This window comes from Halichoeres trimaculatus, unplaced genomic scaffold (assembly GCF_033239565.1).
Source record: "Halichoeres trimaculatus isolate MK-OKI-2021-1 unplaced genomic scaffold, fHalTri1.1 fHalTri1_scaffold_2, whole genome shotgun sequence".
In the NCBI taxonomy this organism is placed as follows: domain Eukaryota; kingdom Metazoa; phylum Chordata; class Actinopteri; order Labriformes; family Labridae; genus Halichoeres; species Halichoeres trimaculatus.
In genome coordinates, this window is record NW_027437180.1 from 40795474 (window position 1) to 40917369 (window position 121896).

General features: G+C 39.9%; 8 protein-coding genes across 11 annotated transcripts; 3 read left to right on the forward strand and 5 right to left on the reverse strand.

Moving 5' to 3' along the window:
* The first annotated feature begins 5783 nt into the window (after nt 1–5783).
* On the forward strand, nt 5784–11978 carry kpna7 (karyopherin alpha 7 (importin alpha 8)). The gene is made up of 12 exons (XM_074665336.1): nt 5784–5893; nt 5973–6113; nt 6184–6269; nt 6342–6510; nt 6593–6692; nt 9516–9598; nt 10579–10665; nt 10793–10969; nt 11046–11279; nt 11350–11532; nt 11610–11756; nt 11840–11978. The coding sequence occupies exons 1-12, from the start codon at nt 5828–5830 to the stop codon at nt 11927–11929; spliced, it is 1563 nt and encodes a 520-aa protein (XP_074521437.1). The 5' UTR covers nt 5784–5827; the 3' UTR covers nt 11930–11978.
* A 5602-nt stretch (nt 11979–17580) lies between these two features.
* LOC141800590 (NAD(P)(+)--arginine ADP-ribosyltransferase 2-like) lies at nt 17581–18560 on the forward strand. Its single transcript, XM_074683254.1, has 2 exons — nt 17581–17658; nt 17745–18560. Exons 1-2 carry the CDS (start codon nt 17581–17583, stop codon nt 18558–18560), a joined length of 894 nt encoding a protein of 297 aa, XP_074539355.1.
* A 2047-nt stretch (nt 18561–20607) lies between these two features.
* Nucleotides 20608–24620, reverse strand: xpa (xeroderma pigmentosum, complementation group A). The gene is made up of 5 exons (XM_074695696.1): nt 24194–24620; nt 23982–24087; nt 21641–21806; nt 21432–21549; nt 20608–21357 (listed from the first exon to the last, which is right to left on the reverse strand). The coding sequence occupies exons 1-5, from the start codon at nt 24474–24476 to the stop codon at nt 21203–21205; spliced, it is 828 nt and encodes a 275-aa protein (XP_074551797.1). The 5' UTR covers nt 24477–24620; the 3' UTR covers nt 20608–21202.
* A 7540-nt stretch (nt 24621–32160) lies between these two features.
* On the reverse strand, nt 32161–62123 carry slc24a2 (solute carrier family 24 member 2). Its single transcript, XM_074694504.1, has 11 exons — nt 62052–62123; nt 49378–50498; nt 40082–40117; nt 39868–39979; nt 39666–39746; nt 39370–39405; nt 39176–39252; nt 38928–39065; nt 37108–37197; nt 33615–33781; nt 32161–33538 (listed from the first exon to the last, which is right to left on the reverse strand). Exons 2-11 carry the CDS (start codon nt 50296–50298, stop codon nt 33289–33291), a joined length of 1908 nt encoding a protein of 635 aa, XP_074550605.1. The 5' UTR covers nt 50299–50498; nt 62052–62123; the 3' UTR covers nt 32161–33288.
* Nucleotides 62124–63992: 1869 nt separating this feature from the next.
* On the reverse strand, nt 63993–68111 carry nansa (N-acetylneuraminic acid synthase a). The gene is made up of 6 exons (XM_074665431.1): nt 67935–68111; nt 66953–67168; nt 66772–66871; nt 65312–65466; nt 64629–64895; nt 63993–64550 (listed from the first exon to the last, which is right to left on the reverse strand). Exons 1-6 carry the CDS (start codon nt 68064–68066, stop codon nt 64341–64343), a joined length of 1080 nt encoding a protein of 359 aa, XP_074521532.1. The 5' UTR covers nt 68067–68111; the 3' UTR covers nt 63993–64340.
* LOC141787146 (bifunctional UDP-N-acetylglucosamine 2-epimerase/N-acetylmannosamine kinase-like) lies at nt 67211–78859 on the forward strand. Its single transcript, XM_074665430.1, is given in 13 exon segments — nt 67211–67225; nt 74391–74539; nt 74612–74858; nt 74933–75140; nt 75232–75384; nt 75480–75692; nt 77117–77204; nt 77290–77500; nt 77600–77729; nt 77802–78023; nt 78100–78282; nt 78399–78515; nt 78624–78859. Coding segments are annotated over 13 exon segments (2172 nt in total).
* A 2484-nt stretch (nt 78860–81343) lies between these two features.
* Nucleotides 81344–93086, reverse strand: clta (clathrin, light chain A). Of its 3 annotated transcripts, XM_074688671.1 has the most exons (7): nt 92803–93085; nt 92144–92172; nt 91175–91292; nt 89084–89195; nt 87823–87876; nt 85352–85387; nt 81344–82506 (listed from the first exon to the last, which is right to left on the reverse strand). In XM_074688671.1, the coding sequence occupies exons 1-7, from the start codon at nt 92978–92980 to the stop codon at nt 82335–82337; spliced, it is 699 nt and encodes a 232-aa protein (XP_074544772.1). In that variant the 5' UTR covers nt 92981–93085; the 3' UTR covers nt 81344–82334. The 3 variants fall into 3 exon arrangements, with proteins under 3 accessions (XP_074544772.1, XP_074544780.1, XP_074544789.1); XM_074688679.1 differs by lacking the exon at nt 85352–85387 and having other exon boundaries at nt 92803–93086; XM_074688688.1 differs by lacking the exons at nt 85352–85387; nt 87823–87876 and having other exon boundaries at nt 92803–93086.
* Nucleotides 93087–93995: 909 nt separating this feature from the next.
* gne (glucosamine (UDP-N-acetyl)-2-epimerase/N-acetylmannosamine kinase) lies at nt 93996–119501 on the reverse strand. Of its 2 annotated transcripts, none has more exons than XM_074663355.1 (14): nt 119334–119501; nt 102533–102604; nt 102294–102442; nt 101965–102211; nt 101667–101874; nt 101423–101575; nt 101115–101327; nt 100698–100785; nt 97933–98143; nt 97712–97841; nt 97407–97628; nt 95357–95539; nt 95148–95264; nt 93996–95069 (listed from the first exon to the last, which is right to left on the reverse strand). In XM_074663355.1, the coding sequence occupies exons 2-14, from the start codon at nt 102563–102565 to the stop codon at nt 94834–94836; spliced, it is 2190 nt and encodes a 729-aa protein (XP_074519456.1). In that variant the 5' UTR covers nt 102566–102604; nt 119334–119501; the 3' UTR covers nt 93996–94833. The 2 variants fall into 2 exon arrangements, with proteins under 2 accessions (XP_074519456.1, XP_074519448.1); XM_074663347.1 differs by lacking the exon at nt 119334–119501 and adding an exon at nt 112123–112315.
* Between the last annotated feature and the right edge of the window lie 2395 nt (nt 119502–121896).

Consider the following 121896-nt stretch of genomic DNA (forward strand, 5'->3'; position numbering starts at 1 on the left):
TATGGCAGCAACATTGGAAAGTAAATTGAAAATTTAATGTAAAAAAAATCGTGTAAAAATTCCAAAAATGTTTCTGACAGAGGTCAAAAAAAAATTGGAGGCAAACTAGAAATAAAGATATAAAAACGGGCTTAAAAAGATAAAAATGGTCCAGAAGTGGGACAAAGTGTATGAATAAAGGTCAAAAAAGGGATGAAATTGCAAAAACTGGGCAAAAATGGAAAAAGGATAATAAAAAGGTGCATAATAGGTATGAAATTGAAAAAAAATAAAAATAAATTTTAAAAAAAAGGGGAAAAATGTGTAAAAAAAATCCGTAGGTAGCTTAAGAAAATATTCTTTGGCAGGAAAATTGGGAATTAAATTTGATATTAATTTTTGAAAAAAAAATGAAAAAATTACAAAAATGTTTCTGACAGTGGCCAAAAAACTATGAATGGGGGGAAAAATAGGCATAAAGCTGTAAAAATGGGGTTAAAAAGAAGACAAAAAGTGATGTTTTATTTAAAATAAACATTGAGTCAAAATGGCCTCTCACCCAGGTAAATCATGTGGTGTTTTTATTTTGTTTTTTTGTTTCAATTGTGGTTCGTTGTCAACTTGGTCTTAAGTTTGATTTCAAACGGCCTCAAAAAAATCTTAAATAGTCTTAAATTTAACTTGGCTTGAGCTGTAGGAACCCTGTACCAGGATGTTGCCCCTTGGGGTCAATACGGTAAATGGGGCAGGCTTTGTGCCTCAGGGTTCCCACCTGTCAATCAGCTGAGCTGTGCTTCTGATTGGGAAAACTTGCAATCTTAATGTCCTCTAACCTGTTGAGTTAAAAAAAGAAAAACAAAGGCATAAACTCAGCGTAGTAAAGATCAAGCAGGACAGGACATTGTGGCCGGAAACTGCCTAAAAACACCCAGAGACTTTCAAAATAAAACAGTCAGTGTCAAAATCAGTTTGTATTTATCTTGACTATGATGATAAATGGACAAAATAAGTGGAGCCAGACCAGGAGTCAACAGGTTTGAGGTTTTACAGTCCAACATGGATGAAGAGAGACTGATCAACGGAGTGCGAAGAGCAGGAACTCCTTGGTCTGTGACTCCAGCTGTCTGTCAGTCATACAGCTTGTTGAACTGAGCATGCAGCTGACTTACGCAGCGCAACAAAGTCGCACTGCATACGTATGTGGTGTAAGTTTCCAGTATTTATAACATTTTCAACACCGTTATCTCCTTAGACGCCTTCACACCATCCTTCCTTGTTGTTTTTTATTGCTATGCAGATGACTTTCAGGTTTATGTGACAACTGTTAACATGATAACTACCAGAAGGGGCAACTGCATTCCCAGAGAAAATGCTGAATGTTGAAATGCTGAGCCCTCAACCCTCCAAGTTCACCAGTCCTAAACTGAACACCTTGTGACATCATCATCATCATCAGCTGTGTGGTTTTCACAGATTTTGACTTAAAATGAAAACAAGCAGGAGAAAGATGGAGGCACTGCACCATTTCAACATTCAGCATGCTAGGTGGATGACATCACGGGATGACATCATCCCCCCTGTGGTGAGCAAGATAAAGAGACTGTCGGGTTTCCATGGTGATGGATCGTTACCCATCCATTTTCAAAGGCTAATTTTTGTTTTTGTTTTTTAATGTCTAATATTTAGAAAAGTAAAAAGGTTAGAAATTTGAGAGATGCAAGCTCAATTCTCGTACACATTCTGAACATTTTGCTGTGTTCAGCATTTCAACATAATAATAATAAAATAATAATAATAATATAAAAATTTAAAAAGTAAAAATTCGGAATAAAAATAATAACAATAATATTTTTATTATATAATAATAATGATATTTTTATTATATAATAATAATTATTATTATTATTATAATTATTATTATTAGTATTATCATTATTATTATTATTATTATTATTATTATTATCATTATTATTATTATTATTATTATTATTATTATTACAACAATAATAATAAGAATAATTATTATAATAATAGATTTATAATGTGTAGCACTTTTCAAAGTGCTCAGACCCTTCATTTAATGCAAAACATAGATAAAAAGACACAATAAAAAAAAAAAAACAATAACACAATGATTTGAGCGTCAACAGTTAAATGCTATTTCTAAGCCTGAAGTCCCTCTGGGTTTCAATAGTTGGTGTAGATAAAAGGCAACATGCATCCGCTTCAATATGCCATAATATACTCCAAACTGCTGTGAATAAGCATCAAGAAAATGTAGTTAGACTTGAAATATGTAATCTGGCATCTGTACAAATCACACTGCCCTCATGTGTTGTGGAGGGGGACTGCAGAAGTTTGTAGTGGTCATGACAGCTTCGGCTAGAAGTATAAACCAGGCAGATTTTCTTTTTATCAAATTTTTTAGGAGGTTCAGAGTTACATTTCTTTTTTTTAAAAAGGTTAGATAAAGTTAAAACAGTATAAAATCATCATTCTCAGTTTTTATTGTTTTTGTTTTGGAATTGAAATTAATTATTTGTTTTTTTTCCTGTGGTGTATAATTGCTCTTTGATTTTGTTTTACAAGCACTTTGATTGAATTTCTCTTCAAGTATTTTTAATCACCATCTCTCATTTGTAAGACTCTGACCTGTTAGATGTAGGGAGCATTAAAAAAAATAAAACAAAGTAAAGAACTGTTATCTGATGATCTGGTTTCTGCGCTCGCTGTCGTTGGATCTCCATCTGCACGTTTTTATGAACCTTGAACCTGCTCACTGGAATTTCCTCCGCTCACCTCACATTGTTCAGACTAACAGGGAGCCAGGACATCAGGGCCAGACGAGGGCCGTCCACACCCTGCAGGGTCTCTGAGGAACCATAAGTACTTCCAGGTCAGGAGGCCAGCAGGAGGATCCCGCAGGCTGTTCACACACACGCACAATTATCAAACTGTGATAAACACTTCTACAGACTGTCTTGAACGCGACTTAGTATCTTTTTTGTTTGTTTTGATCTATTTCTGTACTGGAGTGGTCGTGTTTTCCCACAGCGGAGGAATGCTGGTCTCTGGTGTTTGGAGACCAGGAGCTGAAAAGTTTGGAAACCATTGGTTTATGAAGAAAACTTGTGGTCGTAAGCTTTGTCTTTTAATGTAAAAACTGGATCATATTTGTATATTTCAAAACAGGAAAATTTAGATTTGATGGATTTATTATTGTTTATAATTTAATAAGCACAAAGTGATATTTTGTTTTATGTTTGTGTGAGACAGACATAACCAGGATGGTTGTGAAGTTAGCACCTTGTTGGAAGTGGACGCAACATTTGATAAGATACACTCCCTCCGTTTCTTACTGTATGAGTGTGACTGTGTGTGAGTGAGTGTGTGTGACAGTAAGGTGTGAGAAAAAGGTTGGAGGAGCTGCTGTGGAGGAAACGGGCGCGATGAGGGCTGTGACCCTCTCTCCTGATGATTATAACCTGCAGAAAGGGAAGCCTCCTCTGGAGCTGCTATTGTTCAGAGTTTCCTGGAGGTAAAAGAGGAACACCTGACTTCATCACACACACACACACTTACACACACACACACACCTCCCCCTCATTTATACACAGTCTGTTTATTTATCTTAACCTATTAATGGCATGATTTATTCATTGAGTTTGTGCGGCTCAAACTAAAAGAAGCAGAAACAGCAGGAACACGCTCGCTGTTATGAAGTTGTGTTATGCTGCCATCTAGTGTTGAAGGACACATCATGGCATTTTGTGCAGACATTTTTTCCATTATTTCTGATTTAATCTTAAAATAATTTGAGTTTTATCTCTCACATTTACTTTTGGATAAGCAATTATCCCTCTTCAAATATGAATGTTGACGTTTATTGATGAGCCCTTAAAGCTTTTTATTACATATTACAGTATCGCTAAAAACTGAAACATAAGCAGATTATAAATTCTTTTTTTTAATGAAAACATTTTATACCACTAAGTGTGAGATGCTTTTACTTGACAAGCCCAGAGAAATGTCTTATTTCAAGATATTAAAAGAAAAAAACAGTCCCTGAATTTCTAAGAGTGAAATAAAAAAATCTGCTAAGTGGGTCAGAGGGTCCAGGACTGAGCTTCTTCAGCAGTCTGTTCAGTCTCTGTCTCCTGGATCCTGTCTGCTCACAGCAGGTGAAGCTCTTCACATGTGGCCTTGGTGTCTGCTGTTAGCTCTGTTAGCCATGTCTGTGAATAGCATGATGCTACTCTGCCCTCTGGTATTCCCTCTGTTGCTGGGTTAGCACAGCTAGCTCGTCCATCTTATTGTAGATAGATCTTACGTTCCCAATAACGATGGATGGAAGGACAGGTCCATGTCGTCACCTCTTAGCTCACACCTGAGAACCAGCACGCCGTCCTCACCTCATTCTCCTCACCTTGGGGGAACATCCGGCCTAGCACGGGTTAGCATTGACATGCTACAGGCTGCTAACAGCTGAGTTCACATGTAAACAATGCAGCCATGGTTACATGTAGGATCTCCAGACAAACACAGGAGAAAAGTAGTAAAAATATCACTGAAGACACAAAAAGTTTGGTGTCCATGACCGACAATGAGCCGTACAAAGTAATGATCCACTCCAAATACAAAGATGACGAAAAAGAGATAGAAGCACACAGCCTTTAATGCACCAAATAAAGCTGTGTCCCACTTCAGGGGCTGCAGCCTTCGGAGGACCCGGCCTTTGTAGCCTGTGTAGACCGCAAAGGCCAAACTAAATTGAGACGGTCTGGTCTACGAAGCGTTTCCTGTTTGTCACCCTCGACGTCACACAGCGCCACCCTCACCTGTCAGGCTTACATTACTTTTAAACACACGTAAACCAAAACCTCACATTTAAACAGGATGATTTTTACTATCTTTTTGTTACTTTGCATTATTATTATTATTATTATTATTATTATTATTATTATTATTATTATTATAATTATTATTATTATTATAATTATTGTTATTATTATTGTTATTATTATTATTATTATTATTTATCTTTATTATTATAATTATAATTATAATTATAATAATTATTATTATTATTATTATTATTTATCATTATTTTTATTATTATTATTATTATCCCTATTGATAGAGTATAGATCTAACATTTACATGAGAGTAAGGCAACAACGTACATTTTCAACATTTGATCAAGTGCTGGGGGGATGATAAATAAAAAACGTATAAAATAAAAGCTGTTTAAATGATTTAATGTCTTTTTTGAATTCCCTGTAAAAAAAATAAATAGATAAAAAAACACCAAGTTTTTTTCCCAAGAGAATTTTCATTCATATTTTTTTATAATAATGAGAAGATTTCTAAAGAACTGTTTTTCAGTATATCACTTGAAAAGAGCCCAAACACATTTTCACACAGAAAAACAAAATATTCTTTCACGTTTTAGAAACACAATCACATAGTTGTTGCCAGATATCCTTCATATGTGGATAAAACAGGACTCCTTTTGGAGTTCGGCCGTGTCCATCATGTTGGGTGTTCATGCGCAATGAATCTTGGGATATGTGAGGCTATGAAGGATTCACTGAACCCGTCCTTCCCGGCCCCTGAAACGGAGGACGGATTCGTCGGCTGCATTTGGAGGCGCTGAATTGGGGCACAGCTTAAACCAGCAGCCTCCAGAAGCAGTCTACAGAAAAATGCTGCTTTCAACCACTCAGCCAATCAGGTGGCTCCCTCATCAGCTGATTACATCCACCTGTGTCATCAGTCCACCTTAAAAGCCTCCTGCTGACTCTTTCTGTGAATGTTTCTCGTGTCAGAGGCGCCGTGAGAGTCCACCATGCCCACCAAAAACGTCACAGACGAGCGGCTCGGAAAGTTCAAGAACAAAGGCAAAGATCCGGCTGTGAGTGTGTTTCTGTTCAGTCATGGTATAAACTCAAACGAAGCTGATTTTTTTAATGTTTTATTTTTACTCCTCACAGAAACTCCGAGAGAAAAGAATCACAGAGTGCGTGGAGCTGAGGAAAGCTCATAAAAATGAGAGTTTCATGAAGAGGAGAAACGTGACCCTGTCGTCTCTGCCGGATGAAGACGCTCTTTCTCCGGACTACTCCACCGACACGGTCAGTTTGGATCCGTCTGTGATGGTTTGATCCACAGAGTGAAGGTGTAACGCTGTGTTTGTGGCTGTAGGTGGCGGTTTTCTCCATCGAGGACATCATTAAAGACGTGAGCAGTGACAGTAAGGAGGCCCAGACCAGAGGCTGTCAGGCTGCCAGGTGAGACGTGGAGCCCGCTCGTTGTAGCCCCGCCTCCTGGGGGAGCTTCTCACGCCTCTGTTTGTCGTACAGGAAGCTGCTGTCTCAGGAGCGTAACCCTCCTCTGAAGGAGATCGTCGACGCAGGTCTGCTGTCCCGCTTCGTGTCCTTCCTGGGGATGGACGACGAGCCCACGCTGCAGTTTGAGGCGGCGTGGGCTCTGACCAACATCGCCTCAGGGACGTCCTGGCACACGCAGCAGGTGGGCACACAGGGTCAACCAAGCAGAGGGGATTTACTGTTAGGAGCAGACGTTCACTCACCTGTGTGTCTGTGTGAAACAGGTGGTGGAGAGTGGAGCTGTGCCCGTCTTCATCTCCCTGCTGGCCTCGCCCATGCTGCACATCAGCGAGCAGGCGGTGTGGGCTCTGGGAAACATCGCAGGTAAACTTTTAAAAGCCTGTCATGTTCAACAATAAACCTTTTTTATTTTATTTTAACTTATTTGATCAAGTTCATTAATCTTGAGTTGAGACTGAGCATGTCTTATTTGTCTGAATCATTCAGGAGATCTGAAAAAAAAAATCTTGTAAAAAAAAAAAAAAAAACTTGTTTCAAAGTTCTGTAGTAGCCTCAAGTTACTTGATGTAAAACTAACTCCTATAACCGTGATTATATATACAGATTAACTGACCTAAATAGCTGGGAATTTTACAAAAAATGTAACAATAACCGTAGAGAAACCAAACAAATGAAACCACAACTCCACAGTTTGACATCTTAAAGCTCATTTTCGGCTCCGTAATGTAACAAAAACTTTATTTTGCCGAAATTAAAATGACAGACAATGGAATTAGACTTGTGTAAATTCAGTATGCTCCACTTATTGTGCTTCAGAAAGTGTGTTTTTCAATTTATTCTAATCTAAAAGTAAGTATTTTCTCCTCCTGACACTTAGGATTACTTCTGAAGACTCACGTTTTTAAAGATTCTTGGTAAATGAACTTTTCTTGCTGCATAGATGGATAATTTTCCAGTTTAGAGAAATTTTCACAACAAATTTGACATTCTCTTGTTTCAGCTTTTTTTTTTTCCACAAGGGAAAGTTTGAGACTCGGCACAAATTTCAGCCTCTTTGCTGCCGTGAAAAATACAACGACTTGTACATTTCAGTGTCTAAGATGAGATTTCTCAAGGTGACTTAAAGAAAATGCGCCCTCTATAGGCAGGTTTTGCTCTTACAGTTGAAATAATCTTCAACTTTAAGTTGTTTACATGTGCAGCCTCTGTTTGTTTGTCACTGACTCGAAACATTGAAGCTCAGGGACATTATTGGAAAAATGACTCAAACTGGCTTTGGGTTGGGATGATGTAAAGAGGTTAGCCTTTAGCTTCCTCGCAAAAGCTACACTAGAAAAACTATTTTTTTTTTTTTTTCACTTTATTCAAATAGAGGCTTTGCAATGAATCACAACTACTAGTGTATAAATAGTTGAAATGAGATGCAGCATTTTTTTAAATTCAGAGTTTGGTAGAAGACTGAATCAGTAAATGAGCATGTGCAAACAATTAAACAACAAAATCATGTTTATTTCTCAATCAAATTTTTTTTGTTAGCGAAAACTTTACTTTAAGAAACAGAAATGTCTCCAGCGTGCGATGTTCAAGGCTTTACTAATCAATGTTTCCAGGATTTTGTTTTGACACATGAAACTTGTAAAACATTATATACTGTAGAGAAATTTTAAAGCTTGCCAAGTTATCGCTCTAAAGTTTTAATCAGTGATCTTATCAGATTTATTTTGTTGATTTTTAGTGAAAGAACTGATTTAGCTTGTTTCAGCTACAACTAAAATGAGGTTAGATATCGACATGTCTGCATTATGCAATTTAAATCTTGGTATGCGTCAATTTTCAGTCTACATTTTACAGGGTTCCTACAGCTCAGGCCAAGTTAAATTTAAGACTTTTTTTTTTTTTTTTAAGCCGTTTGAAATCAAATTTAAGACCAAATTGACAACGAACCACAATTGAAACAAACAAAACAAAATAAAAACCCCACATGATTTACCTGGGTGAGAGGCCATTTTGACCCAATGTTTATTTTAAATAAAACATCACTTTTTGTCTTCTTTTTAACCCCATTTTTACAGCTTTATGCCTATTTTTCCCCCCAGTCATCGTTTTTTGGCCACTGTCAGAAACATTTTTGTAACTTTTACATGTTTTTTCAAATTTAATATCAAATTTAATTCCCAATTTTGCTGCCAAAGACTACTTTCTTAAGCTACCTATGGATTTTTTTACACATTTTTCCCCTTTTTTTTTTTTGCAATTTCATACCTATTATGCACCTATTTATTATCCTTTTTCCACTTTCGTACCATTTTTGCCCAGTTTTTGCAATTTCATCCCTTTTTTGACCTTTATTCATACACTTTGTCCCACTTCTGGACCATTTTTATCTTTTTAAGCCCGTTTTTATATATTTATTTCTAGTTTGCCTCCATTTTTTTACCACTGTCAGAAACATTTTTGGAATCTTTACATGATATTTTTTACATTAAATTTTCAATTTAATTTACAATTTTGCTGCCATAATCAATTTTCCTAAGCCACTTTTGGATTTTTTTTGCCAGATTTTCACCTTTTCTTTCCCTCTCCAGGCACTGTAGTTAAAACCAAGACATGCGTCTGCTCTGAAAGATCCTGGTGCAGCCACATCACTGATTTGTTAGTTCTGCTTTTGTGATTACACGATGTTGCCATGACAATAAATCAGTGAATTCTTTTTGAAAAAAAGGATACATTTTGCTAAATGTTTTTTTAGTTCAATCTATCATAAATCTTATTAATGTGGTTAGATTTTTAAGACTTTTAAAATTGGATTTAAGACATTTTAATGCCAATTTAGGCCTTATTTTTAGAATTATGAATTCAATGCCTTTTAAGACTTTTCAAGGATCCGCAGGAACCCTGTTTTAGAAAAGTGCAAGCAATGAAAAACGGGTAAATGCGATATTCCTGGTCGAATATAAACAGACCAACACTTAAACATAACTATGCTTTTGTTTCCAGAAACTTGATTTTTATTTTTACCTCATTGGCAGATTCTTTACACACTTGAGGTGAAATTTGTTTCGAGATGTTGAAATTAGTTTTTTTCTGGACTTTTCAGACGAATGTAGTTTAGATTTGAGTTTTAGCAGTGAATGTTTCTGTGATGTTTGACTTTCTTGCTAACCTTTAACGGTATCCACTCCACAGGTGACGGTTCAGCTTCTAGAGACATCCTGATCAGCTGTAACGTCATCCCAGCTCTACTCGCCCGGATCTCTCCGGACACACCGGTACAACACACACACACACACACACACACACACACACGTCTGCAACTTTCTAACTTCAGATGGCACGTTTCATCACATTATTAAAATAACGGCCTATAAGCCATTTTTCATTGAAAGAGTTTTGGTCTTAAATCATCTCCGGTAAAATCGCTTAAATCTTTAGCTCAAAGGATCATGCTCCTTAACCCCCTACAGCACAATGGCTTAAGAGGGTCATTTTATTTCTATCCTAAGTCGAAACTTTGGATTATTTAGGATAAAATGTGTGACAATTTATCAAGCTTTTATGATGGCAGCTGCTTCAAGAAGAAATCGAAACTTAAGCACAGAAGAAGTCGTAAAGATGACTCTTGAATCAGTTTCTCCTGGTGAATGATTAGGTTTACTATCAGAAGGGCTAGAGGATAATGTGTAGTAATTTAATCCAAATTTCACAACTACATGTTTTGCTACTTCTAGCTAGCTACCTATTCCTGGCTAGCTCTCTTATTTCTGTATCCAAACAAACGAGCACAAGGCGATAATCTCCCACAAAGTTTTAAAACTAAAGAGATGTTTTTGCTTTTTGGTAGATGTATCAATATGCCTACTCAGCGAATGATTGACCCAATATTTGTTCAATTAAGGTTTGCTTTATGGAATTAAAGGACAGTTAATGGTCAGGTTTCAAAACATCGTCCAAACTGGATGTTGGAAATGGGTTAAGATCAATAAAAAAAAAACGCAAAAAAGACCTGGAGAATTGAGGATAGTCTTGTAAAAAAAATTACTCGGGCCATTATTTTAATAGGATGACGATTCGATTTATAAACTGAGGCTGAGATTTAGTTTTCAAATAAGCAAAGTTTGAGCTCAGTAAACCTGAAGTGTGGAGGTTAAACTACAGCTCCAAACTCCTGGCTTCAGTCAGACCTGATCAAACGATAAATCTTTATTTCTAGAGCAGGTGAGGTCTTTCAGCCTTATCTGTGTCTCTCCAGGTCGGCTACCTGCGTAACCTCACGTGGACGTTATCCAACTTGTGTCGAAATAAAAACCCCTGTCCGCCTCTGTCTGCAGTCCAACAGGTGAGTGACTGGAAACTCCGTTTATGGTTTTTAAAATCCAGAAAAATGTCAAACTCTGGGAAATTAAGATTCTTACTCCACTGGAAAAATTTAAGCACTGTTGACTGAAACTGCTTCCTGTCTCCAGGTGCTCCCCTCTCTGATCCAGCTCCTCCACCTGAGCGATAAAGACATCCTCTCTGACGCGTGCTGGGCCCTCTCCTACCTGTCCGACGGCGAGAACGAGCGCATCGACATCGTGGTGAGAACCGGCATCGTCCCCCGGCTGGTGGAGCTGATGGGCCACCAGGAGCTGAGCGTCATGGTGAGAGGACGCCACCCTTCAAGTTTTAACGTCTCTTTAAACAAACTAAAACGACTCCCTCCGCTCCGCCCCGCAGACCCCCGCCCTCCGCACCATGGGGAACATCGTGAGCGGTTCGGACCAGCAGACCCAGGTGGCGATCGAAGCGGGTATCCTGAAAGTCCTGCCTGAGCTTATGAGGCACCCCAAGGCCAGCGTGCAGAAAGAGGCGGCGTGGGCGCTGTCCAACATCGCCGCGGGACCCTGTAAGCAGATCCAGCAGCTGATCACCTGCGGCCTCCTCGCTCCGCTGGTGGAGCAGCTCAGGAACGTGAGTAGAAGCAGAAACAGATCTTAGACGTTCATGATTCACGTGATTAAACTCTGCTGCGTCTCCTCAGGGAGACTTCAAGACCCAGAGGGAGGCCGTGTGGGCAGTGACCAACTTCACCAGTGGGGGCACTGTGGAGCAGGTGGTCCACCTGGTACGGAGTGGCGCCCTAGGGGCCATCATCAACCTGCTGCAGGTGAAGGATCCCAAAGTCATCCTGGTCATCCTGGACGCCATCAACAACATCTTCATGGTGAGCGTCGGTCGTCGAAGCGTTTTCTTTTGAAGCGTTTCATCAGAGCGTTTGGGTCTCAACTCGTGACTTTTCAGGCGGCAGAGAAGCTCGGCGAGACGGAGAAGCTGAGCCTGCTGGTGGAGGAGCTGGGCGGCCTGGACCGGATCGAGGTGCTGCAGAACCACGAGAATGAGATGGTGTACCAGGCCGCGCACGCCCTCATACAGAAGTACTTCTGTGACGTGAGTAAAAACCGTGAGCGGCGCTCCAGCTTGATCATGATCCCACCGCTGCCTTTGACTTCTGTTTCCTGTCGTTCTTTCAGGGCGAGGAGGTGGAAGATGTCAAAGTCGACGCCACAGAGGATGCCTTCGTGTTTAAGAGCCCTGACGTCACGAGATCATTTGACTTTTAAAATTTGTACATTCTGATTTCTAAATGTTTGAATAAATAAATTTTGATACCCTACGTTCTCTGATGTTGACGTGTCTGAAGCAGAAAGGAGAAAGTTCAGAGTAAGAGGTCAAAGAAACTTCCCAAACAGGAAGAGGCTCCTGGTTTTACACATGTTGCAGCACAGCAGTGATTCTGGCGTCTAAAATTAGTTTTTGCTTTCAGTTTTCACTGGCACTAAAATTAAAACTTCCCCTTTTAAAGAGTCTGTCATTTCACAGGGTTCCTGCAGATCCTTGAAAAGTCTTAAAAGGCATTGAATTCATAATTCTAAAAATAAGGCCTGAATTGGCATTAAAAAGTCTTGAATCCAAATTTCAAAAGTCTTAAAAATTTGAACACATTGGTAAGATTTATGTTAGTTTGAAGTAAAAAAATATTTAGTAACATTTATCCATTTTTCTAAATAATTTCCTGATTTACTCTCGTGGCAACATCGCGTAATCACAATAGTGGACCTAACAAAACGGTGATGTGGTTGCACCAGGAACTTTTAAAGCAGACGCATGTCTTGGTTCTACCTAGGGTGCATCCGAATAGTCCATTTCTGATAAGGAACCTTCCAAACTGAAGAAATGACCCGGAAGCATTTAAGCGTCGGCCATGATAAGTGCTGTTTGAATTCTCTAAAAGTTAAGGAAAGGAGGGTCGTTGCTTCCTTTAATATCTCCTTTAGCTTAGGAAACACCGGACCATCCTTTTCAAAAAGAGAGGAGAAGAAAACGCCCCATAATGCCTTGCTGCACGTGACGTGTAAAAACACGGCTACTGCCGAAAGTTTACGGAAACTTACGGTGGAGAAGGGACAGAAATTATGTGAGAGACTGTTGCTTTTCTAACATTTACCATCATGTGTCTGCCTGAATGTGTTTATTGTGTTCACGATGTATGAACGTCAAAAAGATTTATAACCCCAAACGTTTGGTTGCATTTCCGAACTGAAACAATGAGTCACTAGTGATAGAAGTAATAACGTTTATTAAAATCAGTAAAAGAAGGAGAAATGAGGACTTTTACAATACTCCAAATATAATGAATTCAAACAATGTACAGGGGGTGTAGTGTTTCTGACAGTCTGCTGTATTATCCACAGTCCTCTTGTGTTATCAGGCTTCAGACTGTCAACATTTATAGATGCTCTCACCAAGCTCACACACACTGTATGACCAAAGACAAAACACCGTCACAGGTAAATCCTCTGATCATGGATTGTTGATGATAACCGGTGAAGACACGAAACGACTCTGTGAGATAAGGCAGAGGACAAATGCGCTTCTTGTAGTTCATTTTCAAACATTGTAGTTCGTCGTGGCTTATCTACGTCACAAGTAATTGTCCCATAAATATGACATCAGAGTAAAAGTGTAGTCGAATTCCTCTTTGGCCGCAGTTCTCCTTTCCTCTCATCTTTCCCCTCCTTCCCTTGACCCTGTGACGTTTTTTATCGGGGTTAAGGTAAAGTGGATAGGAAAGGACTTAGGAAGGACTATTCGGATCCACCCCTAGGGTGGCTGGAGAGAGAAAAAAATGAGCAAAAATTGGCAAAAAAAAATCCAAAAGTGGCTTAGAAAAACTGATTATGGCAGCAAAATTGAGAAATACATTTGAAATTAAATTTCAAAAACCACGCAAAAAACTCCAAAAATGTTCGTGACAGTGGCCAAAAAAGATGAATGGGGGCAAAATAGACAAAGTTGTAAAAATGGGGTTAAAAAAAGGTAGAAAGTGATGTTTTATGTAAAATAAACAAAGGGTTAAAATTGCCTCTAACCCAGGTAATTCATGTGGTGTTTTTGTTTGTTAGTTTTGTTTTGTTTCATCTGTGGTTCATTGTCGACTTGTTTTTAAATTTGATTTCCAACGTCATTAAAAAGTCTTAAAAAGTCTTAAATCTAACTTGCCTTGAGCTGTAGGAACCCTGTTTTTGCTGAACGTTTGCGCACTTGCAACTTTCACCAGTTCCTCTTAATCCCAAACACTGAGGAAGTTTATTTAAAGCAGAAGTCATCTGTGGCTCATTGCACTGAGATTAAATGTTTTTAAAGCAAACTTTAAACTCACCTTTTTAATCCAGCTTCAAACTGAGTTTAACTTTATCTACAAAAATTCTGAATTTATTCTGTTTAAAGGCACATAATCTTAATCTTTTAGAGTTGAAACATCTTTTTTTATTTGTTTACTTAATTTTTCTTATTTACTTTACTACTTTTACCAGCTTTCTAATTCTCAACAGTTTTAGTTCTACATTCTCATTTTCTCAGTTCTCATTTTCTGTTTTACTTCTTTAGTCTTAGTATTTTTTTTTTAGATTTTTTTTTTTATTTTCTTGTCTTGAGTTTAAACATCTTTGACCTTCAGTGTTTCCTCATTAAAGTCTCCACACAGTGTTTCCTCAGTTCATCTGAACTAATTTTAATTATGTTGTGTTCACAGTGCATGTGTGTGTTGTGGGTTTTTACCCTTCCAAGAAATTCAGGCGTCATTTTTGTCTCATAATTTCTCCAAATAAGACGTTTTGAACTCCTTGTTTGGACTTTTTTTTTCTTTTACAAATAAAAGCTGTTATTCTTACAGAATTATCAGTTTAACTCACTGCATCAGGTTTACACTGACTCAATTTCACCTGTTGAGTCCGGAAAAAAGTCAGATTTGATACTTAAGAAAAAAAGAATGAAATGCTTGAAATGAACCAATATACTTGTCAAGTTTCTTAAAATAAGAATAATGTCTTAATACGAGAAACTAAACAACAGGCTCTCATCATCATCATCATCATCATCATCATCATCATCGTCCTGACTTTGTCCCCACGCTGCGTCTGCTCTCATGTGAAACCTCAGCAGCTCAAACAGCAAAAATAAAAAGTCTGACACAGTTTTTCTGGAACTTGACTTAAGGAAAAGACGTTTTTTTTCTGGTGGGAACTTCAGAATAATCTGGGGAACTTTGAGGAAACCACCAGCTGAAGTTTTTACAGTCAGACCCCACCCTGAGTCTGGACCGCCCCACTTCAGCTGGGACATAAAAAGGAGACCAGAACCAGTCAGACTGAAGGCCGGACTCACGGAGAAGAGCTGCTTCATCATCATCAGGTAAGATTCACTGACACACTGTGACTTTTTGTATCTACGCTTTGTTTCCACTGCAAAAAAACTGAAATCTTATCAAGTGTTTTTTTTTCTTATTTTTCAGTTTTTCTCTATTGGTTTGGCTCATTTCTTCAAACAGAAAATAACACGGACAAACCTCTTAACTACTCGGCAATTGTTTACAACATAATTGAATTTCTCATTAATTTAATCAAATTGCAAATATTTTTGTTCAGTTTGGCAAAATACAAAACACAGTTAGCCTACGGTTAGCACAGTTTCCCAGTGAATACATCTCGTTGATCTAAACCGATTGTTGATTCTAAAACATGTTAGCATCATTTCATCGTAGGAGTCACCTTATCCACAATAATCTGTTCAACTGTCCAAATTAGTCAGCAACATGAATGAATGAATGAATGAAGGAATGAATGAATACTGTGTATGAATCTCTGGGAACATTTGATGAATTGATAAATCAGACGTCAGGTGAAACTAGAACTGGAAAAAGAACTTTCATCATCTCAGCAGAGCGAGGGTGAGGACAGCGGTTACCATTTCCTTAGCAGTATGGCCGCAATGTGTGATGTCAGACCTTGGAGGCTGCTCTTACCGTAATGTCTTTTTTTCCCCTTTTTTTCCTCCTGTTTTATATATACTTGTATTTTGTTAGATAGACAAAAATGCGCTCAGTAACCTTTGTCAGTGAAGGACTGGGCTCAGACTGAGAGGTGGACATGAGGGATATTTCAATGCTCCTCTGCCGTAGTGACAAAACATCTAAACAGTTTGACTTAAAGCGCTCACACAAATCCAAAGGGACGATGGTTTCGGAGGCACTGACTGTTTTCGGTTTTAACACATGACTGAACTTTTTTGGGAGAGATATGAGCTTTTTGCAGGTGACCCATGGTGTTATGTTGATCAATCCAGGTTAATTTGAGCAAAAGCACCAAGAATGTTGAGAACGTCCGGTCTGTTTTAAAGAAATGAGCCAAAGCAACTTTTCGTGGCACTGACTTTTTGTATGGGAAAGGAATTTAGCTTTGAAGCGTGAGTGAACCGTTTTGGGAGAGAAATAAATTTCTGCAGGTGAGCTATGGTGTTGTGCTGAATTGTAAGACTGTTTTGCCAAATGATCCTAGAGTTTTGAGAAAATAATTTCTCTTTGAAGAAATGAACCAAACCAATGGAGAAAAACTGTAATATTGTATTCTATTTTTAAGCAAATTTTCAAGCAAATTTCTCTATTTCCATTGGCAGATTTTTTTTAGTTACAGTAATTCAGACCTCATATTTTCCTTAAATAACCTGAAACAAGATATTTTTCTGGACTGATCAGGTGAAAGTTGCTCATATCAAGTGTAATAAGTAGTGCTGTCAGGCGATTAAAAAAATTAATCTAATTAATTACAGGATTTGTAATTACAGGATTTGTAATTAATTAATCTAATTAATCACATTTTAATCTCATATCTGCTTAAGGTCCCAAAATAAAGACATTTGAATCCCAGGATATTAAAATTACATTAAAAGACATTAAAAAAACATTTAAAAAATATACAACACATTTTTAGGTACCCTGAGGCATAAGGAACAAATGAAAAAAGTTTTATGGTTCTATCTTTACAAAATCTACACAGTCCTGCACCTAAGATAAGCTGATTTGATTTTTAGGACGGTTTTTACTTCTGTCACATTTTTACTCGATGTGGACTCAATTTTCACTGCAATATGAACTTCTATACTTCTATGAGGTCAGGAGAACCAGGGCTAAAGGCTAAAAACTGTGAGGAACTATGTACAAAACACTTTATTCAAGTCTTGGATCAAAGAAAAGTGAAGTATTTTCAGTTTAACATGCTCTGAACACACAAACTGTTGCTGATTGGTGCAGAGCAGCCCCAAGCTAACACATGACACCAGGAAGATGGAGGCAAATTTTCAAAGAATTATTTAGATTTAAATACAAGACATTTATCGATCATTCAGGGCTTGTTTGATGCAGTAAAGAGTGTAGAATTATCTGTTTTTCACAGAATTGAGCAAACGGTTGATTTTCTGTATTTTCAAAAAGGACGTGTGAATAGACGCGATGTGGACGGCAGTCCGACAAAAATCACTCTTGCTTCGCCCCCAGTTAAAGCATGTTGCTGACGTCAGGTGTGATACATTCAGGGACCGTCGGAAATGTGAAAATCTGGCGAGAACACCTCTTTTTCCAAGTAGGACAAACGGTTTGTAAATGCCAGACATTTGAAAATAAGTGCGTCTTTGAACGCCCCGCGGGTTTGGGATCCAGATTAATCTGCGTTAATTTTTATAACGCGTTAATTTGAGGTGTATTTAATTAATCTAATTAACGCGTTAAAATGACAGCCCTAGAAATAAGACAATTTTGACTCAAAACAAGACAAAAACACTTGATAAGAGTTCACTCTTTTGCAGTTTGTAAATCATTTCTTTCAGTGATTTCTGCAAAAATCAGTCACAGAGTTAACATTTTTCTTTTTTTAGGTTAATCATGCTGAAGACGATTGTGTCTGTATTCACCGTCCTCTGCTGCCTTCATGTCAGGATACGACCTGTGAATACAAAGACGGTGAGAGAAAACTGGGGCTAAACTTTCATTTCACACACGGCTCAGTCTGTATCTTCATCTTCGTGTTGTGTCTTCCTTTGCTCCAGCTGCCGGATCCAGAAACCACAAGGTCCTCTGATGATGAGGCTCCTCCCCCTCCTCAGGAAGCGGCGCCGACCCCGTCCTCCAGCCATGCCAACGCCTCCCTGAACGTCCCGTCAGCTCCTCTCCTCAGGATCCCTCTGAGCCTCTTCCCGGACTCCGTGGACGACATGTACTACGGCTGCTCCCACCAGATGCTGATCAAAGTGAAGCGCCACCACCTCCCCAGGAGCTCCAGAGAGGGTCTGGACTCCACGTACACCAAGCTCTGTGCCCTCAAAGCCATGAAGACCAAGGACCCCTACGACCTGCTGTCCTGGGATCACTTCCGGGCGCTGTGCGCCTACACAGCCGGGTCCTACAATGACCTGAACCGCGCCGTCCGTACAGGCAAAGCGTCCTATAAGACATCCTTTGAGTTCCACTCGCTCCACTTCCTGCTGACGGACGCCATCCGGCTCCTGAAGGTCAACCAGAGGAACTGCTTCACCAGCTACAGGAGGAGCAGACTGCTCTTCAGCGGAGAAGCAGGACAGACGATCCGCTTCGGCTCCTTCGCCTCCAGCTCGCTGAACAAAGACCTGAAGCAGTTTGGACGGAGGACGTGTTTCGAGATCCACACGTGTTTCGGCGCCTACCTGAAGTCCTACTCTGAGTTCGACTCTGACGAGGACGAGGTCTTGATTCCTCCGTACGAGATGTTTGAGATCGTGTCGGTGGACGCGTCGGGACAGAACGAGTTAGACTGTGAGGTGGTGTTCAAGCTGGAGACGGCTGGAGTTCACAGCGGCCTCAACTGTCAGGCTGTGGATACGGTTTAACAGAGACTTTGGTTTTTACTCGTTTTTGCTTAATGTTTAAAATACATGTAAACTTCTTTTTTAGTGTATTATGGTTGATCCTGAGTGCTGCTTTCCACTGAGATACTTTATTTTATTAAACATCAAAACTTTTGATCGTTTAGGCTTTTGATGTCCTGACAAAATTGTATCTAAACTTTGTTGCCATTAGAGTATTTGACTTTAATTTGTTTCCTGAAAGAGTTACTGAGAAAATCCCCTCTTATACCACACCCATGATCTTCATTTTGGCTTTAAGTCTCTGTGAGAACCTGAGAACTATCTGTTTAACGTTGATTCCAGTGACACCTGTGGTCAGAATCGGTAGTGTTTTTATATGCCATACAGACATGACTCTTGCCAAGTTGTAACAAGGAGGCAACATCCAACTTATCCAGAAGAGCTGAAAGTTGCTGTTGATGGAGAATCTGCCCGAGGCTGGCTGCAGAAAGACCAGAAACCAATAAGCCACAAAAAACAGCATTAAAAAACATATTCACAGCCTGATTTGAAAAAAATAAATAATAAAAGACAAAGAACAACAACAACAAAAAAAAACAGATTGAAATCAAATCAAACAGATTAACATAGTAAGAGGAAATGTTTAAAAAAAGAAGACCAATAAACTCATGCCGTGTTAAAAGCCAGGGAAAAGACCTTACTTCTTTCCACAAATGTTCAGTTGGATTGAAGTCAGGTGATTGACTAGGCCATTCTAACAGATTGATTTTCTTTTTCTGAAACCATTTGAGAGTCAACTTTGCCGTGTGCTTTGGATGGTTGTCCTGCTGGAAGGTCCAGCCACGTCTCATCTTCATCATCCTGGTGGATGGCAGCAGATTCAGATCAAGAATTTCCCCATACATGGCTCCATTCATTGCTCCGTCAGTTATATGAAGTTTGCCAACACCATGAGATGAGAAACAACCCCATGCCATGATGCTTCACCTCCAAACTTCACTGTTGGTGTAGTGTTTTTTGGCTGATGTGCAGAGCCATTTCTCCTCCAAACATGGTCTGTAGTATGACAGCCCAAAAGTTCAGTTTTGGTCTCATCTGACCAGACAACATTCTCCCAGTATTCTACAGGCTTGTCAAGATGCTGTTTAGCAAACTTTAAACCAGCTTCAACATGCCTTTTCTTGAGGAATGGAGTCTTGCGGGCTGAGCGTCCATAGAGGCCATGGCGGTGGAGTGCATTGCCTATTGTTTTCTCTGTAACAATTGTACCTGCTGCCTCCAAGTCTTTCTGGAGCACTTTCAGGGTGGTCCTTGGCTGGTTGAGTCCTCTTCTGACTATCTTTCTGACTCCCTGGTCAGAAATCTTCAAGGAGCTCCTGTGCGTGGCCTGTTGATGGTAAGGTGGTGCTGCTTCCACTTGTGAATAATGGCCCCAACGGTGCTGACTGGAATATTCAGGTGCTTTGATATAAGTCTGTAACCAGTTCCATTCTGATGCTGAGCAACAATCAGGTTGTGAATGTCTTCAGAGAGCTCTTTGCCTTTACCCATCATGAGGTGTGTGCTATTTAACTGCTTGGTGAAAAAAACACCTTTTTTATAGGACCATCAATTTGCTCTAGCCCAGCTGATGTTGGTTTGCACTAATTGGAAGTTCAAGTAATAATTACTGACAGATTTCAGGTGGTATGGTGCATTTCCTTGCCAAAGTATTCAGCCTTTCCATGGTGTGTTCAATTCTTTTTTCCTGTGTTATCGTACTTAATTCACCATAATCATTATTTATGGACCTGAACGTTGTGATTTCTTTTCATGTGTGGATTATTTGAGTTAATACCAATGTCTGGGAGAAATTTTGTTTGAATTGCAGCTTTGGAAATAAATGTGATGAGAAAAAAGCTGACACATTCAATACTTATTTCCCCCACTGTAACCTCCTTGGCGGAGGTATTAATGTTCTTCTTACTATTTTTACCGCACGCTCCTAAAACCAACTGCCCTGGTGACGCTAAACAGTCCATCAAAAATCACAAAAATCCATCAACCTTTACATCATTAATCCTTTTTTTATTAAGACATTATTCAACAGGTGGTGCCAAAATAAAAAGTTACTGATCGGCTGAAGTTCTGTCTTTCTGGATTTCTTGAATGAGCCAAAGTTGATTTTTCTTTCCTGAAAAATGAAGGCGTCCAAGATTTTTGCCGAGTTGTGTTTCAGCATCAGCTCAACTTGTTTAAAGTCAGAAAGGAAGAAAATGGGCAGATCTAACCGCCTGAGAAAGACTTAACACTAAAAATAGACAAATATTCTATGATCAGACACATTTCATGATTCATTTAATGTTTTTCAGGTCAAATGTTTGATAAATCAATATTTGTGGCTCGACTTCCTCAAAGTAGCAGAGTTTACCTTATCATTTTATGAGCTTTAATATTGTTCCTCTGTTTACCCACTGGGAGGGTGAATATATAAAAACAGGAAGTGGTGCAAGAGGCAGTGAAGCAGAGACAATCTGAGCGTTAATGCTCATAACAGACGTCCGTTCAGGTGAATAACAGCTGTGTGTCCCAGAGGAGCGGGTTTGGCCCCGAGAAGTGTTGAAAAATAAATACAGGTAGAAAAAGTTGAAGCACCAAGCGTTTGTAACAGAGTCAGTGAGAGTCTACATCTTCTCGTAGGACAGCTCGTGTCCACAGGTGGTGCAGGTTTTCTTATACAGATCCTCCTCGGGGTCTACGAGCTCCTCTGGTCCGTACTGGTGCTGGTGAGCGCTGGTGTCTTTGGTCCACATGCTGCTCCTCACGGCCCTGCGCAGCTCTGAGACAGGACAGATTCAGTCTGACTGAGACAGACGCTGATGGTTACGTGATGAAACCAGCTCTGAAGCTCACCTTTGACCTTCTTATTGAAGCGTTTTTGTTTCTGCACCTCTCTGTTCTCCTCCCTCGTCTCCTTGGCCTCCTCCAGAGCCTCCTCTGAGCCCCACACCTCCATACACCTCTTCACCACCTGCAAACCAAAAACAAACGTGCTTAGCTCTAACTGTGAGGAGCTGCTTTGTCCACAAACACTTTCCCCTCTGCGCTCCGTCACAGCACACCTGCAGTTTGAGGTAGAGCTTCATGTCCCCCCAGGTGGGGTTGTGAGGGTTTTTCTTCAGGATGAACCTGAGTGGGGGCTCTCTTTTGTCCAGGTCACAGTCCTTCAGGAGGTACTGCTGCTTGGCCTCAGTCCTGGAGATCAGCCTGTGTTTCTCCTCGTTGTCTCTGAAGGGAAAAATCAAGACGTCAGATTCGTTTCCCAAAGTGACTTTCTGAGCCAACTAATTAAAAAAAAATCCCTGTGATCTTTTGCTCCACAGGTTTTAAAATCTCATTCTTGTGATTTTCTCCAGAGTTTCTCTAATCCTAATCCAGAATATTGGATTAGTGAAGGAGGTAAACTTTTAGTTCCTCTGGGGACTGACATTACTCTGTGGTCAGTCGGTCAGAGGAAAATTTACTACATCGAGCTGACGGCGCTGTGACAGGAGGAGGAGGAAATTAGGGGTGGGACAGAAAATCAAAATTGATATATCAGGACTTTTTGTTTTACAATATCAGAATTGGTATTCTTTGTCAAAACATCAATTTCTTTTTTCAAATTCAAATCCTCCATTTTAGTCTTTGGGTGGATCCGAATAGTCCTTCCTAAGTCCTTTCCTATCCACTTTACCTTAACCCCGATAAAAAACGTCACAGGGTCAAGGGAAGGAGAGAAAAGATGAGAGGAAAGGAGAACTGCGGCCAAAGAGGAATTCGACTGCACTTTCACTCTGATGTCATATTTATGGGACAACAATTACTTGTGACGTAGGTAAGCCACGACGAACTACAATGTTTGAAAAATGAACTACAAGAAGCGCATTTGTCCTCTGCCTTATCTCACAGGGTCGTTTCACCGGTTAACATCAACAATCCATGATCAGAGGATTTACCTGTGACGGTGTTTTGTCTTTGGTCATACAGTGTGTGTGAGCTTGGTGAGAGCATCTATAAATGTTGAGTCTGAAGCCTGATAACACAAGAGGACTGTGGATAATACAGCAGACTGTCAGAAACACTACACCCCCTGTTTCATTCACATCATTCATTATGAACATTGTTTGAATTTATTATATTTGAATATTGTAAAAGTCCTCATTTCTCCTTCTTTTACTGATTTTAATAAACGTTATTACTTCTATCACTAGTGACTCATTGTTTCAGTTCGGAAATGCAACCAAACGTTTCAGGTTATAAATCTTTTTGACATTCATACATCGTGAACACAATAAACACATTCAGGCAGACACATGATGGGAAATGTTAGAAAAGCAAAAGTCTCTCACATTATTTCTGTCCCTTCTCCACCGTAAGTTTCCGTAAACTTTCGGCAGTAGCCGTGTTTTTACACGTCACGTGCAGCAAGGCATTATGGGGCGTTTTCTTCTCCTTTCTTTTTGAAAAGGATGGTTCGGTGTTTCCTAAGCTAAAGGAGATATTAAAGGAAGCAACGACCCTCCTTTCCTTAACTTTTAGAGAATTCAAACAGCACTTATCATGGCCGACGCTTAAATGCTTCCAGGTCATTTCTTCAGTTTGGAAGGTTCCTTATCAGAAAAGGACTATTCGGCTGCACCCTTTGTTTATAAACTGGATCGGAAAAAAGTTCCCACTTTTCTCCAGCAGAGGGTGAAATGTTTCTCTCTGACTCACGTGATGTGCATTTTTTGGGAAAATATCATCATCGTTTAACTTTTTCGCATGGTCTGGTGTTAAAAAAGCAAACTACAAAAAGAGAAAAATCGTAAAAATCAAAGAATCGCAATTTAAATCAAATTGTATAGGAATCGAATTGCAGAAAATGTAGTCTACAAGGAACAAACATTAACTAGTCCTGCCCTGAAAACTTGAAGTGCTCTGAGGAATTTATTTATGACTATCGTATAACATCTTAATGAATTTAAAACTTTTTAAGGCATTGAAGGTGGCCATACTGGCTGTGATTCCTGATAATCTGGCTCTTGCTGCCCATTGGTCTCAGGACTTGGTCTCAGGACTAGGTCTCAGGACTTGGTCTCAGGACTTGGTCTCAGGACTTGGTCTCAGGACTTGAGGCTCATTAGTTCAGGAAGTTGTTGGGGAGTTTCTTTACTGAGTGCTGTTCTAGCTTAAATAAGCATAAATATGTGTTTTTCTCAAATTTTTGATCTGAAGGTTTGATCCAGATCACCACAAAAAAAAGCTTACATGATCCAACAGTTTGTCAGAGTTTCTCTTTTGCTTTAAAGTGATAAAGTTTTAAGATCTGGTCTCATCCGACAAGTGAATTACAACCAGATTGGTTAACGGAAATAAAAAATATAAAGAGTGTTTTTGTCATTATACAATCAACAAATGATGAGAGGATGAACAGCTCACCTGCACTTGTCACAGACACACAGGTCGAAGTTGTTGCTCAGGTAAGAGTCCATGAAGGGTTTTTCACACTCATCACAAACAAAGTAGTCCGGTTCAAGGACTGGAGCTGCAAACAAGAGTAAAACACGTTAAAGGATGCTTTACACACACACAGACACACACACACACACACACAAACTTACACACACACTGACAAACACACACACACACACCTGGCTGATGGACTATCTTCAGGGGTCTCTGCTCCTCCTCTCCGCCCTCCTCCTCATCGATGAAGAACCCGGCTCCGGAGTCGATGGTTTTGGACACTTTGGCCGAAGTTGCCCCCTCCACAGCGGACAAAGGCCGGCTCGCCAGCCGGGCTTGCCGGAGCATCAGCGCCCGCTGCCGGTTCCTCTCGATCTTAGCCCGCATCGCTGCTGACAGCTCGGGTTTAGGTCTTTCTTCTGGGTCTGGACCGGCAGCATCTGGTCCCTCAGTCTCTGGGGGATCCATGATGCTGTCTCCAACAGCTACGAGTCCTCAAAACAGTCCAGGTTTGAGGACTCACAGTAAAGCTCCGGACTATACTTACGAAACTGACAAAAACATACTTCCGGCTTCTTCTTCTTCGTCTGGTAAATTGTTGGCAGCTCGCTAATCAGGATGAGAGGTACATACTGCCACCTACCGTACTGAGTTATGTAATGCAAGAGCTTTGTTAACAGGATTCATTCAACCTGAAGAAAAAACGAAATATAATTAAATACATTTTTAATAATAATAATAATAATAATAATAATAATAATAATAATAATAATAATAATAATAATGATAATAATAAAATATAATAAAATAAAATAAAATAAATAATAATATTAAAATAAATAATAATAAAAATAATAAAAATAATAATAATTTTAACAACAAAAATAATAACATTTTAAATTAATTAAAAGACAGATAGATAGATAGTGAATAAATAAATAAATAAATAAATAAATAAATAAATAAATAATAAAAATTTTATACTCACCTGTCTTCCAAATTTCCATCTTCAGAAAACTGCAAAAATACAATATCATGATGATGTCCTCTGAGTTGCATTACCTTAATTTATTCAATCCATTCAGTTCTGTTACAGGTAGAAAGACAACGATGTCTGTTGGATGGTCTAATCATGCCATAACATCAGAATTACCTAACTCTATGATTAACTTCCTGTCTGATGTCTTTCTATCTTCTTATCTTCCCACTTTAACTCTACTGCTGAACATGTTGCGTATTCCCCAAGCTGTTTACATGTCCCAGCAGCAAGGATAAGGATTGTACAACATTTTATTTCTGAATTCCATCAATTTCTTGCCCTTGGTTTTAGCATGTCCACCAGGCCTGAAGGAAAAACTCAAGTATTTATTGTTGTCAGTGGGAGGTAAGAGCAGTTTGACCAGGGAGGATGAGTTTTCAATCACATATTTAGCCTTTATAGACTGAAAGGAACAGTTATGTGCCTCATTGTTAAAATGAAAACAGGAAGTGAGATATTTCGGTAAACTGTCGCCAATTTTTAATCATTTCCTGGCTTCCTTCCTTCCTTCCAGGAAGTAGCATTTATCTCAGCCATGCATGCTCCAATCTGGCCCAAATGTAACATGCATAATGAGGATCCAGGTCTGGACACATCCCTGTGACAATTGTGACACAGTCAAAGCGCCCTCTAGTGGTAGCAGGAAGCTCTTGTGTATGTGTTCGCACATTTAAACGTGGTAATTGATGCAACCTCAACAGAAGGGCCAGTTTGACTCTGATCTGTAATCCAGCCTATTCCATACATCCAATCAGACTCATGAAAAATGTCCTAAAAACAGTTTTTACAGAGTGATATGCTGAGATATGTCTGTACAAAGTTTGACCTCTGTAGACGTTGTGTTGGAAGGATCACAGCCAGAGTTGTTTTTCACCTGTGGAAAGCTCAGACACTGTGAAAACACTCGTACCGTGGGGTGGGAGAGGACCTTAAGGCGCCTGTGTTCAGAAATGTGTGTGAAAAACAGAGACACAGGTGAGTCTGTCCTTTTTTATCCTCTGGCATCCAGTGAATCCCTGTTGCATCACACTGATCCTGGCGCCGTGCCACGCATGCTGCTGCCGTAAGAGGCTTGTGTCAAAGTAAAGCAGATCACATCCTGATACATGACACTGCAAATCTGATTGGTGCTGTGAGGCAGCTCGAGAGGTGAAGGGGGACGACTTTTTAAGTGGCTCGTTGGCCGGGGAACGTCTGAAGGCCTAAAAACTAGTTTGAGTCTCTATGAGCCCTAGATCTAGATCTAGTGAATTCCAGCAGCAGAGACACGATTTCTGAGATTCTGTGGGCAAAACAAGAAGATCTGCTGATAGAATAAAAATAAGATGATCAGTAATCAGATATTTTATCTGACAGTCCAAAGATGTTGATTGATGTTGGGTAAGGAGTATTCTCTATCGCCCTTATCTGTCATTGCACCTGTGCCTCCTTTTGGCAGCCGCAACACTGTGCCGGTTTGCGCCTGCCTTTCAGATGTGCTAAATATAGATGCAAAAACACCAATCCTAATCAGTTTCAGGTTTGATAAATCACTTTATTGGTGCTAAATATTTATAGTTGCATCTTCTCCTCCCAGAATTTTGCACGTTCAGATGAACTGCGTCTATTCTCATATTATTTATGGAGAAAGACACACTAAATGGCTTGCCAGTGCTATTATTCTTGTTTGACAGACACAATCTTTGATGCACTCGGTTAAAACTGAAAATTTAAGATTTTTTTTTGTTTTATTATTTGATAAAACTATCTTATTGAACTGGATATGAGCCACATTCAACTGATCAGTCTAGAAAAATGTCTGTTTTGAGTTATGAAAAGGCAAAAATGAGGTCTGAATTGCTTTTAACAAGTAAAAAAATAATCTGCCAATGGAAAAAAAGAAAACTGCTCAAAAATTAGCTTGAAACTGAAAAACACTTGATAAGATTTCAGTTGTTTTCAGAGTTCACCAGCTCTGTGTGCACAATCAAGTTTACATGTGTTTTTATGAATGCAAACCTTTAGGACATCAGGCGCTTTGTGTTGACACTATCAAATACTGATAATATACTGATATCAGCTGCTGAAGGGAAGGACTGAGCTGAAAAAACAAACTCTACACACGGTGCTTTATGTAATCTTTGACAGTTATTGCTTAACTAAACTGCAAAAAACTGAAATCTTATGAGTGTTTTTCACCTGGTCAGTCCAGAAAAAGTGTCTTGATTTAAGTTGCTTAAAGACAAAATTAAGGCCTTAATTGCTTGTAAAAAGTAAGAAGATCAGCAAATGGAATAAGAGAAAAGTTACTTGTATAAAGACTTTGATCGAATTTTATGCAAATTTTTCTTGTTCTATCAGTAGATTTTTTTACTTGTTACGAGCAATTCAGACCTTATTTTTGTCTTTAAATAACTTGAAACAAGACATTTTCCTGGACTGACCGGTTGAATGTGTCTCATATCAAGTAAAAAAAGACAATTTTGACTCAAAATGAGACAAAAACACTTGATAAGATTTCATTTTTTGCAGTGTACGACGTTAGCAAATGTTGAAACGAACTAAAACGAGGCGAGCCAGAACTTCTTTTACTCCAGTTGCTTTTGAAAACCTTGATTCATTGGCCTGACCAGTTTGCCTTCTTGTGCTTTATGCTTCTTGTAGATAGAATCGATCGTTGACTTTTAAACTGTAATCAAATTTATTGACTTTTATTGAATCTCTTTTATCTGCTTTATCTTGCATGTTCTTCATTACTGTTTATTCATCTGCTGCACAGCACTTTGATGACTGAATGCACTTTATGGGTTTTGCCTGATTCTTAGTATTTGGCATTTTGTGATCTGAGTGCCGTCCGTCTTCACTTGAATTCAGGATTTTTCCTGATTTTGTAATACCTGTATGATTTACGTGTTATCATGTACTATGAATTAATGCCTGCTGCTGAAAAACAATTTTCCCACGGGACTATAATAAAGTTGTAGTTGAATTAGTTAAGTATTGTTGTGAATTGTTAATAGCATCAAGTGCCTTTGCACTGGGCATATTAAAGGATAAGTTTGGTTTATGCAGCTTTTACATTGTTTATAGAATGAAGTAGAACAAAATACTCACCCAGAAGGTTTTCCTGATCCAAGCAGTGCTTCAGGAGATATTTAGATCCAAAATCGTGCAGCGGACGTCCGTATAATGGGATCCATCAGGGCATAGACAGCGCCGCTCCTAAAACGGCATTAATCGTCCAAAAACTCGTGTTTTTCACCAATATTCCATCATGGTCCGCTCCGGGTTAGTCCTCTGCTGCAGTCTGTGTCACTCTATGCTCAGTACTCTCTGGAGAGCTGACTCCTTTCTTTGAGGGGCAAACGTAAACAAAGTCTTCATCAGTTCAGAGGTCAGTACAGCCACACAGCGCTGTCTGGAGTGACACAGACTGCAGCAGAGGACTAACCCGGAGCGGACCATGATGGAATATTGGTGAAAAACACTAGTTTTTGGACGATTAATGCAGTTTTAAGGAGCGGCGCTGACTATGCCCTGATAGATCCCATCATACGGACGTCCACTGCACGATTTTGGATCTAAATATCTCCTGAAGCACTGCTTGGATCAGGAAAACCTTGGTGAGTATTTTGTTCTGCTTCATTCTATAAACAATGTAAAAGCTGTATAAACCGAACTTATCCTTTAATGTCCAGTGTCTTAGATCGATTGCCATGTTTGAATTATTGCATAAAATCAAAAATATATCTTAAAGAGAGGGTTTTGTTTATTTTTTAGTCTTTATCTTGTCCCTTGGTGTTCCTGCACTGCAAAAAACTGAAACCTTATCAACTGTTTTTGTCTTGTTTTAGGTAAAATTGTCTTTTTTTTTACTTGATATTAGCCACATTTACCTGGTCAGTCCAGAAAAATGTCTTGATGTAAGTTATTCAAAGACAAAAATGAGGTTGATCAAACAAGAGAAATTGGCTACAATTTTTTTTTTTTTAACTTGTTACAAGCAATTCAGACCTTATTTAGCCCAACTTGGTGCGAAGCTAACCAGTATCTGTTGTTTTTGATAGTTACTTTAAAAAAAAAGTGAAATATCCCTTTAATAGCTACATCTTTATGAATTCAGAGATCAAGTCTTGTCCCGTTAAAACGTGTCCCGAGAGGTGGCTCACAGATTCCTCACATCTCCCACGACGGTGAAAATTTGAGTTTTCATTTATTTGATCATACAACCATTTATACAGAGTGGAATGATATATGTTTTTACAGTATAATACACAATTCAAGTAGCACATGAATATGATTCCATACTTGCATAACGTACAAGGGAAATACAAAAAGCATTTTACCACCTGTCATGGTATTCAAACGGTTCGAGGGTGAATTTTTGGATGTATTTCTAGATGCATTCACTCATTCACACGCTGCTCACATTCACAGGATGCATCACAGAGAGACAGGTTTAGAAATGACGCTGCGTCGACAGGCTACACCTGGAGTCTGAGATTAGAAGAAATGTTGTGGCTTGTAATCTATGTGCTGACTATGAATACATACAGGAGTTTATACACAGTTTACAAATCTTTTTACACAAAAACGCACAATAAAACACTCTTTTTTTTTTAAACAGATGGGGAAACGTTTGGGTTGATCCAATCAGAGACAATGCGTTGAATCTTTTTATGGGAGATCAAGAAATAAAAAATGTTAGAACAACATTTCCATGAGTTTCTCAACAGATTCTGAATCATTCATTGAAAAAAGGGAAAAAAGAAAAGAAAAGAAATAAAAAGTAAAAAAGCAACCTGAATGTGAAATTATACCTGAGTGTAGTGTCTGTCTCAGTTGTCGTAGGGTGGTGTAACACTTTAAAGAAGAACTACGAGAGGTAAAGAAACAAAAACAGGGAGAAACGTCTCCACTGTGGAGTTTTTTTCTGGTTTATTGGACGAATGGAGCAGGCTACACACCGGGGACACAATGAGCGATGGATTTGTGCGCTGTATCTTGAACGAGGGCTGTCGTACACCGATGAAGACCAGGTTTGTTTGGACAGTGAGGCCCAAGAGGATTTACCACAACATCTGCCTGGTATCTATGGACGTATTTCTTTCTGCTTTTTATCAAGTGCAGGTTGACTTTGCGCATAAAAAAGAAAAAGAAATAAAGCACCTTAAAAAAAACTTCTGCAAAATAAAAGTGAAAATACACAAAAACAGATTGTTTTTAGACTTCTTTATGGTCTTAGTAATCGTTCTCAAACTCATCAGTAAATCTGATTCAATGATTTGATGGAAACACACCTTTTCTTTTCTTGGAAAGCTCTCCACTTTGTGAAAGTTGCCCCAAACATTGAGATTTCTTAAAGCTGATCATTAAAGTATGGGCAAGCTTGAGCTTTATGACACTGACTGGTCAGGACTGTGCCGCAACACAAATTTAAACATTAAAGAGGGGGTGTTGTGCTTTATATTCAAACTTTTTAGTAGCTTTATATGATTTACAGATCAAAAAATCCCCTTTTAATAAACCCTGAAACACTTCATTTAAGCTGCTGTCTCTTTAAGGCTCCCAGCTCCACAATCCCCCTTCTCTGTGATTGGACAGCCTTCTAGAGGTCTTTTGGTGCATTGACCTGAGTGTTTGAGGCCCAAACCTCCAATATGTTGTAGAAAAAGTTAGGAGATCCTTGTGTGATGACACCATTTCTGTAAGTCAAATGAAAAGCAGAGCGTTTTGATTAGTTTACAGAAGGGATGGGAACTTTTCACATTTGAACTGGCACCCGGTACCTGGCAATCAGAACTTTTTTGTGTTGAGGTGGTAAAAAATATCAATTTGTTTATATACTTTTTTCAATTTCACATATTTATTCTTCAATACATAACCTTGAAATGCTGTGTTCATGTCCAGCATGAAAAAAATCGCCTTCTTTTCCACTCCCTCACAGTCACAAGGATGCATTTAGGTACCTAAGCGTGGTACCTTTTGATTTTACATAAATTGGTACCAGGTACTTTTGACAGAATTACGTTGGTACCAATAAGAGAATCTAATTTGGACCCATCCCTAGTTTACAGACAGATTCAGAGATTTCTGCAACATACAAAAACGTAAAAGTTTGAAAATATGTGCACTTTAGTCAGAACATCCAGGGCTGTTCTTTTGTATCCATGTGTAAAATATGGGAAAGCAGAAAACCCCCTCTTAAAAAAAGAATACCCCCTCTTTAAAGCAGGATACCCCCTCTTTAAAGTAGCATACCCCCTCTTTAAAGTAGGATACTCCCTCTTTAAAGTAGCATACCCCCTCTTTAAAGAAGGATACCCCCTCTTTGAAGTAGAATACCCCCTCTTAAAAGCAAGATACCCCCTCTTTAAAGTAGCATACCCTCTCTTTAAAGTAGCGTACCCCCTCTTTAAAGAAGGATACCCCTCTTTAAAGTAGAATACCCCCTCTTTAAAGCAGGATACCCCTTCTTAAAAGAAGAATTCCCCTTCTTGAAAGCAGGATACTCCCTCTTTAAAGTAGGATACCCCCTCTTTAAAGCAAAACACCCCCGCTTAGAAGTAGGATCCCCCTTTTTTAAACAGAATACCCCCTCTTTAAAGCAGAACACTCACTCTTATAAGCAGGATACCCACTCTTTAATGCAGAACACTCACTCTTATAAGCAGAATACCCCCTCTTTGAAGCAGAGTACCCCCTCTTTAAAGCAGAAAAACCCCTCTTTAAAGCAGAAAAACCCCTCTTTAAAGTAGAACACCCCCTCTTTAAAGCAGAACACTCACTCTTATAAGCAGAGTACCCCCTCTTTAAAGTAGAATACCCCCTCTTTAAAGCAGAACACTCACTCTTATAAGCAGAGTACCCCCTCCTCAAAGTAGAATACCCCCTCTTCAAAGCAGGACACCCCTCTTTAAAGTAGAATACCCCCTCTTTAAAGCAGAACACTCACTCTTATAAGCAGAGTACCCCCTCTTCAAAGCAGAATCCCCCCTCTTTAAAGCAGGACACCCCTCTTAAAAAAAGGCCCACCCAAAACCAGAAGATGTTTAACTGTGAGAGTCCTAACAAAGAAGCAGCTGATGATCCAGGCCTGCTGTACTCTGAGCCCTGTGTGTGTGTGTGTGTGTGTGTGTGTGTGTGTGTGTGCGTGTGTCGTACAGTACATGGTGTGTTTGACATCAAAACATTACAAAAGAAACCAGTTCATCTTTTTGATACTGAGCATAAACTGCAGAAAAATCCCTCCTCGTGTCGTTCGACCAGTGAATACGACAGTGACTCACATTTCAATGCACAAAAATCGTCCGGTATTTGCAGGATACCAAAGTAATCTCTCTGTGAAGTGGTGCATTTCAAGGCAAACGCATCCGGAAAAGTCACGCTCGCAGGCTCAATGTATGGAAAACCTGAGGAATCTGGATCTAACAGCCTTACCATTCAGGTTCAGTCTACTCTATCGTCTCTACTGAGACTAGTTAGCGTTTATATCCTACCACAGATAATCATGGAGGGGGCGTAAAGCATGCAAAGGTTATTGAAGTCAGTTAAATATGTCCTCCAGTGGAGTGTTTTTAATCTCTCGCGTTATCGCTGGATTAAACCCATCAGCTTTAATCTGACGGTGATTTCTGGGACGTCTCATGCACCAATCAGGCACGACGTCTGTCTGTGCGCTGGTCAGAGGAGACACTTTCTACTGACTCTGCCATAAACTGCAGAAAGATCCAGAGGTGGCGGGTTCGACGGCTGAAATCTACACGCATATGAAGCAGCTATGACGTTAACGTGTTGCCCCTGCTCTTTCTCATTCGTCCACGTTAAAGCACGGGCTCAAAAGTCTCTCAGAGCGCCCCCTCGAAGTCCACCTTTCATGAAGAGTGGAGCCACAAAGTCTTTTCAGTGAAAAACAAAAAAAAAGAAAAATCTCTGGTGGTTGAAGTTTCCATCCCTCGTGGCGTCACCACGACCTGTCCGTGAGTTTCTGCAGCGAAAGTGTCTGCAGAGCGAAGTCACATGATACAAAGATGGAGTCTGTGGAAGGATGCGGACGTGCGAGCAGCATCAAATCGAGTCAGTGCTTCTGTCTAACCGCTGTGTGTGTGAGAGAGTGTGTGTGAGTGTTTCTCCGTTCTTTGTTTCATAGTGAGTGTAAAGGTTCATCTACCGTGTGTGTACGTGGACAGTTTTGTCTCTGCGAGCGTTTGTCCTCTCCTACAGAAAATCGTGGAACACGTCAGCGTCATCTCGCCGTCCCTCTCAGACGGTGACGGGGCAGACGATGATTTTGTCCTCCAGCATGACGCTGACCACGAGGAAGACGAAGTAGAGCAGGAACATGAGGAAGCCCAGGATCTTGCTCATCCTCCACTTGCACGCGGCGATGGACAGGATGACGAAGAGGAGCATGAGGAAGAGGAGGACGATGGCGCAGAAGAGGCCGTTGCTGCTCACCTCCACGGGCTTGAAGTCGTTGATGATGTTGTAGATGAGCCAGGGGAAGGGCAGGCTGCAGAGAGGTCAAAGGTCAGGTTGTGTTCATACTGTGTTACTCTGAATGTTCACTTCCTGTTTGCTGAACTCACCCCACGGTGATGTCAAAGATGTTGGAGCCCACAGAGCTGGACACGGCCATGTCGCCCAGGCCTTTTCGCGCCACGATCACACTGGTGATCAGGTCAGGGATGGAGGTGCCGGCTGCCAGGATGGTCAGACCCATGATCTCCTCCGTGATCCAGAAAGTCTCTCCCACCTGGAAGGGAGTGGGAGGAACTCAGATCAGAAACAGGAACCAAATATTCAGATCGGGCTGTAAAGACCAGAGTTCATAACGTGGGTCAAAATGAGTCGAACTCAAGATCACATCGCTGTGAATTCTGATTCAGCAACAACAAACTTCCACGTTAGCAACTGCATCATCAGTCTTTTGCTTCAACCAATGAAATCAGCTTGCAGCGGCTTACTTTCTAAATCAGAAAGTCTGGGGTGCAATCCTTGCATCAAACACAACACACTGAACCAGAAATTGCTCCCCCTGTTGGTCAGAGGTGTGGGAACGTGTACTAAAGATGCATTTTGACAAGAAGTTCCAGGAACTTTCATCTTTCACCAACGCTTTAAAGCTATGGTCTACGATTTGAGGCGAGGTAATTGTTATTAAATCTGTTTTTAGGCCGTTATGGTCTGATGGTCCGATCTACGCAATATAAAAACCAAAATGAATGAAAAAAATCCATTCAGTACAGCAGCTGCAAAACGGCTTAATAATTGACCAATCTGAACCGCTGTTTCCCTTATTTCGGATTTGTGCATTAGTCCATCCAATCCCCTGTCTCCCTCGCTTCGTACCGTACTGCCCATGGTCCCACCTCGTCATTCCCCACTACCCCTCTCACGTCAGCTAGCTGCTCAGCTACCGAAGCGTCATGGAGCCAGAGAAGACCGACACTGTGTGTGACAAGGAGGATGACTGTCTGTTTGTTACATTTTCTGCTGGCTTCTTGCTCTGTCAGAGAGGGCGTGTTGTTAGGAGGCGAAGAAGGGTGATACGAGCTGGGGGGCGGGATCTTGGAACACGGCGGGGAGGGGTGAGTGAGGCTGTGTTTTTCAAATGTGTCTCATCAGCCAAACTGGGTTTCAGATCGTAGACCACAGCTTTAAGTCACATGAAGGTTGTGCCACTAAGGTCAATGACATAAGGGGTAAAAAAAAAAAAAAAAATAGTTGCAGTACAGGGCCAGACCAGCAGGGGGCAGACAATGACGAAGCCCATCCAGCAAAAAAGACACAACAATCAGCCGGTTAGCATGGTGGGGAATCAACTGTGCTGGTTTTGATTGCACTGCAAAAACTGAAATCTTATCCACATACCCAACACTTTTTGGTATAGCTTAGTTTTTTTTTTTTTTTTTTTTAATAAATTAATTGTTACTTTTCGTAAATCCCTGTCTCAGTCCATCTTCATCAAAATCCACAAGACGGGTTATGGCACCATGTTTGAATAATCGTATAAAGTCAAAAATATATCTTAAAGAGGGGGTATTTGTCTTTATCTTGTCTCTCTGGTGTCCCTACACTGCAAAAAAATGAAATCTTATCAAGTGTTTTTGTCTTGTTTCAATTAAAAATTGTCTTGTTAGACTTGTTATGAGCCACATTCACCTGACCAGTCCAGAAAGATGTTTTTTTTTCTCAAAGTATTTAAAGAAAAATATGAGGTCTGAGTTGCTTGTAACAAGTAAAAAAAATCAGCCAATGGAACAAGAGAAAATATGCTGAAAACTTTGGTTAAAACTAGAATAATGTCTTAATTAGCACTGTCAGGTGATTAAAAAAATGGATAAAAAATGTAATTTAATCACAGGATTTGTAATTAATTAATCGAATTAATCACATTTTAATCTCATATCTGCTAAAGGTCCCCAAATAAAGAATCTGAATTCTAGGACATTATCAAACTGTAGTGCATGGCTAATCAAATAAATAGACAAAGAAGAGAAGATTTGTAAACCCACAGTTTTTCCCCGCTATTTACGTCTATAGACATCAATTTGATAATAACAGTAAACTGCGTCTATAGAAGTAATTGATGTTTTTCAACAGAGGGAGGCGGGGTCTGGTGGAGCTTATAAATCAAAATCCTGCTCGTAAACTACTGTGGGTGAGAGCGGTGTGCTCTTTGGATGAGAGCTCAGCATGGATATGAGGAGAAGATGAGAGATGACAGAGACACAGAGAGACACTGCAAGTCAGAAAAGTTCAGGCAGCTCACGCTCCAACTGAGGATGTGTCGTGGTAGTTCAGAGAGAAAGAGCGGCGCCATCGAGAGAAAAGACGACAGAGATCATGGAGAGGATCAGAGGATAGAGCGCCCAAAATGAACCCGATCACAAAAAGTATGTTTTGTCTGGTTTTTGAATCAAAAACAGGAAGAGAGACTTTAGAGAAGAGAGTCCACTCTTCTTAGATAGTTTTGATGTTTACAGAGTCAGAGAAAACAAGATTATTTGGGTCTTGAAAGATCATTAAAGATGGTCTGAAAATGGCTGGCAGCCAATGAGTTTATCTTGGATTAATTTTTATAATACATTAATTTGTGGCTCATATTGAGTCTAAAAAGACATTTTCTACCCATAACAAGAAAAAAAACACTTGATATGATTTCAGTTTTTTTTAAGTGTGTGCTTTATGTCACTGTAAATGGATTCTTTGACTCTTGAAAGGAGTTTTGTCTGTGGCGAAATCCAAAAACGTGTTTTGAAACAGCTTTGACTGGAAAAACAATGGTCAATCTCTGTCGCCTCAAGGTCGACGTCGAGTTTTGACTTTGAATCATCATTAAATCCTGATCTGATGAGGAGGTTATGACATGTATATGAGACTTTCCCAGCACCTCTCTCACTGACACGTTCAGCTGAAGGTCTCCAGTTTACAAGGTCACTCTTTAAACTGGAACACCAGGAGCTGACAGACACATTCACACTATCAGGATCAAAGAAGACCATTGGTTAGGAGGAACTAAACCAAGACCATCACAGCTGGGGGTCATCTTATTCTGGACAGAGGGGGAATAAAAACACCACCAATCAGAATCATTCAGCTTGCAGGCCCCACCCCCCAAAGTTCCTGGGCCCAGACAAGTGTTTCAAAGGGGGAGCTCAATTACCCCAGAACTAAATTTAGACCCTGGTTCCTGCGGTCGAAATGACCTTCTCAGTGAGATTATCTAACCGATGGTCCCTGACTGCAGCGGCCTCAGTCCTCAGGGTGTGGTGGATGTGGTGTGCGGCACCTATGGGAACTAAAAGCGCTGATGCCCCTCCCCAGTAACCTTGCACACATGACCTCCTGCTTTATTTGCACCGCTAAAATAGAGCTTTACAGGTTGATCTGGCTGTGGATCAGGGCAGATTATCTGGGATTAGCTGCCGTGGTCACACATTCGACACCCTGACTGCTCCACCCTCATAAGGAAGGGCTCAGGAATAGAAAGGACAGCAGAGCAGAGACTCAGCCAGCATATGTGGAAGTGTGTGTGTGTGCGGCGTGTTTGTGTGTGTGTGTTCATGAGGGGAGTACCTGGTGAGCCCACCACACCATCAGGTAGGAGAAGAACGCAATCCAGCAAATGGCGCCGACGAAGGTGATGGGGAAGAACTTTGCTGAAGACTGAAATGCAAATAAAACAAAGTTACCACTGTAAAAAAGGATTCACCAACAAATCAACCAATGACAATGAGCTGATTAGCCAAGGTTTTTGATGAAGCTAGCAATTCCCAGGTCAGAAATAAAGGATTTTAAGTCCTTTCCATTACACTGTGCTGGCGATTGTTTATAGTCCAAACAAAACCTCAAAGTTCAGTCATCAGGTGTTTTTCTGCATATAAAGGCAGCATTGTTCTCTCCTCAGAGGATTTTTCCTGCATTAAACTAAAGCTTGCTGCATGGAAAGTGTACAGTTCTAACATCGTTAGCATATATCTGTTTATATTGGGCTAATTTTTGCTTTATTTTCAAGGAATTGACACGTCTGAGTTGAGTTTATGTATTTGATTTCTCATTTTAAAACCAGTTAGCATGTTAATTTAAATCTTGGTGGAGGGCTACAGCTTCAATATTTAATAATCAAAGGTTTAAAGAGGGGGTATTGGGCTTCTTTGAGACTTTAAATCTTACCTCTGGTACTTTTGTAGTAGCTTTTCATGATTTTCAAAGCTTCAAAAAATCATTATTTTTCTCTATCTAGTGTTTTAAAAAATCCTTATTTCAACTGATGGCTTTCAGCCATCTCCACTCCACAAACCCCCTTCCCTCTGATTGGTCGGCCCTCTAGAAGCCAGTCAGGGGCGGGGCTATTGGCAGACCTTGGTGTTTGAGGCCAGTTAAGGGATCCTTTTATGATAATTTCCACAAGTCTTGTGAAGAATCTCGTTAGGATCTTGTTTTGTTTTTTTTCAAAATGGACCGCTTTAAGATTTATATAAGATCTGCGCATGTTTACTTGGAGCATCCAGTGTTTTTACTTGGTAACACTGTTTGAAATAAATCATTATACCCCCTCTTTAAATACATTTCTGCTGAATTTTTTGGGCTAATTTTTCTTAATTATGAAGAAATTGACATGTCTGAAATAAGTTAATGTTGTATTTAATTTATTATTTTAAAACCAGTCGGCATGTTAATTCAAATCTTTAATTGCTGCCGTAACACCACAATTTCTCAGATTGGGATCAATAAAGTTTTTCTATTCTATTCTTTTCTATTCTATTCTATTCTATTCTATTCTATTCTATTCTATTCTATTCTGTATTTTCAATTCATTTCTAAATCAAAGATTTTGGGGAGTAACATAGAGGAGGATGATACGCAGTAGGCAGAGGTTGAGAGTACAGGGCTACAGCTTCAATATTGATGACTGAAAGTTTAAAGAGGGGGTATTGAGCTCCTATTAAGCTTTAAACTATCCCTCTGCTACCTTTGCAGTAGCTTTTCATGATTTAAAGCTTAAAAAAAATCCTTATTTTTCTCTGTCTAGTGTTTTTAAAAAACCTTATTTTATGTCTTTCAGCTACTGTCTCTTTAAGGCTCTCCGCTCCACAAACCCCCTTCCCTCTGATTGGTCGGCCCTCTAGAAGCCTGTCAGGGGTGGAGCTATTGACAGACCTTGGTGTTTGAGGCCAGTTAAGTGATCCTCATATAATAATTTCCTCAAGTCTTGTGAAGAATCTCGTTAAGATCTCGTTTGTTTTTTTTCAAAATGGGCCGCTTTAAGATTTATATAACATCTGCACATGTTTATGTCCTACATACAGTGTTTTTACTTGGTATAACTCTTTAAGATGAATCATTATACCACCTCTTTTAATACATTTCTGCACTTAAACTGTCCTCACGCTCACCTCTCTCCTGACGTCGGGCAGCGAGAGCCACAGCGGGAACACGATGGGCAGAATGATGAGGTAGGTTATCCGTTTCCTGAGGGTGTCCGGCCAGGCTAGGCTCAGAGGCTGGTCTTCATCCTCTTCTTCATCAACACCCTGAGGAGAAGACAGAGGAGGAGGAGGAAGAAGAAGAAGAAGAGTTACTCCACATTCATTCAACACACACATGAACTCACTCTATCGTCAGACCGAAGAGGAAGCCTCACCTCTCCTCCCACGACACCGTTCATGGGCGGCGTGACCTCCACAGCGACGTTTGAGCTGTTGGGGATGTTCTTATCGGCTGGAGGGCAGAGAAGAGAAAGACGGTTAACATAGTTATTGAGGTTTGTCGTTGAAGACAGAATGAGAATGAAATGTGTTAGTCGAGTGACGTTAAAAGAAACTGAAACTTAAGTACAATTTGCTCTTGAAGCTTGTGTCTGCGAGTGGGCTCCTATGTTGGGAAACAGAATATTGTTAATGGTTTTAAAGGATATCAGGGAGTCATTCAGGAGTCTTTAAAGAGGGGATTGATCGAATCATGATTTAGCCTTAAATCAGTCCGTTAGCTGATGAGCTAAAGGAGACTCCATTCATCCTCCTGATATCCTTCAGTCATCTTTAATTTGATCACACTTTTGATGACTTCATGAAATGTTGCAGATCTACGTTTTTACCTGAGCTTAAAGTGACTCTCACATCCTGGTTACTCACCTACGCCGTTAGCATTAGCCTCATCTTTACACTTCTGCTTGGCCATTTTGTGGAGGATCGAAGCCTTTTCTTTGAAGCGTCCTGTGTGTGCATGATTTCCCCCACAAAACAGGTGAAAATTAGCAGAAAGAAAGCTAACACTTGCACTTTTGGTGTTTCTTTAAAGGTTAAAGTGAGTGTTTTCGATTTTCTTTGACCGTACCTTCATCGCTGAGGGGGTCGAGTGTGTGAATCATGAGCTGGAAGATGCTGTTCCTCATCAGGGAGTTGTGCAGAGAGGCGCAGCTGCCTTCCCTTTGCAGCCTGGGTTTGGCCTAAAAAAACACACACACATTGGTGCAATATTTTTAATATTTGCATGTTTTTTGTAATATTTTCATGACTGCATTTTGTTAGGATGTGCTTTAAAAACTCACCATGAGCTTGTTCTCATCGTCTGGGGGAGCGTTTACCTGAAAAACACACAGAGACAGAGCAGATATTACAATTTACAACACAAAAAAGTAACACCAACGCATCAAAACACAATCCAAAAACACTATGACCTGAGCTTTAACTTCCTGTTAACTCAGCAGAACTCCAGAAAACAAAGAATTAAAACTAAAAAAAGGTGAAATTCACAGTTTTTCTCCATCAATCCCTCTAACCCGTGACACACAGATGAAAAGTCGCAGTTGTAGACCTCTAAAGAAATCACACACACTCTGTGTCTTTGCTGTGTGTGTGTGTGTGTGTGTGTGTGCGTGTGTTGCTGCCTCCACGGGAGGTTTTTGGGTCTGGTTCCAACATTAAGATTAGCATCCTACACACACACTCACACACACACAGGAAAGACTAACTAATCTCAAACCCAGCCATTTCCTCAGAGGACATATACAGCACAGAAGTGTCACCACACGGAGTTACACAGAGACACACGCCGTCCGCTGACCGGGACAGGTGCTTTGTGGTTTTCAGAGAGGGGAGGGTGAAATGTTGGAGTGTTCAGACTCCAAAAAGAAAAGCCAAAAGGGTCGGGTCCCACAGAGAAACACAGCCGCCACAGTAGTTCATATTTTAAACTCATGCTTGGTACTAACACGAATGAGTTAAGTCATCTTTTCAAGTGAAACCATTCAGCGTTGTGTCCTCCAGTGAAGAGCTTCTGCACAGCCAACTTGTTTAAAAAACTTAAACTAAATCAAATTAAGTCTTGTAAAAATTTCTGATTGGACTTGATATGAGCCTCAATCACCTTAAAAGTCCAGACAAATGTCTTATTTCAGGATATCAAAAGACAAAACAAAAATCAGCCTGAGGTAAGGAAAAATGTGTGTGTCTAGTTTCTTGTATAAAACATCAGTCTCCTTTCAAAAAAACAAAGTGACAATTTTTATTCTGACCCCATTGGCAAATTATTTTGACTCTTACAAACAATTTAGGCATCATTTTTTCTGGACCTGCCAAGTGAATGAGGCTGAAATGAGTGATAATAAGGCAGTTTTTACTGAAAATAAACCATAAACATCTGCTTGGATTCCAGTTTTGGGAGTGGATCTTGTCTAAGCTCATATTTTGTTAGCATGATTAGCATAGCTTCTAACAGTATATTGACAGAAATGTTCATATCAAGCCATTACTACATTTTTTTTAGATTTAATCTGCTGATTTGATGCTGATGCCATTTTGGATACCCAAACCCCAGCATACAATAAATAAACAAATAAATGAATAAATAAAATTACAAACAAATAGATAAAAATTATGAATAAATAAATAACTATTACATAAAAAAGTTAGCATGAACCACATATTGGAATGTTCTTTGAAATATTTACTTTTTAAGAAATTCTGAGATCTAGCCTAGCTAAGCTAGCTTTAGCTTTTTTACAGTTTAGACATAAATGTTCATATCAACCCATGAGTTTTTTGTTTGTTTGGATTTTTTAAGATTCAATCTGCTAATTTAATGCTAATGCCATTGTTCATCCCTAAATCCCAGCATACGATAAATAAATAAATAAGAATAAATAAATATATGAATAAATTGGATACATTAAATATATTATTACACCAGTTAAATTACCAAATGGATAAAAAAATGAAATAGATAAAAAAAACAAATAAATAAATGAAATAGATAAAAAAATAAATGAATAAAAATAAAACAAACAAATAAATAAATTAACTAATTAATTAAACAATCAAACAAATAAATAAAGGATTAATTTAATAAAATGTAAAAAGAAAAAAGTAAAAAGTACACATGAACTTTGGCACCTTTTCTTTACCACATATTGGCATGTTTCTTGATATTATAACTTCTTAGGAAAGTCTGAGTTTTATTTTATAATATGGAAATAAAAAGTTCTACAGAGTAGAAAAAAGGATAGTATTATAACAGTTACATTTTTCTTATATATTTACACATAGGCCATGATTAATGTCATATTTTGTTCATCCTATCACCTCTAGCTAAAGCCTGAACTGAAAGGCTGATTGTTTGGTGGTTTTCTGTTAAAAGAAGGAAATAAAATCCAGTTTGACTTCAAGTAAAAAAAGAAACAACTTCTCAGACTCAGCAGATTTCCTTAGAGCTTGTTGCCTAAATCCCACTTCTTCCAACAAACACCAGTTTATACAAACATTTACTCAACTCAAACTAACTTTCATTGATGCACAAACAGCTCAAATATGTTCCCGTGTCTCAAAACTGTGCCGTGTTACAGCAGAAAAAAAGTGAAGTTTCCTCATGAACACCTGGACACCTGGACATCTCGTTCCCACACTGACAGGTTCTTATTGAACACACACAGTTTCCTTTTCAGCGAGGAATGTGTCTATGACACAGTGACAGGAGATATCTCCACGTCTGCCGCCTCAGAGTGTGTAAGACAGAGTCTAAGTGATCCCACCCAACGGTTTCTGGAGTGGAGTTAAACCAGGACATTTACCTTCTCACTAACAGCTACAGTTTGCTACAACATAATGGATTAAAAAGAAAAATCAAACACAGTTTACAATGTTTGCAGTGGCAGAAAAACGTGTTAACTTTTGCTGTACAGATTGTTATTTCTGCTGCCAGCCTCGAGTGGACACTTGAGGAACTGCAGTCTATGACTTTTCCACAGATTGAGACAAGATTTGACGTCAGTATAAAAAAAAAAGTTACAGTTACAATTTTGTTAGCATCAAAGCTAGCTAACTCACATGTGCTTCCCTATTTAAAAATCAGCTTTTCTGATGAATCGAACAAACGTTAAGAGTTGCCTTGAGGTTGGGTTGTAGCAGTGGCGTGCTCAGACTTTCTAAAGTAAGAAAATCTTAAAAGTTTTTTGAAGCGCTTTTTTTGCCACTGAAGAGGGCTGTGTATCGTATTTTCACCAGCCAAAGAGGCAGTTTAGCATGTTTCCTCCACCCAAGGGCACTTTGGCCTGCATTTTTAAACATTGGGCCACAAGTGGGGGTTGACCACCCCACCCTTCCCCCCCTCTGTGCACGCCCCTGGGTTGTAGGGTTTTGTTTCAGCATATTTTTTTTAGTTTATTTGTGCTATGAGCGCCATCCTGTGGCGACTGAAACGATGGCGCTCCTAATGACTACAAGCAAAAGTAACAAAAAGTTGGTTTTGTTTTGTCTTCCTTACATTATTAAAATGCACGGCTCATTTATTAGGTAGTATTCAGCCGGACTATGGCGGTGAAAGAGATTTTGGGGGTATTTAGAAGCTCCCATGGTAAACACTGACTTTCTAATGTTGTTGCTGTTGACTCCAGCAGGGTTTTGCCTCGTCGCCATCCTGCACCGATACACAAAACACAATCAGCTTTTAAAGCCATGAGTGTCTGCAGATAATTGGCATATCAGTGAATGGAAAGTGTGTAACATCAGTTCACCAGCCTCTACATGGTGACATCACCCATTTGTTTCTGATAGAGTTTTACACCCATCAGTAACGGCAGCCATATTGGAAATGCTGACCTCAGCTTTACTCTGAGTTGGGATGTGCTACTGATTGCTCACCTGTCAGTCAAACCAGCCATGACCTTATATGGTCATATGTAAATGTGTGTAAATTTGCTGTAAACATAAACTTTTTTGAATGGGTGTGTATGTGGTGTCTGCTGTTCCTGCAGGCAGCCTCTAGTGGACACTTGAGGAACTGCAGTTTCATTTTTCAGTTTGCAAAAGAAATTATGATCTTAAATCAATCTGATGTACAGGAAACACAGCTGATGTTCACATCCTGTTACTTCAAACCAAGAGTGACCTCAAACCAAGCCCGTCCTCAACACGAGAGAGGTGGAGGGTTTTGTTGTTGACACGTTTTCATGATGAAGGCCTCTGAGTTTGAGCAGATAATCTCTTTAGCATGCATCTGACAAGACACCTGTTGCTGCTGTTGATGCAACGACGGCAAAGCTAACGCTACCTCTCTTCTTATCGTCTATAGAGGGGTCTAGTTTCCACGGACTGGCTCAGTTTTCTGCAGATATCTCTAGTTTTTGTTCATCCACAGACAGAGTGTCCCTGAACTCAGTTTGGATTCACTAAAAGTTAAACTGGAGCTGATTCTTCTTTCACCTGGAGATGCTGAAATCACCTCTTTAGACAGATTTCTCCCACAGAGCTGAACAGACCAGGGTTGAATGAGGAGTCATGCAGACTCAGGGGTCACCTGTGTAACCCGCAGCATCCATGTGATGGCTGAGCAGCGTCTAATAGCAGAGGCCGGCTTGGCATTAGTTCATGTTGGTTAGTGCTCACATGGCCTCACAAAAGACACCTTTAACCTTCAGTTAAATCTGCGCAGCCTGACACCGGGCTCCAGCGATCCCCCTGTAACTTTAACTGACACATTTATAAATCTGAGCCACACCTTCAGGTTTGTTGCTTTGCAAAAACATCAACAAGTGTTAGTCAGCCAAAGCCCTGAGCCTCTTTCCACGGCGTGCTCAGACACGGCTGTTTTTTTAACATCTCCGTGGTTGCATGACATCCCAGGAACTGACGGCTAATCTTTGGCCTTGTTTCACTCTCGGCTCTCCGCTCGGCTGCACGTGGGAGGTTCTTTCAGACCTCCGCTGGAGCTGCGTCCTTTCATCAATCAGCACAAATCAGTCTCAGATCAGTAATTCATACTATGACCCAGGAAGTTACTGCGACGCATCAGCCCTGAACGCAGCACCTGAACTGACCTGGAGCTTCTTAGTGCGCCAAGAATCAAGTCTGCACTTCACTTTGACTTCACTTTGTGCAACTTTACAGCAAGAATAGGAGGATTATAACTGTTAGCATGCATTTAAAAATGTTTTTTTTTAATCCTAAAGGATGCCAAAAAATTAGCCTGAAGATGAAAGTGAAGAGCTGCATAAACAAAGTCCTTTGTGACATCACTTGTTGTCACATTTAATCATAGTCTGAGACCTATTTTTGATGCTAATGCTAATGATGCTAATGATGCTTTGTCTTATTTTCAGTAAAAACTGTCCTGTAAGACTCAATATGGGCCACATCCACCTGATCAGTCCAAAAAAAAATGATGTTTCAGGTTATTTAAAGACAAAAAAGAGGTCTGAGTTGCTTTTAACAAGTAAAAAAATAAAAATAATATTTTTTTTGGTCAGGTAAATGTGGCTTATATTAAGTCTAAAAAGACATTTTCTACTAAAAATAAGACAAAAACACCTGATAAGATCTCCGTTTTTGCAGTATAAGAAGCACAAATGTCGAAATTTGCTATACACCAGTGAAACAGACACAACAAAACTTTGTTTTTTGCAGTGTAAGATCACATTTTGTCTAAAAGAGCCCAAGATTTTTCCGTAAAACTCCTTAAACCGTCATCACAGGTTGTTTCTAGCAACCGCTCCCCATAAAATCTACAATTTGGCTGCAAAAGCCTTTCTAAAGTGGCGCAAAAATGCTTCATAAAGGTCAGTTGTAGAGCTTAGACTGCAATTTTACAACTGTTATAGAACAGAAAAGAATAGAATAGACTTAATTTGTCCCCAGAGGGATTTTCAGGATATTTATTACGTTATTATTTATTATTATTATCATTTATTTTAATAATTATGACATTTAAGCGTCACATTTAGGAAATCACACTGCAAAAAAGTGAAATTTTATGAGGTGTTTTTGCCTAATTTTAGTAAAAAATGTCTTTTAAGACTTTATATGAGCCACATTCACCTGGTCAGTCCAGAAAAATGTCACGTTTCAAGTTTTCGAAAGACAAAATGAGGTCTGAATTGTTCGGAACAAGATAAAAAAAAAAAAAAAAAAATCAGCCAATGGAGTGAGAGAAAAGTTACTTGTTTTAAGACATTTTTCAAGTTCCAAGCAAATTTTTTTTCGCAATTTATTTTTGTTCCATGGGCAGATTTTTTTTTTCTGATTACAAGAAATCCAGACCTCATTTTTATCTCATAACTACTTGGAACAAAACATTTTTCTGGACTGATAACCTGAAATAAGACAAAAACACTGCCCTCTGCTGGTCTGGCCATGTAGTGCAACTACTTTTATTTTTACCCCTTTTATTTATGTCATTGACTTTAGAGGAACAACCAATTTGTTTTGCTCCATTGGCAGATTTTTTTTCTTGTTACAGCAACTCAGACCTCATTTTGTCTTTAAATAACTTAAAGTGAGACATTTTTTCTGAACTGATAAGTTAAATGTGGCTCATATAAAGTAAAATAAGACAAAAACACTCGATATGATTTTAGTTTTTTGCAGTACAGGGTCTCTGGTCTCCCAGGACCCTGAGGAATCCTAAAACCCTTTATTTACACCAAACTTCCTCCTCCATCCTTATGATAACCACCACTAAAGCACAATCACACCACCTTCACTGTGTGTGTGTGTGTATGTGAGGGTGTGTGAGTGTGTGTGTCTGCCTCTGCAGCGTCCACCTGACTCTCCGAGCTGTGGGACTTAGCCAGGATTAATCAGCAGAGATCACCACTTTTAGACTGGTAATTTTCAAGCCTGCGTGTGAAGTCCTGCAGCAACCTTCACAGGTCACCATGATGGATGACGTTTCTCTGTCTGTCTGCAAAACACCGAGCATCCAGCTGCTCATCAGGGGCGTGTTGGTCAGATCAGCTTTGTGCTGAAACAAAAAATCTCTACTGAAAGATGAGGCTTCTGCACGTCTTCTTCTGTGGTTTGTTGAGGGATGCATTGAAAAGCACCAACACTGGGACGGATGCTAAAACCACAGATGTTGGTGAAGAGTTCGTCTCAGTCTGATTCTGATGATTGCAAAGAGATTTCAGACATTTCATAAGCGTCCTGCAGAGACTGGGTGACGGAGAGCTTGGCTGCATGTTTGCTGTCGTCACTGCAGGTAAGCAGTTGATAAGGGGATCAGAGAGGATTGTCGTCTTTAGTGCCATCGCCGAGCAAACCAACAGATCTTCTGTCTTCCTCCTTCAACTTAACGCTTAAAGCATCAAACTCCCCTAAAATCCACAAAAACATCCACGAAAAAATCAGAAAACTCACACAACGCCACGTCACGAGCGCGGCTGCACACCGAGGAAAGAAAAAGGGTCTTTTTCTCCCGGTGATCTGCTGATTCCTGCTCCCCCAGGGAGCATCTGACTATTATTAGTGGCTCTAATGGGATTGAGGAGAATTAACCCGAGGGATTATTTGGCAGCTACCGACACATGAGGGCAAGACAGTTGGACATCAAGTGCTGGATGGTAGAAAGAGGAAAGCTGTTCCTGGGTTGAGATGAGGCAGCTTGATATATGTACAGCTGATTCCCAGAAGGGCAAGTGTGTCAACAGAGCTTCTGCAACTACACAGCACAGGAGGGAGTTCAGATGTTCAGAATGAGGGAGACAAGGGCTGAATCAGACAAAAATGCAGGGTTAAAAATAGACACGAGGGGGCCTGGAGTGAAAAATGTGTTTGTTTTTGAATGATGAAATGAACAGCCTGTGTTCGCCTGAGGTTGACAGAAATTTAGCAAAATTTGCTAATCAAAAAAAAAAAGTGTAAAAAAATAAACAAGAAATTAAAATAAAAATACAAATTAAGATGTGAAATGGGTGATTTTGTTGTATTTTTATGAAAGTGATGTAAAAAAAAAAAAAAAAGACATAAAAGTATTTTTTTAAAGCAGTTTCTTCTTGTTTACAATTCCCTAAGCCCTAAAGGGGCGGAGCCTCGCCGCAGATAGGACCATATTTAAGAGCAGCGCTAATGAGCTCATCTCTTACCTAAAACGTGACAACCTCCTCTGGCCTGAGCCTCTCGCATAAAAACAGAGAGATGACACCGAAAGACTCTGTGCACATGTCTTAAGATCAAAAAGCAGAAAAAGTGTTGTTACGGGAAAAGCACTGTATACGCCCCTGAAGACCTGGTGATGGGTGATGTCACTCTAGGCTACAGACAAGCTGCTCTAAGATCAGCCTACAGAAGTTTTAGCGGTGGTCACCTGAGAGCCGTACGAGATTACAACATCAGAGAGCAACAGATCTGACTCCAACTGCACACAGAACATAAGAACAGACAAAGGGACAAGTGTGAGCAATGCAAGCCGCGACCATGAGCTTCTTTTGGTGCAAACTGTGCCTTTCAGAGAAACGGTGCTGCAGCTGCAAGACGTCTGATAAATTCCCAGAAGAGTCTCTTATTCCTGAATGTTCTGAGCTAACTGAGAGGAACCAGAGTAATCAACATTTGAGTGGGTAACCGGTGCAATCAGCTGAATTAGAGGACAGACGACACTCAGAGCTCCAAAGAGGGCAATTTGCCCAAAGTCAAGGCAAAGACAAGGGGTGCTAACAGGGAGATGGAGGAGGGGTTACGGATGCCTGACTATCAAATTGGTCTATCCTGTTCCTCTAGTCTACAGTTTCTCAGATCCCGTCCCTGGACTTAGTCAGCACCAGGAGGCCAGAGTCCTGCTCTGTGTCTGGCACTGTCCGAGCGACACAGGTGGTAAATTAAGACAAATCTTTATATCCCTCCAGAGGAGAATTCAGCAGGGTTTGGCTGCCTGACAGAGCTCTGTCTGTTCAGGACTCTGGTTTAACACCTTTAACACAGACCTGGAAATGAGGACCCCAAGTTTTTAGACTGGTAAGAAGGGGTCCCCCACCTAGGATAGAAACTGGTCCATTGGCATGATTGGGAAGCCATCTGACCATGGTATAAAGTTAGTAACTCGCGAGAAGTTCACTTTGATGGGGAATTCAGGATTGTGTTGGTTCGTCAATGTGTAACTGGGAACACCTGGGAAAACTGCTAAGATGGATGGTCCACTAGCATCGTTAGGAAGCTAACTGACAGTAGTATAAAGTTAGGAACTCTTGAGAAATTAACTTTGACAGGGAATTCAAGATTGTGTTGGGTCGTCAATGTGAAACTGGGAACACCTGGGAAAACTGCTAAAAAGGATGGTCCATGGGGGTGGTTAGGAAGCTAACTGACCATGGTATAAAGTTAGTAACTCGTGAGAAGTTCACTTTGACAGGAATTCGAGATTGTGTTGGGTCGTCAATGTGTAATTGAGAAGACCTGGGAAAACAGCTAAGATGGATGGTTGATTGGAGAGATTATGGCCTAGAGAAAAGGACAGGAAGTGGTCTATGAAATTGGACAGGATGATGGATGACGGATGGACTGTTTATGGGTGGTGGACCAAAGGTTGGACATATCGACTCAGCGATCATTGGGTTGGTGGGAAATGTACATGAAAGCTCACCCTGGGCGCGGTCTCCAGCTCGTCCACCTGGTTGCTCCCCAACAACCTCTTGATGAGAAGCTCTACCTTGGCGTTGAACTTCATGAACGTCACATAACAGGTGTAGCACATCAGCAGGCTGATACTTTCTCCCAGCGAAATCTCGTTATCCAAAAAGAAATAGATGAGCATGAGCAAGCCAACGATATAGAAGGAGACGTCTCTGAACAGAGGCCACCAGGTGAGGTTCAGCACCTCTTTGGAGAACAGGGCGCACATCCCAATCACAAACAAAATGTTGAAGACGGCAGACCCCACAATGGTACCGATACCTACGTTACTGTGGGAGACGAAGACCCCTATGACAGAGGTAAAGAGTTCTGGGGCCGAGCCACCCGCTGCCATGAAGGTGGCTCCTGCTACGTCATCAGAGATCTCCAGCTTCTCCGTGATGACCGTGAGTGCAGGGACAAAGAACTCATCACAGACAATAGCTAAGGCTATGAACATGTACAACATGCCAAACATATGAAGCACCACGAAGCCCTGGCGTCTCTCTTCCACGCTGAATAAGTCCGTCGGGTAGTCCCCGTGATTCATCTCCATTTCGGATGATTTCATGGCTATCGGTGTGTCCTGCGTTGCTGCAGAAAGGTTTTGGTGCTGTAGAAGAGTTCTTTGGGGCACTGCTGCCTCTGCCGAGCCCTCATCAGCCGATTCCAGATCCTTGGTCATCATCGTGACCAGCGACAAGGCACTCCATGAGCAGACTGTGCAGACCACCACCAGGCTGATGACGAAGCCCAGGATCCGTCCGGGCCGCAGCTTCCTCTTTATGCCCTGGTAGCGATGCCTGGCGCAGCTACTGTGGCGGCCCAGGAGAGGTTCGGCGCCGGAGGGAGCCATCGTGCCTCGACTTCTTATGGGTAGCATGAAATCCATGGTGTTTGGCGCAGGTTGTTAGGCAGAGCGGATGAATCCCCCCCGAAGCTGGGCTGCTGGATCTGGTGACTCCAAGGGCGGGGGTTTGAGAGGCCGCGTCACCGGTTTGTTTGCATGCTGGTCCCCAATCTAAACACAATGGAAGCCCCCCAGTCTGATTCCAGGATCCAGCCCATTCAAAGGCTTCCTCATAATGCTCTCTGCAAGACACGGGACAGAAGAAACAACACAGGTTTCAACGTTAGAGGAGGAAGCAAAGTGATGAAGATCCTGTTTTTTATTCCTGATGTCCCTGCACAGAGAATCTTTGGTAACACTGCAAAAAATGGAATCTAAGCAAGTGTTTTTGTCTTACTTTTAGGAAAAACTGCCTTAATCTACTTCATTTGAGCCACATTCAACTGACCAGTCCAGAAAAATTCTCATTTAAAGATATCAAAAGACAAAAATGAGATCTGAGTTGCTTGTAGCAGGTAAAAAAATATCTTCTAGTCAGATTGGTCAAGTCAACTTTTCTCCAACCCCATTGGCAGATATTTCCACTTGCTACAAGCAACTCAGACCTCATTTTTGTCTTTAAATAACTTGAAATATGACATTTTTCTAGATTAGACAAGAGAATGTGGCTCATTTAAGGTCTAAAAAGACATTTTTTACTTAAAATAAGGCAAAAACACTTGATTAAACTTCAGTTTTTTGCAGTGTAGAGGAACAGGCAAGTCCTGAAAGGGTTTATAAGAGTCTGGTTCTTGATTTTCTGCCTGTTTATAGGATGTATAGCTATGCCATTACCAAATATCACAAAAGGTTGGTCACTCCTAGATTCCTGTGAAATATATTTCAAAAAGTGACTTAACCTTTTTTAATTTTTTTTTTATGTTTTTCTTTATTTTTTTTATTTTTTTTTTATTATTATTTTTTTTTTATTTCTCATTTTTTATTGTATTTTATTTTTTGTTTTTTTATTTTTATTTTTTTATTCATTTATTAATTTTTTGTGCACTATAAAAAAAAAAATCCCCAAAACTACACTGTAAAAAGGGGGCTGTAAATTTTACTTATTTATTGTCAGCAAGTTGAATGTAAATTACTTTAAAAGTATTCACAGTCATTCCTGCATCTTTATTTACATTGCCAGTGCTGTATTATTCCCCACAATCCTTTGCTGTTCACAGTAATATTCCAAAGGCCTTTCCCAGTAAGTTACAGCTGATTTTACAGTAAAATATTGTAAAGATTGCAAAAATTAGGTTATATTGTACTCTGAAATTAAGTTTCTTAAAGCATTTTTAACAAATTTAACAAGTGCAAAAAGAGAATACAACTCTTTTAGCAACATTAAACGTCTTCTAATGCACTTTTAAAGCCTGAGATGTTGAATTATTACTGTAAAATCTTAATAATGGGGTAAAATGAGTGTCTTTTAAATACTTTCAGTTTTTTTCACTCTGAGGTTTTGATTTTTTGTTGCATGTTAAAGTGTCATTGTTCAATTTCTTATTCCCTGAAGGAAAGACTGGATAAAAAAGCTGCTTTTAACGTTAAAATAAGAGATTAAAGCAGTCTCTCAGTCAGCGTTAACGTGCCGTCCCACAGTCTCTTACATATTCATGCACAGCTATAAATACCAATCAGTCGAAGCGCTGTAGCCCTCTTGACATTGCACAGAGAACCTGCAGTGACATCTCTCCTTTAAGTGAAGCTGGGACATTAGTGAAAGCTCATTAGCAAGCTATTTAATCCCTGAGAAGATATACTTAGATTAGCCTCAGGCCCTGCACACTGATGCCACTGCACAAAGTCAAATAGTAGAAACCAAATGAAACATCAGAGAATGAGACAAAGATGAAAAGTGAATTGTTAACTCAATCATCAGTGGATGCAGAAGTTTTCAGTGGGATTAACGGCAGTTTGGACTCGACACATCACAAATTCTCCTGATAATCCCAGTGTAATCTGTGCATATTAAATGTATTTTACACATTTCTCTTTCACACTTTAGAAAACAAACTGTCGGGTTATAAAAACACCCTAAAGGATCGAGCTGGACTCTACGAGGATGGCTCCACAAAGACACAGCACAGCTCCACTAAAACACACACAAACAGAGTTTTTCCATCATACCACACTCTGAAAACTCCCGATCAGCTGAGAGGACTCCGGCAGGCAGCAGGTCCAGAGTCTCTGAGAGAATATTCCAGAAAAGTGAATCCCAGCAAACAGGGGTCCAGGAGGCTAAAGGTCCCAGCAGTAAATCCTCAGTGAGATTTTCCTCCCTCAGCCAAAGTGGAGCTCCGAGACTTCAGGACAGGAGCCGAGGACCCAGGGCTCCTCCTTCCTCCTCCAGGTTCCTCCCCCTCTCCTCTTCTCCTGTCTACCTTTCCCCTCCTTGTCTTTTCTCTCGCTCTACGTCCAAGAACAAGGATCAGCGCAGTCTATCATCCTTCCTTCCCTCCCTGACAACCCCCCCACTCACGCCTGACCCCTCCCTCAAACAGAGATATGCTTCATTTCTCCTCATCCCCACACGTGGGCTGGTGGGCCTTACACGAGGAGCTTACAGGTTGATGGGGAGGAGGCCTGCTGGGCCATCAGATCATAGAGCTGGTCTCAGAGCCTCTGAAAAGTATCCTCATTACACCGTGATGTAACACACACACACACACACACACACACACACAGCAGCAAAAGAGATGATAAACAAAATTAAATATAATAAGAAAAATCCATACCAGCCTTAATATGAGCTACAGTCAGCAGACAAGACCAGAAAAAAAATGTCTTATCCCCAGAAATTAAAAAACAAAAGAGTAAAAAAAAAACGTGTATAATAAAATATTAGTCTTGATTTAAGAAATTATGGAAGAAGACATTTATTTCCCCATTGGCAGATTTTTTAAAAGCGTTTTAGAAACCATTTATGTCTTTGAATATTTTAAAATGAGACATTTTATTTTTGCTTTGTCACTTCTGCTCTGCAAAAATTAAAAATCTATTTTCTTCTTAGACCTTAAATGAGTTTAAATCACCAGAAAAGTCTATAAAAATAAATATTTAATTTCAAGATATTCAAAGAGAAAATTAATTAATTGAAAAGAGTAGGAAGAAAAAATTCTTATTAATATATTTTTATTAAAAAAAAATTAATAATTAAATAAATAGTTACTCAATAAATACATAAATAAATAAATAAATAAATAAATACAAATTTACAGGAGAGGATTGGGGCTACTGGAAAAAAACACAGTTCAATATCTTTTAGATTATTATTTTTCTGAGAAAAAAGGTCAGAATTCTGCCTTAAATCTCATAAAAATAATAAATTTAAATAATAATGAAAAAAAATTGGAGCTCCATTTTTTCCCAGAAGCCCTTTTCCCTTTTTGTACAATTTTGCTAATGCCATCTGCAAGTTTTTCCTCTTTTTTTTTTTTTTTTTAGCAATTCAGGCATCATTTTTCTCTTTGAGTATCTTAAAATAAAACATATTACTGGATTTGTCGGATTAATGTGTCTCAAAAAAATAAGTTTAAAACTGAACTTAAGCTATTTTGTAGAAAGGCTGAAATCTAAACAAGTGCTTGTCTTATTTCTTTTAGTAAAAGTTGTCTTTTTTGACCTAATATGAGCCACATTCTCCCAAAAAGTCTAGAAAAATGTCATATTTCAAGATACAAGAAGACAAAAATGCCGCCTGAAAAAAAAATTGTATTTAGGCATAATTCTTAATTAAAAAAAACAAAACAGATAAGCAAAATTTCCTGGCTCTATCAACATAATTTTTGAAGAAATTGAGGTGTAATTTCTGTCTTTTAATGTCTTAAACCAGACAAATATTTCTGGACTTATCAGGTAAATGTGTTAAATTATAGGTCAGTATACCATTAGTTTTACATTTTTCACAGTAAAATCTAAAGTCTAAGCAAGTGAAAGTTAATAAAAATGTTTTGTTAGACTATGAGCTATATTTACTTGTTCTGCACTGTAAAAAGAAAGCTGTAAATTTCACAGTAAATTATTGGCAGTAAACTGCTGTTTAACAGCTGAGGTCAGCTTTAGTACATCTATGTTCCTCTGAGCAGTTACTGACCTGAGGGACCAACCTGTGAAAGCCCCGTTTGTGATTTGTTCTCCTCCTCTACATTAGTTCACCTCATCCCTGGCCCATCAGCCAATCAGCTGCAGCCTCTGAGAGCTGATGGACAGCTCGTATTCAGAGCAGTCACTGGAGGAAATGTGATTCGTTACTTCCTCCTGGTGAGCTCACCATCAGGTAGCGACCTGAGCTTGTAAACACTCAGACACATTCCCTCAGGGAAACATGGCGTGGATGATTCATACGCACACTTCTCAGGCTCACAGAGCGAAGCCGCGTCAGCATGTGACGGTGGCTTCTTCAGCTTTGGCTGCAAGTGGCAGATTCAGGAGCAGCTGTTGCTCCAAAAGCCAATTACAGACATGCGCAACACGAGCAGGGTGACGTCTTCCCAAACAACTGGCTGTGAATGAAGGAAACCTGCAGAGACCAGCAAAAAGTCAAACACATGTCCTTTGTTTGTTTACATGTCTTTAGGTAGAAATGGTCTTCAAAGACTGTACTCTCTGATTCATGAAAGCCTGTGTCATTTTTTTTCAGTAAGTGTTTTTATTCTTTTCAAAGTATTTTCAATTTATTTATTTATTCATTTAAAAGTTACGAATAAAGATATATCTATACATAAATTTCATAAAGTTACATGCAAGTGTCAAATAATTCAACATCTTGACACAGCTTGATATGCAGTTTGGCCCCAAAAATTACCATAGTACTACAAAGAGCCACATCACACACGTGGTCTTACAAACACACTTCCTCTCACACATAAACTAAATGACATGAAATGGAAAACAATACATTTCCAATTTCAAAGCAAGATTCATGTGTTTGAGTGTGTTTCGATTCTTATTTGGAGCTATGTCGAAGACAAATTTCTGTTTATATAGCAGAAACTACAAAGTTCTATCTATCTATCTATCTATCTATCTATCTATCTATCTATCTATCTATCTATCTATCTATCTATCTATCTATCTATCTGTCCATTGATAGATAGATAGATAGCCATGAGCACACGAGCAATTAAGAGGAGAGCATGTAGAGAAAAGAAACTGAAACTTAAGTATAGACCTCATTACCCAAATATTGATCAATACTGTGCCCAACATTGACATCAATATATATATATATATGTGTGTGTGTGTGTGTGTGTGTGTGTGTGTGTGTGTGTGTGTGTGTGTGTGTGTGTGTGTGTGTGTGTATTTATATATTTATTAGGGCTGTCATTTTAACACGTTAATTAGATTAATTAATTACACCGCAAATTAACGCGTCATAAAAATTAACGCAGATTGATCTGGATCCCAAACCCGCGAGGCGTTCAAAGACGCACTTATTAACAAATGTCTGGCATTTACAAACCGTTTGTCCTACATGAAAAAAGTGGTGTTCTCGTCAGGTTTTCAAATTTCCGACGGTCCCTGAATGTATCTCATCTAGCAACATGCTTTGAACCTGGGGGAAGAGAGAGCGCACTGTTAAGGGGACTGCCGTCCACATCTCGTTTATTCACACGTCCTTTTTGAAAATCTACAGAAAATCAACCGTTTGCTCAATTCTGTAAAAAACAGATAATTCTTCACTCTTTACTGCATCAAACAAGCCCTGAATGATCAATATTTGTCCTGTATTTAAATCTAAAGAATTCTTTGAAAATTTTCTTCCATCTTCCTGGTGTCATGTTTCAGCTTGGGGCTGCTCTGCACCAATCAGCAACAGTTTGTGTGTTCAGAGCATGTTAAACTGAGAATACTTCACTTTTCTTTGATCCAAGACTTGAAAAAAGTGTTTTGTACATAGTTCCTCACAGTTTTTAGCCTTTAGCCCTGGTTCTCCTGACCTCATAGAAGTATAGACGTTCATATTGCAGTGAAAATTGAGTCCACATCGAGTAAAAATGTGAACAGAAGCAAAAACCGTCCTAAAAATCAAATCAGCTTATTTTAGGTGCAGGACTGTGTAGATTTTGTAAAGATAGAACCATAAAACTTTTTTCATGTGTTCCTTATGCCTCAGGGTACCTAAAAATGTGTTGTATATATTCCCATATATATATATATATATATATATATATATATATATATATATATATATATATATATATATATATATATATATATATATATATATATATATATATATTTATTTTTATTTTATTATTATTTTTTTTTAATTAATTTAATTCAAACAGTGCCATGTTTTGGTACCTAGATGCATTCTTGTGACTGTGAGGAAGTAAAGAGTAGGAGATTTTCCTAACTGGACATGAACACACCACTGCAAGATGAAACATTAAAGAACAAAAGTATTAAATTAGAAATCTTTGAGATTTTATTATGTAGCACATTAATATTTATTACTACATAAACACATATAAAACATGAGCACATCACCCTGATCCTGGAGTCCCTCCATTGGCTTCCTGTTCATTTTAGGATTCATTTTAAAATTTTACTGTTTGTTTTTAAATCTTTTCAAGGATCATCACCTCAGTACATCTTTAAACACCTTTTAAATATTTACACCCTCTCACGGTCCCTGAGGTCTGCTAATCACTTTCACCTCATGGTGGAATGATCTGCCACCCAAAATAAAAACTCCTCCTACTCTAACGACTTTTAAATCACGTCTTAAAACTCATTTTTTTTCTTTGGCTTTTAACTCAGCACGAGAGTTGTGTGATCCGTGTCCTTTTATGTCTTTTATGGTCCTAACCTCTTTGTTTTTTATGACTCTTAATTGTTTTTTTGTGTTATTTTAATTGATTGTATTTCTTTTATTGATATTCTTACATGTTATTTTTACCGTGCAGCACTTTCCAATCCAATCCAATCCAACTTTATTTGTTAAGCACTTTAAAAAACAACCATAGTTAAAACAAAGTGCTGTACAAGAGAGTGAATAAGATACAAGATAAAGGAATAGACATAAAACATAAGTAAAATGAATTTGTCAAGGACAAGGAGCAATATAAAAGACATAAAACAAATTAAAATGAATAAAAACAGAAGAAGCAAAATACTTTGCTGAACTTAAATGTTTTTTAAAATGTATTATATAAATAAAGTGGATTGGATTGGATTAGAAGTACCAAAAATTGGTACTGTTGAGTACTGATACCACTTACCAGGTACTGACCATCAGTACCATATTGTTTTACGTGTAAAAGGTTCCCAAACCCCTTTCAATAAATAAATCAATGAATAAAAATACATATCAGACATTTTTTTTCCTGGACCTTTCAGGAGAATATGCTCAGTTTAAGTCTAATACAACTTTTTTTTATATATTTGCTAAAACTTAGATGTTAGCACCTGTTAAGCTTTAGGTTTTAGGTTTTTTGCTGTGAGACCAAAGGTAAAACAAAACGATTCTGAAAAATAATCTCATCCCTCTGAAAAACCAAACCATCTCTGAATAAAACCACTGTGGTGGAAAGAAATAAAAAAGTTGGAGACTGATGCAGCGTCAGCTACGTAACCCAGCTGGGATTAAATCCAACCAGACCTACCCATCGTTTCTCACCTCCCACTGCTCTTATCCAATTAAACCGGAGCATACTTAATGGAGCGGGTCGCTAACTTTCCCTTGGGAGCAAAATGTTGATCTGGCTGGCTTACGGGCGGCCTGTTTCTGCGCCTGTCAGGACCACCTTAAAGCTCCTTTAACCTCTGAGTGTGAGCAGGCTTAGGTTGAACTTCTGTGCAGAGGTTTAAGATGTTGCCATATGCTCATGTTTCTATGAACCCATGAAGAAATAAACAAAGCTTTCTGTAACGTCCTGCACCGTTTCTCACTGAGTTAGCCTGTCCCAGTGTTGGACAGCGAGGCAGCGCTGCAGTGAAGGTGACACTGAGGGAGGTGAAGAGGTGTCAGACCTTTACCCAGGGAGGGTTTCTGTATTTGGGCCATAGCTGCTATATCAGGGACTTTGTGGTTCTGGAGAGGCTAAAGTTGTTACATAACCCCTCAGGCTAACCTGACCTGTCCTCAAGGTATGCCAAGGTACATCGCATGCAGAACTAGGAGCAAAAATAAGTCTCCTGACATGCAGAAGAACTCCCTACTTCACAATCCAGGTGAGTTTTTAACCACATTCTGCTACAAACATTAAAAAGATGTCGTAAAATTCAACATCAGAGAGCTGGGGGTCACCGCTGAAAGATGAGCCGCCTCACATGGACTCAAACGGTTGCAAAAAAGGATTCATAACAGCGTGATTGTGCAGCAGAGAGCGATTGGCAGCACCCATTATATCATATCAAGCTGCAAGGTGAGAGGAGGCTTTTCACAGGTGAGGCAGTGAAAACACAGAGGCAGATCTGAATCCTGTCCCTCGCTGAAGCCTGCTTTAGCAGCAGCTTAGCGGCTAAAGCCTGTCCCTGAAATAGCTGCTAAGTTGTGGGTGAGAGACCCTCGCTCTGAGAGCTGGGTAAGCTCGGGTGATTCCTGCGCTCGATTAAAGGATGGGAGTGAATGAACAGGAAGAGGAGAGGAGTTAGGAGTGATGATAGAGGGAAGCTCTCCTCTGATACGGCCGAACAGAGACGAAATATGAGGATCTGTTCTGAATGACTCCAGCTATGACTGTAAACAAATCAATCACACAGGAGCAGGAGTAAATACACGTACACTTCTTCTTTTACACATTTAAAAATGCTTGCTCCTGAAATTTGTTGACTTTTTTGTTCATCTTCTTTTGCAGCTGTTAAGTTTTATGTGCATATTTTCAAAATAAAAGTATCAATCAATCAATAAGCAAAGACTGAAACTGAACAAGCTAGCAGTTGTATTGACAGAAACATACAAATAAAGAAATATATACATAAATTAACATATACAGCACAGTGGTTAGCACTGCTAAAGGTTCTTGGTTTGATTCCTATACTTAAAACTCTTTTGTGATTTAATTTAGCCACATTCACCAGACACGACCAGAATGATTTCTTACTTTAAGATAAGATGCCTGAACTGCCTAAAAAATGATCTGCCAGCCACACGTCTCTTTTCTTTTACTTATTAGTCCCTAAGATCTGCTTTTTTTCTGAAGAACAACAAAAAGCTTACAACCTGAAGATGTGAGGGCTCTCACAGGTCAACGTGATAAAAGTAAACCTGGTAAATAAACAAGAGCTTTGTCCTTATTTCAACTTTTTTTCTTCTCTTTTTTCACTTTATTTGTCCCTGTGTGTCAGGAGATCTTACATGTAACCAGGGTTGCATTAGTTACACATACGATTACAGCTGTTAGCAGCCTGTAGCATGTTGATGCTAACTGGTGCTAGGCCCAATGTTCCCCAAGAGCTGAAGAGAAGGAGATGAGAACGATGTTCTGGTGCTGCAGTGAGAGCTAAGGAGGGACTTTGTCATTGTTGGGAACGTAAGATCTATCTCCAATAAGATGGACGAGCTAGCTGTGCTAACCCAGCAACAGAGGGAATACCAGAGGGCAGAGTAGCATCATGCTATTCACAGACATGGCTAGTGGAGCTAACACCTTAAACATTCGCTTAGGGGATGGGTACCTTTCACATTTGAAACGATACAGTACAGACGCCCGGTACCTGGTAATTGGTATTGGTACTTAACGAGAGCAATTTTTGGCATTTTTATGTGTGTTTATGTGGTAGAAAATATCAGTTGGTTTGATAATTAAATCTCAACTTTTTTCAATTTATCATATTCATTTCTCAATACATAAACTGCAAAGCTGTGTTCATGTCCAGCGTGGAAAAACTTCTATTCTACTCTAGTCTATAAGACGTTTAAAAGGCAAGGCAAGGCAAGGCAAGTTTATTTGTAGAGCACAATTCATACACAAGGCAATTCAAAGTGCTTTACAGCTAACATAAAATAAAATCACAATAGGCAAAATAAAATCATTGCATAAAATCACATCATAAAACATTAAAAATGATTAATTAAATTAAAGAGGAGAGTGCAGATAGAATCCTTTCAGTTGTTGTATGCTATGCTGAACAGAACTGTTTTCAGCCGGGCTTTGAACATTGTCAGAGTTGAGGCCTGTCTCACATCTTCTGGAAGACTGATCCAGATTTTAGGAGCATAAAACTGGAATGAAGCCTCACCGTGTTTAGTCCTGACTCTGGGCACCAGCAGGAGACCCCTCCCTGAGGTTCTCAGTATACTTATTTTTAATTCTACATGATACTGGGAGACAATGCAGGGAGCACTGGAGCAGGTGAAGGCGAGAGATGTTCCTTTTAGGAAGACATCAATGAATTTCAAAGACAACTGTAGTCAAGGAAATTTCACTGTTCTTACCAAAGTTTTCAACTTTTATTTATTTATTTATTTTATTTTGTATTTAATTTTGTATTTAATCTTTATTTAATTAATTATTTATTTGTCTGTTTATTTAGTTATTTTTTAAATTTATTTTTTATTTTTATTTATATTTTTATTTATTTATTTATTTATTTTATTTTATTTATTTTATTTTATTTATTTTATTTATTTTATTTTATTTTATTTTTTTATTTTTTTTTATTTTTTTTTTTTTTGGGGGGGGGGGGGGGGGGGGGTCACAAAACATTGCTTTTCATTAAAAAAAATGAAATCTAATGAAGTTCATGTCCTATTTGTCCTATTAAAATTTACTTAATAGACTTAAAATGAACCTGACAAGCCCAGAAAAACATTATTTCAAGTTAATAAAAGGAAAAAAAGTGATGCCTTACTGCTTAAGGAGAGCAAAAAAATCTGCCAAGAATAAAATGATTTTTATGCAACTCTTACATCATTTTTTACCTTTAAATCTAATATTATAATAAATGTTCTGGACTTTTAAGTTAAAAGTTTCTCATTAAATCTCATGAGACAGTTTTTTTTTTAAGTAAGACTTTTACACTTGTTAAAATTTCAGTTTTTGCAGTAAACAGAAGCAAGCCCAAGCTGTTTTTGATGTATTTGTATCCTTACCAGATTTAATTTTATGATTTTTACGTCTTGACTTGACAAATATATGAAACAAAGCTTCATGAAGTGAAGCAAACAGAGTCTGGCTGGTTGGAGCAGGAGTTCATGTACTCCTGTGGTTTCTAAAATAACGAGGATTGTTGAGACCTGAAGGAGCTCCAGTCCTGTTTTACCCTGTGTGACCAGCTGCTGAGGAGATATCAGAATATTACTGATGTAAATACAGACACAAGGTGCTGCTTGGTGATCTGAAACCAGACTGACACCAGCTGACGTTCACAGTAACAGACTCACACCTGTTTCCTCTCATGTGACACGTTTCTCTCTGCAGACTGTGGAGCTGCTGTTCCTCCTCACATTTCTGAGAGCAGCTGCAGGAGCTGGCGTTAAAAACTGTCAAACTACAAACTGAAAGGGCCGTTTATCCTCAGCTCTCTGGAAGAGTTCAGCTCATGGCACTGAAGCATGCTGGGAGAGACAGTAGCTAAATGAGTTGGTGTCATTTTTTTTATACATGCTGAACATTAATTGAGATAAAAACATAATTCTGGATAAATATCAAGAGTTGATGACAAAGGAGGCTTCCTTCATGACACAGATGGTTATTCACAAAGCTTCAGACACAGAGACACAGCTCCCTCTAGTGGTTCAGGTGTGACATGCTCACACCTGAACTTTTTGTGCTTTTTTAGTTTTTTTACTTGTTAAGGTCCCTTACCTTTCTTCTTCTTCTTCTTCTTCTTCTTCTTCTTCTTCTTCTTCTTCTTCTTCTTCTTCTTCTTCTTCTTCTTTCTGTGTGTTGGCCACGCCCACCTCATCAGTGCACGTGAGCCCCCAGCTGCAGCTCGTCTGAAATCAGGCCTGTGATCAAACCTCTCCTGTTCGTTCCTTCTTTGGCGGGTAAAATAAAAAACTGCTCCACTTACCAAAAACAGAAGGTTCGTTAGAAAGGTTCACGTTTCCAAAGTGTGTATGAATTTATCTGATACAGACACAAAAAAACAGCCCTCTACATATTTGGCTCTCACACTGGAACACCTGAGAGAAACTGGCTTAATGAACAGAATTCAGTCTCCTGTTCCACTCCGGTCCAATAGGTGGCGGTAATGCGCCTTAAACTAGTTGCCCATTGAAAAGGGATTAATTTCAGCTTTTAACTTATTTTCTTGCGACTTTATTCCTTGCACCAGTTAACTGCTTTTTTCCTTATCTTTTCCCCCTATACATGTGTTTTACAGTTTCAGTATTTTGTACATTTGTCTCTGTTTTTAACTTTCTTTTTTATTTCTTTGTTTGCCTTGCGAAGTGTCTTTGAGTTTTTATAAAGCTCTCTATAAATAAAAGGTATTATTATTATTATTATTATTGTTGTTGTTGTTGTTGTATTTTATTTATATATATATATTTATTTATTTATTTATTTTTTAAGTTTTAATTTCAACACTCAAAGATTTTTTTCTCCAAACTTTTATCTTTTTTTGTACAGCTTTATTTTTACTTCATTCTCACACAACCTTGCATTTTTTTTAATCTCAAACTTTAATCTTTTAACATCACCAGTTTGTTTTAACTGAAATCTATACATGTCCCCGACTTTATCTCAACTTCAATCTTTAAAAAAATATTATTTTTCTCTTTATCTTGTTGCAGTTCAGCTTTATTTTGACATTAATCTTTAATATTACCATTTTTTTTCTCCAGCATAAAATTTTTATGGTACCATTTTTCCAGCTTTAATCCTGTAAAATTGTGACTTTATTTCAACTTTAAATTTTGCAACTCAAGGTCCTCTTTTTCCAACTATTATCTCATTATACTACAGCTTTATTTTTATTTTAATCTCATCTTATATTCTTAAACTTTAATGTTTAACAATGTGACCCCAACTTTGATTATATAACATCACATTTTTTCTTTCTTTCTTTCTCACATTAAGAATTGATTTAAACTAGAAACGTGTTACTTGGGGACTTTATTGTAACTTAAATCTCGAAACACAAAGGCTTTTTTTTCCATCAGTTAAATTTTTTTTGGACTTAATCTCAGTGAAGTAATATCTATTTTTTCAGCTTCGGTCTGACAACACTGCAATTTTATTACATTTTTAATCTCATAACAATTTGACTTTAATTCAATTTATATAACAGTATATAGTGCCACTTTTTCACTTTATTCTATAAATTTCACCTTAATCTCATTGTAATACTTTTTTTTAGAATAAATTTTGACTATAATCTCATGAGAAAGTAACTTTATTTTAGCTTGAATCTTGGTACAGTTTGATTTTCTTTTCCAACTTTAAACTCCCGACATCAAAACTTTGCTTTGACTTTTGTCTCCTGCATTATCTTCGTCTAACATTAAGACTTCACATTGTCTTTAATCTCTTTACATTGGACTGAATTGTTAGTGTAATCCCACAGCAGGGGGCGCACTAATATTTAATGATTCAGGGTTTGGAAAGTTTGTGAACCCTGATGTAAACAGAAAAGTGCAGCAGAGATGAAAAACAAACGTTTAAGGTATTTTTCTCAAACAGATTTATAAACGATTCTTTATTTGCATAATTTAGTCAGTACAAAGAAAAACAAGCGTCTGATTTGCACTGAGAAAATGAAACAAATATTTACCACATGAAGCTGTTGGAAGGGAAGGACAATCTGGATGACTTGACATGAAACTACAACATTCAGAACACTCACTCTCACAGTCATACTGGTTATTTATGTCACCACTTGTGATTTTCACCACAGTAGAAAAAAGAAAACACCACCACACGGTTTAGAAGACAACGGCCTCTTTAATAAAGAATTTCCTGGACAAAAAGAGACGTTACATTCAGACGTCTCTGGGATGAGATTTGGCACAGAAGGACTGTGGGTGAAATCAGATATTTCTGCCTCCTTGTTTCCAGCTTCACTCAAACAAAGAAAAAGCTCCAGTTATGCAGAAAACTGCCGATCAGCTGTGACTTCGTTAAATTAAACCCCTTAAATTAAACTCTTCCTCAACACTTGGCCTTCTTGCCGTAGTTGTCCACCAGCTCTGGCAGGATGCTCTCGTCCTCCTCGATGTCTCCCAGCACGGTCTTACCGACCAGTTCGTAGATGTCCTCTGCACACACGCCCATGGGCTCGGCCACCTTCACCCCCAGCATGTCGGCAGTCAGGGTGGTTCCTTTGGGGATGTTAACTTTGGCCACCACCGACTTCCCCAGCTTGGAAACAAAGAAGGAGGAAATTAAAAATGACTCACGTTAACGTGTACTCCCTCGTAAAGGAGGAGGATTTCTCACCTTATCATGGCACGGCTTCTCACACGGCAACATCTGCTTGATACCGGTCCCTATCGCTCTCTCCACCAACCGGACGGTCCGGACCAGCTCAGCGAGCTCAGAGGGAACCAGAGAGGCTTCGTGGTCACTTCCTTTCCACGTCTTGTCCAGTGTGATGTGACGCTCCAGGACTTTTGCTCCCAGAGCGACAGCAGCGATTGAAATACTCACCCCGGACTCGTGGCCGGAATACCCGATGGGGATGTCAGGAAACTCCTTCTGGTATTCCTGCAAGTGACGAGTGTTGGCATGACGAAAACTGCAACACTTTGATAAGTTTAATTTGCTGTCTTAACAAGCTTTGAATAATAAGATGCCTGAGCAACAGTTGGTAAAAAACAATGCTGTAACTCAAACGTTCATACCTGCACTCAGATCTTCAGTTCAGCAAAACAAACTCTGCAAAGCTGGAAGCTTTAAGCTAACGAAACGAGCCAAACTTTCTCAAAACAACAGGAAAAATAAGATATGATCTGGAATTATGTCATTATCTCAGGAAAAGAATCCCAAGAATGATCAGCTGAGATATGTATCATGACCTTTCTCAGCTCCTGTACATTAGAACAGGAAGTGTTATTTCCATCATTGTGTCGCTGATGCAGGTTGCATGCTGGAAGCTGGATTTATCTTTTTATTTTTCTCACTGTTATCACTTTGAGGTTGACGTCTTCAGCCTCCAGGGGATACGCGCTGGTGCACTGCAGGATGGCAAAGTTCTGATTGTGCTTCTTCACCGTTTTGTAGACTTCACGCATCGTCTCCATGGACTGCATCCCGCTGGATACCACCATCGGACGTCCTGAGACAGAGCGGATAAATACATCATCAAAGAACATTCAGCATCACTTTAACCATCTTTACTCTGTTTCCACGGATGTTTAAAGCCTCCTTAGGTTGGACTAATCCCCCACAATAACACTGCTGAAGCTCCTTGACTGTATCATGAACCAGCCCCATACACATGGCGTCCCCCAAGGCTAACTGCTCGGTCCTCTACTATTTGTTCTTTACATAACAATGTCTTTTTAAATATCAAAACACAAGAACTTCTTTCTAGACTTTTTCTTTTGTGACTTCAATCTCGTAACATGAAGACTTTTTTTCCAGCTCTATATGGTCATAGAATATTTTTTAAACTTTAATCTAGTAATGTCGCAGTTTTATTTCACTGTTAGCCTCGTAACATTGTGACTTACTTTCAACTTTGATCTCAGCACAGTGTGTTTTTTTACTCAACTCAAGATCCTAACATAAAAACTTAACTTGAATTTTAATCTTGTATGTCACAACTTAACTTCAACTTTTATTTTCTCCATCATTTTTTTCTGACTTTAATCAAGAACATTAGATCAACTCTTGTGCCTTATCATTTTTAATCTTTTGTCCTGTTTAATTTCCTTAATTTATTTTATTCCTCTGTTTATGTGTGTCTGAAATATAGGGCAGTAAAAAATTTGCTTCATTTATGATTTTTGTGGTGCCAATTCAATCTAAAATTGGGATTCCTCCATATTTTAGTTTGCTTTTTTTACACCAGACCAAGTGAAAAAGTTAAATGATGAAGACGATGTCTACAGACTAAGTCTGGAGCCAGATTTTCCCATAAATACACATCACGTGTAAGTCAGTATTTATTCAGGGAATCTGACTTGTCAACTTTAAAATGAAAAAAAAAAAAAAAGGATATTAAAAAAAAAAAAAAAAAAATTATATATATATATATATATATATATATATATATATATATATATATATATATATATATATATATATATATATATATATATATTTTTATACTTAAAAAAAAAAAACACATTTTAAAATCGTAAAAATTCACACTTACTGAAGTCTCATAGGAGACAAGACGACACATCTAAAGCAGCTTTTCTGACAAAAGTATTTTGATAATTGAGCAAACTTTCCATAACTGATTCCTTTCTATGTTTTCATTTCATCATCCATTATCCCCATTATCTCTTTTTAAATGCTTTTATATAACTTCCACACACCAGAGCCTGAGCTAAAACCCTTTTAGTGCTTTTTTTGTCTTAAAATAAATAAAAAATCAATAAATAAAAAAATGCAGATAAATGAGGGTCGTTACCTTTCATGGCAGTCTTCTCCAGGTAGGGGAAGTTGTTGGTGTCTCCTGACCCCACTTTGAAGAAAGGCACATTAAGCTCATGCAGGAACTCCACTGCCATCTACAGGCCGAAACAGCTCCAGGTTAAACCAAAGCCGTCACTGAAGTGTCAGAAAACCGTGACCTGAGGCCTTTTTCTTACCTCATCCATCCCTGACGCTGTGAAGTAGATCCCCACCTCCTCTGCATATTTCTGCAGCTCCCTGTACTGCTCATGGCTGAACTCCAGGTAGCGCTTGTGTTCTCCGTAAGTTTTTCCCCAGGAGTTTTTGGTAGCGTAGGGGCGTGCCAGGGCTTTTTTGTTAAATTTGAACTCTAGTTCGCTCTTCTGGAATTTGGCACAATCGGCACCACAGTCCTGTGAAGGTGGATATACAATTGTGCTGAATAAAACAGATACATGAAAAAAAACCTGGTACATCGATGACAAAAAGTGTATTTATTCATTTTTATTTAACTTTTATTGAGCAACATTATTTGAAATTCCTAAAATCTTTTTTTATTTCTCAATCATCCACTTTTTACAGATAAGCTGCATTTTTTATTACTATTAGAGATATACTAACCAGACATCAACGCAGTGAAATCACATAGTAACATTTTTCAGAATTATTTAGTGTGTTTAGAAGCAATAAAAGTATTCCTTTGTCCCATAAAGGGTTAATAAAATTAAAACAAAATTTTTTTTGTTCTTTTCCAACAAAATAAATATTATCTTTCAAAAAAAAACAAAAACAAGCAAAGGTACAAGAATAACCTGTTTATTCAAACTAAAGGACACGACGTGTCATAAAAGACGAAGCTAACCCCTCATTTACAAATCTGGGAGTTTAACAACATGGCTTCAGGTCTTCATACAAGGATCCGGAATAAGCTCAATTCTTCACCATCTATATTCCTGTTAATTATCTTACAGCTAATTCAAAGACGTTTGATCGACCAATACATTCGCCGTGTTTATAATTCATTTAATGACTTGAGTTTTACGATGACATATTTTTAAAATGAACATTAAATCAAATCCTCTTTTTGTTATATGTTACTGCTGATGTGACTGAAAACTAGTAAATAATGTGGCGTTCACTTTTTAATTTGATTAAACTTCTGAGAGTTCATTCATTTACCTTTGCCATCTTGATCATCTTCTTGGCTATATCTATGTCTCCCTGGTGGTTCTGTCCGATTTCAGCGATGATGAAGCAGGGGTGGTTTCCCCCGATCATCCTGCCGGGGCACAGCTCAAACTTCAGAGGCATTTTCTTCACTTTAACGGAAAATAAGAACCAGGGGAAGTTTAAAATTTAGCTGAAAACCGGACGGGTTGGAGTTGGAGTGCGGTGGGTTGAGCCTCGGATCGCTGAGTGTGATGCACACGATTCCTCATCAACACTTCCGCATTGTCATTCAACGTCAGCTCGTCGTACGTGCTCCTACAAAATAAAAGCAGGAAGTCACGCGCGTTATTTTTCATTTATTTATTCTTTTTTTTATTTAATTTATTTATTTAATTATATGTAACCAGGAAGTATCGCTGAGGTTTAAAATAACATTCAAGCAAAGCTACTGAAAAATAATAAACGAAAAAAATGTAAAACCTGATCAAATAGAGCTCCAGGATATAATACTCTTTTTTCCTATTTCAAGAGGCACACTGGAGACAAGTTATGTAACTGGGTCTACAGAGCAAATACTGAAGCTTTGAGCATTTATTAAACAAATTGGCCTTCATTACAAAAATATATGTTAAAATATATAATTTTATTACTATAAAGTCTGGTTTAACTGCATGAAAGGGAGTGGTGGCATTAAGTTCTTTATTTATTCTTCTGTTTTATAGTCTCATTTATATATTTTACACTCTCTTATATTTAAGTACTCAGCATATTGTTTTTTTTTTTTTTAGCACTTTTTATTTTAACTTTCTATAATGTTATTACTATTTTTTGATGCTTCAATTTATATTGCTTTGACTGCCATTCTACTCCAATATTTTTTTGTATTTTTTGCCATTAATTTTTTTCCATGTATTTTCATTTATCTATTTCTATTTTTTCCCCCATCCAAAGTTATGGCATGAAATTCATTAGTGTTTTGTTTAGGTGGTTCCCTTTATGTGAGAGCTATGGGAGCCAGCCTTCCCCTTCATCCAGGACTTATAACGGTCCAGGACCAGGAGGCGGGTTGGTAACATCTCTGCAGACCCTTCACACCCCGGACACAAACTGTTTAAACTGCTTCCCTCTGGTCGGCGTTACAGAGCTCTGTGCGTCAAGACGTCCAGACACAGGAACAGTTTCTTTCCCCAGGCCGTCACTCTGATGAACAGTTAACCTGCCATAAAACAACTCATATACCTCATGTACAGCTACAGTCTGTCTGTTTCTGTGTCTATTGCACATTCATCTTCCATTCTCTGTTGCAAATTGCACGTTTTTTATGACATTTATTCAGTGCACTATTTCTTAACTTAAATTGTGTACATATTGTGCATTCTACTCTGTGCAAAGTTCTTTATTCAATATTATAATTAAGCTCTATTTTTTCTACTTTTGTAATTCTATTCACAACATTGTACTGAGAGGGTGCAGTTTAAACCAGAGTCAAGTTCCTTGTATTCTTGAAATACTTGGCGAATAATAAAGCTGATTCTGATTCTGATATTAACAGTATGTAGTTAAGAGGTTGGGGCTGTGGGGGGCAGAGTTTAGCCCATGTGTTGTCAGTAGGTGGATTTTTGGAGCAATAGTTTAAATTTCCAAGTTGAAAATTCAATAAATGTAAAGTTATCTGTGTATCCAGTGTAATTACAGGTGGATCTAATGAAGTTAAATTAGTTGAACACCAAAGATCGTCGTGAATATTACAGATACTAAGATTTACTATAGGACTGAAGAGTGAATTTGAATTGAACAAGTCAACATTCTCCAAACCATCAGGACGTTTCTTCTACATTTGCTCTAATTTGTTTATACTTTCAAGTCTCGAAACAGACATAATTACCAATTTCAAACAGGATTTTCTCAAATTACATAACAGGCTGTAACCTGCTCTCCATCCTCTCATGATCATATCCAGTGAAGTGTGGCAGCTGTGCAAACATCAGTCAAAAGAAATTGATATGATGGGCAGTTAACATTGGAAGCTTCAACCCTCTGTTCAAACATTAGGGAGAGGACCACAGGTTACTGTCCGGTGGAAAGGTTATGAAAGAGGGATTATGAGGTTTAAATGAAAAAATGAAAACTGCGACAGCCAAACATCAAAACCGACTCGAAAAGTGTTTGCACAGAAACTTTTCTTACCTCATCGTCAGTTTTTTAGGCTTTAGAGAAGACGTTAACGCTTGCGTGGATTTCATTTTTGGAGTGTGTTTGTTACATAATCTGAAAAACAGTCTGGATGATCCTGATGGCAACAGAGCAGACTGCATCTTTGGCGTTATTTTAGCCAATAGAAAGCATCGATTCAATTCAAACCAACCCAAGGTGCTCCTCCCTGGAGCTCCTCCTCAGTCTATGTGTTGGAAGTCTCCTGTCTGGTCCATCTTCAGTTGCTGAACTCAGCTGAGCCAAAGGGAGCGATAAAATCTTCAGGAGGAGCGAAACTCTGCTGTGGTTATACGTCCTCAAGTGAGTCATGTGACCTTATTTTCTACATTTCTTATACCTCAATTATCTCCCTTTTACCTACTCTGTGCTGTGTCTCTGTCTTCCTCTGTTGTGATATGTCCACTGGAAGTAAAGAATCAAGCAGACGAACCAACTTGGTTGCGGCTTACCTGAGGAAAGAAAAGGTGCAACTTTGAAGATTAAAATCAAAAATTCCTAAAAGCAACGAGAAGTAAAACCATGCAGCGTTGCAACATCAAAACTGAAAGTATCTGATCTGAAGTTTTTTAATCTGAGCGTCACATCAAAAACAGACCAATCAGGAAACAGGAGGAACCAGAAAGTTGGCCAACGTGGGCTGACTGTATGACAGCGTATATGATCCTCAGCAAATATTAACAATGTATCCTTCATCAGACAGTAATTTACTGTTGAATGCTCACAAACTTGAAAGTAATACAGGCACAGATTTTTCCTCTGAGCTTGAAATCTCTTCAGCTGCCAGCTGCGACCATATTTAACATGTGTATCTCTTTGTTGGACATGCGTCGCCTCGTGTCTGCCTCTGCTAAAATGTTACTAAGTCAAAACAGCGTGGGTCACAAACTCTGAGTAGGATTGTGCTTCCTGTATTCACAATATTTCATTTCATGTAATAGTTTCTGAACGATAAACTGCAACATGAGTCAGGCTCAGCGTAGAGTAATCAATGGGAACATCTGGCCTAGCACAATGAAGCACATGTGGAAGTGCTAAAAGTTGCTGTTCATTGAGAATCCGCCTGAGGCTGGCTGCAGAAAGCCTGGGAACCACATACACACCCCCTAAAAAACAGACAATATTTAGAAGATATAAACATTGTTTCATTAGCTTAAGCTAGCTCAAGCTCAAAGCTAGCGTCACATCCAATATGGCTGCATCTGATTGGCTTCATTTCACCGTATCAGGAACAGACAGGTGAAGTTGCGGAGATTACGTCCATGTTTTATATAGTCTACGACAGGGGTGGCCAACCAGTCAGAGAACCAAGAGCTACAAATTACCGTGGTACTACAGGGAGCCACGTCATGCATGTGGTCTTACAAACACACTTCCTCTCAAACATGAAAGAAATGACATAAAATGAAAATCAGCACATTTCCAATTTAAAAATCGAGGTTTATTGTGTTTGTGTGTTTAAATTAGTACTAGAGAAGAGAAACTGAAACTTAAGTATCAATCCCAACTGATCCCAACGTTGGCATCCATATATATGTACATATATATATATATATATATATATATATATATATATATATATGTGTATATATATATATATATATATATATATATACATATATATATATATATATATATATATATATATATATATATATATATATATATATATATATATATATATTAGCTTGATTGACACACCACTACTCATAACAATATATATTTTTTTATGAATGGATCGAAGAGCCACACACCAAAAGGCAAAGAGCCACATGCGGCTTGCAAGCCACAGGTTGGCCACCCCTGGTCTACCAGAATAACACTGGGAAATCGAGGTTTATTGTGTTTGTGTGTTTAAATTAGTACTAGAGAAGAGAAACTGAAACTTAAGTATCAATCCCAACTGATCCCAACGTTGGCATCCATATATATGTACATATATATATATATATATATATATATATATATATATATATATATATATATATATATATGTATATATATATATATATATATATATATATATATATATATATATATATATATATATACATATATATATATATATATATATATATATATATATATATATATATATATATATATTAGCTTGATTGACACACCACTACTCATAACAATATATATTTTTTTATGAATGGATCGAAGAGCCACACACCAAAAGGCAAAGAGCCACATGCGGCTTGCAAGCCACAGGTTGGCCACCCCTGGTCTACCAGAATAACACTGGGAAACACGATTTTTGTCTGACAGCTGTTTTTAACCATTTCTTGGGCGCAGATTCCAAAACTGATCTCAGTTTTTCTCTATCACGTCAACTTTTTGAACTATAGGATCCCTGTTTTCTTAAAAACATGAAAAAGACTTTACTCAACAGATATGTGCTTGTTTTATAAAAATCTTCCAATGTTGAGATACGATGAAATATAAACCTATGTAAATAAAACACTAAGATGGAATAGTTACAGGCTTCAAAAAAGTAAAAAAAAAAAAACAGTATAAAAAGAAACAGAACTTACAACAGTTTGCCCACACCTCTGATGGCGCTGTCTCAACTGTGACTGCACAAACAAGTTGCCACATAGCTGTAGATGAGTCCCATCGTAATCAGCTGCCAAGTCTTGCAACAGCTAATCAGGGGTATTTTGCTGATCTGGAGGGTAAGCTGTGGATAAAAAACTGACTGCAATTTTGGAATCAGCATGCCAATTTTGGTTTTAATCAGCATACAAATCTAACTCAACAGAAAAAAAAGTCAAATTGTTCCCCCTTTGTAAGCAGCGGCACCACAAACAGGAGATGGAATGATCATACAGGCCACACTGCCCTCCTGTGTTTCACATGAGTATTGCAGAGTGACGCAGACACTAAGAGGAAGAAGTCTGTCGACAAGATAAGAAAAGATGATACCGAACTACAGTAACAGTTTGCTGTGAACATATCATGATTTACTGTAGAATTGTTGAAGTAATACTTATTATGATCAAGCATAAAGCTGTGTAAAGGAGGAGAGGTGATGTCATCTGCATCTGTCAACATTTGGAGAGCAAACAGAGCAGACATGACCCGGACACAAGGACAAGGATCCAGGTACACTCACACTAATTATGGCATTTCTGCATTTCTTTCTGTCCTTCCACCTTTTTATAAATACGAAAAAAAAAAGGGGGCCTATGCAGAAAGGTGAAAAACTGCAGTTAATCGAGCATCCACTAGAGGCTGGCTGCAGAAGCACTGGAAACCACATACACAACCATTCAAAAAGCAGAATAAGCATCCAAATTAGCACAAAATCTTCACGAGAACTTGCTGAAATGATGAAGTCATCACATAAGTATCACCAAATATAACATGTTGAAGGGGTGGTCCTCAAACACCAACACCTCTGACCCTGACAGACTCATAGACTGTAAAATAAATGGACGTCATCTTTCTCGGGTCGAAGTGAGGTCGCCATAAAAACTACTCCCCCTGGTGGCTGGCTGCAGTATATGTAAAAAAAAAATCCATCTCTCCAGTCATTCCAGATGGGATGTGGTCAAACCTTAAGAAATAAATGGCGGATATATGAAACTGTCCGTCTGGCGTGTCAGGTTACGTTTGAGCCGTCATATAGGAAAACTTGCTAATGCATCAAAATGAAAAATTAAGGTATGGTACTTCGATGTAGAGACATAGACTGTGAAAAAAAACTGAATGTTGCCACAAAAACTGCTCCCCCTGGTGGCTGGCTGCAGTATAGGTCAAAAAATCTGTCTCTCCAGTCATTCCAGATGGGCTGTGGTCAAACTTTAAAAAATTAATACACCTGGTAGAAATGTTTCTCACGTCTGATTGTTGTGGTGATTTGTAGATATCATTTTGCTGTCTTGTATTCAAGTCCTCTTTTTTTCTGAAAGTTTCTTTTTTCATTAATTATGAGGTGAAAAACGAGGCTTTACGTCTCGTTTAACGATTGACAGCTGACGTTCTCAAGTATTTTTTGGGGGGATTGTGAAATATGTCAGGAGGTAGAGTCAAGAAGTGGTAAGAGTAAAAAGCCCAATACCCCCTCTTTAAAGGATGATAAAGTCCTAAAAAGAACATTTTGTCTTCCAGGAGCTCCCTAAGTTAAACATGGATGAGAAGAATCAGGTAAGCTTCGGTCATCTAATCCCATAAATGGGATTTATGTTCATAGTGAAGGACTAGGGTTACTTCGAGATTGTAATAAACCCACACCTCTCTTTGGTGAAGTGTCAGAGAAAGTTGAAGGTGTGTGTAGCGACATGTAACAGAGCAGACTACTCCAAGCTGGCGCCCCTCATGTCTGGGATCAAGTCTTACCCTGAAGAGTTTGACCTGGACATCGTGGTGCTCGGCTCTCATCTCATCGACGATTACGGGTAAGACGACCAAATCTGTCGACTCCAACATAAAACAAAGGTGAGAACTCTCATCTTATCGTTTCCTCTCAGAAACACGATCTGTATGATCAAGCGAGATGACTTCGACATTAGCTCCACGCTTCACACCATCGTGAGAGGAGAGGACGAGGCGGCCATGGTGGAGAGCGTCGGGCTGGCGCTGGTGAAGCTCCCTGATGTCCTCCACAGGCTGGGCCCTGACATCCTCATCGTGCACGGGGACCGCTTCGACGCTCTGGCTCTGGCCACGGCTGCAGCGCTGATGAATATCAGAATCCTTCACCTGGAGGGAGGAGAGGTGAAAGAGTCTAGAGTCTATGACCTTTACTCTGACCTTTGTAGAAGCTCTGACCAAACAAGACTCTTCCCCAGGTGAGTGGAACGATTGATGACTCGATCCGCCACGCCATCAGTAAACTGGCGCATTATCACGCCTGCTGCACACGCACCGCAGAGCAGCACCTCGTCACAATGTGTGAGGACCACTCTCGCATCCTGCTGGCCGGCTGCCCTTCATACGACAAGCTGCTGTCCACTCATCGAAGAGACGACTACATGGATGTGATCAGGAGCTGGCTGGGTACGTGGGGCCACCGCTGTACGACGAACATACCACATGAAACGTTAGTGTTATAAATATCTGGATTGTGTCTTGATTATTTATGTTGCAGGCGACAAAGCGCAGAACCACGACTACATTGTGGCTCTGCAGCATCCGGTTACCACTGACATCCAGCACTCCGTCAAGATCTACGGCCTGATGCTGGACGCTCTGGTCTCCTTCAACAAAAAGACCCTCATCCTCTTCCCTAACATCGACGCAGGTGAGCTCCACTTCCTGGTTCTTCAGTTCATTAGCTTGCTTCACTTTTACCTCACACTCTGTCCCCTCTGTGTGTGTTTGTGTGTGTGTGAACAGGAAGTAAAGAGATGGTGCGTATGATGCGAAAGAAGGGCATCGAGCAGCACCCCAACTTCATAGCAGTGAAGCACATTCCCTTCGAGCAGTTCATCACGCTGGTGTGTCACGCCGGCTGCATGATCGGGAACAGCAGCTGTGGGGTACGAGAGGCCGGGGCGTTTGGGACACCTGTGATCAACCTGGGCTCATGACAAACTGGCAGAGAAACAGGTGGGTGCAGGCTACATCTGTACAGGTTTTGGCCCCAGTTTTTTTTCATCTTCAAAGCAGACGACCTGGGAAAAGATGAATGTGGGATGGGGCTGGGTGCAGCTCCATGAAAGATGTTCCCAGGTCTTAAAATGTGAACTTAAATTTAAAAGAAATTGATACAAAAGATAAGATGGATGGATGGCAGTCAGAGTTGGTAGGCCAGGCAGTATGGACGGGATTTGAGGATCATCGAGTCAATGTCATGGATTCTAGGTAGGGGGGAGTTCCAGAGGGACTGAAATCTAAGAGTGCGGCAGGGTTTGTTCATAACGAGATCAGTGAGGTTCAGAGGGTCAAGGCTATGGGGGCCTAACTGATGCAATGGGTTATAGCAGTGGTCCCCAACCTTTTTTGCACCGCTGACCAGTTTGATGTGAGGCAATATTTTCAAGGACCGACTGTTCTTCTGTCTTCTAACTGGCTCTTTTGTCCTGCTTAAAAAAAATCCAAAGATGTTTGTTTCTTGCCCATTGCTAGCTTGCGGGGGATTGGCATCAAGAATGAGTCATAGACAGTTATGACAGAGAGAATCCAGCCATTTTTCAAAACAAAACACCATTCAGAGTTAGATAATAAATCGTGTATTTTTTCACGTGCGGCCTGGTACCAATTGACCCGTGGTCCGGTGTCGCGGCCAGGGGATTGGGGACCACTGGGTTGTAGCCAAAAAGAAAGGATCTATCTATCTATCTATCTATCTATCTATCTATCTATCTATCTATCTATCTATCTATCTATCTATCTATCTATCTATCTATCTATGTGACCTAAAGTCTTGACTTGTGGGGAGGGGGAGATAGAGGAGTTGTCAGTGGTGAGGGTGAAGCTGTTAGCTTTTGAGAGAGTGGATTTGGTGCAGACCAGGAGAGCCTCAGTTTTGTCACTAAGGTTCAGAGAGCTAGAGGAAAAACAGAGTGTCTTCTGAAGTTAGCTGAGCGTATTCTCACCTGTTCTCTTCACTCCCTGTTGTTTTTCTTAGCTGCGTTTACAGATAATAGCTTTCAAATCACAGAAGGACTTGATGTGATGATAGCTTCTTAACAATTAAGCTCTGATAAAACAGTCATCACAGGGAGTACTAACAAAAAGTCTCAGGTATGAACTGGTTATTTAGGTGTAACGTAACAAAAGAGTTCTGAATAACACACTTTGATGCAAGACTAAGACCTCTGGAAACTTACAAGACAAGACAAACAGGCACAGGACAAAGGGATTTGCATATCTTTCATACATGAGGTAAAGGTGCACAGGGTGGGGAAACACATCAGGGCAGGAAGTAGAGTTTCTGAACCGAGAGGCAAGACTACAAAATAAAACAGGACGGGACAAAGAAAAGAGACGCTGTGAACATTTTGATCTAAAACCTTTCTCCTCTCTGCCAGGTGAAAATGTCCTCCATGTCAGAAACGCTGACACACATGAGAAGATCTACCACGCTCTCCAGCTTCAGTTTGGACAGAGATACCCCCGGTATGACCTGTGTGCCTTTAGACCTCTCAATTGCTGTTTGTGTTTATAAGTGAAAAATAAGAAACATTTTCTTGTTTTCCATCAGCGCTAAAGTTTACGGTGACGGTAACGCAGTGCCTTGTATCCTCAAGTTCCTACGTACCATCGACCTGGACGAACCCCTCCAGAAGACTTTCCGTTTCCCTCCCATCAATTTCTCCATCTCCCAAGATATCGATCACATCCTGGAGACTCAGGCGGCTCTGGCTGTCGACCTGGGAGGGACCAACCTCAGAGTGGCTATCATCTCTCAGAGGGTAAACTTTTTTATGAGAAACTCATTCCCACTTCAACTAAACACTGCTCTTTATCCACGTCTGTCTTTCCCTTCCCTCACTTCCTCTTCCTTCGTGCAGGGTAAGATCATCAAGAAGTACGTTCAGCCCAACCCAAAAACCTACGAAGCCAGGATGCAGCTCTTGTTAAGGATCTGTGCTGAAGCGTCTCGGGATGCTGTTGGCCTCAACTGTCGATTACTTGGTGTTGGTAAGACTGATCAAACCCTCATTCACAAAAACATGCTGAGTTCAACGTCTAAGATTGTCCACTAATCCTCAGGAGTGTCCACGGGAGGACGTGTGAACCCACAGGAAGGCGTGGTCCTTCATTCCACAAAGCTGATCCAGGAGTGGTCCTCTGTGGATCTGAGAACTCCCATCTCTGACGCCCTGCACCTTCCCGTGTGGGTGGACAATGACGGCAACTGTGCAGCTCTGGCTGAGAGGAAGTTTGGACATGGGAAGGGGGTGGAGAACTTTGTGACTGTCATCACAGGAACAGGTGCGGACTTCAGTCCTTCATTCGTCCATCCATGGTTGTTAAAGGAAGTCATGACACTTGTTTCCTGCGCTTGTAGGTGTTGGAGGAGGGATCATCCATCAGAACGAGGTGGTCCATGGCAGTACCTTCTGTGCTGCAGAGCTGGGTCACATCGTGGTGTCACTGGACGGGCCTGAGTGTTCTTGTGGGAACAGAGGGTGCATCGAGGCCTATGCGTCCAGCATGGCTCTGCAGAAAGAGGCTAAACAACTGCACGATGGTAGGATTTTGAATTTCCTTTATATAGAAGTCAAGTGACTTCATCATGGTTGAGCATTGCTCAATGGGCGGGTACCAAGTCCGACATCCACCTGCTTTTATTTGTGCTCCTCACAGAGGAGCTGCTGAAGGTGGAGGGAATGGATGTGAAACTGAATGAGCCAGTCACAGCTGAACACCTCATCAGTGCAGCCAAAGTGGGAAACCCCAAAGCTGATCGTGTTTTCACCAAAGGTCTCACGAAACGGACAAACACTAACGCTACCATACAACGAATGCATGTCCATGACCGACAATATCCAAAACTTTGACCTCCATCTGTCTTCACCTCTGTCTCTCCAGCCTCCACAGCTCTGGGTATTGGTATCCTGAACATCCTCCACATGATGAACCCCTCTCTGGTGATCCTGTCAGGGGTCTTGGCCTCGTACTACCAGGCTCCAGTGCAGAACATCATCTCTGAGAAAGCCCTCATCTCTGCTCAGGACATCAAGGTGGTTGTGTCGCACTTGGAGGAGCCAGCTTTACTCGGAGCGGCTAGCATGGTGTTAGACTACGCAACCAGGAGGTTGTACTGAGAGACTGCTACCAAGAAGATGAAGCTATGACTGCACAGACAGATGAAGTATCTCTCAGAGATGTTCTCTAGGGGCTGTTGTGACGTGAGGCGACTTTTCTTCCTGAATGCTTTCCTGACACTCTACTTCAATTGGTGTCTACTGGAGATTTTTATGTGATCTATCATGAGGCCTGAGCTGAGGTCCATTAGTACGGTCCTTTTCAAAGAGACCTTTTGGTCTTAGGCCGTTCTGTGAGGCATTTTGCTCCAAGGCCGTTGGTCTGAGGGTGTTTGGTATCACTGTATGATCTGAAGCTTTTCAGTGAGGGCGTTTGATCCAAGGGTGTTTGCGAGTCTCTTTGGTCCTAGGCTGTAAGGGTAGACTATTTGGTCTAATGCTGACTGGCCTGAGGCCAAGTGGGGCCTTTTGTTCACAGGCTGTTGGGCTTGAGAGCTTTCTGTGAGGCTCTTTGGTCTGAAGCAGTTTAATTTGAGAGTGTTTGGCATAAGGGAATTTTACTCCAAGGCAGTTTGGTCTCTAGGTATTCGATGATGCTGTTTGGTTTGGGGCCATGGGGTTCACTTTTGGGTCCTAGGCCAACCGGCTTGGGGCCGTTCATTGCAGCTTTTTGGCCAGAGGCTTTTGGGCTTTTTGAGCTTTTCTGTGAGTATCTTCGGTCTGAAGCAGTTTGATTTCAAGGTGTTTTATCTGAGGCGGTTTGGTTGAAGGCCTTTCAATGATTCTCTGTAATTTGAGGCCATATGGGGACACTTTTTGGTCTGTGTCCATCCAATAATCATAGTGATCTCTGTGTGATGAATTCTACACATGCCAGTATTTTTTACTCCAGACACAAGGTGCTCTGGATCGTCAGTGTGTTTCCCAGATGTTCAGAGGTACACAATGCATAAATTTTCCATATGAAAAGGACTGCGCAAGGGGGCAAGGGTGCTAAAGTGAGATCATTCGCATGAAGCAGTGTGTATGGAGTTAGCATTGTAGCAAAACTATTTGTGTATGTGTAAACTGATCCACAAATGTTTGAGTCAATCCACAAATGAACAAACTAATCCACAAAAACGTCAACTGATCCGCAAATGCGTACACTGACCCATAGAAGCATAAACCCATCGACGATGTGCAAACTGATCCAAAAGTTTGTGAACTGATCCACAAATGGGTACACTGATCCACAAATCTGCAGACTGATCCATAAATGCGTACAATGATTGACAAATGCGTATACTGATTCATAAATGTGACCATGACAAACAAATGCATACGCTGATCCGCAAATGTGCAAACTGATCCACAAATGAGTATACTGACACACAAATGCGGAAAACTGATCCACAAATGTGTATACTAATACACAAATGCACACGGTGATCCACATATAAGTACACTGATCCACAAATGCGTATACTGATCCACAAATGCATACGCTGATCTACATATATGTATTCTGATACACAAATGCATACGGTGATCTACATATATGTATGCTGATCCACAAATGCGTACGGTGATCCACAAATGCCGGAAACTGATCCACAAATGCGTATACTGATACACAAATGCGGGAAACTGATCCACAAATGCGTACACTGATTGACAAATCTGCAGACTGATCCACAAATGCGTATACATATCCACAAATGTGTACACTGATCGACAAATGCGTATACTGATTCACAAATGTGATCATGACACACAAATGCATACGCTTATCCTCAAATGTACAAACTGACACACAAATGCATTCGATGATCCACAAATGCGTACACTGCTACACGAGTGCGGGAAACTGATCCACAAATGCATACGCTGATCTACATATATGTATGCTGATCCACAAATGCGTACGGTGATCCACATATAAGTACACTGATCCACAAATGCGTACGGTGATCCACATATAAGTACACTGATCCACAAATGCGTACACTGATGTACAAATGCGTAAACACATTTGCAAATGTGTTAAATATTCACAAAGTGCGCATATTGCATGCTCTTTCAAACACGTTTTTTAACATTTGATAGTCTGTTCACACGTTTGTGGATGTATTTTCACACACAAATTGTTTTGCTACAATAACAGCTCCATAGGTGTGGACCTCAGGAGGGCCTCAAGCATAAACCAAGCCTAAGGGGCATTGGGTTTTAGCGTGCGGAGTCCTTGGCTGTTTGTTTTGGGGTCATTTCATCTCAACTCCAACACATGCATGATGTGAGTTTGAAGACGTGATGCTTTTTTTTAACTGAGTCTGACACCTGAGGATTTCCTAAAGCGTCCACAGTATTTCTACATGAATCAGGGAATTATGTTTACATTGTGTGATGGTTACAATTCCTTCAAGCTGGAAAATTAAAATATTTAATTTATATGCTTGTTTTTGTTTTGGTTAATACCTGAATACATCACTTTTTTGAAATCATAAAAAAAATGTTTTTTTCCTGTGAAGAATAAATGGCTGTTCTAAAAAACGACAAGACGACGACTTTTCATCAAGTTTTACTGATATTGAAATCAAATGGACAATGAACACCAATGATCAAGCAACAGCTGGCTAATACCTCTTTAAAACCACACCTGTTCTAGTTTCAGTGACATAAACATTTTGTTTACTGTATATATATTGCCTTCTGTATATGTACATAGGTACACGCATAAAGTACATACACACGCACAGCTGAGGTTTAAACACACAGAGACGGGTCACATTTACTGTTATTACTGGACTTTGTTCAGTTCCTGACAGGAGATAAAGAGAAGGGAGAGGCTTTTCAAAAAGGAAATGCATAGATCGGAAAATTTCACACAAGAAGCCACATGGGAGGTTTACACACACTGTACACACACTGAATTTAAGGTTGTATCTTTGAGTTTGGTCCTTAAAAAAACAACATAAAGAAAAGCTCTGGATTCGTTTTCTAAGGATGAAAAACACGAGGTGACGTGACCCGATACACACCAAACAAAGCTGGTCAATGAGAGGATTCGTTAGATTTACAGAGACAGAGACAGAGAGTACAGCATTGTGGGAGTGATTTTGTTTGGGGGGCCATGTCGTCAAGTTGTAGTGTCGCTGGAGGCCCAAACAATCAGCCCTTCCCTTTTAGTGTCCCAACTCGCCATTCTCACCCAATTTACATAACTCCACAGACCACCAGACCTGCTGCTGATCTAACAGGAATGATACTCGTCAAAGGGGGATTACCAGGTCTGGATTGGTCTGTGGAAGAAGAGCAAAGAGGAGAAAGGTGAGCCGGCTCTGTAAGGATAATCTCTGCAGCCCTGCCAGGAGGAGATAGATGAGGACAGGATCGCTGGCTATCTCCTTCCACAGGGCTGTGCATGGCGAACAGATATGGACAGAACGGTTTTGGTTCCCCTTGTCTTCACGATACAGATGCTGGGATATCAGTCGTTGGGTTGGTGTTTGATGAGAATGATATGGAACGACCCCCCCGGGCAGCTTTGGCCGCCCTAGCGGACGAGTGGGGACTGCTTCAGGGAGATGAGGACGGAGCGCATGCGGGAGACGTCCTTCGCCTGCTTGCTGGACTTGGGGTTGAAGTCACAGAGCCGAGCCACTCGCTCCCACTCTGTGCCGGGGTTGTTCTCATCCAGGTCTGAGATCATGGCTTCCTCAGCCGCCCTGCAGGGAACAGGGAAGAAGGGACGGATGGAGCAGAGAGCAATGAGTGGAGGAAGATTTACAGTAAACCCAAATACACAAACAGTCCTGAGGGAGCCCTCTGCTGAAAACCAACACATGTTGAGTCCTGGTCACAAATCTGTTTGTGCTCTAGAGACGGCAAAATCGGAAATCTAAGCAAGTGTAGTGAAAAATGTACTCGTCCAGTTTCTTGAAACAAGGATTATGACTTCTGTCTTTCAGTATCTTAAAATAAGATTTTTTTCTGGACTAATCAGCAGAATTCAGCTCATATCAAGCCAAATAAGACAATTTTGACCAATACTAAGACAAAAAAAAATCTTGCTTAGATTTCAGTTTTTGCCGTGCTAATATATTAGGCCAATATAAATTCAGGATTCCATTTGAGACTGAAAACTTAACTGTACACGTCATAGGCTGGCAGGACTTTGTGGGTTCAGCAGAGTCAACCTCAGGGACCACACTGAACATCCATCTGTCTTTACGTCCACAGAGAAACGCTCTACAACAGCTTCATCACCCACAGCATGCTCCCTCCTCTGCTAACACCTTACAGAACTGGAGTGTTGACTCAGTAAAGGATGGTAAACACAACGAAAACAAACAAAACAAAGCAAAACTGAGTAACTGGAGCATTTTTGGTTGGTTAAAACTACATTTTGTTTTGAACTAAGAGAGGGGGCTGTGCCCTCACCTTTAGAGGTCAACTTGCCTTAGAGCCTTTACGGTGTTCCCTTCATTAAACAAGACTCAGGGATAGAGATGATGAGCTCATCTTTATACTTGAGTTTGATTTAAAGGCGCTGTGAGGACCATCCAACACTTTGGGCTGGAATCGGTATGGTTTTACCAGGAGAAAGACTCCATTTCCCATGAACACCATCACTCACTGTCGTAAGGATGTGACTTTTGCAAAGGCGTGCCTTTTGTATTTTGAAACGCAACGACAATTAATCTTAGTAAATTTAGTTTGTAGCGTATCTTTTTGTTTATGTGTATTTATTTAGTGTTCCTCATGGCAACTTTTTTTCTGTATATATTTTTTCTTTGGAGAGTCTAATCACTTCTTGACTCTACCTCCGACATATTTTACAATCCCCGATAAAAAAAAATACTCAAGAACGTCAGCTGTCAATCATTGTTAAATGTGACGTCAAACCTTGTTTTTAATTTCTAACTAATTAAAACAAAACTTTCAGAAAAAAGAGGACCTGAATACAAAGCAGCCAAATGATATCTTCAAACCACCACAACAATCAGACGTAAGAAACATTTCTACCAGGTGTATTAATTTTTTAAAGTTTGACCACAGCCCATCTGGAATGACTGGGGAGATGGATTTTTGGACCTATACTGCAGCCAGCCACCAGGTGGAGCAGTTTTTATGGTGACCTCACTTTGAGTCGAGCAAGATGACGTCTGTTTTTGTACAGTCTATGTGAGCGGCATTACGATGATAAACACTTTATGGCCAATTTGTGCTCATATGCTACGTTCATGAACAGAGTCTTCTGTCTGTGCTCTGCATTCGATTTGTATGTATCTCTGCACGTTTCCATAAAGCTTACGGATACAGGCGAAACAAAGCAGTACCAACACAAACTGTGGGGCAGTGTTGCTGTTACTACCCTGATTCGTAGCTTTATTGAGACTCAAGGAAAAAATAAGAATAGCCGACCACTGCTTCATACAACGCTGCATCCATTTTTGCCCCCTCCATGTTTGTTTTAGAGTTGTCATAAACGTTTGACTCTGGGCTGCCCCCTGGTGGATGTACTGGTTAAAAGCAACGCTAACATATGTATGAGAGCAGTAACGATACATTTTTGTACGCAAAGGGAGAGGAAATGGGCCTTTCACCTGTTTTAGCTCGTGCACTATCACTCTCCTGTTTAGTTTTCTTCTGCTTCGACTTTCTTTTTCTTTCTTTCTGTCTACAAGCTCAAAATGGATCCATATTCAGGGGAATCCACCTGACCGAGGAAACTGAGAAACAGCTTTGGCGCTGATGATCTCATTTTAAATTGTAGATTATGTACAGGCATAAAATAAAAGTGAGACTATTTCAAGAGCACTTGAAAAGTCCTCATGGCGCCTTTAAGAAAGGAACAATAATGGCAAGTTGTTTATCTATTACTTTTTAACCAAGCCCAAAACAACTTGAAGCACTGCTGGGCCTGAGCCATGCATTGTGCTGCAGCTGAAAGCCGGCTGTTTGGAGTTGTGGCAGAGAAGAAAGAGTTTACCTCGATTTAGCATGGTATAATTGGTTGACAGATCAATTAAAGTCTCCCTGGAGAAGGGTTTTATCTTAAAAACTGTGATCAAACCCCACAACAACTGTTTAAACTACAGGGGTTACCTCGTTACTTTGATAATAAGAATGAAAGAAAAGAAGAAAAACTGAAAATATGGATCAGTGCAACTATCACAAGACATGTTGGGATGCAGGCCACAGATGGTGGCTACACAAAGCCCTGGTCACATCCCTCCCACAGTCACAGTCATAACTCCACTGCCAGGTTATCTCCTCCACAACCTCCGCTCCTGACTAACCACTGGGTACACAGAGCAAAATGGGGATGAGATGCAAATAAATATTCACCATCACGACCAACTCAAAGAACCACAACATCGAAGAGGGGACATCATACATCACACACCTCAGAGGAGGCAGTGGATTAACTGCTGGGACAGCAGGCTACGACTAACACACACTCACACACACGTTCACACACAGACACACTCACAAAACTGAATCTATCCCCTGTCAGAAAGATAACAAGAAGTTTGGGGTCTCTGGGATTTTGTATTTTTACTTAACTGGTCTAGGCGGTAGCAAGGATGGTTAATGTGTGTGCTTTAAGGTGCATAGGAAAAGAAAACAGGGAGAAACAGTTTCACAAGTCAGAATTTAGAAGAGAGAAGAGAGAGGGGAGGGTACAAAATGAAAGACAACAGAAATGACCTCAATGCAGATGTTAAAGCCGGCATGCAAAAGCAACATTTGATACTCTGACGATTCTACAAAAAACACTCATGTGCAGCCTTCGGTTTGGTGGGAGCAGAAAAGAGACTCCACGGGTTAAAAACATAAATATTCAGAATATTTTCATTACCGTGTTTTTACTAATGATACAACCAGCTCCCACTTTCTCCACATCTTCCCAGGCATTGTTAGGAGATGAGTTCTTTCTGAAGTGATATTTTGTTGCCACGTGTGTGGGAGGTGTTTTCACATTGTTTGTTTGTGTTAATAAATGAGGCCCCTGCAGATCCTCTAACAGGCGAGTACCAATGACTCGGAAGAGAAGAAAATCCAAGTGTCTCACAAAAATCTAACGTTGATTTTCCAGAGTAATAGCTTAGCTAACAACTTAAAGAGGGGCTACTGTGCATTGTTAGTCTTTATTCTGTCTCTGGTGTCCACTGTAAAAGTTTTAAATGATTTACAGATTTTAAAAAAAATTATTTTTTTCTCACGCTGCTGTTTTAGAAAACCCTTATTTCAGCCTCCGTCTAAAACCCTTTGCTTTAGTTGCTCTCTTGAACCACTTTAACTACCTAACTAAAATGCAAGGGATATGCAGTTTCCTCAATTTAACCCAGTCAGGTTTTACTCAGTTCAACATATTTTTAATGAGATACAACGGCTTAAAAAATGCTCTACCCAACAGTTATGCATGAAGTTTCAGGGTTATGGCTCCATACTCCACAAACCCCCTTCCTTCTGATTGGCCAGCCCTATGTAGGCCTGTCGGGGGGCGGAGCTAATGGTGTTAGAGGCCTGATTTCTATAACATAGCAATCTGTTTGAAAATCTGCACACGTTTAGCATCAACATCTGGTATTGTTACTTTATACCTGTGTTTACAAAACAGAATGGCAAAATACTCCTTCTTTAATTTAAGTAGGGATGCTGGATATACCGGTATCAATAATAGTATCAGCCGATGTCAATCATTTTTTTAACATATCAGTATCAGCCAATATGTAAAAGTGGGCAGATATTTACTCATTAGCTGCTAGCCTTTTTCAGAGCATGTTGAACGATCTTTAAAGACCCAAATAAAATTGTTTTCTATGACTATGTAAACACCAAAACTACCCAAGAAGAGTGGACAAGGAAAAAATATCGGTTGTCGGCCGAAACAGCGATATTAATATCGGATATCGGTATCAGCCAGAATTTTCATATCGGTGCATCCTTAAATTTTAGCGCTAAATTGTAGGTTGTACCACTTTCTTAAGCATATTTTAAAATAGTAATACTATAATAAACCTATTTCCTGACCCTACAAAACCTAGGAACCAGGAAAAATATACTGGTGCACCACAACGTCCGCTAATGAGTGTACAAACACAATTTGATGACCAAACCAAAGGCTGCACATCTAAAGCTACTGGATAGCTAGCTGAGCAAATTAACATGTCACCCTGTAAGAGAGCAGGAACTACAAAGCAGCTGATATTTCACTAAAGCATGAGACAGATCAGTTTGAAGCAGTTGTGTATCCATGACATGACCCAAAGTGTTTTAACAGGCATCTAAGCGTCAGCTGAAAATTGTTTTATTTTACTTTTTAACTCTGCAGATTTGATTCAAGCGACAGCTGATTCTGGTTTAGTTTTTCATGCACACTACAACTCATCTTTGTTCTTAGAAAATGTGGCTCAAAATGGGAAGTTAGAGTCTGAACTTTGGGAGTTTTTCTTGCAGAGAATCAGAAAGAGGAACAACTGCACTGGTCAAAAAACTAACACACAAATGCTTCAAACAAGTCAAGCATCCTACTCCTGAATGACATTCTCTGGGTTATTTTGGGCAAGATCATATTTTAAATAAGACACTTAAACACGTTCTGTGAGAGGTTAAACAATTAATATCAGCAAATGTTCATTGCTAAGGATGAGTGTCTGGTTTGCAAAGTGTTTTGCAGGAATGAAATGAGAAATGAAAACAACAAACACGGCTATGAAAGGGATGATTATGAAGGAGGATGTGTGCAGAGACATGCAGTCATTCTGTTAACTGAAACGTCCTCACAGGCACCGACTCACAGTGACGTGCAGAAGTAAGGGTTAAAAATGAATAACGAGCTGGATGAGCAGAGGGACGATCAGAGTTTGATGGTGAACATTAAAAACTAACGTAAACCGACATGAGGAGGTGACTGATGTCTGAATTCATGAGCTGGATGTGATTCATGGACTGGAAATTTGATGATGGTGGTGGTTGGGGGGAAAAGAGATGTGAGAAAATGACGAGGGAGGATGTTAGTTGGAGCAACATACACATAACCAATGAGCTCAGAGAAGGGCTGCTTGTAGAAGTCTTCATCCAGCACCCTGGACAAACATCCAGCCAAACGACAGAGCAGCGAGAAGGCAGGAGAGAAGAGAGACAGTGGTAAAAAGGAAGGAGGATGGAAACACAAGCATTTCAGTTATTACACAATAAGACAGATTCAACATCGAGTCAAGGGGTTTTGGTCAGACTTTCCTGACACACGGAGATTCAAAAATAGAAAATGCAACAGTGGTTAATTTCTTGATTAGTTTTGAGAAAGAGATATTTATAGATATAAGAAACAGGTGGATGTTAGAGGAGTGGAAAGTCATGGCTGCAGGTGGTTTATTATTGATAGGGCTGCAGGGCCACATTACAACACAGGAGAAACTTAACACTGTCTAAAAATGGGTGAAAAACAACTAGACTCTTCACTCATTTCCAACTATTATGGTGCAAACGCGACATATAACATCCCATTTAAATGGTGTAATTTAATCTATGAGGGTATTAAACAAATGATTCTATCTAGAATGTGTTAGCATTGTGTTCATATTTCAATCTGGGTCACCTACAGTGGGGTTTTCCCAAAAAATTAGAGGGATCAGATCCTGAGAAAATAAAATTAGTTTCCTGAAAATCCCAGTAAATTGCATTTTTTTTTTGAGTAGTTTGTTCAAAGATTCCCTTAACCATTAATTTAAACAAAGGTCAATTATGTATTTAACAAAATATTTCTTTGTTGGAGCAGTCATATTTTTCTTTTTTTACAAAAACATAGCCTACAACATAGCCTAAGTGGATTCTACATACTTTTAGATAAAGAGATGCATAAGTGAGCCTGTGTATTAACATAACTACGGTAAAGCACCTCAGCCTGCATTAACATTACCGTAACACTGTAATAGAGGCGCAAGGTTTTTTTCCCCGTTCCTGACATTACTTTTCCCGGGAAGAGAGAAATGGATTTTATCAGATTTCTGGGGATTTAACCCCAGTCGACAATTTCTATGGAGTGTTTTTGTTGTTGTTGTTGTTGTTGGACACCTAAACTTTGTCTCTGTGCAGGAACAGAGATGGATTAAGGTGTCACAGAGTCTGGTTTCATGCCCCACAGCTAAGTCCAGGATGACATATGCTTTTTCCTGATTAAAAAACTCAAGAGGACTTTTTCGTTTTTGTCTTTAAACTAATTCACAGCTATAAAAGTCACGTCTTCTTCATCATTTCGCGTGTCCCATCTCCAACCCTCTGCGCAGCCAGTACCTGTTGTTGGTTTTGGTTTTCTCCAGCTGCTCGTTCTGCCTGGCGTGCCACTCTTCCAGCTCCACTTTGGCCTTCTCCTTCCACTCTCCTTCCTGCTTGCGAGAGTTATTATCTGGGGGAGAAGATTGGAAATGAAGGACTGAAGTGAGGCAGATGGAAAGGTAAACTAACAGATCAAGAAATGTTTTTAATCTCAAGCGCTTGGTCTTTCTTTGATAATGCTGATTTTACTTTTCTACACCTAACAGAGTGATTCTATAATTAGGAGAACAAATTTAATGTCTATGGGGTATACTGTCATTTGGGTGATATTTCACTTTTATTTAGCACAGAAATTTAACAGATTCCATCATTTATTCAGCAAAAAATGCAAATTGTGTGTTGGAATTTACAGTTTTTGTGCTTTCTGGTTTCTCAAGTGTCAAGTTTACTCTAGAATACATGTTTGTGTTTATTATTTCACTTTTATTTGTTTAAAGTAACCATTTAAATGTGACAAAGGTGTTTTAAAAAATATACAGATAAAATAATTCACTTTGTGTGTCTGAGAAATCAGTGTCAACTGTGCTTTCCAATGAAAAAAACCCTATAAATCAGCAATGGTTTGCTCCAACGTCACATGACCCCAATCAGCTGAGGGCCCATCCTCTTTGGTGGGAACCTTGAAGAAAGTGTGTCATGTTTCAGCTCCTCCTCATCAATGTTTCATCAGAATGATTGTCTGTACATGGGGCGCATTAACTGTTCATCATCTGTGTGACCAACATTTGCTGCTGTTTTTACTATAAATGTTATAAAGAGCAAACTGTGAAGGAAAGGAGCAGAAATATGAGCTGATGGAGGTCAGGTGGTGGCATGTTCAAGCTCTGCAGTTATCACAAAGGACAAAACATGGAGGAAATGTCGAAGGTCTGTGTTAGCGTCAGTAAATGTAGAGTTGTAGAGACAGGTTTGTCCCGTCAACCATGTTGCATGTGATTTTTTTGCCATCATTCTTCTAAATTTTGTCTAACACAATTATGCTTCAAAAATGTTTTTGTCACTTAAATATTTAAAAATTCATTAGAGCGTAAGCTTGCCAACTAATGAATTTAGTACATTCCAGTTGTATCATTTGCAATCAAATCGGTGAAATGTTCCCCTCATTACAGAATCACTCTATACCTAAGAGGTGCAACATTTCCCATGACCAGATGATCTAGAGTTATTCCAGATCTCCCAGCCCTTACAAAGATAACCTAAAGTGACACTCTGGGATGGAACAAGTTGGGTCCTATCACAAGGTTTAGGGCAGAAATTACCCCTACAGCAGTGTTTTTGTGCAGCAGAAGCTCAGAGCGCTCACACCAAACACCCCCTCTCTGCTCCTCTGCAGGTTTCCTCTGCACTCAGACGGGGCCATATTTTACTTGACCAAAAACACAAATAAATGGACTCCCACAGAAAAAATCTGATATGGGTCTGCATTCACGCTTTATTTAGAGAATTTTCAGCGCGTTACTTTTACACAGAAACACCACTAAATAAGGCTCTAGTTCTCATCGTGTCTCTTCGTCCTGGCAGACTACCTGCGTTTGTTTATATCAGGTACGCCGCGCGCGGAATGATACACTAAGCAGCAAGCGCCTCGTAGCCAGCTGTGGCTCTGCAGCGGAGGTAGCGCCGTTTCACGACACGATGAGAACTAGAGCCTTGTTTAGCGGTGTTTTTGTGTGAAAGTAACGCGCTGAAAATTCTCTAAATAAAGCGTGAATGTAGACCGATATCAGATTATTTCGGTGGGAGTCCGTTCATTTGTGTTTTTGGTCAAGTAAAATATGGCCCCGTCTGAGTGCAGAGGAAACCAGCAGAGGAGCAGGGAGGGGGTGTTTGGTGCGAGTGCCCTGGGCCTCTGCTGCACAAAAACACTGCTGCAGGGGTAATTTCTGCCCTAAACCTTGTGATAGGACCCAACTTGTTCCATCCCGGAGAATCACTTTAATGTAAAACTAAAGAGTATAACTAATCATGAGAAGAGATGTCCAGATGGTGCCAGTTGGTCACTGAATGTGTCTGTTTATATCTACTTAACACACTCTGCTCTGTGCTTACCTAGCAACTCCAGCCTCTCCCTCTGCTCCTCCCTCCACTTGCGTAGGCTTTCAGGCTCAGCCTGCAGCCGGTCTGCATTGGAAATAGCTGCATAGGCATCTGATGGGCCGTTGCTTTCCTGAGAAACAGCATGGGAGTGACAATTTAGTGACTTCCTTTAAACAGAGTCATTTACATGGTGGCGAAACTCTGAGTCACTTATTTTAAATCATCAGGAAAATACACGAGAGTGTAATTGTCCAGGATTTAGTTTGCATATAACAAATCTATTCTTGAGATGAATGTCTCTTTGAGACATTTTTTATTGCAATCAAGTTTGTCCCTCAGGGAGTTTTATCAGCTTAGCTTCTCCGAATGTCTTACAGAAATCCTGACTGTGCAAAAGACAGCAGTGTTGCAATGACAGCACAGGAAAAGGAAGCTGGAGTGGATGTAACTGCCAGATATTAAAACCACAGCAGTTAGCAGTAAAATCACACTGTGACAGCTCAGCTACAGCTGTATTTCTTCACTAATCTGACTTTTTTAAAGAGATTTTGCATGTTAGGCTGGTACGTGTAACAACTACTGGCCACAATGTTATACTTAAACTGCTGTGTTGCTTATTCCATGTTTCATCATGTATATATCTCCTTTCTTTCTGCCTCTAAAATGTATTTCTGTGGCACTGCTTTATATCATATTTAAAAATGTGGCCTAAGTTTCAGCAAAAAATAAAACTTTGAAGAATTGTGCCCTCAAAGTCATTCTTATGTCTTTGGATTTGTAGTCAATACAAACTGAAACATGTTTGCATGACAATTTCAAGTAGATTCAATAGAAACTAAACCACACAGCTCTTAGGAACCTGTAAACAAAAGCTGAACAGTTTCTTTAGTGTGACATGTTGTGATCACAAACAGGCTTATTGGTTCAAATAATCCAGGTAAACAGACACAAGGATACAAGTAGTGTGTGGAGAAGTATTACCCCATGAAGATCTCCGTTGACGGCGCCATCTGCAAAGACACAAATAAAAAAATAAGCTGTGAGATTCCAGACAAAATAAATCAGTGTTTGGCAAACACATCAGCTGTTTCACCTCCTTCCTTTCAAACACACACATTAAAATATGATGAGTCAACACTTCTATATGACTACTAATACACTACAGCCTCAGGGAAATATGACAGTCCTGTCCAAAGGTCATTAAACTCCATCAGATTCCTCTAACAGGTAACATGTCGTGATCAGAGCTGGTAACATTACTGCAGCTTGACAGGAAGCAATGAATGACACGTCCGATAAGTATGCAGCTAATGCTATCAGACGGCCCCGCTAACATATTATACACAAGCAAAAATACTGTAATTTAATTATTTCACATTTTCACTCCTCCTAACTATATATTTAAGGTAAGGTTGGACGGAAGTGAACGCTAACGTCAGATGAGAGAAGCTAATCTGTTAGCCTAGCCTAGCGTTAGCAGGTTGACTGATTAGGTATCTGTTCCGGTGACCGTTATGACCAAATTAAAGATTCAACGGACCCTTCCGCCGACGAAAATAGTCCTCACTCATTTTCAACCCACTTTTCTGAGAGAATATATCAAAACTGAGGCAAGTCAAGCAGTATTTTCTTCCTCTCACCGTTAGAGTCCCCCAGCGACGAAGGGACGTCTCCGCTGTCCAGGATGCTGAAGCCTTCGTCGTTTTCAATCCCCGCGATCTCGCTCTCCTGCTGGGCCAAGAAGGCGGCAGCGGGGTCCTCCTCCGAGCCCACACCGTTTCCAGCGGAGGGCGCGTTGAGCATGTCAAAATCATCCATGTTGTGTCTTTTTTATTTGTTAAGGGATAAGTATCAGAAACGCAGGTGTAGCGGAGGACCGACGAGCTCAACGCGAAAGACAAACCTAAAAAAAAGAAAGCGTCAAGAAAGCGAAGCGGAAACGGAGAATTAGCCAATCACAATCGAGGATTTTTGACTGACGGCTCAGTGCTCCAATCGTAGGACAGCAGCTACAAAATTTGACCAATCAAATCTGTAAAGCCCAACGCATACAGATCCCATGACCTGCTATGCTGTCAGGAGCTGAGACAAATCCGCAGTATATGAAAAAGAAAAACATTTATGTATTTATTTATTTATATACTATACAGTTTGTTTTTATGTTGTTTTCAGGCCCGTCCTCTTCCAAATCTATTGCATAAGAAAATCACAATTATCCACATGCTTTATGTGAATATAGATATATAGATGCTAGTAAATATTTTATACAATGAAATAACCCTATACAAGTCAGCAGGAGTCAGTAGGGGAGGTTTGGCTATTATCGGCTTTCTCTATAGTCACCTGACTTCTGCCTCATTCAACATAAATGGACACATGGAGATACTGCAGGAAGCCAATTGTCCCATGACATGCAAAAAGCCCTTTATCATCTTTATGCAAGTCTAGTGAAAGGCAAAGCAAAAATGCATTTATCTTTTTGGATGTTACAGCTTTTTTCTCTCCAAGAAGAAAGAGTTTGGTTTTTTTTTAATGTCTTCTTCAAGTCTTGAAACCTCATTATCCCTTTCAAACACCATCTGAGAGTTGAAACACATAACTACAAAGCTGGTGAATCACCTGGGTGAGGTGTTGTGTGTACACTCTTAAGTATGTGCAGGAGATTAATTATTAACACAGGGCTCAGGTGACGAGAAGGTAGTTCTCACTTGACTCAGAGCATGCAGAATAGAAGAAAAATTATCATTTTAAAACATGAAACCATAAAAACAAAGGATTTTTACTAAAAATGCAAACAAGTTTTTTTCTCCCCAAAATAATCATCAACTCCAAGTTAATTTCTTAAACAAGATTTTATTTGGATAGAAACAAAACCAAATTAAAACATTTTAATTTAAAAGTAACATTGAGGACATACAGCACAGTATTAAATAGAATACTGCGTACAAAAAAAGAAGATATCTTTAAGATGCAGAAAATCTCAACAAGGCGTGAATAAACTTTAGCTTTAAAGTTCGTAAGGTCTGTGGTAATAAAACAAATAAAAACCGGTCCTCATCTCTTTTCTCATCTTTGAGTAGCAGCCATGTTTCAGCATATATTTTAGCACATTTAAGTTATTATACTCCAGTTAAATTATTTCCTCAATTTCACTCGAGACTTAAGCTTCTTTTTCTCACTGCACTTATTTTCCTCCAATAATTTAATCCAAAAAAAAAACATAGAAATGTAACATATTAACGGAAACTCTTACCCCAGTAGTCAGTATGAAATTCTAAAAAATAATATATGAAAAACGGAAGAATGGAGGGAAAGCAAGAGGAGAATGTTTCAGAGATATTTTGGTCACATTCGAACCAAGCCTTGACCAGGCGTTACGTCGCAAAGCAGCGTGGATAAAACTCCTTTAACAGGTCATTTCCAGCTCTCCAGCTTGATTTCACTTCAACAACGTAAGACAAGAAAGAAAGGTGGGTGTCTGGCCCCTGCTTTGGACCCACTTTACAGGAGACGTATCGCTGGTTTGATACCAACATCTGGCACACCTGGATATTCTAAAAATATATTATCATCGTGGCACTGGCATGATTGTTTTTTTAAGCGTCTTTCTTAGGCCTCAAATAAAAATCCCCTGGATGGGCTTCTGCTAGAGTAGATTTTCCAGCAGTCTCTTAGTATATCCTCCTGGTTGCGTAGTCTAACACCATGCTAGCTGCCCCGAGTAAAGCCGGCTCCTCCAAGTACGACACCAACACCTTGATGTTCTGAGCAGAGATGAGGGCTTTCTCAGAGACCACGTTCTGCACCGGAGCCTGGTAGTACGAGGCCAAGACCCCTGACAGGATCACCAGAGAGGGGTTCATCATGTGGAGGATGTTGACGATGCCAATACCCAGAGCTGTGGAGGCTGTGAAGGAGGAAGGAGATTAATTAGACTCTCTCTTCTGTTAGATATTCTGTTATCATGCTCTTTTAGACGTCTCACCTTTCTTGAGAGCAGCGTCAGCTCGGGGGTTTCCCAGTTTGGCTGCGTGGATGAGGTGTGCTGCAGTGATTGGCTCAGCCAGATTTATGTCCATCCCTTCGACCTTCAGCAGCTCCTCTGAAAGAAACAAGAATGGAGTTAGTTTACAGATGTTTTTCAGAAGGAAATCTGTATAAACCTGTATAAACAACAATAAACAAAAATCTCACCATCGTGCAGCCGTTTGGCCTCTTTCTGCAGAGCCATGCCGGACGCAAAGGCCTCTATGCACCCTCTGTTCCCACATGAACACTCAGGCCCGTCCAGCGACACCACAATGTGACCCAGCTCTGCAGCACAGAAGGTACTGCCATGGACCAGCTCGTTCTGATGGATGATGCCTCCTCCAACACCTGGTCACACAGACACAAGGTATTAACTTTCTTCAACCAAAGCAGTTTAATTTGAAAGAATTTCACAAAGCCTTTGTCATCTTGAGGCTCTGTAACTAAAACAACTGACACATCAACAACACTTAAAAAGGGGTACCCCAGGGCTCAGTGCTTGGCCCCTACTCTTTTCCTTATACACCACCTCACTTGGTGCAGATCCCACCACTGCTATGCTGATGACACTCAGCTTTTTTTTTGCTAGGCGCCGCCCTGTTGGCTGTGGCTGCCTTTTACAGCAGCTCTTTCTTCTTTGTCCGTTTCCTGTATTTTTTCGTCATCTTTGTATTTGGAGTGGATCATTACTTTGTATGGCTCATTTGTTGGTCATGGACACCAAACTTTTTGTGTCTTCAGCGATATTTTTACTACTTTTTCTCCTGTGTTTGTCTGGAGATCCTACATGTAACCATGGCTACATTGTTTACATGTGAAATCAGCTGTTAGCAACCTGTAGCATATTAATGCTAACCCGTGCTAGGCCAGATGTTCCCCACAAGGTGAGGAGAAGGAGGTGAGGACAACGTGCTGGTTCTCAGGTGTGAGCTAAGAAGTGAGGACATGGACCTGTCCTTCCATCCATCGTTATTGGGAACGTAAGATCTATCTCCAATAAGATGGACGAGCTAGCTGTGCTAACCCAGCAACAGAGGGAATACCAGAAGGCAGAGTAGCATCATGCTATTCACAGACATGGCTAACAGAGCTAACAGCAGACACCAAGGCCACATGTGAAGAGCTTCACCTGCTGTGAGCAGACAGGATCCAGGAGACAGAGACTGAACAGACTGCTGAAGAAGCTCAGTCCTGGACCCTGTGGAGGTGGAGGCTGGCTGACTGGACAATGATGGACAAGCTGTCACCATCTGTTTTCTTATGGAGCTTTTTACACTTTCTATACTCTTTCTTACTTTGGTTTTCTTGATTGCTGCTGTGACTTCAATTTTGTTGTGCTTGTTACAATGACAATAAAGTTCAATTCTATTCTTTTCCACCTGACGACACAACCGTCCCGGCTTGGATATCTCTGTCTGGCTGAAATCTCTGCATGGATGAAGGAACCTTCAGTTAAATCTGTCCCAAACTGAGCTCATTGTCCTTCCTGCTTGTCCCTGGGTTCAACCACAGATCAGTGTCATGATTGATGACCAGCTGACCTTTAAGGCTCATGAGGCCTCAATTGCTTGATCTTGTGGATATCCCCTCTATAACATCAGGAGGATCAGACCCTACCTGACACAACAGGCCACACAGCTTCTGGTACAGGCCCTTGTGATCTCATGAATTGCCTTCTTGTGTGTACATTAAACCTCTGTAGATTACCCAGAATGCAGCAGCACGTCTGGCCAAAACAGCCCAAAACAGCACGTCACCTCGCATTTAATCTCTCTTCACTGGCTTCCAGTAGCAGCTCCAATTAAATTCAAAACTCTTCTTCTGGCTTACATAACATTGACTTGGGTCCCTCATCCAGGTCTACACTCCTTCTTCCTACTTTCAGAGATGTCTGAAGACTCATCTGTTCAGGGACCACTTAGACCTTAATCTGAGGCTTCTCCTCTTTGTCCTCAGGGGGAGAAGGAGTCAGGGGGTCTCAGATCCAGCTCTTAGTCAATATTTAGCTCTGATTGTTGAATGTTATTCAATACACATTATTCTACATGGGGAAAAAACATTTTCTAACTAAGTTTACCCTTCTGTCTCTTTGGACAAAAGCGTCAGCTAAATGAAACTGTAGAACTGTAGCCCGTCTTTTTCTTTAACGTAGCTTCTTGTGAAATCTGTGTAACTTTGACAAAAGACTGAACAACCTCATGACTAAAGTCTTCACCTGTTCCTGTGATGACAGTCACAAAGTTCTCCACCCCCTTCCCATGTCCAAACTTCCTCTCAGCCAGAGCTGCACAGTTGCCGTCATTGTCCACCCACACGGGAAGGTGCAGGGCGTCAGAGATGGGAGTTCTCAGATCCACAGAGGACCACTCCTGGATCAGCTTTGTGGAATGAAGGACCACGCCTTCCTGTGGGTTCACACGTCCCCCCGTGGACACTCCTGAGAGGGAGAGCGTTTTAGACCAAAGTGTATGCCTTTATGAGGACTTGATGAGGATTGATGAGGAGTGTGTTTCTTCTTACCGACACCGAGTAACCTGCAGTTGAAGCCGACGGCGTCTCGCGCAGCATCTGCACAAATCTTTAACAAGAGCTGCATCCTGGCCTCGTAGGTTTTTGGATTGGGCTGAATGTACTTCTTGATGATCTTACCCTGAACAGAAAATGAAGGAGGACGTTGTTCATGTAGTATTTCAGTATTTCAAATTAGATTTTCACAAAGAGGACCAGTCGGTGCAGCTCACCCTCTGACAGATGATAGCCACTCTGAGGTTGGTCCCTCCCAGGTCGACAGCCAGAGCCGCCTGCGTCTCCAGGATGTGATCGATATCTTGGGAGATGGAGTCTTTGACCGGAGGGAAGCAGAAAGTCTTCTGGAGGGGTTCGTCCAGGTCGATGGTACGAAGGAACTTGAGGATACGAGGCACTGCGTTACCGTCGCCGTAGATTTTGGAGCTGATGGGAAACAGAAATACAGCGGTGTTATTATTCCCAGCTCTCTTAAACGTCTGCTGGACTGTTTTAAAGACTTTACAGACTGGATGGCTCTGAGCTTTTTAAATTTTCAATGAAAATGGAATAAAACTGATCATTTCCTCTTTTCCCTTATTTAAACCCAGAGCTTTAAATCTGTAAAGGTTGACAGCGATTTTAAATTGGATCAACAAATAAATTCAGTCGTTAAATCCAGTTTTTAGGCTTTTATCCAAGATGAAATCTGTTTTATTTTTATCAATTTTAAACAAACAAGTCAAACTTTTGTTTCAACACAATTGGGCCACTGTAACACTCTCTACATTGGTGTTAACTGGGCTTTCCTCACACGCTTACAGTTCGTCCAAAATGCAGTTGCTCGCCTCAAAATTAAATCCTCCCCAACCTTACTGACTTTTAAATTACATCTTAAAACTTATTTCATTTTTTGGATTTTAATTCAGCACTAGAGTTGTGAGATATCTGTCCTTTTATGTCTTTTATGGTCTTAACTCCTTTCTTTTTTTTGGCTCTTATTTGTTTTTATGTGTTATTCAATTTTTTTTATAGGTTTTATTGATCCTCTTAGTTGATTTTTACTGTGCAGCACTTTGGAAAACTTGATTGTTTTTTTAAATGTGTTCTATAAATTAAGTGGATCACATTATTACAAAATTGATTGAAACTGTACAACATGTACAGACTGATAGATGTATGAGTAATCTTGGAGTCTGATTTTAAAATAGTGATCTTTGGTTGGGGTCTGTCGATGTAAGCACTGTGGCTTTTTTCGTAATGGTCGTCCAAAACAAAAAACTGGTCTGTCGGGAAAAACAGGAGCCACCACTCTCAACCACAGAGCACCTCAAATTAGCATGTCTGCAAATCAGGACTGGACAAAACAATGGCTTTAGCAAACATGTACCAGCTGAGGAGGCACATGATGATTTACTGGTTACACATTTAGATCTGGAAAGAGCAAAGCTTGCTCCTACTGTTGTTTTAACTCTGTAAAAACAATGGAAAGAAACCAGAGGAAGACGATGTATAAAGACCACATGTCCACAAACTCCCACACCTGCTCGGGGAAGTACAGCAATAAGCAAACACAGCTGATACATTTGTTCACTGCTATGACAAAAAGCTGATGACAGACTGAAACCACCATAAGCCCTGCATGGGAGGACAGACCAGGACCGGGACCAGGACCAGGATCCTCACTCACAGGGATTGAGGATGTGTGCCCAGGCTTTAGCTGGTCCTGTTTATATAGACCTTTTCAGACTTTTTGTGCCACTTTGAATAAAATCTAAAGCCAAAAACACTATAAATATATGAGATGATTGAACTGCAAACCTAACAAACATCATCAAGCCAACCTTTAATAAATTTTCCCTTACCCAAAGTCCCAGGCTGGATAGCTAGCATGCAGACTATTTAAATCACAAGGATTAAAATCCCCATAAAAGGGAAATTGATTTCTTAAGGAAGAAAACAGAGGTGTTTTTTACTTGAGGGAATAAAAAAAAACGTTTTTCTTTTTTGGAGAGAAATTATGAATTTTCATGACTTAACTTTGACTATAAATCTCATAGTTATGTATCTCCAGCTCTTAATTTTGATTTTTATCTCATAATTTCATTTTTTTTAACCTATAATTTCAACTTTTTATCTCTTAATTTTGACTTTTATCTCATACGTTTGACTTTCTATCTCTTAATTGACTTTTTAATTAAAAATTTCGACATTTTATGTCATAATTTTGTTGTTTTATAATTGACTTTTTATCTCTTATTTTCAAAATTTTCTATCATGATTTGGACCTTTATTTTATAATTTTGACTTTTTATCTCTTAGTTTTGATTTTTTTAATCTCAAAATTTCAACATTTTATGTCAGAATTTTGACTTTTTATCTTAGTTTTGGTTTTTTATCTCATAAGTTTGACTTTATCTCATAATTTGTACTGTTTATCTCCCAATTATAAATTTTCAGCTCATATAATTTTACTTTTTATCTCATAATTTTGATTTTTTTTTACGATTATGAATTCTGATTACATAATTTAACCTTTTAACTCATAGTTTTAACTTTATCTCATAATTTTTTGACTTATTTTTTTTATTTTTATTTTCCTTAACTAGTGGAAATAGGCTTCCAATGTTATGGATTGTTATTCTGTGGCACTTCTTTCTTAGGTCAGGTAAGTAAATCGCACACCAGAGCCTAAAGTAAAAGTAAAAGTCTGGACAGGCAGTACTCACTGATGCAGCCTCCAAGTTTAAGACCTCTGAGTGAAGTATTTAAGACTGGCATCAGGCATTTTAGAAAAACAGAGAGATGGTTTAATTCTATTCATATTCTTAGTTTATCTTATTTTATTCCCTTTGCACTGCATGCTTGTTGCAGATCTTTTAAGTGTGTTTAACTGTGTGTACATTTCTTCTCTGTCACACTTGTTTTGGTAATGTAAACATCCATTTGTCACACCAATAAAGCTTTTTTCAAATTGAAACCGAGCACCCTGAGGTCTTACCAGGGGTATCTCTTTCCAAACTGCAGCTCCAGGGCGTGATAGATCTTATTCTGCGAGTCTGCGTCCCTCACGTGTAAAACATTTTCCCCTGAAAAAAGAGAAAGACAGATTCCTTGAACCAGTTTGATTTAACAAAACAAAATCATGAAGTATTTCATTTTTGATAAGAAAACAAAGGGGTGAATACACAATAAAAAGGGACTTTTCTGCATTCTTCATGTGAAAGAGCAAGGAGGCACACAGTGATGTTCCAGCACCATCTATGGGTCACATACGCACTTTGCAAAACTCAAACGTGCCTTTTATCCAGATTTCTGAATAACTCTGTCCAAACTGCAACTTCCTCCTTCAAACTCTGTGCAAACTTCCTCCAAAAAGCCAGAAGTGAGCACCACTTTTCTTTTCCGTCACACCCACCTGTTTCTCTGCCAGTTTGCCGTGAGCCCAGGTTGATCACAGGTGTCCCAAACGCCCCGGCCTCTCGTACTCCACAGCTGCTGTTCCCGATCATGCAGCCGGCGTGACACACCAGCGTGATGAACTGCTCGAAGGGAATGTGCTTCACTGCTCTGAAGTTGGGGTGCTGCTCGATGCCCTTCTTACGCATCACACGCACCATCTCTTTACTTCCTGTTCACACACACACAAACACACACAGAGGGGACAGAGTGTGAGGTAAAAGTGAAGAAAAAGAATGAACTGAAGAACCAGGAAGTGGAGCTAACCTGCGTCGATGTTAGGGAAGAGGATGAGGGTCTTTTTGTTGAAGGAGACCAGAGCGTCCAGCATCAGGCCGTAGATCTTGACGGAGTGTTGGATGTCAGTGGTAACCGGATGCTGCAGAGCCACAATGTAGTCGTGGTTCTGAGCTTTGTCGCCTGCAACACAAATAATCAAGACACAATCCGTATATTTATAACACTAACGTTTCATGTGGTATGTTCGTCATACAGCGGTGGCCCCACGTACCCAGCCAGCTCCTGATCACATCCATGTAGTCGTCTCTTCGATGAGTGGACAGCAGCTTGTCGTATGAAGGGCAGCCGGCCAGCAGGATGCGAGAGTGGTCCTCACACATGGCGATGAGGTGCTGCTCTGCGGTGCGCGTGCAGCAGGCGTGATAATGCGCCAGTTTACTGATGGCGTGGCGGATCGAGTCATCGATTGTACCGCTCACCTGCAAAAGCATCGATTGATTCACTTTATTTACAGTGTGGTCTCAGGGGATGAGGAAGACCTCTGAAGTTTTCCACCCCTGCGTCCTCACCTCTCCTCCCTCCAGGTGAAGGATTCTGATATTCATCAGCGCCGCAGCCGTGGCCAGAGCCAGAGCGTCGAAGCGGTCCCCGTGCACGATGAGGATGTCAGGGCCCAGCCTGTGGAGTACATCAGGGAGCTTCACCAGCGCCAGCCCGACGCTCTCCACCATGGCCGCCTCGTCCTCTCCTCTCACGATGGTGTGAAGCTTGGAGCTGATGTCGAAGTCGTCCTGCTCGATCATACGGAAAGTGTTTCTGCAGAGAGGAAAGTGACGGGAGAGGTAAGGAGGCGGCGGTTTCACGATGAATGCAGATGCTATGCTGCAGCCACTCTTACCCGTAATCGTCGATGAGGTGAGAGCCAAGCACCACAACTTCCAGGTCAAAGTCTTCAGGGTTGGATTTGAGCCCAAACATGATGGGCGCCAGCTTGGAGTAGTCTGCTCTGTTACATGTCGCTACACACACCTTCAGCTTTCTCTGACACTTCAAAAAGAGATAACGCACACAAACAGAAACCATCAGCTGATGAAAACATTTTATCCTTTTCTCCAAATACACGATTTCTATCCGTACCTGGTTCTCCACATCCATGCTCTTCCTCTCCATCTTGTCTTTGCTCCTTTGCGTTTTCAGATAGTAGAGCTCCTGGAAAGAGAAACAGGAGGGGGTGAGGTCCAAAGCTGTTTGTCAAACCTGATTTTTAAACCCACCCTCAGCTCGTACTCACTCGGGCCCTCCACATATTCAGAGGCTGCTGCATGAAAACACAACAGAGCTGCGCTGATGTATCTACATTTAACAACACGTGCTCCAACAACACATTCTCATGTGGATGGAAACATGCTGCGGGGCTTTATGTGGCAGGGCAAAGGTCACACACACCTGGTGCACTCTGGTCACATGACAGGTGGAAATGACTCTCAGTGGGGGATGATTAACTCAGAGGATGCTGGTTTGAATACCAGAGACAAATCAAGGGACGCTGTGAGATCTAATAATCACGTTGGTTTAATTTTTGTGAAACGCTCCACTTGTTGTAATAATAGTCATGACGTGTGCTCAAACACACGTGTGACAGGCTGGTGAAATCAAACCTCACCTGTCCTTCAGGTGTCTCTGAGCCCAGATGATCAGGGGTCAGTTTTCTGCAGTTTTGTGCATCAGCAAACTCTGCTTCAGACTAAGGAACATGTTCTCCATTAGGGGGCGATATGGGAAAAATATATCAGGATGTTTTTATGGCAGGCTCAGGATTGTTTTTCACATTCAAACTATTTGAACTAGGAATATTTTGGCCGATACCAAAAAAAAAAAAACACACAATCTGAGAGCCAAGGCAGCCAATGAGTGAATATCGGCCATAACCGATATTGATACAGATGTTTCGTGCATCCCCTCATTTAAACCTGTATTTTATATTCTCTGCTCTACTCCATCACTTTAATCTCGTCTTGTGTCCTCTGATGTGTTTTTTTGTAGACATGCACCAATCGGTGCTGATTTCCTTAACTTGGGGGATCAGCGATCGGCCCATCCTTACATATGAAACTGATCTTATAAACCTCCAGGAAGGTCTGACAGCCAGCCTCTGTTGCTTTTTGCTCTGAGACCTAAAATTTAGGACACTTTATTGGTTGTTTAAGTTAAAACATAAAGAATTTATTGTTTCACAGGTATTGTTCAATAAAAAAGCAGCACCTACAGCTGAATAACTGTTAGCAATGTTGTCGCACTAACTAGATTTTTTCTTCTGTCTAAATTCTTGCTTGTGTTGTACCTCACTTTAGACAAAAGCATGTGCTAAATGAAACTGTAGAGACTGTAGATTTTCAATGAAATAAGATTGGAACTTTGGAGGTATATGCTGTCTGTTATAGAGAATAAAAAAATAAAAATCGGTATCCGCCCAAATTGATATCGGCAGGTCAAGGTTTTTTAAAGATCAGTGATGGACCAGAAACTCTGATCAGTGCACCCCTAGCTTTTTCTAACTCTCAGATTTTCACATCCTGATAAATCCATTTATTCAAAGCTTTTAGAGTTGTTGAGTTTCTGCAGATTGTACAGAGTTTTAGGCTGTATTCAGACCAGAAAAGTCCTTTTGGTCCACTTGTTTGGTCAGGACCAAAAGCGGACTTTTTTTTTTCCGTTTGGTGCGGTTCGTATTCAGATTGTACTTTTATCAAGTGGACTATATTCTGTAAACACATCTACGTGTGTGACAATCAGTGCTCTCATTGGACAGCACTGACAAAGGGCGGCACACAGAGTACAGACCTGGAAATGGAGGTAAACATGTGTTTGTGCTCTTATTAGAGCTGCAAAATCATTTTCAGTTTCAAGAGCAGCTCCTTCAAAGCAGCTTAACAACACCGTTTACAATTTAGGAACAGGAAGACCAATGATCGCAGCAAGGAGGCGCTATGCTCTGCGTGTCCTGACCCACAACATGCTAGCTACAGCGTGGCTAAACAGAAGACGGAGGATCAGGTATGAACCAAAGACGGTTAGGTTACGGTGGCTCTATAGGCCCAAAAGGAGCATGTATCCTGTAGTTAGTTCAGATGGACCTTGGTTTGTATTCAGACCTGCACCAGAGAACCACGAACCGCACCAGAGTTCGTTTGGAAGCGGACCGAGACCACCTCAAAAAGTGGGTCTGGGTCCGGTTGTTTGGTCCGCACCAGGGTTCGTTTGTGTCTATTCACACCTGCATGAAAAGTCTGCACCAGCGTGGGAAACGAACCCTGGTCCGTTTAAAGTGGACCAAACAGTCCAGGTCTGAATACGCCCTTAGCTTTATACAAGCAGCCCATGCACAGTCCAAATGAAGTTTGGTGAGACGTTGGTAGATAGACTTTGGTTTGGTTTGTGACCTTTAAAAGTCCCATATTGTGCAAAAATCACCGCCAGCTACACTCAGTAAAACTGAGCATGTGTGTGCTAGTCACTTCACGGCCGACTGCTTTTCCAACTTTGGACAGTCCAACAGAGGGCTAGCCAATAGACTGGTCCTGAATCCAGGCGCATTACCAACCATCCTCCAACAAACCTGGGACCCTGGAAATGTGACTATTTTAAATGCTGTGTGCTGTGGAGCAGATGGAAGAGCTTTTCCTCAGTGTCCCCCCTGTCTCTGTGTTAGCTTCAGGATGCTAACTTTAGCTGCAGTTAGCCTGTTGTTTTAGCCTGTAATGTTACGGTAAAGGAGCTTCTCTGTTTTCTAAACATTGTGCACTCGGAGCTCGTGGCGCCGCTCTCAGTGACGTGGAAGAGCGGGGCGGTATCAGCGGTGGCTCATTTACATATGAAGGCCACGCCCACTAAATCAGAGCGTTCTGAACAGAGGGGCTATGAGAGCCTGGAAACAATGCTGCTGTGCTTGATTTATTGGCTTTTTGGACCAAAACATGTTACTACCATTTCATGAAGACATCAATGATCCAGATTAAACTGCAGGAAAGGAGCAGAATATGGGAGCTTTAAAGTGGAGAAGGTGAGCTCAACCCAACCAAATGTAGGACTATTGGTACCAGGTTAAAAAGATACTGATAAACAACAAAAAACTATGTGTCTTCATACATTCCAATTAAGAAGAGTCACATGTATAATGCTTGTGTGATTTATACTTTTTTTTTAACTTCTATTTTTGTCTGTTTCCTGGATTAACAGATATTTAAATGTGTGGCAGGGTTTCAGCTACATGCAAATGATCGTAGTGCAACGCCACGCCAAAATAAAAACCACCATGCCTTCAGAATTATGCTTTTTTTCCCCAAATGTTCCAAATGTGAATTATACTGTACAGGACTTTTATTTTGTACATGCAACAAAAATTGCCTTGACTAAAACTCACACTCGTGGTCAATAAGACACAGCTACTAGAAAAAAAATCGACTCTACGCTTACTTTGATCATCAATCAGTGTTTACAGGTTTGTGTTATCATCTAGCTCTATAGGTAACATACTCTAATGATGCAAGTCACATCATAAATATCCAGTGTGTGGGGAGTAAACTTTCGTTTTCTGCGCTTCATTGCAGTGTTTCTATCCGTATATGAAGTCAGCTTGAGCAGAAGTTTTTATTTCACTGTTATTATGTGCCTCTGTGCAGGGGCGTGCCCAGACTTTCAGAATGGGGTGTCACGGTGAGGGCAGTGACATAGGAAGGGGGTGGCCAGATTGTACATTATTACAAATTATCACCATTTATCTTCTTTAATTTCACTTTCTACTTTGACAACTATGAGTAACTTTGATTATTTAACCATTATATTCCAGTTTATGATTTTTAGTACGAAAATGTAGTATTTGCACCATCCAGTCCAATATTTAAAGTAGTTTTGAATAAAAAGATTTTGTAACTAGGTAAGGAAAATAATTTTGTGTTAAATATTTTTGAAGCTTCCACAGTTTGAGAAAATCCTGGAGGAAACCCTGATTTGGGTTTTCCGTCTGACTGTTCTGATGAGGGGCGGCCCACCTGGCGTTGATGAGAGCCTTAAGCCGAAAACGCGTCTGTTTTCATTAGCTGCTTGTATTTGCTTTAAATTAAGATCCGTTCATTTGTTTGTGACCTTAACTGACAAAGTCAATGTAAACACAATTTAAACCTGTTACCTTAAACTTCCTTTCACACATGCCTGAGCACAGTCAACTAGGCACAACATTAACAAGACTTTCTGGCACACCTGGTTCAAAGACTTGTCTCACAGCAGGGTTTTATTAATGGCATTGTATAAGGTGTTGTGTACACTAACATCCACGAAGGCTCAGGTCTTATCAAGACTCCCTGAAGGCTGTGGCATTGGAGTCAGGAGATAGTGAACAAGACACAAACACTTCCATCTGCTGCTCCTAAACATTATCCCAGAGAATCGAAGAGAAACTCTACAGATGAGAACACAAAGGTTTTCCTGAGTGTGCCGTACATGTAAGAGTCGATGCTGGAAGTCACAGGGATGTTAGATTCCTCAGAGGATTGAGTGTTTGGAATTTACAAACCCCCCTGAGGTCAGATTAGTCCACTGACTGAGATTTCTCTATTCTGCTCCTTTGCTCTCTTGGAAAAGGAATGAAGGGTCATTGACATCTGAACGAATAACAAACAAAGATTAAAGGAGGAAAAAAAAAAAACCCTGGCACCAATGATGAATTTCCTCATACTTCACGGCCCTTGCAGAGGACTTTGGTGTGAGCGATTCGCATGAGCTCACACATCAAAAGTCACACCAGTACGACAGTAATCCTTATTTCAACCTTGACGCAACACAATGGTCTGAGTTACAATGACTCAATGGGACAAAATCAAACAGGTCAAACCACTTCCACAATGAAAACAGTGGAAAAGTGAGACATTTGTGTCCTTCGCTGACGTCAAAACACCAGCAGTGACACGTCAAAGCTATGCTCCGCTGAAACTCTGTGGGTGATTGTTCTCCACAAGGAAAACAGACAGGATCTACAAATAAGATCATGTGAATACGTGACATTGATGTTTTTGGTGTTGTTACTAGAAATAGACACATCACACAGTCTTTCTAACACAAGACAAAGATTCAACAGCCTCCCACGTGAAGTACATCCAGAGGTCCACACCCAGTCCCTATGCAAAGCTGTTTCAGCTGCCAGCGAAGAAAGAGCAAAGTGGAAACAAGGGTCACAAATAAATCTTCACGATGTCAATTCATGCGACCTGCAAACTTCTTGTGAATAAGTCTGCCTGTACAGAGGAGGAAATGACCTCTGATTTACAAGATGTGGAACAGCGTCTCATGCGAATTCTGTGTGGTTTCATTGTTTTCATTAATAATGTGCTGTTCCCTTCATAGATACTTCATTTTTTTACAGTTTCCTTGTTTGAAGGGATGAAACCATGAAACCAGTTTTCCAAGACCTTCACACTGACTGGAGATTTCAGAAACATTGTTTTTGGTGACGTAAAACCACAGTTTTGTGTGGACGGCAGGCCTAAATATATAAAAATATATGGGGTTTTCGAGAGTTGGGTATAAATAATCGAATACACTTTTTTACACTGCTTTTGGCAACATAACTTGAACACACAGTACACGTGTGACCCAACTCTTTGTCTAAGCCTAACTGAAGATTTTTTATTTTTTTTTAAATTTATTTCGAACATGAGGTCAAAGTGAAATTTCTGTCAAAGACAGAAACAAATACAAACAGACATTATCTCATCACATATTCGAAAAGGAGTGGGATGAAGTATAAACTTATTAATAATAACCATATAATATTTTCAGACTCCTTAATTCTCTTCATTATGGTATCTTGCAAATATCATCATTTTGTACATTTTTTTTAACTTGTTTTTACTCAAACATTTCTTTAATTCCTCACTGAAACTGTTCCATATGCTCACCCCGATAACAGACACACAGAAACTTTAAATGTTTGTGCGTCTACTTATTATTTTAAAGTTGTCTTCACCTCTCAGATTATAACCTCCTTCACGGTTAAAAAAAAAACTCTGAATGTTTTCTGGTAAATGATTGTTTCTTGCCTTGTGCATTATTATTGCTGTCTGGTAAGAAACAATGTCGAGAAGTTTTAGCAATCTTGACCAGATCCAAGGTAGGAAAATAAGTAACGAAAACCGCAGCTATGGCAACTCTTTAGGAACATCCAATTACACTGAATGCAAAAACCCAACAGATACAGAACCATCTGCCACACATGGGACATGCCGGTCAAGAAAAGTGACGTCTGGAAACTTGCCTGCCATAAAATGACTAGTTTGATGCTGAACCAGAGGCAGTCTGTCGTCACGTTAGAAACTAGCCCTGTGAGCACATGCCATGACAAATCCAGAGCGGAGAAGATTAGCCTGCTAATAACCCAAATGCTAACTGGAGATATGCTCTCATTGAGTTTAGTAGAAGGTGAAGGCCACGGAGAACATTATCTATGAGAGTGGGAGAGATTAGGGCTGGGACGATATGCTATTCTAACGATTAGGTTCTATTACAATTTTAGGGTGCCAAATCAGTTTAAATTGCGATTCTTCAATGTTTACGATTTTTTGTTTGCATTTTTAACACCAGACCATACGAAAATGTTAAATGATGATGATGATGTCTACAGACGGTATCAGGAGCCATATCTTCCCATAAAATGGACATCACGTGAGTCAGAGGGAGAGATTTCACCCTCTGCTGGAGAAAAGTAGAAACTTTTTTCCAGAAATACACCAATGGATCATTAATTTAAGGGGATCGGTGCTCAGCCCATCCTTACATATGAAACTGATCTTATATAACTCCAGGAAGGTCTGACAGTCAGCCATTGTTGCTTTTTGCTCCGAGACCTAAAACTCAGGACACTTTATTGGTTGTTTAAGTTAAAATGTAAAGATTTTATTGTTTCACAGGTATTGTTCAATGATTTTCGATAAAATAAGATTGGACTATTGAAGGTATATGCTGTCAGTTGTAAAAAAAACAAAACAAAAAAAAAACGGTATCGGCGAGAAGAATCGGAATTTAGAAAAAGGAAACTATTTTTTGACAAGGAATCCTAATTTTGATATTGTCAAACAAATAATCCCAATATATCCATTTACGTTTTTTTCCTCTCACTCTTAGAAGAAATGGATGTCTATAGTCTATAATTATGGTCTGGGAGGGCCATATCCAACGAACCCTATTGTTGTTCATGGTTAAAAAAAAAACATAAAACAATAATCTGCGAGTATTCATTCATTGGATATTTATGTCATTAGATATTTAGCAGATTTCAGTACAGATATTCCTTTCAATTCCCATCCCTAGTGGTTTCCCAGGTACCCGACTACGAGCGGACTTGGCCTAGGAAGTTATCAAACAGGAAGATAAAAGAAAAGGTGAGAGTAGTTCTTATAGCTGACTTTAGCATAACAACGAAAAGGTTCAAGACAACTTAAAGCATTGCTTTAACCACTTTGAGACACTAGCCACGGTTACATGGGGAGTTTTTCCTCTTTCTGAATGACTTTTCCGAAAACACCAGTTTACATGGAAAGGAATATTCTAATCTCTGGTCTACATGCGCCGCTGTAATCAAACAGAATAGTCAATGGGGCATGCGCAGAAAAACGTAAACATCACAAGATTTATCAAAGATGGAGGACAACAGTTTGTTTGTCACGGTGTTGCAATACTCCGTATTGCGAGTCTTTCGTCCGTCCAGTCTTGAAATTATGTTCATTTCTTTCAATATTTGGATCAAAAACAAACTTTCCTCCAGTGCTGACGGCTCGCCGCCATTTTTAAAGTTGAGGAACGTCTCTAGTTGCGTCTTACGTCATATCTGAGCATGCTCTGAAAAAACAAACTTTCCGTCTGAGTGGATACATGATACCTCAATCTGTTTGGGGACAGGAATATTCCACCCTGTGAAACAGATTAAATGCCCATTCAGATTGGCTCTTTTCTTTCAGAATGAGGTGTAAACAAAGGTTAAATTCTTTCTGTCTGAGCAAATAAACCAAATGCAAGCTGAATATTTGGGTCCATGTATATGTGGCTATTGAATCATCAGCAGCACGTAGGGATGGGTACCTTTTACATTTGAAACGAAACGGTACCTGGCAATAGGTACTGGTACTCAACGGTACCAATTTTTGGTACTTTCTTTGTGTTTATGTAGTAAAAATATCAATTTGTTTAATAATAAGTTGTTGTTTTTTTTTCAATTTAACATATTTATTCTTCAATGTATGACCTTGCAATGCTAAGTTCACATCCAGCATGGAAAATCACCTACTCTTCCACTCTCACAGTCACAAAGATACGTTTAGGTACCTCAACATGGTACCTTTTGATTTTACGTGACTTGCAAAATTTTTAACTTATTTTTATTTATTTACGTCCAGAGATATCCAATTTCAGATTTATTTACTCACAAACTCAACAAAAAAAAAATGTTGTTGACACAGAAAACCTGTAAAGCTACTTTTTGTGCGAAGAAAATCCACCGGAGGAATTGATGAGGGAAAAAACGGAAATCTTACCAAGTGTTTTTTTAGACTAAATACGAGCCACATTTACTTGACCAGTACAGAAAAGTGTCTGTCAGTAATCACTTTCTTACCTGACTGGCAGACTTTTTTTTACTGAAGTTAAGACAAAAACACTTGGTAAGATTTCATTTTTTACAGTGTACCATCCCCTAATCAGGATGAGGTCTTGCTAGCATGCTTTGTTTACATTTTTTACAGTCTTGCACAGTTTCTGCAACTCTCCCCCTTTCTGAATCACGAGCATTCTTCTTCTCTTGTTATGTAATGTGGTTAGCATTTGTTATTAGATCATGGCCCATTCTGAAAGCGGTTATCAGCTGGATTCATCAGAGGTTATCAGAAACAACAGCTGCCAACTCAACCGTGATAAGAGTCCTCACATCAGGCACATCTGTCGACACCACAGACAGACATTTCCAGCATGTTTCAGCTCACTTTATCAACGGTATGACGGTAAAAGTTGTAATGAAGCAGAAAACGAACAGTGTTGAATGTTCTGAAATGCTGGAGAACCACAAGAACTTGATTGCAACACCGAAATAACTCATTGGGTTTCATGAGGATGTTGTTTGTTTATTTCAACAGGCTTCTTAACTTTTCTCATTGCTACCACGAAGCTCGCTAGCACGCCTTCAAAGTGAAGTAGATAAGCATCCTACTAACAGTTTCACCGGTGTGCCAGGTATGAAAACATCCTCATATGTCATACGTTAATGCTCCTCTGTTTCAGTTCTGTTAAATTATCACTGGTCGTGACGAACCAGTGAGGCTATCGTCTCTGTCGACACCATCTTTCTCCTGCCTCCTCCAGTTTAACCCAGTCAGATTGTGACATTTAGCTCCAGGCGTCTTTTTTCCTGCTTCCGTGGTTTAACCTGATTTCCATTCAGCCCAGTGTGACTTCAAGCATCACAAGACAGCATCAGCAGCCAGAGTAATGATACCAGGGGGGTGGGGACGCATGCAGAAAGCAAAGGCAGGGATGACACAGCAGCAGAAGGAAGGAAGGAAGGTAGGAAGCACAGCTACTGTACAGAAAGACTGGTGTGATGATAAGAGCGAGCGCGAGGAAGGACTCAGAGATGAAGAAAGAAACGCACATCAGAGGGAGTGAAGACTGAAAGAGGCTCCTTGACTCACATGAGGGTTTATGAACAATGAACCCGGATGCTTTTCCATCCCACGTCCCTGTGGCTCTCCGGCTAAAATCACCCTCTTCTGTTTTACAGTATTTTCTCTCTGGAAGTCCGTTTATCTTTTTTTACTGCTCTCTTTAGCGCGGCTGCATTTAGCGGGCATATGCGAGCCAGCAAGCAGAGAGGGGAGAGAAAGGAAGCAAGAGAGGAAGGGTGACATACACATAGAGCTGGGGGAGGGGCTGAGAGGCAGACGGGCTGGGTTGGCTTTGATTCCAGCCCCTGATTGGCCGAACGGTTGCCATTGAAAACAAATGAAGGCTGTGTCCTCATGAGGATACAACTTTGAGTGTCACTTTAACCGTGACATACGGCCTCACTCCACCCTTATCATAATTTTGAAATGTGTTAAATACTCCAATGTGAAGAAAGAGATATTTGGTGTGTGTGTGTGTGTGTGTGTGTGTGTGTGTGTGTGTGTGTGTGTGAAATTTCCCACTCACAGAGGGAAAGGCTTTAACATTCCTTTAATTTCATGTCATAAAAAAGTTTCAGCATCACGACAAAAAACTGATTTATAACAGTAAATGGCAAATTAATCAAAGTTTCATCTCATTGGTAAATGTTATGAAATACAGATGTGATCTAGATTTGGCACTTTCAAGCTCAATAAATGCCAATTAAGTCATAAATAGTCAATTATTTAGCTTAACAGATACAAAAAAATTGTAATATAAAAAAATGTCAAGCTTTTGAGGGCAAGCCATACATCCCTTCTCCTTCATCCACAGGAAACAGAATATTTTCATTTTGATTTCTGCTTTCAGATGTGAAGGACTCAAGTTAAAACTTTAATCCAACAGAAAATCATTTATACCACAAAGAGTGAACTGGTGACTGTAGCTAACGACACTGTGATGCTAGCAGGCAGTATTCCCAACAGCTCCAGTTTAACCATCTGAATAAGTATGAAGCATTATTATCAGAATAACTGCAACAAAACATCTTTAATTACTGGTCACCATCCAGTTTGAGATTTTCATTTTTTTCAAACTAACAATGAGAGCAGTTGTTGGTGTGCAAAGGAAACTTGAACACGCAGAAACGAGATACTGTGCCAGTGTTTTCATGTGATGTTTGACTGGAGATCTGCGTTTGAGCTAACCTTGCAGAGCAGACGGACCTGCCTGATTCAGTTTCTGAACTCCTGCAGGTCCATCTCTCCAGGCTCCAATGACCAACGATTTCACTCGGCTAAATTCTGACCGGCCCAATCAGGGAAGAGAGGCGGGAGCTGTGGGAGCAGACGTGACGTCAGCAGACTTTTGTACTTGTCAGCGTTCCTTTGATTCTTAAGTTAAATTTATAAAAACGGAAGCTGTCGTGTAACGCCTTATTCACAGCTGTTTCTCGTGATTCAGTAGTTGTTCATCTATTGTTTCTTAGAAGCAGCGGCTCACATAAGCTACATCATACCGTGGCTTGATGCGGATTGGTCCGTGGTGAGTGTGTTAATCAGAACGGTCGTCCAATCACCAGCTGCTGATTTTTTTAAAAGTCCCGCCTCTGAAAACAAACCTGAAGAGCTGCTACCCAGATGGACTAGTGAAATAATTCTGTGGCGGATAAATGAAACTGTCCGTCTAACGTGATAGGTTACGTTTGAGCCGTCGTTTAGGAAAACTTGCTAATGCATCAAAATGAAAAATTAAGGCATGGTACTTCGATGTAGAGACATAGACTGTGAAAAAAACTGGACGTTGCCACAAAAGCTGCTCCTCCTGGTGGCTGGCTGCAGTATAGGTCAAAAAATCTGTCTCCCCAGTCATTCCAGATGGACTGTGGTCAAACTTTAAAAAATTAATCCACCTGGTAGAAATGTTTCTCATGTCTGATTGTTGTGGTGATTTGATGATATCGTTTGGCTGTCTTGTATCCAAGTCCTCTTTTTTTCTGAAAAGTTTGTTTTCATTAGTTATAAGAGGTTAAAAACGAGACTTCACATCACGTTTAACGATGATTGACAGCTGACATTCTTGTGTATTTTTTCAGGGATTGTAAAATATGTCTGGAGGTAGAGTCAAGAAGTGATTAGACTCTCAAAAGAAAAAAATATAATTATTATTTTTGTCACCCAGCTCCACTCAGATTTTCCCAGAATCCCTCACAGTCTCTTCAGACTCTGGCTGCGCCTGTGACGGGGGAATTTGGATTAAAAACCGTAAAATGGTGAATGGTGGAGCCACGCTGTCCACTCTATATACAGTCTATGTGTAGAACAACCATACTTAGCTTTTTTTTACAGAACACAGCATCCTACTGTAATTCTTCAGGGACATATGGTGTAAAAAAGTGAAAACAAACAAATTATTGACAATTTTTCGGCTCAGCGTTAGCAACCATGTGGCTTAAATGTCAGTCAAAAGAGACCAACACCCAAACATGTATACATTTATGCTCTACGATCTTCTTCGCTAGGCGTTCAATATGACCTAACATACATAAACAACATCAAGCACAGTTTCTGGAGTTCAAAAAACGAAGAAATATCCACACACATCCCAAAAGCTCAGGGATGCAGGTTCACGTAATATGCCCTGCAACTCAGAAACTTCATTTCCCATCCTGCCTCACTGGAGCTGTTTCTGATGAGCCTTGCAGCACACTGGATTGATTCATTTACTTTTCAGCTCAGGATAATACAGGTCTGTTAAAGCTGTGATCCAGTATAAGAAGAAATAAACACTTCAATAAAAGAGAAAAATCTTAAGAAAGTGACAACCTAATACAGTGTGTAATATAGGGCTGCAATGATGATAAAATCAATAAAAATCGATTAGCAAAAGCGTCAACGTTTTTCCATAATTATTTATTTCACTATTCATACTTCATAAATCTATATTTTTGAGCAATCAACAGTCATCAACCCCAAATAACAACACACGTTTGGTTTTGCCAATTTTACTACTGTGCATTCTCATCCTTTTTTTCGATGCATCAATTAATCGTAAATATAATCATCAGAGTAATCGATTACTAAAATAATCGTCAGAGTAATCGATTACTAAAATAATCGTTAGTTGCAGCCCGACTCTAATATTTACTTCTGTAGTCTCGTACTATCTCATGAGAGCTGTAAAACACAGGACAAAAGAAAAAACAAGTATCGGATCAGGACTTGGGTTTGGTGGATTTTAATTAGTAAAACTGGGTTGGTATGCTAGTTCTAAAGTTCTTCATAAACTAAAAAGAGTTTAGGGAAAGTCTACAGTGGGATTATTTTAGCAACCAAGTCACGATATTTGTCTGGATTTTTTTTTATGATTATGACTAACACAACAGAACCACCCTAAGCTAACAACAGACGGTTTAAAAAAAATTCACGGTTTTGACTCTGAATGGAACAAAATGCATGACTTGCAACTGCAAATAAAACAGAGATCAGCTCCCTATTCTGAACTCTGCTTACGGCTTTCCATCATCCACGCACAGCCAGAAAAACCTGTACGGCTCAGGTATCCAGATTATTTCCCCTTCCTCTCCTCTCAGTGCTGTCAGGGGTATGTTATCAGGACAGAGTCAGCTTCAAGGCATTCTTCTCTTTCTGGTTTTCACACCCCACCTTTTCTACGCCTTTCTCAGTGGGGCTTAAGTTACCGGTAACAGGAGCCAGAAAATCTAGCATGTCCAGTTTTACAATAAAAATAGATACCCCTTTGGTTTTTTTCTCTTTAAGCTGAAACCTTTTTGTTTTGGAAAGTTTTGGCCTGACTGAGCTGGTTTCAATTCACAGCTGAGGTCAAACATCAGATTTTGGACTCTTCTGTTTTGCTAAACTGAAGTTTTTGAATGTAAGGAAAGGATTTATTATTGTGCAGTCATAGCTTTTTATTTTGTTAATCATCTCAGGAACAATCAGCCTCAGTCCAGACCTGGACACTCCCACAAACCAACACAGATAAGCAACAGTCACAGTTGAACATTGGCCTCGGCTTTACTGACACACTGTATCCCTTCGTCTGATTGGTCGGGAGTCTCTAACTGCCCCAAATAACTCACCCTGATCAGACACAGCTGAGGTCACGGGTCAAATAATAACACAACTATAAAACCGATGCAGCCAATAGCAGCGTGCCACGTCTCTGATTCTCTGTGTATTCAGGAAGTTCAGGGACCTGAAGGACAGCTTGTTTCCTCTATAAACCAAAAAAGGTACCAGGTGGTTAACACTTCACTTTCCAAAAGGGATTTCTTTCAAAGGAGGAAACCTCACAAAGAAGTGAAAGGAGAGTTTAATGATTCATGTACATGCCATAAAACTAACTAATAAAATAAATCTTTATTAACTTTTATAACACAGACTCCTGCCCTATCAAAATAAAAGTTCCTCGAGATTGACTCAAAAAACTGCTGATTGCATATTCCATCCTTAATTCAAGTATAAATAAAAGTACAAGTTAAATGTTATAATAAACAAAGCAAAATGATGAATTTTTCATCTGTTTTCTATATTTATTTGTCGAGCAACCCTGAGGTGACTTAGCAAGGATAACGATGGTAGCAGTGGCAGCACATTAATTTAGGAAACAGCCTTTTTTGGTTCTTTTTCTCTCTTTTTTGGACTTGCCTGTTTGTGTTTTCCCACAACAAGGGGTCACTGGTCTCTAAAACTAAGATTTTCCGATTTTCTGCTGAACCCTTATTTTGTAAGAACTTGTTACATAATGCACAAAGTTTATTACATATTGCGTTTAAGAATTTTATTACAAAATGCAGCGTTATTACATAATGAGGTGAATATTTATTAGATTATTACATATTGGGGTGTTATTATATAATGTGGTGTTACACTCCTGCATCAGACTTTTGTGATTTGCTCGTTAAATGACTGGATCTGCTCATTGTTTAAAGACCGGATCCATATGTAATAGGCTTTTGCAGCACAGGAGGTCCTCGACTAACATAGTTCTCAACTTACGTTGTTTCGGAATAATAAGAATGATCTTTTTCAGTCATATTTTGTCTGCAACCTCATTCTGTTATGAGAAAAAAATGTGAAAATCGTATCAAATCGTGACCATCCCTGGTTTTCTCATGTTATTTCTGAGGTTACCATGGAGGCTTTTGTTAATATTTTACATTACAACAGGGGGCTGCTGATATGAATAAAAAATTACTTCACAATCTGATAAAAGTGGCATTAATTATTTTTTTATTATTAAACAACTGATTGATATTAGAAAAACTCATCTATCGTATACTCCTGTTCTGCTTTCAAGTTATGAGGAACTGATGTTCTGCTGTCACTGTTTCTACTTCACCTTAAAGGATCTTAATTATCAGCCTGTGTCCCAACTAGTGGAGACGCCTCAGTCAGCTATACAATGTAACGTATGTATGCCTACCACACCCTGATATATAACACACATATTTATATAATGCATGTACAGACATATGTGGACTAACCTGTATATATGGGGAGGGTATGTCAATGTTGGAAGCGCTTCAACAAGCAATTTAAGAAACCAAAGCTGCACAAACTGAACGACTCCAGGTGTTCACACAGCCCGGACATCCTCATTTACAAAAGGCCACGTCAAAGTAGACCAAACACGGATCTGATGGCGTGTGTCTACCGTTAACCATCTGTAGATAAAATGTGTTTGCAAAAGGGCAAACACATCTTCAACCAAGAGAGGTGCCCACAATGACTCTGAATAGGTGTGTCATAAAACCACTTCAAACAGTTACTGTGAACCTGTGCGACTGAACGTCAGATTTGATTAGTCTAAAACAGCCGTCTGATTTGTTGTAAGAGCATAACAAAAATGAAAATTTGATTTCTCCTCCTCTGAGCCTTACTACTTTAAAACAAACCTTCTTGACATAACATTTCAGAACTGATATCTCTTAAAGTCAGCCTGTAAAGAGCCTGGCTTTGAGATAACACTGACAACAGAGTGGACGACTGACAGGTCTTGGCAGAGCATTTGTCTGTTAATGACACAGTGCCATCTAATGACCATTAGGACACAGTTAACTAAAGGTTTTTTTTTTTCCAAACTTGACTATAAATACAAATATATCTAATTATTTATATGAGAATAAATAGGAGATTTTTAGATGGAGCATTTTACAAACATCAATCAGTTAAATTAAGCAAGGGCAGAAAACACTTGTTATCGTTCAGCAGTATTTCTATGAATTAATTTTAGTTATTTGTGTTTTTGTTCTATTAATTATTTTAAGGTTTTTTTTTTCTAGAAAAACGTGGAAAAATATACATACATTTCACATTTATTTGAAAAAAAAAAAAAAACAATCGTGGGAAAACTTTTTCACTAAAATTGTTCCCTAATATTTTATTACTCTACTGTTTTGTACAGGTTCAGTACTGTGTGTACTACAGGCTACAGAGAAGATGTTAGCGGTGCGTGATGACGTAGTCATACGCGGCTGAGTGACAACTGCATTAGCTGCCGCCTGGGACAAGAAAGTAATGGGAAGCTGAGGATGATGCATCAGAAACACAGTCTCTCAGATCCCGTTAAAATCAAATGTGAGGTGTTTTCATTACAATGAAAGCAAGGTGAGATTTCTCAAAACATAAGCACAAGTTTCCAACCAGAAGATGTTCGCTGTAGACACTATCTGTAAATCTGGAGTTCCGTCACAGACCTCCTTCGCTTCACTTCTTCGCGTGTCTGACGCGGTAGCAGCCCTCCAACAGACAGTCATACAGCGTCCTCATAATACGCTTCAGTTAAAACTTTACATTAAGCTTTCTGCAAATGAAGTCTGTCCCATTCACTCTGTCCCACAAGGCTCCTCGAACAACATCGCTCACGCCCCATAGAAAGCGATAGTAAACGAACGGACTTCGCGTCCACTGTCGCCGCCCTGTGAGGGTACGCTGACCGACTGCTCCCTGACTTTAGCCACAAAGTTATGCTAGGACTAGCTGGCCCATTGTCAAACCAGAGATGTCAAACACCACCACACCACTACCATACACCACTTTAGAAGTTTCAACGCAGAATACAATCAGTATTAATGTCCAAATCATCCCCAAACACAAACTGTGAACACTGTGAGTAACGGGAGCGGTTAAAGTGAGCTAACGTTAGCCGACAAACCTCACCTCGCGTTGAGCTGAAGTTATGAAGCTAACATTAACTAGAGCTTTGTTTGAGACAAGTTTTTAACATTTATTACCTTAAATTTCCCAGAAGTCCTCTCTTTATGTCATGCCGAAACCATCGATGGTTACAGGGACTTCTTTAATATTTGCTTTCAGCAAATATCCAGCTCGCTGCGGTTACCAGCAGAGCTTTATTGGGCATCTGGGCTGCCAGGCGAAGCGGCTTCGTTTTGTGAAGTGTATGGAGAACAAAACCGGAAGTGTGTGATTCTGACCTTCAGAATAAAATGACACACAGACGAGAAAAAAAGAAAGGAGGTAAATGTTTGACGTAATTCAAAATTAGCAGAAATAATTGAACGTTTAAGACGAGATCTGGTCACAGGCCTTGTTAAGGTCTTCCCCTTTTCCAAGCATACACAGTTAATGAGAAACACTTTTTAAATTAATTATTTTTTTTGCTAATTAAAATTTAAATGTAACTAAAAATAGACATCAACATTTGCTTCTTTTTTCTTTTCCTTTTATTTTTTGCAGCACACAAAAAATCTGTTTTTAAAGTAAACTACCGCATTTACCTACAATATTGTTTAAATCCAAATAACAAAATTAACACATATTGTGCTCATGCTCCTGCAATTTCCTAATTAAGCATTTGAATGCAGATTTTTTTTTTTTTTGAGCACCAAAACTTCCATGTTGTGCTACTTTTGTGTACAAGAAGTAATTTTGTGCCTTTGAGGTCTTGAAAACAAAACAAGTGCATGTGTAGGATTGAAATTCTGAGTTTCAGCTTCTACTATAAAAGATCTCTAAATTCAGGCATGCATTTTGAGCAACTCTGCAGGAATCATAAAAGATCACGGGAAAGAAAAGTAGCAAGGGAAAATATAGAAAAAAAACCCTCTGGCAAATCACATAAAATGCAGATAAATGCATGCATACACCCCCGGTATGATGATTCTGTGTAGCATCAGTGAAGCTTTTATTTTGTAGGACCTGCTCGGAAGTGGTTGTCAAGCCCTTTATCACTTTACAGGTCTCACTGTAAAACACCTGCAGGCTCCCTCTCAGGCTTTCAAAGTATGCTAATAGACCCTAACATCCTGGGAACTTAACTTCATGTGAAGAAACAGACTCCTGCAAATTATGAGAAATGTCACACATGGCAGATTTATAGACAGTTTGAAAAGGTAAGCACTGTGTTGTTGCTAAAATAGGTCAGCTTACAGGTCACACTTTATGTCTAAATGATTTTAAAGGAAACAAGTTAGAACATCTGTCAATAGTAAGGCCACAAATCCAGAAAAGTAAAGTCAGAAATGTGTTTTCCAGCAGCACAATGAGCACACAGCTGCAGCAGAAGTGTCAGCTTCTCTCTGAGCTGCAGCCCCCATAATACACTGCTATTTTATAACTGTGCTGCATTGCAGGGCTATTTCCCCCCACAACCATGGTTGTGGTTGCATAAGAACTGACGGCACGATGGTTGGTTTGGAGGGGACCCTGAGAGGGAGATGTGAGGAGGAGGAAGAGGAGGACGAAGAGGAGGCCTGGGTGGGATTTGCCAGAAGAAAAAAAAGTTGAGGAAAAGTTTGCAAAAGGACTGAGGGCTGAGGTGGAGAGTGAAGCAGAAAGAGTGGGGCAGATAGCAGAGCACTGACACACTGATTGCCGGGACGTTGAACAGAGTTTGAGGCGAGGGGAGTGAGTCACTGCAAGGAGGAATGTGTGTGTGGATGTGTGTGTGTGTGTGTGTGTGTGACGCAGTAGGACGTGCACAGAGACTAAAATGCACTTACTTGATCTCCCTTTTCTGCTCCACTCGTCTTTCCAGTTAGCTCAGAGATTTCACTAAAGCACTTTTTTTTTTTTTATCTCGCTGCATGTTTGTGTGTTTAAATGCAAGTGCCAAGGGGGAAATGCAGGGAAATGGAGGCATGTGGGGGGAGGGTCTGGCACTTTGTGAAGCAGCTTCTAAAGTGACTGCTTCTGCAGGAGCTGCTGCTTTCTCAGCAACATGACACACCAGATTTCATTCAGCCAAATTCAAACATTCTTGTGCAAAAAAATGTTTCTAAAATATCAACATTTTCCCATTTTTTGGAAGATTTTTTCCTCTAAAATTGAATAGTTTCTGTCTAATTTGCATGGGATGTTTACCAGACAATTGCACGAGCCTCCAATCCAAGTCCCAAGCAAGTAGCAAGTCTCAAGTTTTTCTGTTGTGGGCATGTGAAGTCACAAGGTTGTCGCGTTGAGTTATATCTCAGGTTTATATCTAGAAGAGAGAAACCTTATCTTTTAAAAATTCCATGCAGATCAGTCTGCAACTCTGCATGGATTAAAACATATATTTGAATATAATAATGAAGAGGTTTAATTATATTTTATTTTGTCATTTATCATCAGGCACAAATTAAGCTGCCTATAGTGACTGGCCATGTGCATTTGTTTTGCTGGCATAGGGTCCTTTATCCACCTTTCAAAGAATAACAAACTAAATGCAACTATAGAGAGAAGGGTCTGTCTGCGGCTTGCAAGACGGAGGCGTATCCTGTAGTGGGCGTGTCCTATAGTGGGCGTGTCATGTGGTGACGTAATGACTACACGGCACGCCCACTAGATAAGACGGAA

Bases quoted from the DNA above. Each gene is read 5' to 3' on its own strand.
- clta (XM_074688671.1), bottom strand. From the start codon at position 92,980: ATGGATGATTTTGACATGCTCAACGCGCCCTCCGCTGGAAACGGTGTG. The intron at 92,173-92,802 runs GTGAGAGGAAGA...GTGTCTTTGCAG, and splicing joins GTCGCTGGGGGACTCTAACG to ATGGCGCCGTCAACGGAGAT. The intron at 89,196-91,174 runs GTAAGCACAGAG...CTTCTCCCCCAG, and splicing joins GGAGAGGCTGGAGTTGCTAG to ATAATAACTCTCGCAAGCAG.
- gne (XM_074663347.1), bottom strand. From the start codon at position 112,161: ATGGAAAAGCATCCGGGTTCATTGTTCATAAACCCTCAT. The intron at 102,443-102,532 runs GTACGGATAGAA...CTCTTTTTGAAG, and splicing joins GCATGGATGTGGAGAACCAG to TGTCAGAGAAAGCTGAAGGT. The intron at 102,212-102,293 runs GTAAGAGTGGCT...TCCTCTCTGCAG, and splicing joins CACCTCATCGACGATTACGG to AAACACTTTCCGTATGATCG.
- slc24a2 (XM_074694504.1), bottom strand. From the start codon at position 50,298: ATGGATTTCATGCTACCCATAAGAAGTCGAGGCACGATGGCTCCCTCC. The intron at 39,406-39,665 runs GTGAGTAACCAG...TTCCCAACATAG, and splicing joins GGCTAATGCTAACGGCGTAG to GAGCCCACTCGCAGACACAA. The intron at 39,253-39,369 runs GTACTTAAGTTT...TCTGCCCTCCAG, and splicing joins ACAAGCTTCAAGAGCAAATT to CCGATAAGAACATCCCCAAC.
- kpna7 (XM_074665336.1), top strand. From the start codon at position 5,828: ATGCCCACCAAAAACGTCACAGACGAGCGGCTCGGAAAGTTCAAGAAC. The intron at 6,114-6,183 runs GTCAGTTTGGAT...TTGTGGCTGTAG, and splicing joins CGGACTACTCCACCGACACG to GTGGCGGTTTTCTCCATCGA. The intron at 11,757-11,839 runs GTGAGTAAAAAC...TCGTTCTTTCAG, and splicing joins TACAGAAGTACTTCTGTGAC to GGCGAGGAGGTGGAAGATGT.
- xpa (XM_074695696.1), bottom strand. From the start codon at position 24,476: ATGGATCCCCCAGAGACTGAGGGACCAGATGCTGCCGGTCCAGACCCA. The intron at 21,807-23,981 runs GTGAGCTGTTCA...TTTTCCCTTCAG, and splicing joins TGTGTCTGTGACAAGTGCAG to AGACAACGAGGAGAAACACA. The intron at 21,358-21,431 runs GTGAGCTTCAGA...GTCCTGTCTCAG, and splicing joins CTTCAATAAGAAGGTCAAAG to AGCTGCGCAGGGCCGTGAGG.
- LOC141800590 (XM_074683254.1), top strand. From the start codon at position 17,581: ATGCTGAAGACGATTGTGTCTGTATTCACCGTCCTCTGCTGCCTTCAT. The intron at 17,659-17,744 runs GTGAGAGAAAAC...CCTTTGCTCCAG, and splicing joins GACCTGTGAATACAAAGACG to CTGCCGGATCCAGAAACCAC.
- nansa (XM_074665431.1), bottom strand. From the start codon at position 68,066: ATGCCTCTGAAGTTTGAGCTGTGCCCCGGCAGGATGATCGGGGGAAAC. The intron at 67,169-67,934 runs GTAAATGAATGA...CCACCTTCACAG, and splicing joins AGATGATCAAGATGGCAAAG to GACTGTGGTGCCGATTGTGC. The intron at 65,467-66,771 runs GTAACGACCCTC...GCTCTGTCTCAG, and splicing joins GGAGAAGACTGCCATGAAAG to GACGTCCGATGGTGGTATCC.